Genomic DNA, 144,179 nt, shown 5'->3' on the forward strand with positions numbered 1-144,179 from the left:
ATTAGAATAACAGCTGTGACAAAGCAGGTACACTGGAATTGTGTTCGAAACATCTTTAAAACACGTCACAAAGCTGGTAGTTAACTAAGTGAACAGCCAAGAATAGCAATTAGTTTAATTGTTTAATTAATCTGTCTATTGGTGATATTATTGAATGCTATCATTTGGGCAGTGGGAGAACTCTCTCCTCTTCTTTGGAAAAGATCATGAATCTTTGGTATAGACATAGGCTGAATGAGATTTACAAACTGTGAGTCCTGATGTCTTTCCTTCACAAATGAGTAGGTCCCGAACCAAAGCGTCACATGTCCATGTTCTCCACAGCTGCTGCCTGCATCATTGAGTTAAACTAAATCAAACCATTTGTCTTCGTAGACAGTCCTTTGGGGTTGAGGATGACATAGCCACTTCTATTCTGTGGGTTCTGAGGGACTGATAAAACCAATATGGGAACTGCAAACTCTTCCACTGATGATACATGGATGGGTAGTACGTAGAATGTAGCACCCCTTTCAATGGGGTTCAATGTGCTTCCGATTGATTTTAGGTTTTCTACACAGTCTTGAATACTGTTTTTCCAATTTGTGCAGGCATGGATCAGTGGAGCTATTGCATTTTTTCCAAGGAGGATTGGAAAACATCCTTGAATCTATTTGGACACAAAGTGCAGGAATAACTCAGCGGGTCAGGCAGAATCCCGAGAGCACATGGATAGGTGACATTTCGGTTCGAGACCCTTGAATCTACTTGTCTGATCATTCAAAGGTGACCATTTCAGAAATTCCCTGGAACTTTGCTAAAAAATAATTGAATTTATATCTGTTGAACAAACATCCAAGAGATGATGGAATAAAGATCAACAATCTCACTGAGTTACAGAAGGATTGGATAAGAGGTAAGGAAGTTGGAAAAGCACCACAGTGGAAACATATGCTGGAAAGAAACTGAGGAGCAGGAGTTCAACTTTTGTTGTATATTGAGTGTATCGTGCACTAACATTGCATTGAATTCTGCTTCCTAATTCAGTTCTAATAACCTCACTTGAACCAACTTTTCGAAGGACACCAGGTAACATTATTAATAGTGAATTGTTGCTCCCAAAACTTTATTAGAGCAGCGGGTGAAAAATGTTTCAATTAAAAAATGAAGGCACATTTATTAAACATTGATTTGGTAAGTACAGCTCAAATATCATTGAAACTCATTATAATTCACTATTACTCTTATAGCTGACACTTTGATGTTAAATGTGTCACTATTATGCGTAACATAGTAGGTACTATTTTACAGCTGAAATATAACACTTTATCTCCAAATTGGCCAATGTGTTTCATGAATGTTTCTTTAAGTTTTTTTCTCAGAAAATGGTGTCCATAATATATAAAGATATATTATGAATTAAAATTAAAACAATCAAAAGTGCACATTGCGTATTGCAAGCAAATAAAATCATCCTCCTGATATTTCTTTTAATTAATGCCTATTTTAAATTGTACTCAAAAGCCTCAGTCTAACTCAGAATCAGTGCCTCTGTGGAATACGTGGACCGTGCCTGATTTTCTGAGATGTGTTAGTGTTATCCTTTCCTATGTATGCATCTCTTCAACAAATAATAATAATAATAATAATGCATTACATTTATATAGTGCTTTTCAAACACTCAAAGACGCTTTACAGGGATTTCTAGAACATAGAGAAGTGAATAAATAGATAAATAAGTAAACGAACAGAGAAAGGAGACAGAAGGTGAGGTGACCTTCAGTGGTTGAAGGCAGTGCTGAAGAGGTGAGACTTCAGTGATGTTTTGAATGTGGTGAGTGAGGAGGAGCCTCTGACGGTTTAGGGTAGTGAGTTCCATAGGGTGGGAGCAGCGATGGAGAAAGCCCTGTCCCCCCAGGATCTGAGTTTGGTCCGGATGGGGGGGGACAGGAGATTGGCAGCAGCAGAGCGGAGGGTGCAGGTGGGAGTGTGCCTGTGGAGGAGGTCAGTCAGGTAGGATGGGGCCAGGTTATGGAGGGCTTTGTAGGTCATGAGGAGGATTTTGTATTGGATTCTCTGGAGGATGGGTAGCCAGTGGAGTTTGTAAAGGACGGGGGTGATATGGTCACGGATCGGGGAGTGGGTGAGTAGACGGGCAGCGGAGTTTTGAATGTATTGAAGTTTACTGATGATTTTTGAGGGTGAGCCATAGAGGAGGCTGTTGCAGTCGTCCAGACGGGAGGTGATGAAGGCGTGGATGAGGGTTTCTGCAGCTGTGAAGGAGAGGGATGGACGGAGACGGGCAATATTTTTGAGGTGGAAGAAGGCTGCCTTTGTGATGTGTTTGATGTGTTTGTCGAAGGAGAGGGTTTGATCAAAGATGATTCCAAGATTCCATGATTCCAAATGAATCAGTCTACAGCTACATGCAGCCAGGAATGAAGCAACATTCAGGCACAGATGTGACATCCCATGACATCTCCATTTCTGAGTACTCCACCAGTTAGATCACCCATGATTGAATGGCGGAGTAGGCTCGATGGGCCGAATGGCCTACTTTGGCTCCTCTGATTGGTGAACTTATGAACATGACCATCCTAAGGTTGCCAATGAACTGAAAGTCAACTGGACAAATAGGTTAGAGGCCGGGTATCCTACAATGTATGACTTACCTTGTGACAACCCAGTCATTCCACCATCCAACAGTCAGGAATGTAATGGAATGGTCCGCACATGCCCGGATAAATGCAATTCCAACAATATTCAATGAGTTCAACACCATCCAAAATGAAGCAACCTTATCCACCACCTTGTCTATTCCTTTCCTTCAGGATAGTGCAGAATGACCACGGTATGTACCATTTACTTAAAACATTGCAGCTGCTTAGCCTAGCTGCTCCAACAGCACATTTCAGTCCACAACCTCACTATCAAGCATGCCCAGGGAACATCACCCGCTTATAGATGCCCTTCAGGTCAAACATCAATGTAATTCGAAAATATGTCACTGTTGAACTCCATGTCCAACAGCATTGTGAGTGAAGTTTCACTAAGAGAACAGTAGCAGTTCAAAAAGGTGGCTCACCACCATCCACCCGAAGACAATTAGAGATAAATGATATATATTGGGCCTGATTAGTCGAGGCCTGATCCTGAAAAATAAATGGGTAAAATCATCAATGGAAAAGAACTGAGAATAGATCAGTGGGGAGCATCAGAGGTAAAGAGGCACAGGTGGGAAGAAAAATAGTTGGAAGTAATCGAGTAACAAAGAAGGCAGAATGCAAGTGTGTTCAAATCCATTTGGTGGAAGAGGCTTGAATGAGGTTGATATATCAATAGCAAAACAATGAGAAGAAATTTCAAAAATGTTATGAAAGTAAAGTTAGTGAGTCTATTTATTTAAGAGAGGGTACCTGTGGGGTGTGCGAGAATGAGATGGTTTGCAGATCTCATCATGACCTTATAATTTTCATTCAGTTCAACCCTGTGTTGAGCTGCAATGGGGTTAATGAAAAGTGTTGGAGAGAATTAATCTTGAGAATTAATCTTAACAATTGCCCGATAAATTATCTATCTTCACCTTGTTGACAGTCAGAGTGCCAAGTGTTGATCCCAATGCCTTTGAAATTAGAAATCATAATCATAAACCCGTAGTGAACAGAGACATAAAATTTGACAGAGAGAGAGAGATTGATTAAAGGCAGACAGACAATTATGGGGATATTTTTTTATTTGTATTGTTGGCCAAATGCCACTCGTAAAGATCCAGCATTGATTTGTACTTCTTCCACTTTTTTTTCCTTCAGTGGCATTAATCAAGCTGTCAGCTTGCTGTCAACTATTTTTCAAATGACAATAATTATCCCTAGTGACATTCCTCAGTCTGTTGTGATCTGGCAGACAGTGATCATACTCCTCCAGTGCACCACATGCAACAGTCTTTTAACATCTTAGTAAGCCAAATTTGCACCCATTCACAGCCACGTTTATAAAACAAAGTGTAAAATTGTGAGGGAAATAGATAGGGTGAATGCACCAAGCCTGTTGCCCATGGTAAAGGAATAAAGAACCAGATGACAGATTTAAGTTGAGAGGAATCGACAACCGGTATGGCGGTGGCATGATGGCGCAGTGGTAGTGCTGTTGCCTTTCAGCACAGGAGACCCAGGCTCGATCCTGACTACAGGTGCTGTCTGTATGGAGTTTGTACGTTCTCCTTATGACCGCATGGGTTTTCTCCAGAATCCCTGGTTTCCTCCCACGTTCCAAAGACGTACAGGTTTGTAGGATAATTGGCTTCAGTGAAAGTTGTATATTGTCCCTTGCGTGTAAGACAGTGTGAGGGTGTGGGGATCTCCGGTCAGCGCGGACTCGGTGGGCTGAAGGGCCTGTTTCCGCGCTGTATCTCTGAACTAAACTAAACCAGAGGACATGGGTTTAATAGGAACCTGAGGGGCAACTATTTCATACAGAAGGTGGTGGGTATATGGAACAAGCTGTCAGAGGAGGTAATTGATGCAGGTACTACAACAATCTTTAAAAACATTTGGGCAGGTACAGGGATAGGAAAAGTTTAGAGGGACATGGGGCAAATGTGGGCAGGTGGGACTAATGTTGGGCCGTTGGGTCTGTTTCCATGCTGTATGCCTTTACGACTCTATAACCATAGAAGTGACCATTACAAGAATAGGTCATTTAGCCCAACATGCCCAACAAGAGTGTTGGCTCTTTGAACGAAAATATATGCTTAGTCCCATACCCAAAGTGGGATAACAGACCTATTGCGAGTGGATTGATCGAATGGGCAGTGTGGACTCAGTGGGCCAAAGGGCCTGTTTCCATTCTGCATCTGTCAATGATTCAATTATTTATTTCTATACTGTGCAATTGTAAAGCAACTTCCTACAAATTATTATTGATAGTATTATAGTATTATTGATGAAGCTCTTTGTTCTTCCAACTCCATCTCACTGGGATGTGAGACGAAATGTTACTCTATTTCCTTGTTTCTTCTCCATTTGTTTTTTTGCTGGGAATACTCAATATGTTGATTTCTCAATTTGGTTCTGACTCGGAAGTAACAAGACACGCCGTTATGGACACACTCATTTCAAATCACTCTTAGCAGCTGTGTGATGGGATATCTTGACCTTAACCCCAATTTATGTACAATTTATGATCCCTTTGTAGTTTATAATCCATTTCCCCCAAATAAACTGCTTATTTCAAAGCCTGAGCCAAGCACAGGGCATTCAATCGATGGACTGATTATTTTCATTTCCAGCAATTCACTCTCATACCAAATGCCATTCAAACACTTTCTATGTATTAACTTTAACTGAATAGGCTGTTGTCTCCACAATTGAATGGCATTCTTCCTCATTCAATGTTTTATACAAATACTTGCTAACACTCAAATTGGTGTGCTACAGAGATACAATAACAAGACAATCACTCACGAACTGCTTTGCAAAGTAAGTTAATCATTTAATGCAAACGTGAATTCTTTGTGTATTTGCTTTCTTCAAGGATGTGAATCCAATTGCTTCATATTTAATTTTCATTGGAATATTATCCTCCACATGCTTTTATAGGAGATTCCACAAGATACAGATTAATTAACTGGTTTTCCAGTCTCCAGCACAACTTTATTATTTATCCATTTATTATTCCATTAACAACAGTTATATTCCATGCTTGAGAATTTACCCTTTTAAAATCTACAGCTGGGCTCTGTGAGATTGGTAAGGGTAATTTAAATATTAAGAATTAACGAGATTGAACCCCAGAATGATTGGGTTAACATATGATGGGCAATTGATGGCACTGGGCCTGTACTCACTGGAGTTTAGAAAGATGAGTGGGGACTTCATTGAAACTTACCAAATAGTGAAAGGATAGAGTGTTTCCACTAGTGGGTGAGTCTAGGACCAGAATAAAAGGACGTACCTTTTAGAAAGGAGGAATTTCTTTAGTCAGAGGGTGGTGAATCTATAGAATTCATTGCCACAGACGGCAGTGGAGACCAAATCATTGGGTATTTTTAAAGTGGACATTGATGGGTTCTTGATTAGTAAGGGTGTCAAAGATTATAGGGAGAAGGCAGGAGAATGGGGTTGAGAGAAGATAGACCAATCATGAATGAATGGCAGAGCAGATACAAATGGTCTAGTTTTCCTCATATGTGAACTTGTGAACTTATGAAAGCCTTGGTAAGTAAGAATGGCCTGATGCAATTGGGAATAGCTTTATTAAAAACTATATAATTTACACCTTACAAAATTAAAACTAATTATTTTGCCGCTTTGTCCAGTTCTGTTTAAATATAAGGGTTCATTCATTTAAGATGACGATACGGTTTTTTTCTTCTTATTTCTCAGGGAATAATGTTTCTTTGGAACTCTCCTCTTCAAAAACGATAGTAGAGCTCTTTCAAATTTTTTAAGGCAGAGGTGGATAGCTCATGATAAACTAGAGATGAAAAAGTAATCAATGGTAAACAGGATACAGAGTGTAAGTAGCCACAATTCAATTCTGACCTCGGGCGCGGTCTGTGTGGAGTTTGCATGTTCTCCCTGTGACTACAAGGGAGATCGTGTATCTGCAACTAGAGTGCAAACCAAGGAAAAAACACACAATTCACTGAAGTTCTTATCCCATGTGGTAGGATCCAGAGCAGAACAACCTAGGCTGCTTTAGATCTATCTGTTGGGAGTCATAAGAAAGCCATTTCAGGTCAAGCACCATCAGAACAGGAAAACAAAGAGAACAAGTGCATTCTAAGTTGCAAAAAATGGCAAGAACACATAAAAATTTAACATATTTAGAGTATTGCGTACACTTCTGTTTGTCCAATTACGGGAGGATGTGGAGGCTTTGGAGAGAATGTTTATCAGAATGTTGCTTGGATTGGAGGGTATTAGGTATAAGGAGAGATTGGACAGACTTGGATTGTTTTCTCTGGAGCGCTGGAGGCTGAGGGGAGATCTGATAGAAGTGTACACAATTAAGAGAGGCATGGGTAGGATAGATAACTAGAGGGCATAGCATTAAGGTGAAAGGGGCATAGTTTAAAGGGCAAGTGGTGGTGGATGCGTGGAATACGCTACCAGGGTGGTGGTGGAGGCAGATACAATAGTGAAGTTTAAGAGGCTTTTAGATAGGCACATGGATATGTTGGGAATGGAGGGGTATGTATCACGTGCAGGCAAATGAGATTAATTTAACTGGGCATCGTATTTGGCGCAGACAGACATTGTAGCCGAAGGGCCTGTTTCTGTGCTGTTCTTTTCAATGTTCTATAAACGTAAAGCAAAAAATATGCCGATGCTGGAAGTCTGAAGTTAAATCAAACAATGTTGGAAACACTCAGCAAACCAAGCAGCACCTGTAAAAGGAGAAGCAGAGATAATGTTTCAGGTTGAAGACACTGTGTTACAACTCTTTCTATCCTATTCCCAACATTACTAACTTAGTACATGTCAGTTTTAATGTGAGCCTTGGCCTGGAATATTTCACGATGTCAGAGAATCATATTCTGGACTTCCCCAACATCGGGAAGAATCTTTCCGCATCTAGCCTCTCCAACCCCTTAAGAATTTTATATGTTTCAATAAGATCCCCCCTTTTACTTTGTAGTTGCAACATTAGTTCTGGTTGATGGCAGCTAATCCATGATAACTTCGGTTAGAGAATATAGAGAATATAGAGAATATTGACTTCTCTAACTTGAAGTTATCTCTAACTTGAAGTTATCAAGGCTTATACTCGCTGGAATTTAGACGACTGAGGGGGGATCTTATTGAAACATATAAAATTCTTAAGGGGTTGGAGAGGCTAGATGCGGAAAGATTGTTCCCGATGTTGGGGAAGTCCAGAACCAGGGGTCACAGCTTAAGGATAAGGGGGAAGTCTTCTAGGACCGAGATGAGAAAACATTTCTTCACACAGAGAGTGGTGAGTCTGTGGAATTCTCTGCCACAGAAGGTAGTTGAGGCCAGTTCATTGGCTATATTTAAGAGGGAGTCAGATGTGGCCCTTGTGGCTAAAGGGATCAGGGGGTATGGAGAGAAGGCAGGTACGGGATACTGAGTTGGATGATCAGCCATGATCATATTGAATGGCGGTGCAGGCTCGAAGGACCGAATGGCCTACTCCTGCACCTATTTTCTATGTTTCTATGTTTCTAAGGCAAAAGCAGAGATTATTTGGTTCATCATGTCTGTGGCAACTCTTTTGAAACAGCCACCAATTAATCCATTTCCCCTGAGATTTCCCCATAACCTTGCAGGTTTGTCCCTTACAAGAATAAAGTCAATTTCCTTAGAAACGTAGTGATTGAATCTGCTTCCAGCATCTTTCATGTAACGCATTCTATCTTCGAACAAAACGTGTGTTTAAAATAAAACCTAATCTTCACAATTTCCCCCCTGGAACTTTTGCCAATTATTTTAAACCTGTTAATTCGGAGTACTGACCCTTTTGCCAGCGAACGTAGTACGATGACTATTTTAAATTACAATGTGACCGGATTTGATTTCATGTTATAAAAAGGTTTAAATCTGAAACCTGGGACCATCTGTGGCCTGGTGAACAGGCTGTGAAACATGACCCGGGGCAGCTGTGTAAACTACAATGTGTCTGCAGTGACCCGTGCAGCCTCGACATTCACCCACCTTGGGGGTGAACTCCTTCCATGTTGTTTCTCTCTTGCTTGGATAACCATGGCTTTCAAGAGGACCTGGGAATCAAGGGGAATAAAAGAGGCTTTTCAAAAGAGGAAAATGATATTGAAGTCCTTTTAAACCTCGATACGAGATTGTTATCCTCCACCGCAGGGCGGCACAGTGGCGCATGCTGCTGCCTCACAACTCCAGTGGTTCGGTTCAATCCTGACCCCCTACTGCTGTCTGCGTGGAGTTTTCATGTTCTTTTTAATCTCCCTGTGAACACTTCCTCTGGTGCTCCAGTTTTCTACCACTTCCAAATACTTGAGGATTGATAGGTTAATTTGGCGATGTATATTTAGAAGGATGAGAGGGGATCTTATAGAAACATATAAAATTATAAAAGGACTGGACAAGCTAGATGCAGGAAAGATGTTCCCAATGTTGGGCGAGTCCAGAACCAGGGGCCACAGTCTTAGAATAAAGGGGAGGCCATTTAAAACTGAGGTGAGAAAAAACGTTTTCACCCAGAGAGTAGTGAATTTGTGGAATTCTCTGCCACAGAGGGCAGTGGAAGCCAAATCACTGGATGGATTTACGAGAGAGTTAGATAGAGTTCTAGGGGCTAGTGGAATCAAGGGATATGGGGAGAAGGCAGGCACGGGCTATTGATTGGGGACGATCAGCCATGATCATAATGAATGGTGGTGCTGGCTCGAAGGGCCAAATGGCCTCCTCTTGCACCTAATTTCTATGTTTCTATGTTGCTCTAGGGTGCAGATGAGTAAGAGAATCAAGGTGGGGTGGGGGTGGGGATGGGGGAAGAGAATTGATGGGAATGTGGAGAGAATAAAATGAGATTACTGTAGAATTAGTCCAAATCAGTGTTTGATGGCTGCCATAGAATGGATGGGCCAAAGGGTCTGATTCTGTGCTTTACAACGTTATAACTTCTAATACAGACAAAAAATTGGGAGATTTGCTGCTATGCTAATATATATTATAATACTAATACAATAACATGATAAACATGTTGTTTTATATCAATAATATATATTAGCATAGTAGCCACTCTCTAAAATATCTGTTTGTCATTATATGGGATTATCCATTGAAACTCCAATATCTTTGGCTATATGAAGCAGTAAATATTTTTTAGTTACTCAGTTTTTTTCTAATTAATCATCTCTGATAATATATAGTCTGAAAACTTATAAATGAATATTGACATCAATGCCCAATGCACAAACAACAAATTCATCTGCCTATTATTTGGCGAATGTTCTCCATCTGCCAAGGTCATGGTTTTCACATGAATACCTAATTTAACTCTACTGTTGAATTGTGGAGCTGTAATAGGCCCAAAAGCCCATCAGCCATTCAAAAATATTAGGAATAAGTATTTGTATCAACCTTATTTTCCTACCTTTATCCTATGACCAAATTCTCGTAATGCCCAAGATTTTTAATAATGGCAGAGCACCCTCCATTGTCAGAGTGACGCCCAGCGCAATTTGGAGGAACAGCACCTCATATTTCGCTTGGGCAGCTTATACCCCAGCGGTATGAATATTGACTTCTCTAACTTGAAGTTACCCGTGCATTCCCTCTCTCTCCCCGTCCCTCCCCCTTCCCAGTTCTCCGACCAGTCTGACAGTCCCCGGTTACATTTCATCTCTGTTTCCTTTGTTGTCACCTTCTCCCAGCTAACAGCGATCTATTTTACATATTCTGCGACATTCATAGCATCTCTTTTGATGTCTCGTTTTCACACCTTGCCCTTCCTTATCTCTGTGTCTCCCTCTCCCCCGACTCTCAGTCTGAAGAAGGGTCATGACCCGAAACATCACTCATTCCTTCTGTCCAGAGTTGCTGCCTGTCCCGCTGAGTTACTCCAGCATTTTGTGTCTATCATACTGAGATATTATTAGACAAGGGGAAGGGTGATATATTTTTTGCTTTGGTTGACTGGGAACTAATGGGATGTACAGAATTGGAGTATATTCGGATAGCAGAGATTTGGAGCACATCACGCAGCAGACCACTGGAATAGTCGAACTGAAGGTAACGAAAGCAGCAAATTTGTATTGAACAGTGCGGCTTGATTCATTGATCAGTTGCAACACCTTGAATAATGGTTAGATTAGGCCATTATCCCTCCATTCATTACTCATTCCTTAATTTACTTTGTAGTTACAACATTAGTTCTGGTTGATGGCAGTTAATCCATGATAACTTCGGTAAGTAGGTAAAATTCTACATAACTGTGCCATCAACGTATCAGACCAAAAATCCATACTCTGTAGCTTGCAGAAACAGCATGAAAGGATTTAACCCCGCAATGTAAGGCAAGAACTCAATAAAGGATCCAAAAATCATGCATGGTTTTGTGACAATTTTCAAGCAGCACTGCTGGAATTTTTTTAATTCCAGTTGCAGTTATCCTACTAATGGTATCCCGATGGTTCAGTACCTGCTCACCAGATAATGTTTGCCATGATTCCTTCCAGCTGCCTGGAGCCCTGGTTCACTTGCTCCATTTTGACTCATCAGGGCTCTATTTCCCACATTTAGACTCACTGGGCCCCTTTTCCCACATTCCCTTTAAACTGGCCTGGCTCCCTATTCCACACTCTCCTTAAATTTACTGCATTCAATGGGAAATTTACTACAATACTGTACCATGTAACATATAAAAAAAGGTGACTTAAAAAAGTGTAGACACGAGAAACTGCAGATGCTGGAATCTTGAGAATGTGAGTCTTTAAAAAAAAAGTATATTGAGTGTTGGGTGATGCAACGGTGGAGTTGCTGCCTTACAGCGCCAGAGACCCGGGTTCGATCCTGACCTCATGTTATACGGTTTGTACATTCTTCCCATGGCCGTGTAGATTTTCTCCAGGTGCTCCGGTTTCTTCCCACACTCCAAAGACGTACAGGTTTGCAGGTTAATTGGCTTCTGTTAATTGCAGAACTGTCCCAAATGTGTGTAGGGTAGTGCTAGTGTATGGGGTGATTACTGGCTGGCACTGACAGTGGACCGAAGGGCCTGTTTTCACGTTGTATCTCTAAAGTCTGAAGGGTGTTAATAAGGAATAATGTCCAATAATTTAGAAAATCTGGAAAAATCTGAAAATGTCAAAAATATTCAGCAGGTCAGGTAGGATCTTTTGTGGAGAAAGTGAGTTAGCACTTCAGGCCAATGGGGTGGAAGTCCTTTTGTGAAGTTTAATGCTTCTGTGCACCATGTGTTGGAATTTTATACAGAATGTAGTTGTCAGAAATAATGAATTCCTTCATTGATTAATCACACAGTTTCAAAAATGTTTAAAAAACTAATGTAAACTTACACTGAGACTGCTGACACAGCACTGTGATATCAAACAGGTTGTATTGTATGTTTTCAAGTCACTTGCCCTCAATGGATGTATATGCATGCAAAACCTATCAATGATAGACCATTCACACAGAAATAGACCTTCATTGATTGGTTCTTTCTTAGCAATTGCCCAAACCCAGTCAAGCTCTGTAGCACCTTTATCCAAAGCTGTCTAGGTCTCTCACCACCATCACCACTCCTAATCTGCTCCACATTTGCTGTCCTTTGCCATTGTGTAAATTGCCGAAGAAACTTGCCAAATAGTGAAAGGCTTAGGTAGAGTGGATGTGGAGAGGATGCTCCTACTAGTGTGAGAGTGTAGGACCAGAGGGCACAGCCTCAGAATAAAAGGACATATCTTTAGAAAGGAGGTGAAGAGTAATTTCTTTAGTCAGAGGGTGTTGAATCTGTGGAATTCATTGCCACAGATGGTTCTGGAGGCCAATTCATTGGGCATTTTTAATGTGGAGATTGACACGTTGTTGATTAGTAAGGGTGTCAAAAGTTACAAGGAGAAAGAGGTTTGAGAGGGAGAGATAACTCAGCAGTGATTGAATGGCAGAGTGGACTCAATGGTCCGAATGGCCTAATTTTGCTCCTAAGTCTTATGAAAAAAGGCCTTTGCTCACAAGTGAAAAGGCCCACCCTGCTCTTGCCTACCCCAGTCTAACCCTGTACAACTAAAACAGTGCAGCTGTTTAAGTCTAAATAATCTCCAGACTATGGCCTCTCATTAGCATCTGTAAAAGTTAGACATAACTAAGATACAAAAGAGTGAAACCTGGGCAGCTTTGGAATAGCATAGGAAAGAACTGCTGATGTTGGTTTAAACCGAAGATAGACACAAAAAGCTGGAGTAACTCAGCGGGTCAGACAGACATGCTCCTTTGGAATAAAGTGGTGAAGAAAAAAGGTTGAGAGCAACTATGTGACAGCAGACTGTAGATCTCTTGATTTGCAAAAGCAGTTGTTTGAAAAATAGCCTTTAGCTTCAGGTGTGCATGCTCATTGCAAGATCTTAAATATGGAGTGTGAAATATCAGCTGCAACCCAGGGAACTAGATAAAGGTCAAGACAGTCGCTGAGACCAGAGATGTGGCCATGATAGCAAATTGTATTAAATATTCAATCAAAGACAAAAAGAGAAACTGATAGCATCAAAGATGTTTGGAGTAACTCAGTGGATCAGGCAGCATCCCTTGCGTTTTTGTCAACCCAAAACGTCACCTATCCATGTACTCCAGGGATGCTACCTGGTCCGCTGAGTTACTCCAGTACTTTGTCACTTTTGTTCGGTAAAACGGCATCTGCAGTTCCTTGTTTCAACATACAAGAGACAGCCTTCCTCATCCATGATGAATATTGAGTATTGTTTTCCACAGTTTAAAAAGGACCATCTAATCTACTTTAGAAGGATATATTCAGCACTCAATCTGGCACTTCAGTGTGAAGCCAATTCTTAACGTGCTTGTCAATCTACTCAGTTTTGACGATATTATTTTCAAAAGAACGATTTGATGAAGATGCTAGTGTAATTTAATAGATTTCGAGGTACCCTTCGGCCCACTTAGTCTGCGCTGACCAGCGATCCTCGCACACTAACACCAACCCACACAGACCAGGGACAATTTACAATTTTACTGAAGCCAATTAACCTCCAAACCTGTACGTATATGGAGTGTAGGAGGAAACCAAAGCACCCGGTGAAATCCCATCCAGGTCACGGGAGGAACCTACGAACTCCATATAGACAGCACCCGTGGTCAGGATCGAACCCGGGTCTCTGGCACTGTAAGGTAGCAACTTCACCTCTGCCCATTTTAATCATATATCTGTCAAAAGGTGATGCAAGAAAATGCTGACACTTTGATGGCAGACCATTTACTCTCTCCCAGCTCAAGGTAATAAAGAATTACAATAGAAAATTAAGGTACAATACCTTAAGGTATAATAAAGTATGAGCAAGCAGGTCATTCTTTGATATTCACTTATTTTTTTAATGTATATGTTAAACCTCTTACAACAAAGAGTTCTATAACAGTGGAGAGGAAAATGTCAGACGAAGCATTAATCATTTATATTTTCAGGCTTCATGATTTAATTTCAGGGAAGTGTTCTTAACTAAAAAAGGAAAGTAAAAGTATTGAATAATTGTTAACTTTATACTGATAATATTTTTGGAAAAGTGAAGTGTACATTTCATTGGCCACTCTGTGTTGCAGAATAATGGCATTGGTAAGGAATATCAATGTTGGAAAATGCTCCATTCAGAAAGCAATAATGTTATTTCCAATGCAATTGCCCTCACTGCAATGTTATTTCATGGTAAACCATCATAGCAGTGAATTGAGGAACATCTTTATGCCGTACAAAGGATAATGCCGCTCTGATGAATTCCTCTAATTGTTTCCACTGTGACCTGAAATTGTCTATTAGTCACAACCCATCGCTCCCATTCAGAGAGGAGAAATAAATATCGCAAAATACACACTCCAGTCACTTACAAGGAAATAAATTTAAATGTAAATTCACTTCCTTGATGCCACCACAACCTTTAGACCATTTGGGCTTTTTGTACTTACAAATTACAGACAAAACAACATTGATGTGTAGAAGACTGCTTTTCCTCAATAAAGTCAGTACTGATCAGTGAAGAATATTGAACAGCATGAGTTCACTGCGAAGCTTGGCTGTCAAAAGAAGCAGAAAAATATGTTGCATTTGCTGTCATACACAAGCACAACACCACAGGCACCTAAAATAGACACAAAGTGCTGGAGTAACTCAACGGGATAGGCAGTTTCGTGGTCCGAAACGTCACTCATTCCTTCTCTCCTGAGATACTGCCTGTCCTGCTGAGTTACTCCAGCACTTTGTGTCTATCTTTGCTTCATATCAGCATCTGCAGTTCCTTCCTACACCATGGACACGTAGTTCTACCAAGCAAACAACAGGATAGATGTGGAACTGTTGTTTCCCTGATGGAGGAGTTATGAGCCAGGGTTCACATTTTAGAAATAAGGAATTTGGCGATTCTGGACTGAGCTGAGAAAAAATCCCTTCATCCAGAGTGTTGAGAACCGTTGCAATTCTCTGGATGCTTAGCAATGTACTTAAGTCCAGACGCACAGCAAGTGTGATTAATTCTTAAATGTGCTCTGAAATGGCCTAGCTAATCACAGTTAGGAATGGATACGAATGCTAGCCTTTCTAATGCCACCCACTTCAAACATATGAATTTAATAAAGACAAGGATTTATCTATTGGCAAGATTACCTCACAGTTTTAGCTCAGCATTGACCTTGGGTAGATTTAGTCACTGGCAGTAAAAATTGGGTTGCTTTCAATTCTTGATTTGTTCTGAACAAATAACCATTGTCTACAATATTCCAAAGCATTGCGAATACAGATTCTGTTAATTTTTAAAAGAGAGGATTAAAAGATTACGGTTCAGTAAAATTTAAAATTGCATATTTGAGAGAATGATTATATGATTTGACTTCGACCATACAGCACAGTTTATCCAGTGCTTTCCTAATGGTTATCTATGTTCAGAGTCTCTTTCAAAGTCTTAATAGCAGGAGGTTGGAAATGACCCTAACTGTACGCTCAGGAATGGTGCATGAAAACATTGTGGTATATTTTTTTAAATGAAGAATCAAGGATGCTGGTTTACCAAAAAAGGCACAAAGTGCTGGAGTAACTCAGTGGGTCATTTCAGCTGTATAAACACAGCTGTAATTTCTACATGGTGAAACCAAAATGTATAAAACCGACCTTTAATAAAATCTGACAATGTACACTTTAACCACGTGATTTTTTCTACCACAAATCTCAAATTGTGGAGTACAGAGGCAAATATATAAATAATGGGTCTTTTTCCCAATACATCATTATTAAAAAATTTGAATAAGACAATTACATTGTGCTGGAAACTCATTTCAAGCACATACAATAAATGGGTTCATCTCAGGTCGCCTTAGTGCTTCCCCTGTCCTCAATCCCTTGCAACACATTTGGTACAGTAAATCTATCAAAACTTTCAAGCTGGTTAAGGCAGCCAGTACCATCAGAGACCCACACCACCCTGGCCACGCACTCATTTCACTCCTGCCATCGGGAAGAGGGTACAGGAGCCTGAAAACTGTAACGTCCATATTCAGGAACAGCTCTTCCCTACAGCCATCAGGCTATTAAACACTACACCTCCAATAAGCTCTGAACTACATAGCTTATTATTATTAATATTGCACTGTTATTTTGTTTTTTTAAATGTACATATGTGTGCATGTGTGTATACGGATGATAAATGATAAAACTCATAAGCATAATCAGAATTTGGCTTATGTAGAGTTATTTTATTGCAAAATTAATGTAATCTTTCTGGAACGAATTAGCCGAAGAGTTTGATAAATTCCTGCTTGAAAAATATCACAAAAAAGGCAAGAAAACACAGGGACATATCTGATATTTTTCTTTGTAAAAACAGATTTATTTATTTTTGCTTCATCTCATTATTTTGACAATACACCATGATCTACACTACTTAAAATACAGGATATGAAACAATGGGAATATTACATAAAAAACAGGAAAATAACCTGGAAGTTTGGAGAACTTCATTTTCACTACTGAGTGTTGTATTTTAGGAAACATCCATATATACATATGTGTGTGTGTGTATATATGTATATGTGGGTATGTTTTTATAGATATATATATGTATTCACACTGAACTTTTTTTCTCGTTTATTATATTGTTTACGGTATTCAATGTTTACATATTCTGTTGGCCTGCTGCAAATAAGAATTCCATTATTCTATCTGGGACATGACAATAAAACGCTCTTGACTCTTGACTCTTAACCTCTGCAGATGTTTACATGGAAACTATTACATCAAGAGGCACTTAGAGTTCAATTTGTACAGCGCTCCCTATAACTTTCAAACATGTTCTTAGCTAGATTCTTATCTAGCTATTCCCCGGAAAAAAATTACAGTTATTTTTGATGAATGGCTATTGTACATATTCATCACCAGACTGAGATTTGCATTTCCCTAGGCTGTTGTTATTTAGTGACACGATTGTAACATTATGTTTTATGACCATCTGAAGTTCCATCAGTTCTTAGAGTTATGAATTTTACTGTCCCTTCTCACTGGCAATCTATCTTTCTCTCATAATTTACTACAGCTATTTGATTGGATAAGATTTGTATTATGGGTACATAGTCTCTGTTCAAGCCCAATCTAAATATATGTCCTTATTAAATATTAAATATACTTCTCTATGTGTGCATAATTTTGAAGTGATGCTGTTTTGCAAGATTGGTTATAATAAATCAAGTTACTTGAATGATTGAATAGCATTCAATTTAGAGGATCGAAATATTACACCTTAAATCAAATACCCAGCCTGTTCACTACTTTTCTTAGATATCGGTTTTGGGATCTGGGCAATGCCTAATTGTCATGCAGTGGAGGTAAGGTGACTCTTTCAACTGCTGCAGTCCTTCTGGTAAAGGTACTTTTGTGTGCTTTTGCGGAGGGTTCCAAGGTTCAGTCCCAATGATGATGAAGTGCAGAAGAGTGTGGCACAGGCAAAGAGGACTATGAAGCGCTGGTCAGGGCAGGTTTTGGAACGTTTTGGGGACTGCTTGTAGTCGATGGACTGGGCCATGTTCAAGGATTCATGAGTGGTGTAATGCCAACTTCAGCCCTTTCAATAAAGTCCTCTCCGATTGCCTTACTTCATGGAGAGTGGAGTGGTCGATCTTGACGCAAACCAACAACAGAGAGGTCTTCAAGATGTTTAAGTTTAATTAGACGTTTATTGAAGTCGTAATACAAACAGGTCTGTATCTCTCCAACCTTTTCTCTCGTCATAGGCCTGGTAAGAACTATACCTCATCATGGCTCCTCCGTTTATGACTCCTCCGGTCTCTGCATCTCCAGATGTACTTCGTATTCTGGTTCCTCCCAGTCCATTATGCCCATATATGTATTCATCTCACGCCAACCCCCAAGTGTCCAAAAATAATACAGCAGGATATCCAGGCAAATAATATAATATGCTAAAACAGCTAGTAAAAGCACAAATGGCTCCTACAAGTGGTCTGATCTGGCATCCCGCCATCTGCGGGAGATGATGGTGCGGCTTGGCATGTGTCCTGCTTGGAGAGGGGAATTTTTCCTCTGTGTCCTCCCCATTTGATTTGGCCGCTGAGCCTGGGCAGGTAAATGGGAATGCAAACTTGCCCAGCATCTGCATTCCCCTCTCGATCTGATTCCAGAGGAACAGCGTGGTTGCTACGTCTTGGGGCCTACCCGGTTGCAGGAGTTGTTGGAAGGTGAATGCACGGGGGATCAGCCGACCGTTTCCAGTGCCTTTGGCTCTCCTGAACCTTACCCACAAGGCAGCGGGGTGCTATTTAACCCATAGTTGGGACCTGGTTGATGGACATCAGGATGTGTCCATGCGCTGGTGGGCCTGCAATAGACAATAGACAATAGGTGCAGGAGGAGGCCATTCGGCCCTTCGAGCCAGCACCGCCATTCAATGTGATCATGGCTGATCATTCTCAATCAGTACCCCGTTCCTGCCTTCTCCCCATGCCCCCTGACTCCGCTATCCTTAAGAGCTCTATCTAGATCTCTCTTGAATGCATTCAGAGAATTGGCCTCCACTGCCTTCTGAGGTAGAGGATTCCACAGACTCACAACTCTCTGACTGTAAAAGTTTTTCCTCATCTCAGTTCTAAATGGCCTACCCCTTATTCTTAAACTGTGGCCCCTTGTTCTGGACTCCCCCAACATTGGGAACATGTTTCCTGCCTCTAACGTGTCCAACCCCTTAATAATCTTATACGTTTCGATAAGATCTCCTCTCATCCTTCTAAATTCCAGTGTATACAAACCTAGTCGCTCCAGTCTTTCAACATATGACAGTCCCGCCATTCCGGGAATTAACCTAGTAAACCTACGCTGCACGCCCTCAATCGCATCTCTGGGGGCCAGAGTTCCTCCGAGATCCCCGCGCAGTTTAACCTGGGACTGAAGGTGGTCCCAGTTACCATGTGTCGCCACAAGGAGGCACTGCGAGAGTCTTGATGATGCAGAGGTGATGTACTAGCAGGGGGAGGCTTATGCTTTCGGCTCCATGCAAAAACATTGCTAGCCAGCGGCATCTGGATTAATACGAAGGCACTAGACACATGCAACACCCTGTTGCTTCGCGCCACCAACACACCCTATAAGTGGACTTCAATGAATTTATCACAGTGGTGACTACATTGCTACACATGTAACCCATTGAGTTATACAGTACAGAAACAGTACATAAATAGATGCATTGGCCTGATGTTTAGTTTAGTTTAGTTTAGAGATACAGCATGGAAACAGGCCCTTTAATAATAATAATAATAATAATAATACATTTTATTTATATAGCGCTTTTCATATACTCAAAGACGCTTTACAGAGATTTTGAGAACATAGGGAAATTAATAAATAGATAAATAATTAAATAAATAAATGAACAGAGAAAGGAGACAGTAGGTGAGGTGACCTTCAGTGGTTGAAGGCAGTACTGAACAGGTGAGACTTCAGCGATGTTTTGAATGTGGTGAGTGTGGGGGAGTCTCTAACGGTTTGGGGTAGTGAGTTCCATAGGGTGGGAGCAGCGATGGAGAAAGCCCTGTCCCCCCAGGATCTGAGTTTAGTCCGGATGTGGGGGGATAGGAGATTGGCAGCGGCAGAGCGGAGGGTGCAGGTGGGAGTGTGCCTGTGGAGGAGGTCGGTCAGGTAGGATGGGGCCAGGTTATGGAGGGCTTTGTAGGTTATGAGGAGGATTTTGTACTGGATTCTCTGGGGGATGGGGAGCCAGTGGAGTTTATAAAGGACGGGGGTGATATGGTCACGGATCGAGGTGTGTGTGAGTAGACGGGCAGCGGAGTTTTGAATGTATTGAAGTTTATTGATGATTTTTGAGGGTGCGCCATAGAGGAGGCTGTTGCAGTAGTCCAGACGGGAGGTGATGAAGGCGTGGATGAGGGTTTCTGCAGCTGTGGAGGAGAGGGATGGACGGAGACGGGCAATGTTTTTGAGGTGGAAGAAGGCTGTCTTTGTGATGTGTTTGATGTGTTTGTCGAAGGAGAGGGTTTGATCAAGGATGATTCCAAGATTCCGGATGTGAGGTGAGGTGGATACTGGGAGACCATCAATGTTGAGGATGAAGTTTTGGGTGGATTTGGTGAGCATTTTTGGACCAATGATGATGATTTCAGATTTGTTGCAATTGAGTTTGAGGAAGTTTGATTGAAGCCAAGATTTTATTTCAGTAATGCAGTTTGTCAGTGTAGAGTGTGTGGTGGAGGAGATTGACTTGGTGGAGATGAGGAGCTGGATATCATCGGCGAAGCAGTGGAAGTTGAGACCATGACGGCGGATTAATTGACCAAGGGGGAACAGGTAGAGGATGAAGAGGAGGGGGCCAAGGACTGAGCCTTGGGGGACACCTTGGGGGAGGGGAGCGGTGGGGGATTTACAGTTGTTAATGGAGATGAACTGGTGTCTGTCAGAGAGGTAAGATTTAAACCAGGATAGGGCTGTGCCGGTGATGTTAAGGGAGGTTTCAAGTCGGGTGAGGAGAATGGAGTGATTTATGGTGTCAAAGGCGGCGCTGAGGTCAAGTAGGATGAGGATGTTGAGGTTGCCAGCGTCGGAGGAGAGGAGAATGTCGTTTGTGATTTTGAGGAGCGCAGTTTCAGTACAGTGGTTTGAGCGGAATCCAGATTGGAAAGTTTCATACAGGTTATTGGTAGAGAGGTGGTATTTTAGTTGGGAAGCTAAAGCCATCCCATTCCACGCCAACTAGAGATAAATAGATTCTTGATTAGTACAGGTGTCAGAGGTTATGGGGAGAAGGCAGGGGAATGGGGTTAGGAAGGAGAGATAGATCAGCAATGATTGAATGGCGGAGTAGAATTGATGAACCAAATAGCCTAATTCTACTCCTATTCCCTATGACCTTTTGACCTTGTGACCAGCGACCCCCACACACTTACACTCTCCTACACACACTAGGGACAATTTACAATTATATCAATTAAACCAAGCCAATCATATCTTTGGAGTGTGGGAGGAAACCAGAGATCCCAGAGAAAACCCACGCAGGTCGTGGGGAGAACGTACAAACTCCATACACACAAGCACCCAGAGTCAGGATCGAACCTGGGTCTCCGGCACTGACAGGCAGCATCTCTCCTGCTGCAGCACCATGCTGCTCATGCTGTACCCTTGCTGGTCATCAAGAATCTATCTATATTTGTATTCATAGCAATGAGCCCAGAGCATTCTAGGCCATAATATTTCAAGTATTCATCTAATACTTCTTAAATGTCGTAAGAGGCTCTGTCGCTTTCATTCGCTCAGTCAGTGAGTTCCAAGTCTGAAGTTTTCTCTGGATGAAAAAATATTCTCTAAACTCCCTCCATTTCTCTTATGTCCTCTAGTAGAAGCTAACTTTGTTAAAGAGAAATGTTTCTCACTATCTACCCTATTCTCAGGTGTTTGTGTATCTCGGGCATTTAAACCCTCTGCTTTATCTGCTCCAATGGAAACAAACTCAATCTATCCAGTAGAAACAAGGGAACTGCAGATGTCGGTTAATATACAAATGCTGGAGTAACCCAGAAGGCCAGGCAGCATCTCTGGAGAACATGGCTAAGTGACATTTTGCCTTCACAATAACTTTCTGTTTGAGCCAATGTTTTATTCATGCTGCTGTTATACCTTGTAACATTTATTCATGATACAAAAAGTTGAAGTATAATCATTAAAGATAAAAAGAATAGATTTCAAGAAGTTGTAGAGAAATTGGTACAATGAACAGAAACACGGCAGTTGAAATTGAATGCAGAAAAACTATGAAGTGACACATAGAAATGTAGAAAATAGGTGCAGGAGTAGGCCTTTCGGCCCCTCAAGCCAGCATTGCCATTCAATCTGATTATGGCTGATCATCCAAAATCAGTACCCTGTTCCTGCTTTCTCCCCATATCCCTTAATTCCATTAGCCCTAAGAGCTATACCTAACTCTCTCTTTAAAACATCCAGTGAATTGGCCTCCACTGCCTTTTGTGGCAGAGAATTCCACAGATTCACAACTCTCTGGGTGAATCTTTTGGTGATACGTTTTGGAGAAAAAAGAGTAAAGCAAGACAATACAAAGTTATGTATTATTAAATCTGATCCAAGATTGAAGATATGGTAAGGATATTTATCCGCAGTTTTTTGACACGTAACCTAAGCAGTTAACAAACAAAATCAGATCATGAGCTTTATAAAATGGTGGAGTCCTGTTCAAGAGCTATGAAGTTAAACTTAACTTGCATATGACACTGGTCTGACTTCATATGGATGCTACAATCCTGGACACTACACCTGGGGAAGGATATGAAGGGTTCATTTACTTGAAATAGGACCAGAGTTGAGGAAGACAGAAAACAGATTTATCTACTTCATAGCGAAAGGACTAATTGGAAACTGTATTAAAAAAAATTAAATCACGAAGAGACTAGATTGCAAATGGATGAGGAAACTAAGAGAAGTGGCTTCCGATAGCCGAATGGTCAATAATGAGTGGACAATTGGCAAAAGAACCAATGACAGCATTAGAGAGAGAGAGAAAAAAGCAAATGCTGGTGCATAGAACACTGGCCTAAGGTGCATAGAACGCTCTGCCGAAGAAACCATTGAAAATTGATTAATTTGTTGCTAGTATGGACTCAATGGCATGAGTGGCCCTATATGCATTGGTCTTAATATTATTTAGTTGTTTGGAGGGATACGATATGATATGATAAGATACGATAAGATACAATACAATATGATATGATAGAACTTTATTTATCCCAGGAGGGAAATTGATTTGCCAACAGTCATAAAGCACAAGATATATGAAACATGAAATTAAAGTGACAAGTGGAAAGGATTGGGGATGTGCAAAGATTGGGTGGGGGGGGGGAGTTAGTCTACCCCACAACAGAAGGGGGAGGGGTTCTACAGTTTGATAGCCATAGGGAAGAAGGATCCCCTGTGGCGTTCTGTCCTGCATCTTGGTGGAACCAGTCTGCTGCTGAAGATACTCCTCTGGTTGACCAGTGTGTCATGGAGGGGGTGAGCGTGAGAGAGGTGTTTGGGTGAGCTGTGTGAGTGAGCTGTGTGAGTGAGCTGTGTGAGTGAGCTGTGTGAGTGATAGCTTTGGTGACTAGAATTAAGTGATGTTAATAATATTGGATGCCTATGGTATAAGAAAATAACTGCAGATGCTGGTACAAATCGAAGGTATTTATTTCACAAAATGCTGGAGTAACTCAGCAGGTCAGGCAGCATCTCAGGAGAGAAGGAATGGGTGACGTTTCGGGTCTGAAGAAGGGTCTTGACCTGAAACGTCACCCATTCCTTCTCTCCTGAGATGCTGCCTGACCTGCTGAGTTACTCCAGCATTTTGTGAATAAATACCTTGGATGCCTATGGTATTCATCTTAAACCCACCAAAATCCTTTTTCCTCATTTCATTTCCTATCGCTCTCACATAAAACTGGGTCCAACACTATTATTTAGGTCAAACATGCCTTAAATCAAATTCCAACTTTTTAAGTCATTCTTTTTCATTTCTATAGAATCTCTTTCCAACCAAGATCAGTTGGAGTTATATTTCCTCCTGAATTTGTACAGCATTTCACAATTACTTTGCAGTGTTCTCAGTGTTTTCTCATATATCCCTTTAATTGCGAAAGCAAAGTCTTTTTTTGCCATCGATTTATTTTCCCAATGTACTTATGAAAGCCAGCTTTTAGGTTTCCTCCAACATCTTGTTCAAGCTTTCTATTACATGATGTACTGCAGACCCAAGGCGATGCGCAAACTCAAAATGTTCCTCATCTTGAATGAATAGCCTTCCACTTGTGGAACCTAATCCAAAATACCTTCCAGGATGATTTGTGTGGTTTGCTTTTGATTTCTCTCCATCTTTTCCGCATCTTTCAATGCAATATCATTTGGAATGTTATGACCGGCAAATGCAAATCAGGAGCAGATGAGCACGAGAATTCCCCTTTTAATGTGTCTTAACATTTAGTCAAGTAAGCTAGTATACAAATTAAACCTTTGTATATAATACAGCTTTGTTAACATTAATGGCTTGATATTGATATTGTTTGCAAGATTAGTACCTCAGGCGAGTTCGGGCTTTGCATTCAGATCAGGAAATTCAATCAACAGACATCAAAACCGAGTGTTCAAACCCAGCCTCAAATACTGCCAAGTTTATCTGCCTGTAACAGCTGCTATCTGGAATGAGTGGAAGAGGTCCCTGAAGTTTGAAATGACCTTGTGGACTTCAAAATTGCAACATTTTTCTTCCAATTAAAAAATGAGAAAAAGGCTGTTTTCCAATGGCCTACTCACAAAATAAATCAACTGTGCAGATTTGAAATGTGAGTTTCTTGAAAATGAAGTTTTAATAGCTGCCTATTAAATTGATGCAGTTCATGCTTTGCAAGAGGGAAACCAGATGAAGGAATTAATTAGAACTCAATAAAGTGATTGGGATTTAATGGGCACTCTGCTGACCAGACTGTGTACGATACACAAACAAATACCACAGGCAGCATACGGTTGGTGGCTTAAGTTAGCCGTCCCTTTGGTACTGCCCATTGAAGCTTTTTTGCTTGCTTTTCCAAGCACACGCTATTTTACATTTTGCAATAATTCCTCTTTATAAAGAAAGAAAATGTTACAGAACAAATAACTGGTGGCACAGTGCATAGAGTTGTGGCATGACAGCGCCAGAGACCTGGGTTTGCTCCTGTCTACGGATGCTTGTCTGTATGGAGTTTGTACGTTCTCCCCGTGACCTGCGTGGATTTTCTCCGGGTGCTCCGATTTCCTCTCGCACTCCAAAGTGTAGGTTAGTTATCTTGGTATAATTGTAAATTGTCCCTAGTGTGTGTAGGATAGTGTGAATGTGTGAGGATCGCTGCTCGACGCGGTCTCGGTAGGCCGAAGGGCCCGTTTCCGTGCTGTATCTCTAAAATCAGAAATGAAAACAAAATTTTCTGTGATCACTTAACAAGTCGGGCAACACCTGTGGTGAGAGAAATAGTTAACATTATTGTTCAATGATCCTTCACATTCACAGAGTTTTACTTTCGAATCTATAGATTATAGGGAGAAGGCAGGAGAATGGAGTTAGGAGGGGAAGATGGATCAGCCATGATTGAATGGTAGCCATGATAGACTTGATGGGCCAAATGGCCTAATTCTGCTCCTATTACTTATGAACTTATTATGAACCTGGGTGACGCTACAGGTGTGATTCTTCAACAGAGGGGAAAATAAATGTCAACTTTATCTCCTTTTCTGCAAATGCTGCCTTTTTTTGCACTTCACAGGACTATCTGACTGCCTCAGATGAGTGCCTCAAACAATTTATTTTCTGTTTACATGTTAGGTTGTGTTATTTTGCAAAATTCCCAGTGTGCTTTTGTTTTCCTGAGTCTCAGGTTTTTCCTGCAGTTCCCATGTCTCATTGATACATGTTGACAACTAAGGTAACAGATGGTTGTGGAGACCAAGTCATCGGGTATTTTTAAAGTGGAGATTGGTATGTTCTTGATTAGTAGGGGCTTCAAATGGTTATGCGGAGAGGGCAGGGGAATGGGATTGAGAGGGAAAAATAGATCAACCATGATCTAATGGCAGAGCAGACATAACATATAACATATAACATATAACAACTACAGCATGGAAACAGGCCTGTCCGGCTCTACCAGTCCACGCCGACCATTCTCCCTGACCTAGTCTCATCTACCTGCACTCAGACCATAACCCTCTAATCCCCTCTTATCCATATACCTATCCAATTTACTCTTAAATAATAAAATCGAGCCAGCCTCCACCACTTCCACCGGAAGCCCATTCCATACAGCCACAATTTTAACATTACATCCCAACTTCTATACTCGATGCTCTGATTTATAAAGGCAAGCATACCAAACGCCTTCTTCACCACCCTATCCACATGAGATTCCACCTTCAGGGAACAATGCACAGTTATTCCCAGATCCCTCTGTTCCACTGCATTCCTCAATTCCCTACCATTTACCCTGTACGTCCTATTTTGATTTGTCCTACCAAAATGCAGCACCTCACACTTATCAGCATTAAACTCCATCTGCCATCTTTCAGCCCACCCTTCCAAAAGGCCCAAGTCTCTCTGTAGACTTTGAAAATCTACCTCACTATCAACTACTCCACCTATCTTAGTATCATCTGCATATTTACTAATCCAATTTGCCACACCATCATCCAGATCATTAATGTAAATGACAAACAACAGTGGACCCAACACAGATCCTTGGGGTACTCCACTAGACACTGGCCTCCAAACTGACATACAATTGTCAACCGTTACCCTCTGGTATCTCCCATTCAGCCATTGTTGAATCCATCTTGCAACCTCACTATTAATACCCAACGATTTAACCTTCTTAATCAACCTTCCATGTGGAACCTTGTCAAATGCCTTACTGAAGTCCATATAGACAACATCCACAGCCTTGCCCTTATCAATTTCCCTGGTAACCTCTTCAAAAAATTCAAGAAGATTAGTCAAACATGACCTTCCAGGCACAAATCCATGTTGACTGTTTCTAATCAGGCCTTGTTTATCCAAATAATTATATATATTGTCCCTAAGTATCTTTTCCATTAATTTTCCCACCACAGACGTCAAACTAATAGGTCTATAATTGCTAGGTTTACTTTTAGAACCTTTTTTAAACAAAGGCACAACATGCGCAATGCGCCAATCTTCCGGTACCATCCCCGTTTCTAATGACGTTTGAAATATTTCCGTCATAGCCCCTGCTATTTCTGCACTAACTTCCCTCAATGTCCTAGGGAATATCCTATCAGGACCTGGAGACTTATCCACTTTTATATTTTTCAAAAGTGTCCGTACCTCCTCTTCTTTAATCCTCCTAATTTCCATCACTACTCTACTTGTTTCGCTTACCTCACATAATTCAATATCCTTCTCCTCGGTAAATACCGAAGAAAAGAAATTGTTTAATATCTCCCCCATTTCTTCCGGCTCAGCACATAGCTGTCCACTCTGACTCTCTAATGGACCAATTTTATCCCTCACTATCCTTTTGCTATTGACATATCTGTAGAACCCCTTGGGGTTTACTTTTACATTACTTGCCAAAGCAGCCTCATATCTTTTTTTCGCTTTTCTAATTTCCTTCTTAAGATTCCTTTTACATTCTTTATATTCCTCAAGAACCTCATTTACTCCCTGCCGCTTATATTTATTGTATATCTCCCTCTTTTTCCGAACCAAGTGTCCAATTTCCCTGGAAAACCACGGCTCTTTCAAATTATTATTCTTTCCTTTCCACCGAACAGGGACATAAAGACTCTGTACTCTCAAAATTTCACCTTTAAATATCCTCCATTTCTCTATTATATCCTTTTCATAAAACAAAAATTTCCATTTCACTCCTTTTAAATCCTTTCTCATCTCCTCAAAATTAGCCTTTCTCCAATCCAAAATCTCAACCCTTGGTCCAGATTTGACCTTCTCCATAATGATATTGAAACTAATGGCATTGTGATCACTAGACCCAAAGTGCTCCTCAACACATACCTCCGTCACCTGACCCATCTCATTTCCTAACAGGAGGTCCAACACTGCCCCTTCTCTGGTAGGCACCTCTACGTATTGCTGCAAAAAACTATCCTGCACACATTTTACAAACTCCAAACCATCCAGCCCTTTAACAGAATGTGATTCCCAGTCTATATACGGAAAATTGAAATCACCCACAATCACCACTCTGTGCTTACTACTAATATCTGCTATCTCCTTACATATTTGCTCTTCCAATTCTCGTTCCCTATTTGGCGGTCTATAATACACCCCTATAAGTGTTGCTAAACCTTTCTCATTTCTGAGTTCCACCCAAACAGCCTCCTTAATCGAGCCTTCTAGTCTGTCCTGCCAAAGCACTGCTGTGATATCCTCCCTGACAAGCAATGCAACACCCCCACCTCTTGCCCCTCCGATTCTATCACATCTGAAACAATGAAATCCTGGAATATTTATTTGCCAATCGCAACCCTCCTGCAACCATGTTTCACTGATCGCCTCAACATCATACTTCCAGATATCAATCCAGGTTCTAAGCTCATCCACCTTTCTTACAATGCTCCTAGCATTAAAATATACACATTTAAGGGACCCATCATTTCTTATTCTCAGTTTATTTCTTTTCCCTTCTTTCTCTCCTACATATTGGGTCTGAGTGTTTCCCTTTTCTGCCTCCTGCCTCCTGCCTCCTGCCTATTAGCTATCTGTGTTTGAGGCCCTCCCCCCAACCGTACTAGTTTAAAGTCTCCGCAGTTATTTTAGCAAATCTCCCCGCCAGGATATTGGTTCCCCTCGGGTTCAGATGCAACCCGTCCTTTTTGTACAGGTCATACTTCCCCCAGAAGAGGTCCCAATGATCCAGAAACTTGAAACCCTGCTCCCTGCACCAGTTCCTCAGCCACGTATTTATCCTCCACCTCACTCCATTCCTATTCTCACTATCGCGTGGCACAGGCAGTAAGCCTGAGATTATTACTTTGGAAGTCCTTTTTTTTAACTCTCTTCCTAGCCCCCTAAATTCTCCTTTCAGGACCTCTTCCCTTATCCTACCTATATTGTTGGTACCTATATGTACCACGACCTCTGGCTCCTCTCCCTCCCCTTTCAGGATATCCTGGACACGCTCAGACACATCCCGGACACCGGCACCAGGGAGGCAAACCACCATCCGGGTCTCCCGACTGCGTCCACAGAAACGCCTATCTGACCCCCTCACTATAGAGTCCCCTATTACTACCGCTCTCCTCTTCTTCCTTTCCCTACCCTTCTGAGCAACAGGGCCGGACTCCTTGCCAGAGGCCCGGGCACCGTCGTTGCCCCCAGGTAGGCTGTCCCCCCCAACAGTACTTAAACAGGAGTACTTATTTCCAAGGGGTACAGCCACCGGGGTACTCCCTAGTCCCTGCCTCTGTTCCTTGCCCTCCCTAACAGTGACCCACTTGTCTACCTCCCGTGGTCTAGGAGTGACCACCTCTCTGTAACTCCTATCTATAACCTCCTCACTCTCCCTGATCAGACGGAGGTCATCAATCTGCCGCTCCAGGTTCCTAATACGGTCCCTTAGGAGCCCCATCTCGTCACACCTGGCACAGATGTGGATGTCTGGAAGACTATCAGACTCCCAGATTCCCCACATCCGACACCCAGAACAAAAAACTGCCCTGGCACTCATACTCTCCAAACAAAGCCCCGTGCTCGGTTACTAAACCTACCGCCCGGCCGCTGCTCCAACCGCTCCAACCGCCCACCCAAAAGAACTGAGTGATCTCCTGGGAGAGGCGAAAAACCGGATAAAAAACACAGGCCAATTTGGGAAAAAATCCGGGAAATTCCTCTCCGACCCCAAGCTAGGCGATCGAAACTTGTCCGGGAGATCACACAGGTCTTACTCCTTACTATCCCCACACAATCCCCACACACTACTTCCCAAGCAACACAGCTTGGTGCTGCTTGCTACTGCTGCTGCTTCTTGCTGCTGCTACTGCTGCTGATTGCTGCTGCTACTGCTGCTGATTGCTGCTGCTACAGCTGCTGATTGCTGCTGCTACTGCTGCTGATTGCTGCTGCTACTGCTGCTGATTGCTGCTGCTACAGCTGCTGATTGCTGCTGCTACTGCTGCTGATTGCTGCTGCTACTGCTGCTGATTGCTGCTGCTGATGCTGCTGATTGCTGCTGCTGCTACTGTTGCTGACCTGATGGATCGAATGGCCTAATTCTGCTCCTATGTTTTATGGTTTTATGATGTTATGAAACTCAACCGCAGCAGAAACACAATGTCTGAGGAAGGGTTCCGACCCAAAACATCACCCATCCTTTTTCTCCAGAGATGCTGCCTGACCTGCAGAGTTACCCCAGCACTTTGCGTCTATCTACAGCAGATAACTCAACTGTTTTCAGGCTTTTTATTTGATAACTGCAAGCATTTACCATTTAACAGGAGACCTAGCAAGATGGGAAAGAGGAAGATCTACCTATGATTTTTCATATCATTTCTCTTCAAGAACATGAGCCAAGAAAACAGAGATAAGGCCAGCAATCAAGTCTTGGAATTTCTCTGAAAATGGAGGAGTAATAAGATGGCGTTGAGAACTATGACAATCATTTCATTTGGAACATAAAGAATTTCAGCATCAACAGCCCACATCAGCAAGCACCTCTCACTCCACCTGTGGCAAGGTCTATGGATCCCAAATAAGCCTCAACAACTAACCCAAGTCCTTACAGAACTGAAGTAGAAGCAAGGCACAAAAAGCTGTAGTAACTCAGCGGGTCAGACAGCATCTCTGGAGAAAAGGAATAGGTGATGTTTCGGGTCTGAAGAAGGGTCTCGACCCAAAACATCACCTATTCCTTTTCTCCAGAGATGCAGTCTAGCCCACTGAATTACTCCAGCTTTTTTGTGTCTATCTTCAGTTTAAACAAGCATCTGCATTTCCTTCCTACATATGGAGTTAAAGCGAGTTGTCCTCAATCCAGAGCAGCTGCCTATGAACGGATAGCATTGAATAGTGAACGATTGAGGGACCGTGTGGCCCTCTGCTCACATGGAAACAGGCCCTTAAGCCCACTGAGTCCTGGCTGACCATCGATCACCCGTTCACACTAGTTCTATGTTATTCCACTTTCTCATCCACTTCCTCCACACTCTGGGCAATTTACAGAGGCCAATCAACTTACAACCCCGCATGTTTTGGGAAGTGGAAGAACTGGGAGAACATGCAAACTCCACACGGACAGCACCTGAGGTCAGGATCGAACCCAGGTCTCGGGTGCTATGAGACAGCAGTACTACCAGCTGAGCCATTGTGCACATTTCTTGTGTTCTTATGAGCCAAGGATTTTTTGATTTAGATGATCCACCACAACAATATTCCTGCGAAGCTTTGAGATAATGAAGCTATGTAATCAAAGCTCGATTTTTTCTATCTTTCAGGGTGCACCTATCTATGAAGCTAGCACAAGGGCTTAATCATGAGAGGAATAGACCGGGTAGACACACAAAGTCTCTTGCCCAGAGCAGGGGAATTGAGAACCAGAAAACATAGGTTTAAGGTGAGGCGGGAAAGATTTAATAGGAACCCGAGGGGTAACTTTTTCACACAAAGGGTGGTGGGTGTGTGGAACGAGCTGCCAGAGAAGATAGTTGAGGCAGGTACAATCGCAACGTTGAAGAAACATATAGACATATGCATGGATAGGACAGATTTAGAGGGATATGGACCAAACACAGGCAGGAGGGACTAGTGTAGATGGGACATGTTGGCCGGTGTGGCCAATGGCCCCTGTTTCCACACTGTAAGATTCTACGACTCTATGAAGAGATAAGTTGCTTATTTTTGCAGCACATTTCCTGCTTATTTCTAGGAGATTCACTCTGACCTGCGCTAGAGAACCACTTATGAGGTGTTTGCGCAGTGATCAACCAGAATCAGAACCAGAATGGTGTCTCAACTAAGGGCTGCTCAAAAATCAGCTAATTAGCATCTGCAATCCACTCCCCACCTTGTCTCTCACCTTGCAAATGGTGCGTTAACATGATGAATACAGCTGGCAAAAATGGTTGGACTGATGTCAAATAAAACCCGAGTCCTGTTCAGTTGTTTAGATTCAGTTCCTTGAATACCTCAATAAATCTAGGCCAACATTCCAATGCAATGGGGAAAGAGTTCTACTTTGTCAGACCTGCCATCTATCCGGTGAGATGTTAAGCCAAGCATGGTTTCCATCATTGTTAAAGAAAACACTCAAGGAAATACTTTTCTAAGTTGCTTTCATCTCTACATGAGCTCTGATTAATTAGTTATTTATTTCAATGTTGTTGGGTGAAACTTTTAATTTAGTTTGGTTTAGTACAGTGAAAAGCTTTTTTTTATCGCGTGGCATCCAGTCAGCTGAAAGACTATAAATGATTAAAATCAAGCCATCCACAGGATAAAGGGAATAATGTATAGCGGGTTTTGCACGACTTTTATGGTTTAGCCTATGCACCAAACCTTCTTTTGTGCAAAAAAATCAAAAATGTTTAATCATATTTATTTGAATGCTTGTCGAGTTTACAATAAAATAATTGAGCTACAGCACGAATGACAACGTATAAGCATGATCTAATACCTATTATGAAGACATAGTTTCAGGGTGACCAGTTTCAGATTCAGATTTAGATGACGTTATGGTCGTGTGCAACAGAGTGCAATGTAATTCCTTGATCAAATGAAGTTCACAGAGTACACAATGTTCATGATGGCGATAGATATGACCAGATAGACAAAGACAAATGCAAAACAACAGAATGGTGCAAATATTGTAGTGCAGTCAGAAGAAGGACACAAAAAAATCTAAATTACAATAATGGAAGAAAATGTAACAGCACCTCCAGGAAAGGGGTATGAAAAAGGTGATTGGTGCAGGAGTCTGATAGACAATAGGCAATAGACAATAGGTGCAGGAGGAGGCCATTCGGCCCTTCGAGCAAGCACCCCCATTCAATGTGATCATAGCTGATCATTCTCAATCAGTACCCCGTTCCTGCCTTCTCCCCATACCCCCCTGACTCCGCTATCCTTAAGAGCTCTATCTAGATCTCTCTTGAATGCATTCAGAGAATTGGCCTCCACTGCCTTCTGAGGCAGAGAATTCCACAGATTCACAACTCTCTGACTGAAAGAGTTTTTCCTCATCTCAGTTCTAAATGGCCTACCCCTTATTCTTAAACTGTGTCCCCTTGTTCTGGACTCCCCCAACATTGGGAACATGTTTCCTGCCTCTAACGTGTCCAACCCCTTAATAATCTTATACGTTTCGATAAGATCTCCTCTCATCCTTCTAAATGGGGGATAATGGGGGATAAACGTTTGTTAAGGGGCGACACGTTGGTGCAGTTGTAGAGTTGCTGCCTTACAGCATTGGGCACCCAGGTTCGATCCTGATTATGGGTGCTGTCTGTATGGAGTTTGTACGTTCTCCCTGTGACCGCATGGGTTTTTCCAGGTGCTCTGGTTTCCTCTCATATTCTAAAGACGTACTGGTTTGTAGGTTAATTGGCTTTGATAAAATTGTTAATTTGTCCCTATTGTGTAGGATAGTGTTCGTGTATGGGGTGATCGCCGCTCGGTGCAGACTCAGTAGGCCGAAGGGCCTGTTTCCGCGCTGTATATCTAAAGTCTAAAAAGTCTAAAGTTAAATTTGGATGTCTAAGTTTTCAAGCTCCTGAATCTTCTCCCAGAAGATAGAGACATAGAAAATAGGTGCAGGAGTAGGCCATTTGACTCTTCGAGCCAGCACCGCCATTCAATATGATCATGGCTGATCATCCAAAATCAGTACCCCGTTCCTGCTTTTTCTGCATATCCCTTGATTCCATTAGCCCTAAGAGCTATATCTAACTCTCTCTTGAAAACATCCAGTGAATTGGTCTCCATTGCCTTCTGTGGCAGAAAATTCCACAGATTCACAACTCTCTGGGTGAAAAAGTTTTTCATCTCAGTCCTAAATGGTCTACCCCTTATTCTTAAACTGTGACCACTGGTTCTGGACTCCCCCAACATCGGGAAGATTTTTCCTGCAACTAGCCTGTCCAATCCCTTAGGAATTTTTAATGTTTCCATAAGGTCCCCTCTCATCCTTCTAAATTCTAGTGGATACAAGCCCAGTTGACCCATTCTTTCATCATATATTAATCCCGCTATCCCAGGAATTAATCTGATGAACCTACGCTGCACTCCCTCAATAGCAAGAATGTCCTTCCTCAAATTAGGAGATCAAAACTGCACACAATACTCCAGGTGCGGTCTCACCAGGGCCCTATACAACCGCAATAGGAACTCCTTGCTCCTATACTCAAATCCTCTCGCTATGAAGAGAGAAAAAGGAATGGCCAGTGTGGCAACATCCTTGGCAATATTTCCAGAAATGAACAAGAAGATGGACTAGATAGAAGGAATGACAACCAGTGATGGATTGGTCTATGGTCACCATTTTCAGCAGATTCTGATGGTCAAGAGCAAAGCATCGGCCATAAATTCATGTGATAGTAGCAGAATTAGGTCATTTAGCCCATCAATAGTGAAAGGCCGGGATAGAGTGGATGTGGAGAGGATGTTCCCGCTAGTGGGAGAGTCTAGGACCAGAGGTCATAGCCTCAGAATTAAAGGACATTCCTTTGGGAAGGAGATGAGGAGAAAATTCTTCAGTCAGAAGGTGTGAATCTGTGGAATTAATCGCCACATAAGGCTGTGGAGGCCTAGTCAATGGATATTTTTAAGGCAGAGATAGATAAATTCATGATTAGTACGGGTGTCAGGGGCTCTGGGGAGAATGGGGTTGAGAGGGAAAGATAGATCAGCCATAATTGAATGGTGGATTAGGCCCAATGGCCATTCTGCCCTTATCACTTATGAACATGAATAACAGTGCAAAAATAATGTCCCCATTTCTATATAGTTAGGAGCCTATAAGGGTGCAGTGTTTAATAGTCTGATGGTTGTAGGGAAGAAGCTACTCCTTCTGTTTCTGCTTCTGTTTCTGCTTTCTACTGCACAACCGCCAACAGCTGGGCTATCTCGTGCAGGTTTCGCTCACGTGGGTACTGGTTGCAAAAAGGTCATTTAGAGTTTTATGTGGGCAAGTTTGGTGAGATGATCCATGTCCAAGTTGTCGAGCTGTGAATTAAAGAGTGACAAGGTTGGTGCACATCTGGTGGTGTCGGGAAGGATGTTCCACTCTGGGATAGTCCATGGATATAGTGACTGTAGGTAGCTGTTTTTGTTTGTTCTAATTCTAGTACAAATGAACTGACCTGAGGACTGTCTTAAAAAATTTCTGGGTATTGGATTGCATAAAGTGAGATATGTTACTGGGGATGATGCCGTGAGTCTCTTTGTAGACAGTACATCAAGGACCGCAGCCACCCAGCATGCAGGCTGTTCTCCTTGTTACCGTCAGGCAGACGATACAGGGGTATGGCTGCGCGCATCACCAGACCTAAGAACAGTTTCTACCATCAGGCCATCAGGCTTCTGAACTCATAAACACATTTCACATCATATATGTTGATTCTTTTTAACATTGTCTTTTTACCTATTTTTCATCTTGTCTTTTTACCTTACTAATGTCATTTTTTTAAATCTTATTTATCCTTGGAATATTACTGCTGAGGTGACCCGTTGTCTTGTCAAATACATTTCATTGTACCATTGACCCTGTGCCAACCTACATGTGACAAATAAAATATATTATTATTATTAAATGTATTATTATTATTAAATTTATTATTATTATTATAGTGGGCTTTGGTGCGTCTTGACTCCAGCTACTCCCAGCCAAGGCGATTTAACATATCGGAGATGCTTGACTGTCTTGAATAGTCGTTACAAACAATCCGTGCTGCACGCCTGTGAACCTTGTCTCCTGAACCTGAACGTTACAGTTTTCAGGCCTCTATACCTTTTTCCCGATGGCAGATGTGCAATGAGAATGTGGCCAGGGTGGTGTGGGTCGCTGATGATGCTGGCTGCCTTTTTGAGGCAGTGCCTCTTGTAACTCCGTTTAATGGTGTGGAGGTCAGTACCCGGGATGGGCTGGGCAGTGTTCACCACTTTATGCAATCTTCTTTGTTCCTGGGCATTTGAGTTGGAGGATTCCTTTGGACTAGATCTTCCTTTTCAGAAGACCAATGGCATTTTTCACAATGACTCTGGTTATAGCAAGGCCTTTGTTGTTATGGTGCTCAGCCACTCTGGTGAATAGGACTGTGAATTTGTGTAAGCATCCAGGCGAATAACAGGATAGGTTTTGGGTCCAAGAATTCAGCCTTTGTGTAGTTCTGGCCATGGAAAATGTCCGACAGTTCGTTCTCCATGAGGATGAAGCCAACATGTTTACTTCCCAGAATTAGTTCTCTAATAGACCAAGTGGGTTGGGTCCATTCCTCGTAGAGGGGGGACAGGGAAGGGGAGAGGGTGTGGCTGAGTGAGCCCTGGACCCAAAGCCTCTCCTGTATTGTTGCACCCTCAAACCCCCCACTCAATCCCCTTATCCCCCCCCCCTTATCCCCTCCTCCTCCCCCCCTCCTCCCCCCACTGACCCACTCCATCCCCCCTACCCATCCCCACATGCCACTCCCCTGCCCCACCCCACTTTCCCCTCCCACACTTGCCCCTCCCCTACCCCCACTGTCCCCAGGCCTGCCTCCATCCCCGCCTCCACCCCCATTTACCCCTCCCCACAAGCTCATCTGTCACAGGCTCACGGGTCCCATTGTGATGTCACACGCTGAAGACCTTCAATAAATGGGTTAGAAAGGAAATTTTTAAACTTTAAAATCTCTCTAGCTTTAAAAATGTAGCTTCAATTTGAATTAGAGTTGTCACATAATATGCCCAGGATAATGGTGAGTAACGTGGGCCAAATGAGAGAGAGAGAGAGAGAGAGAGAGAGAGAGAGAGAGAGAGAGAGACAGAGAGAGAGAGACAGAGAGAGAGAGAGAGAGAGAGAGAGAGAGAGAGAGAGAGAGAGAGAGAGAGAGAGAGAGAGAGAGAGAGAGAGAGAGAGAGAGAGAGAGAGAGAGAGAGAGAGAGAGAGAGAGAGAGAGAGAGAGAGAGAGAGAGAGAGAGAGAGAGATCTTTTCAATAAATCTATCATTTATTTCCTTCATTGTTTCAAATTTCCATTATTTGAAGTCTTTCTTTCTAATCATTACATTATCCTATAATATTTTTCAGCCAAATGCAGATGGGTTTTGAGCAAATGCATTTATGCATGCATATCAGGCACGATAATGTAACTGCCTTTGCTTGCCATACTCCAACATGGAAAAGGGTAGATCAAAAACTGTCTGAGAAGGGAAGGCAATCTTCCTGCTTTTAGCTTCTGAAACGCAATGTTATTCGAGAAAGATATATGTTTACTTCCTCGAATTAGTTCTCTATGAGCAGCTTTCCAAATTCAATTAATCTTTCTTTTCCATCAATCCATCAGCTCATTTTATGTATTTCCTTCATTTTCAACCTTGTTTCAAATCTTTCAATATTTGAAGTCTTTCTCTCTAATCATTACATATTATAAATAATGATCAATTAGCATGAGACGAGCTTCTATCAGAGATGTGGTCTGTGATATACAATGTCTGGAAAGCTATAAGAGCGCAGATCTATCTATGGTTAGCAGTCACCCAAGCATTAGAGCATAACATGGGAGTGGGAGGCAATTAGATTTGCACAGCCAGCCTCCAGTAAGGCAGTGAAGTCCACCATCCTGTCACATTTCTGTCCACTGACCAGTGGAGTCCCCCTGTCAGTTTCCATCATTTCAAAAGCCTCCTCTCAGTTGCTGCCGGCTCTTTTGTCTGACACTCAACCTCGGCTGCAGCCCAGATCACACCCACCCACCACTCATGTCCCAGCAGCTCTGGGTGTCTCACGCTGCCTCTCGCTCAGCTACTGCTGGCTGTGGACCGCAAGCTGTCAGTCTGTGACACTGTTAATCAGCTTCACCGAGAGCTCGGCCCTCCCTGGGAGATGCAATAATGGGAACAATGGCAGCTAGAAATTTTTTTAAACATACCACAGGATAAGTGGATGCCAGCAATCTGATAATGAAACAAAAAAGAAATTGTTAATTCGCGTATTGCGCTACCCAGAGGCCCCTGCATAATGCAACTACTGTACAACTGTCCGGTGAACATCAACGTTGATTTGAAAGGCGTTAGGAGATCAAAGAATAAAACCACAAGCAGAGTCAAACTCAATCTGGAATCTACTGTATCTTGGAGGTGCGTTTCAAAGTTGTCATTCAACTAATTCAGATGTGACTCTAAAGCATTATAGGGAGACTGGGAATATATTTAAACTAAAGCTGTAGTTGAAAAGCTGCCTCACCCTGGAGCCAGGACCAACTAGACAACAGAGATTAAAAGGATCGAGGCGTCCATCATTCTCTTCCCGGTTATTTGTTATTTCTGCGCTGTCTGTTGAAACGACTGCAGAGGAAATTAATTCTTTGTCTCATAATTATTAACCACTTCGGATGATGATGTGTTGCAGAAACTTAGTGTTGCACAAGAGTCATCTCTAACAAGTCTTTGAGCTGCCTTTTTTTTCCCAGAGATGTTGATGTCTATTTTATCTATTTTATGCACTTTGCAATAAAAACATTGCCATTCAGCTAAATTTATTTGGCAATAAATAGAAGGGGCCATAGCAAGATTTCTTTGAGAGCTGTTTCACCAGCTCAAAAATTGAAGCACCAATATTTAAAAATAAAATAACTAATGGCAGTAAATAGCTACAAAGTACTGCAATTGGATTAATATTGGGGGATAAGTACCTCGGCATCATCCAGGGTCCCCGACAGTCCTTTCGGGTGAGGCAGAGGTTTACTTGCACCTCCTCCAAGCTCATCTACTGCTCATGGTGTAGGTCCCTACATATAGGCAAGACCAAGCGTACACGGTCATTTCAATAGACAATAGACAATAGACAATAGGTGCAGGAGTAGGCCATTCAGCCCTTCGAGCCAGCACCGCCATTCAATGCGATCATGGCTGATCACTCTCAATCAGTACCCCGTTCCTGCCTTCTCCCCATACCCCCTCACTCCGCTATCCTTAAGAGCTCTATCCAGCTCTCTCTTGAAAGCATCCACACCTTCACCACTCTCTGACTGAAAAAGTTCTTCCTCATCTCCGTTCTAAATGGCCTACCCCTTATTCTTAAACTGTGGCCCCTTGTTCTGGACTCCCCCAACATTGGGAACATGTTTCCTGCCTCTAATGTGTCCAATCCCTTAATTATCTTATATGTTTCAATAAGATCCCCCCTCATCCTTCTAAATTCCAGTGTATACAAGCCTAATTGCTCCAGCCTTTCAACATACGACAGTCCCGCCATTCCGGGAATTAACCTAGTGAACTTCGCTGAACACTTACACTCAGTTCACCTTGGCCTACGCGATCTCCTGGTTTCCAAACATTTTAACTCCTCTTCCCAATCCCATACTGTCCTTGAGATAGACACAATAAGCAGGAGTAACTCAGCAGGACAGGGAGCATCTCTGGAGAGAAGGAATGGGTGACGTTTCAGGTCAAGACTCTCCTTCAGACTCTTTCCATCCTGGGCTTCCTCTACTGTCAGAGTCAGGCCACACACAAATTGGAGGAACAGCACCACATATTTCACCAGTGGTATGAATGTTGATTTCTCTCATTTCAAGTAACTCCTGCATTCATTTCTGCCCCTCCTCCCAACTCCCCCCTCCCTCACCCTAGTCGTCCTACTGGTTTCACTGTTGTATTCTTGTATCCCTGTGGTTAGCTCATCGTCCCAAGCCAACAATGGGCCATTATGGACTCCACCCTTCCTAAGGTCATCTGTTACCGACCCTGTTTTGTTCTGGCCTCCTCTATCTTTCAGTCTGAAGAAGGGTTCCGACCCAAAACGTCACCCATTTCCTTTTCCTCTGAGATAGTGGCTCCACCCACTGAATTACTCCAGCATTTTGTATCTGTCTGGGACATTTTACAGATTTGATTTGGGGGAAATGTGGTTCGGTTCAGTTCAGAGCGGAATGTTTGAGTTTATCCCTTTAACCTTCAATTCAGGTCTCAAACACAGCCTACGAAATTTCCGGCAACGAACTTCAACACTTGCTAGGGAATTGAATCTTGTATGTACCAGCAGATTACCTTTGTCCTTAAACTCATCGCCCCGGCATTGGGCTTCAACAGCTTCAGCTGTCAAGTTAAATGATAAACTGGAAGCTGCTGAACATTATGTTCATGTCTACTGAGAAATGCCATGAATCAAACCAAATTAGGTAGCTGTATTCAATGATGCAAGGTAATAGATACATGGAATAGGCTCTGGGCAAAGGTAGTTATCACTCATATCCTATGAAAAGAATTGGCGGAGTTTGTATTTGAGAACTAAGCTGAAGGTTAAAGGAATAAACTCAAGCCCTCTATGGAAAACAATGCTTCTTTACCTGCTGGACCCAATCTAATGCAACTGGTCAGATTAAATAATATACTGCCGCTTGTATGGGCATACTAACAATGTTGGGAATTTCATCAAATCACCTTCAGGAGTCAGTAAAATGAGCTTAAACTCAGTCTAGTAACAAAAGAGCCGAATAGGAGTGTGTGCTCAATTAGTTCTAGTAAATTGTAAAATAGCTGGGATTAGAAGATGTCAGGAACCACCCCACCCTCTGGTAATTACATCTGAATATCTTAGAGAGAAGGAAAGAAGTTGCCAGTGTTAATGTAAAAATCTACCTAGGTTTGTAGAAACAAGGAACTGCAGTTGCTGGTTTACAAGAAAGGGCACAAAGTGCTGGAGGAACTCAGCGGGTCAGGCCGTATCTCTAAAGAACACACCTCGACGTTTTGGGTCGGGCCTCATCTTCAGGATGATTGTAGGGGAGGGGGGAAGTAAACGGAGAGAGCAGAGGTGGGATAAAGCATGGTAATTAATAGGTGGACACAAGCAAGGGGGGGTGTTTGACCTTAGCTTTATTTTTTAATTTCTCCCAGATAGTATATAACAATGGGGGGAGGGGGGGGAGGTGGAGTGATTGGGGGGATAGTACTGATGATCAGTGGTATCTGTTGCTCTGATGACTGATTTTTCTGCCCACGTGCATTGACTGGACCCTATGTTAAATAGGTTTGACACCAGGGAAACATGTCATTTGGCCTATTTGTGAGTGTCTCTGCTTAATGACACATATGAGTCTCCTCCCACCCTTCTATTCATATCCTATTCCAATCTCCAGGGGCGGTGCAGTGGTAGAGTTGCTGCCTTACAGCGCCCGGATTCAATCCTGACAATGGCTGCTGTATGTACGGAGTTTGTACATTCTCCGCGAAACCACGTGGGTTTTCTCCGGGTGCTCCGGTTTCCTCACACACTCCAAAGACCTACAGGTTTGTAGGTTAATTGGCTTCGGTAAGGATTGTAAATTGTCCCGAGTGTGTAGGATCGTGCCAGTGTAAGGGGATCGCTGGTCGGTGTGTACTTGGTGGGCTGAAGGACCTGTTTCTCTAAACCTAAACGTGTAACTTTGCAATTAGAGCAAGCTTGTCAATTTTATTAATGACCCTCAATTTCAGGAGGCACATGGCTCTCTGAAAACTGAATGTATTCAGAAGCAGGCACTAATGAGGCACGTCTCCACCACCTCAGCACTTTGCACCAATTAAAGACATTGTTCACTACGTTTCCCTTGCACCAGCACTTTCAGAGCATATCAATTGCATTTGAGGGCTGCTATTATCCGAGTTCAAAATTTCTCCAATATCTTAAAGCAGAAATGTTTCTGGCGTGCGTAATAATAATTGGTCAAGGACAGAACTTCTACAGGAGGTTTAATAGGTTATTATATCAAAATGGAGTGCAGAGAACAAATTTGCATAGTCTTTTGAATGAACAAATTGAAGCCAAGCCCTGCGCAGTTCATTAATTTATTTACTATTGCTTATGTTTTTAGCTTCACCTCTATTTACTTGCTTATGTTTTTAGCTTCAGCTTCTAACTCCATTCCAAACACAGTAGTATAAAGATTTGTAGTTATTCTGCGCCTTTAGGCCATAAGGTCATAAGGGATAGGAGCAGAATTGGGCTATATGACCCATCGGGTCTACTCCGTCGTTCAATCGTGGTTGATCTATCTCTCTCTCTTGACCCCATTCTCCTGCTTTCTCCCCAGAACCCCTGACATCCGTACTAATCATAGAATCTATCTATCACTGCCTTAAAAATATCCATTGACGGCCTCCGCAGTCATTTGTGGCAAAGAATTCTACAGATTCACTACCCTCTGACTAAAGAAATTCTTCCTCATCTCCTTCCTAAAGGAACATCCTTTAATTCTGAGACCATGACCTCTAGTCTTAGACTCTTCCACTAGACAGACAACATTGTCACCAAATCCTCCTCAAAGAAAAAGTGGCATGTGACAGAGGAGAAGATTTTGCATGGGATGAGTATATGCTTGGTCAAAGAGATTTGCTCAGACAGGGGCCCTGGTGATGAGTGAGATGATGGACTAGAGGGTTCAAGATCAGGGCCTGAGGGACAAAGGCTTGGCCAGCAATGGAAGGGAAAAAAATAATAGAATGTGCAGACGAGGCTAGAATGATGAAACATAGAGATTTTAGATTTTTAGATTTTAGATTTAGAGATACAGCGCGGAGACAGGCCCTTTGGCCCACCGAGTCAGCGCTGCCCAGCGATCCCCACACATTAACACTATCCTACACACACTATGGACAATTTTTACATTTAGCCAGTCAATTAACCTACATACCTGTACGTCTTTGGAGTGTGGGAGGAAACCGAAGATCTCGGAGAAAACCCACGCAGGTCACGGGGAGAACGTACAAACTCCGTACAGATGGCGCTCGTAGTCAGGATCGAACCTGAGTCTCCGGCGCTGCATTCGCTGTACGGCAGCAACTCTACCGCTGCTCCACCGTGGGACTTTGTGGGACCTTGGGATGAGTTTATGGAGAGGAAAGGTCTTTCTCTACCCATTTTTCTGTTTTTGCCCATGGTTATTTTCTCTTCATAGCTGTTTGCTGAGAAGAACTTCATTTAAGCAAGTTATTGCTTTCTTTTGGCCGAAGAAATTCAGCATAAAAACAGATGACTGATGGTAACCATGATTGTAAGTGACTGCTGGGAGCTTGCTGCAAAGATTCCCATCAGGCACTTACATAAGGGTACAGGCAGGCCAGAGATGACAACTTGGATTATCACTGATGGGCAATGCAAGGCGCACTGTAATGTCAATGTCAGTGAGAACCAACAGACCAGAAGAGTTGATGATCAGCACGAGCCTTGAAGATAATTTGTCCATTATGGAGAAAAAGAGTGAAGACGCTGGTATTATTCTGATTGCGTCAAATGGAACCAAACTCAACCAGTGAATCATAGGAGGAATGATGATAAACGTTGCTTCCTTTCCCACTCCAGCAAGAAGCTTGATGGAGATAAGGTGCAACGATGCAACAAATAAGTGTCAGCACAATGATCCTTTGGTTAGGATCACGGTGTTCATGCCATCATAAAGAACACATAAGACAGGAATGCATTTTTGCAGAGAGACAAATTTCAGGAAGATGCTTCAGTCCCTCCCATTGGCAACAACATAGGCTTCTGTGAAGGAGGGAACTGCAGAGGTTGGTTTAAACCGAAGATAGTCACAAAAAGCTCAGCGGGACAGGCAGCATCTCTGGAGAGAAGGAATGGGTGACGTTTCGGGTCGAGACCCTTCTTCAGACTGGGCTTCCATCAAAGGCTTCTGTGAGGCTGGTGAAAAACATGCACCATAAATTATTTTTCTCCCTACATTTTTCTTGGAGCTGCTACATGGTAGAGACGATTCCACTCTGCCGTAACATGGCAGGATCCAGGCTGCCATTTTAGAAACACCAGGTGCCTGCTGCAAGGAAGGCAGCTGAGAAAAACCCTGGAAAGAACTTCTCCCAATGAAAGATAGCAGGTAGTTACCATTATTGTAGGGAAACTCACCTGCAGAGGTGAGGAAACTACACAATCTCTGTCACCTAAACATAGCACAAAAAGTAAGGAAATTTGTGTTTGGTAGATTATTTCTTTGTTGTAACAATACTTCTTGGCAATAAATCTTATACCGTTGGAAAGCCTGTTTATTTCCCTTTTAAATGGTGCCACATTTGTAAGGAACGTGCATTTGTGGGATGAGCAGCAGAGCTGAGTATGTGGGTTGCGCCCATGAAAAATCTGCCAAATCTTCTCTGCCAATGCCAAACAGCTTATTCTGCCATTGACTCTTGTTCGGTGTCGTTTGGTGGATTGGATGATTGAAGTCTGAAGAAACAAGACATATTGGCAATTTAACAATTTATTCATTTAATAAACAGGAGCCTCAGTAGCGTGTGGAAGAACCATACACAGCCACAACAGCCTGGCACCTCCTCCTCATGCTGGTCACCAGCCTGGTCACACACTGTTGTGGGATGGCATCCCATTCTTCAACCAGCATTTGTCGCAAGTCAGCCAACGTGGTTGTGTTCGTCACTCTGGCACGAACAGCACGCCCAAGCTGATCCCACAAGTGTTCAATGGGGTTGAGGTCAGGACTGCTGGCAGGCCATTCCATCCTCTCCACTCCCAAATTCTGGAGGTAGTCTCTGAGAAACCCCTCTGTGGGGGCGAGCATTGTCATCTTGGAGGATAGAGTTCGGTCCCAGACTGTGGAGATATGGGATTGCCACTGGTTGCAGAATCTCATCTCGATATCTCTCTGCATTGAGATTGCCTCCAATGATGACAAGCCTCGTTTTTCCAGTGAGGGAGATGCCGCCCCACACCATCACACTGCCTCCACCAAAAGATGTTACTCTATCGGTGCAGCAGTCAGCATAGCGTTCTCCGCGTCTTCTCCACACTTTGACCTTATGATCCAACTGCCGTAGGCAGAATCTGGACTCATCGCAGAACATAACGTTCCTCCACATGTTCAGGTTCCAATGCACGTGTTGCCGACACCAGCGCAAACGGACCTGACGGTGAAGGGCAGTCATGGCAGGCCTCCTGGCAGCCCTATGAGACCGGAGATCGGCTGCATGCAGTCTGTTCCGAATTGTCTGGGCAGAGAGCCGTCGGCCATATCGTCCTGCAAACCTTGACTGCAAATCTGTAGAAGACAGCCTACGGTTCCTAAGTGCTGACAGGGTGAGGAAACGGTCTTCTTCGGGTGTCGTCTTCTTGGGACGCCCACTTCGCGGCCTGTCTCTGACATCCCCCGTTATATGGAACTTGGCCTTCACTTTGGAGATGGTACTAGGGCTCACTCCAAATAATGCCGCACCTTGGTTTTGCGGAACACCAGCTTGAAGTTGCCCTATCGCACGGGCCCTATCCAGATCAGTCAAACGTGGCATGCCGATTGTTGGAGCAGACACCTACTGACCACTGTAGCAGGGCCCATGCTCACAGATGCTGCCAATCAGGTGCCAATCAGGCACCTGATTGTCAGCACCTGGGGGTGCCAGAAGCTCAAAACAAGAGTCAATAGCAACAGCAGAATAAGCTGTTTGGCATTGGCAGAGAAGATTTGGCAAATTTTTCATGGGCGCAACCCATATACTCAGCTCTGCTGCTCATCCCACAAATGCATGTTCCTTACAAATGTGGCACCATTTAAAAGGGAAATAAACAGGCTTTCCAACGGTATAAGATTTATTGCCAAGAAGCATTGTTACAACAAAGAAATAATCTACCAAACACAAATTTCCTTACTTTTTGTGCTATGTTTTAGACTCCTGAACTGTCTTGGTTGCACTCAAGACTTTAGGCTCTGTTTAGTTTTTGCATTATATTGGGGTTTTTTAAATTTTATTTTAAATTGCTTTTTTTCTTTGTATGCTTATTCATTTGTGGAATTCTCTGCCACAGAGGGCAGTGGAGACCGAATCACTGGATAAATTTAAGCGAGAGATAGAGCTCCGGGGGCTAGTGGAATCAAGGGATATGGGGAGAGGTTGGGCACAGGTTACTGATTGTGGATGATCAGCCATGATCACAATGAATGGTGGTGCTGGCTCGAAGGGCCGAATGGCCTTCTCCTGCACCTATTTTCTATGTTTCCTGCAAAGATCTTTCAAAGCAGCCTTCCTTTGCCTGCAACCTTACTTTAACTCTTCCTTCTAATTGTTTCAGCAGCACTTTGTGCTGCGAGATTGTACAGGAGCAGTCCGTTTCACTGAATACAGTCATTCAGTAATGAAGAGCCAGTTGCTGCTGAGTTACTCCAGCATTTTGTGTCCATGAAGAGGCAGATATTGAAGTTAGCATAAGAATGGAATGAAGGAATGTAAAATTTAAAATATAATAGGGAGAAGGAGGAAAAGGCAGCAGCGAGCATATGCAAAATTTATACTAAAAGCAAAAAAGGCTGGAAGTGTAAAGAGGATCAGGTCGTACACCTGGAGCGAGAAACAGAGTTGACGTTTGAATCCTTGGGCATGATAACCTCTCATCATGCATATAAAGTACATGTCCATTCTTTAGCCCATCTCACATTTCTTCAGATACCTGGACAGGAGTTACCTGGAGATACCTGGAGAAATATATCCTTCTCAATAGAAAGAACAAACTGAACAGAAGTAAAACACCCTGGATGAACAAAGAGATAAGATTTAAATTGGAAGCACATGGCCAGAAAACAAAATAATAACCTTTAACAACTTAGAGTAAGAAAATAACTGCAGATGCTGGTACAAATACGAAGGTATTTAGTTCACAAAATGCCGGAGTAACTCAGCAGGTCAGGCAGCATCTCAGGAGAGAAGGAATGGGTGACGTTTCGGGTCGAGAGCCTTCTTCGGACTGATGTCAGGGGGGCGGGACAAAGGAAGGATACAGGTGGAGACAACTTAACAACTTTTGTTACATTTATTGTTAAAGAAATTTATTGTTAAAGACATTTTTTGTTAAAGAAATGTAACAACTTAGAGGTGCCAGCACGTCATACCGGCACATACAATCACAAAAATAAAAGCACTGTGTTAGAAGTCAAAAAACATTTTTTGAGCTTTTGGGACAGTGCAGAGGATTGAGCCTTACTAGATGCTTCCTTTTAGCGGATTGGAGATACAATTCATTCACTCAGCGGGTGATTGGAATCATGGGCTGCATTATCCGAGGAGGTGGTGGAAACAGGTTTGTACCAGCATCTGCAGTTATTTTCTTACTCTAAGTTGTTAAAGGTTATTATTTTGTTTCCTTGACAGCGATTAGGTATTTGGACTAGCCATTGAACCTCCAAGGCATAGAAGTCTGCAGACCAAGTGCTAGTAAATGGAATTAGTATAGATGGGATAGTGCAGATGTAGGTAGGGTAAACCAGAGGGATTGTTTCTGTGCTGGAAAATTCTCTAGTTCTCTAGGATTACTCTGCAAAGTACCAGGATAGACTTAATAGATTGATGCAGAGTCTAGATCTGAAACATTAACAATTCCTTTCCCTCCACAGATGTGGCTCCACCAATTGCTTTTTGCTCCAGATTCCATCTGCAGTCTCTCGTGCCTCAATGGGCTAGATTTTCTTCTTCCGTGATGTAACGATTCTTTAATTCCGTCATTCCCATGCCAAAATGTACAAATTGTAGTCTGATATTGATGACCTCGTCAAGTCTTACGATACGATACGATACGATACGATACTATATGATGGAACTTTATTTATTCCAGGACGGAAATTGATCTGCCAACCGTCTTAAAAACATAAAATACATGAAACATGAAATTGAAGTGACGTGTGGAAAGGATTGGGGATGTGCAAATATTGGGGAGGGGGGGGGGAGGGAAGTTGGTCCCAGTTTACCCCACGACAGAAGGGGGAGGAGTTGCAAAGTTTGATAGCCACAGGGAAGAAGGATCTCCTGTGGCGTTCTGGCCTGCATCTTGGTGGAACCAGTCTGTTGCTGAAGGTACTCCTCAGGTTGACCAGTGTGTCGTGGAGAGGGCGAGCTGTATTGTCCAAGATGCTCCACAGTTTGAGGAGCATCCTCCCCTCCATGACCACCTCTCATGAATCCAACTCCGCCCCCAGGACAGAGCCAGCCTTCCTGATGAGTTTGTTAATCCTATTGCAGCCTAAGCTTCAACGCAGTGTTCCATTGCAGGGGTATTGGCAGGAAAAGGGAACACGTTTTAGGATGCTATTCTTGCTGCCATCTTAAATTAGCAAGTTAAAATGGAAACTTATGAACTCCCCACAGCCACAGGGTGATTTCAGTAGTGAATTGCCCATAAATATAGCTTCCTCCACATTAGAACTAAGAACATTAGAACTAAGGGCAGAATCAGGCCATTCTGTGGCTTATGGCTACTCCACAAAGTCACAGCACCCATGGTCAGGATCGAACCTGGGTCGCTGATGCTGTGAGGCAGCAACTCTACCGCTGGGCCACTGTGCTGCTAATTAATTAAGCTGAGATCTCACCCTCTCTTCTACCTCAACCATCCCTTGATTCTAAAAAATAGCCAGAGATCCATCAAATCACTGTTTTGCATGGTATCTATGGCTAGGCCTTTACAACCTTCTAGGATATATTTCCCCTTGAGTGACAAAAATTCTTCTCAGTTCAATAATAAATGGCCTTTACACTTACTTTGAGACTGTGATGCCTTGTTGTGCCTTGTTCGATCCTGACTACGGGCGCCATCTGTACGGAGTTTGTACGTTCTCCCCGTGACCTGCGTGGGTTTTCTCCGAGATCTTCGGTTTCCTCCCACACTCCAAAGATGTGCAGGTATGTAGGTTAATTGACTGGGTAAATGTAAAAATTGTCCCTAGTGTGTGTAGGATAGTGTGTGTAGGATAGTGTTAGTGTGCGGGGATCGCTGGGCGGCGCAGCCCAGTGGTATGAACATTAACCTCTCCAACCCTAGACAGTTCGGTTCAGTTGGCAGCTCTGTGGTGAAGGGTTTTGGAATATGCTGAAAAGGATACACAAGCCACTTTATAAATGCAGTTCATTCCGTCTCTCATTATGTTCTGTTGGAACATTAAGTCCCAATCTACAGACAACCATGATATATCTGAAAAAGACACAAAGTACTGGAGTTATTCCGTGAGTCAGGCGGCATCTCTGGAAAATATGGATAGGTGACATTTTAGATCAGGATCCTGCAAGATTGAAACATTGCTTATTCGTGTTCTCCACAGATGCTGCCTGACCCACTGAGTTACTCCAGCACTCTGTGTACTTTTTTGTAAAGCAGCACCCACAGTTCCTTAAGTCAGCACAGATAACTAGTCTAATACCTTAGTCCAGTGCCTGGTCATCTTTTGGCTATTTTAGTTTAGTTTAGTTTAGTTTAGAGATACAGCACGGAAACAGGCCCTTCGGCCCACCGAGTCCGTGCCGACCAGCGAGCCCCGTTACGCTAGCACACACTACACACTAGGGACAACACACAGTTTTTACTGAAGCCAATTAACCTACAAATCTGTACATCTTTGGAGGATGGGAGGAAACCGCAGCACCCAAGGAAAACCCATGTGGTCACGGGGAATTCCGTACAGACAGCACCCGTGGTCAGGATCGAACCTGGGTCGATGGTGCTGTGAGGCAGCAACTCTAACGCTAGGCCACTGTGCTGCTAATTCATTAAGCTGAGATCTCACCCTCTCTTTTACCTCTACAAAAAGATTTTGAAATAAAATAGGGATTTATGTTGACTGGGCTGGTGACATAAATCTCCCATTGAATGTTACTAACACCAAATGGTTGGTCATTTAATTTTCCTTTGCTTTTTTTCTCTCTTCCAGCCAAACCACTATGGCAAATGCCATAAAAATGCTAGTCATTCTTATATTCATTAGTTGGTGACAGAAACATAATGATAATTCAGTAGACCAAATCAAGCAGTGAAATTCAAAGAAAATATTTGTATTTACTTCAAATAGATTTTACTTTGGAGTTACAGCATGGAAAGAGGCCCTTCAGCCCACTGTCCGCACCAACCAGCGATCACCCCACACATTAGCATTATCCTACACACTAGGGACAATTTACCATTTACAGAAGCCATCTATATACTAAAACAATCGTTTGTTTGTTCCTGAACTAAAGCCAAAACGGTACACGATAGCGCAACATTTTTAGGCCCACCTTACTCACCGTCGTCCCTTTGGTGCTAATGGAAGAAGTTTAATTGAAATCGGTGTAATATTTTTAAAGTTATTCACATTTTAAATTTTAAATCTATCTCCTAGGGAGGGAGGGGGGAAGGAGGGAAGGGGGTAGAGGGAGGGAGGGGGAGGAGGGAGGATAAAGGGGGTTGAGGGGGATGGAGTGGGGGGAGGGGAAGGAGGGGAGGGGAGGGGAGGGGAAGGGAGGGGAGAGTGGGGAGGGGAGGGGAGGGGGAGGGAGGAGGGAGGGAGGGAGGAGGGGGGGAGGGGGAGGGGAGAGGGGAGGAGAGGGTGCTGCAATGCAGGAGAGGTTTGAGCCCAACGGGTGCACTTGGTCTAGTTTAACCTACAAAGCTGTATGTCTTTCAAGGAAACCAGAGCAACCGGAGAAACCCCACGCAGGTCACGAGGGGAGCTTATAAACTCCGTACAGACAGCACCCATGGTCAGGATCGAACCCGGGTGTCTGGCGCTGTAAGGAGGCAAGTTTACCATTGTGCTACTGTGCCGCCCTGATAACATAATGATTAAATAAGTTGTTGCAAATGACCAGGAGTCCAAAGAAAGCACAAAATCAGAGGGAGCAGAGGAGTTTGTAACCTCAAGTACAGTGCAACTGGCACAGGAAGCTAAAAGAACCTTCAAAGTGGACAAAAGAGAAAGCCTGGTCTGGATGGATCGGACTTAGACCATGCGACAGACAGAGACTAAACAAGGGACGGCTTCAGAGGCACGAAGCGAGGAGCAGTGCTGTAGAGCAGAATAATGACCCTCACTTCAGAAGAAGCAGAGTTGAAAATCATCATGTTTCTGGAGAGCCGTCAGAAGGTTCATTCACCGCCTGGGGTAGTGGTTGCAGTGAGATTGTGAGCAAATTCAAATGAAAATGATACATTCTGACTTGACAGACCAGTCACTAGCATGGCAGATGAGCCTCGAAAAGGGTTTAATTATTTGTTTGGAGGCAATGGGAAACAGACACAGGTAATTAACTGGGTCTATAGGTCTATATGTAGGCCCCGATCACCAGTCACCCATTGCAAAAAATGAGCAATAATCCTAGGAACTATGCATTTCTAGAACTCGTGAAATGATGCTGTGGCGATCAAAGTGGATACAGAGACAGACAGGAGGGACTAAACATTGAAATTTGTAGATTAAAGCATTCCACGGGGTAAAGGGCAAAGCTGGATACAGTTACTTTTTGTGTATCAAGCGCAGATTGAGTACAACTGATGAAGATACAAAATAAGGTGCTGAAGAAGACTACCAGACATTGACATGACCTCAAGAAGACAACCACTCACAATGGATATCGGATGAAGTCTGCATCAGTACATTTGATATCTCCAAAGCTTGCCCATCAAATCAAACATCAGGTTCATGTCTAATCTTCAATAGACTTCCTCAGAAGGCTTACGAAGTTCGGCACGCCCTCAACAACCCTCACCAACTTCTACAGATGTGCCGTGGAAACCATTTTATCGGAATGCAGCACAGCATGGTTTGGGAACAGCTCCATCCAAGACCGCAAGAAATTGCAAAGAGTTGTGGACGTAGCCCAGACCATCACACAAAACGACCTCCGTTCCATTGACCTCATCTACACTTCATGCGCCCATGGCAAGACTACCAGGACCAGTCTCACTCCAGTCACTCCCTCTTCTCCTATCTCCCATCAGGCAAGAGGTACAGAGGTTTAAAATCACATGCCTCCAGATTCGGGGATGGTTTATTCCTAGCTATTATCAGGTAATTGAGCCATCCTCTCACCAACTAAAGAGAGGTCCTGTTCTCCCATGTATCCCATTGAAGATCTTTAATCGGAAATAAAACGACTGTTAAAAAACAAGTAATTGGTGCAAAACACAATAGAAAACAAATCAATGGTAGCCCAAGTGTTGGGACAGGTTGTTCCATTGCTGACATTTTCAAACTCCATGATTTCTTATTGGTTTTACATGGCTTTAAATTACTCCATCAATTGAAATTATTAACGGGGCTGACAAATGACTGTATAAAACGGTGATTTTTACACCCTCCTCCTTTCTTTTCCGATCGTCAATTTCTGTTCCTTTTCCTCCCCATGTATTAAAAGAATGAAAAAAACTGGCGGCTGCAAGGAATTGGCTGGGACATGTTCTGCGAGCCATGCCAAGTCTGGGCTGAATTAACATGTCCGGTTGAAAAGACCAGAATACAGAATACCTTTATTGTCATTCGAACTGAGCGAAAATTATTTGCCAGCAGTCACAACAGCACAGAGCAAAAAAAGAACACAAGACACACAACCCCCACACAAACATCCATCACAGTGACTACTCCAAACACCCCCTCACTGTGATGGAAGGCAAAAAACTTCCCCTCTCTTCCCCCATGCCCCTCCCACGGACAGACAGCTCGACCCCTGCCGAGGCGACCAGCCCGCGCAGCCCCCACAAGGAGATGGAAAGTCCCGCGGCCGAGCCGCACCGGCAATGGTAAGTCCCGCGGCCGAGCCGCACCGCGTTGGAAAGTCCTACGGCCGTACTGGGCGATGGAAAATCCCGCGGCCGTACCGGACGATGGAAGGCCCCGCGGCCAAGCCGCACCGGCGATGGTAAGTCCCGCGACCGAGCCGCACTGGGCGCTGGAAAGTCCCACGGCCTTACCGGGCGATGGAAGGCCCCGCGGCCGAGCCGCACCGGGCGATGGAAAATCCCGCGGGCGAGTCGCACCGGGCGATGGAAAGTCCCGCGGCCGAGCCGTACCGGGCGATGGTAAGTCTCGCGGCCGAGCCGCACCGCGCTGGAAAGTCCTACGGCCGTACTGGGCGATGGAAAATCCCGCGGCCGAGCCGCACCGGGCAACGGAAGGCCCCGCGAGGAAGAGACCTAAAAAAAGAAAGGTTTCCCCCACACCCACCACCCCAACCCCACACCACCACCCCAACCCCACCCCCCACCCACCCCCCCACACATACACAGCCAAAACAAACCACCCCACGCATCCAACGCCAACACACAAACAAAAAAAGGAAAAAGGACAAACAGACTGCCAGCGAGCCGCAGCCGTTACGGCGCCACCATCTTGAACCACTGTTCACGGTTGAAATTACTTCCTATCAATTCATCCATCTCTGTTACCTGCAGAAGTCATTTCTTCTTGATTGTTCTCCTCGGCTCATCAGACTCACAGATGGAAGAAAATTTGAAGCAGTTTCCAACCACTGGAGAAAGGGATCATTCTTTATATATTTTTTTTTTAATCCCAAAAGGACAGTGAGGGAAGAAATCCCTTTTACATCAGTAAATTTAATGGAGTCCCATTATTTGGTCAATATTTGTTTGGTCTTTTTGGTCAGTAGGGTTTTTTGGTCAAAAGTTCTTGAAGCTAAATTGTGCAAACTTTCTGAAATTATGTTAGCAATTTGATCCTCGAGGTGGGTAGTTTGGCCTGTCAATATGTCATTGTTTAATTTGTATCTTATCCCCATTCACCCAACTACAAAATCCAGTCAATTGCAAGAAAGGAGATATAAATTTGCATGTTCCATCCTCGAGTGGTCAGAGGGTGAAAAGAGTTATGAAATTGTTGTGAAATTACAACAGAGTTTAGAGCAAGTCGTATTCTTCTTAAAGGAATAATATCAAAAGTCAATAGTGTTTAATTGTTACGTGCAATGAGATGCTTACTTGCTGCAGCTTGACAGGCACATAAATGCAACCACGCAACAAATAAATATGCAATAATCAATAATGCAATAAATTATCAGTAATAGTAGGTAACCAGACCAAAATAGTGCATAGTGCAATATGTACATCAATCTAAACAAAGTCCACTGTAGATCATTGCTGTGGTCGGGTTGTGTTTAGTATTGTGCAGGCTGGCTCAAGATTGATGATCGTTGGGAAGGAACTGCTCTTGAGCCTGGAGATCATGGTTCTCAGGCCCCTGTAACTTCTTCACGATAGTAGCATCGAGATGAGAGCAAGGCCAGGGTGGTGTGGATCTTTGATGATATTAGCTGTATTTTTGAGGCAACTCTTCCTAAAGGAACACTTTGTTGGTTAGGGGCTATGATGGACCAGGCAAGGTCCATGACTTTTTGAAACATTCCCTCATTCTTGGTCATTTGAGTTATAGAACTAGGCTGTGACGCAACCAGCCATTGTGAGTTCTACTGCACACCTGTAGAAGTTTGACGGAGTCTCCACTGATGTTCTGAATCTCCTCAGTCTTCTAAGCAAGCAGAAGCATTGATTAGCCTTCTTTGTGATTGCATCAATGTGCTGGCCCAGGACAGATCTTCAGTGATATGCATGCCCAAGAACTTGAAGCTGTTGACTCTCTTTGTCAATGAAGGCAGCTTCGTGGAGCCTTGCTTTTTCCCCTTCTGAAGTCAACAATCAGCTCCTTGGTCTTTCTAATGTTGAGAGCAAGAAAGTTATTGTAACACTATTCAGTTATACTATCAATCTGCCTCCTGCACTCTTGAGTCATCATTACTCATTATTCATTCTACAACAATGATATCATCAGCAAATTTAAAGATGGCATTGGAGCACAGCCTGGCTGCGTATTCATGGGTACACATCCCTGAGTTATCCCTGTGCTAATGGTCATTGAGGAGAAAGTGTTGTTGCCAATTCATACTGATTGAGGTCAGGCAATGAGGAAATCGAAGATCCAATTGCATAGGGACAAGCAGAGACTGTTCTCGGAGTTTAACTCTGTTTGAAGGGGATGATGGTGTTGAACACTGAATTGTAGTCGATGAACTATAATTAATACTGGTGTCAGGGGTTATGGGGAGAAGGCAGGAGATTGGGGTTGAGAGCGAAAGATAAGTCAGCCATGATTGAATGGCGGAGTAGACCTGATGGGGCCTAATTCTGCTCCTAGATCTTATGAATTTTCAAGCAACAGGCTGACATGTGTGTTCTTATTGTCCAAGTCGTCCAGTGCAGAGTGGAGATCCAACCAGTCTGCTGTTGATCTAGTGTGGCAGTAAATGAATTGAAGATAGACACACACAAAAAGCTGGAGTAACTCAGCGGGACAGGCAGCATCTCTGGAGAGAAGGAATGGGTGACATTTCGGGTCGAGACGAATTGTCATGGGTCCAACTCCTCACTGAGGCATAATTTGATATGCGTCAAAACCAAAGTCGCAAACTTAAGTATTGAATGAAGGAATAAAAGCAAGACTCCATTGCAATGCCATTAAATTGAAAGAAGTTAACCTGTAACTCAACATGGAAAAAAATGAAGGGTTAGAGGTCCATTTTCCGCATCGTGTCAAAAAACCCAATTAACAAAGTGTCAGCTCTGCACTGCATCATTTGGGACATGCACGAGTCAAACTCTTAAGTAAGTCCTGTTGCTTTCTGTGGAGTGCACTATTGAAGAGAAAACCCTGAAGAAGATGAGGTGACATTGCTGGATGCCTCATATGGTCCAGGCAATTCATCTGCGATGTCTATGGGAGGCATGAGATTCTTCAAAGTCGGCAGCATCGTACATCCTGTCCCGTGACTCTGGTGAAAGTGAGAAGTCGTGAAATTATTCCAAACTTCAAAACCAGGTCAATTTGGATCCCTGTGGGGTGATCTCATTTTCTATCGTTCAGAGCAATTGTCATTTAAATGTCAGCTGCTGGGTAAACATGGTTGCTGGATGCTGTGACGACCTGGTTTTGTTCTGGGCTGGCTTCCAGCCAGCGCAGGCTCTGACATTGATGGAGATAATTCCACGAGCCTTATGGAGATGGGAAGTGAAGGCACACAGCCCTCATCATCCATCCACGAACACCCGGCACACAAGCTGACAATGCGTCCAGTTCTCTTTCTCACTGGCAAGAGCCGCTGGCAAACTCAGTGAGCGGGAGAGTTGTGCAGAGAGTTTTTGAGGTCAGAAAACAGTTGCGGCAAATGTAGGACACATCAACGATGGACACAAAATGCTGAAGTAACTCAGCAGGCCAGGCAGCATCTCTGGAGAAAAGGAATAGGTGATGTTTCGGATCAAGACCCTTCCTCCTTTTCCCCGGAGATGCTGCCTGACCCGTCGAGTTACTCCATCTTTTTGTGTCTATCTTCCATGTAAATCAGCATCTGCAGTTCCTTCCGAGGACACACCAAAGTTGAATTGTGTGATTTTGTAACCTCCAACTGATTCAACCCTGATATTGAGTGTTCGAATTAGCCGCTAAATGCCATGTAAATATGAAGTACAAACAGGATATGCTGGAAATATTCAGCAGGTCAAGCATTGTATGTGAAAAGAGAAATGGAGTTAGTGTCTTGGACCCAAAATGCTAACACTATTTGTCTTTCCACCTGACCAGCTGAATATTTCCAGTATTTTTTATTTATTTTGATTTCAAATCTCCTGGTTTAAAAAAAAATTATCTTCATGTAAACATGGTTTCTTCTCTCTTTTGATTCATTTGCAATATGGGGATGCTCAGAAGTCTCCTCAAAGAGAAAATGCATGCATCCTTCTTAAAAGGAAAATACTTAAGCAGATCATAATAATTATATAAGGTACGGAATAGCATTATTGGGTTTTTGAACAAGGATCTACCTGAAAGACTCGACATTAAGTCAATATTTGTTATCAATATTTGTTCTGAACCTTTTCATGCCTCATGCAATTGTCTACTCTATATCGTGTTTTTATCCTTGCGAGCAAAGCACCAAGGCAAATTCCTTGTAAGTATACATAATTGGCTAATAAAAGTTTTTATTCATTCTTTCATTATTCGTTATTTATTGTTCCCCCGACACTCAGTCTGACCCAAAACGGTATCTATTCCTTTTCTCCAGAGATGCTGTCTGACCCGTTGAGTTACTCCAGCATTTTGTGTTTATCCTCAGTGTCAAATAGAACCAGTTCAGTGTAAATGCAGAAGCAGTTACATTTTAGGAGATTTATTTTGGGATGTGATTGAGAAGCTCAAATACGATCATTAGCACCAGGTAGAAGAAGTGTACAACCTCCCAATCTATCCACCCAGCAGGAGGGAGGAGGAGGAGGAGGAGGAGGAGGAGGAGGAGGAGGAGGAGGAGGAGGAGGAGGAGGAGGAGGAGGAGGAGGAGGAGGAGGAGGAGGAGGAGGAGGAGGAGGAGGAGGAGGAGGAGGAGGAGGAGGAGGAGGAGGAGGAGGAGGAGGAGGAGGAGGAGGAGGAGGAGGAGGAGGAGGAGGAGGAGGAGGAGGAGGAGGAGGAGGAGGAGGAGGAGGAGGAGGAGGAGGAGGAGGAGGAGGAGGAGGAGGAGGAGGAGGAGGAGGAGGAGGAGGAGGAGGAGGAGGAGGAGGAGGAGGAGGAGGAGGAGGAGGAGGAGGAGGAGGAGGAGGAGGAGGAGGAGGAGGAGGAGGAGGAGGAGGAGGAGGAGGAGGAGGAGGAGGAGGAGGAGGAGGAGGAGGAGGAGGAGGAGGAGGAGGAGGAGGAGGAGGAGGAGGAGGAGGAGGAGGAGGAGGAGGAGGAGGAGGAGGAGGAGGAGGAGGAGGAGGAGGAGGAGGAGGAGGAGGAGGAGGAGGAGGAGGAGGAGGAGGAGGAGGAGGAGGAGGAGGAGGAGGAGGAGGAGGAGGAGGAGGAGGAGGAGGAGGAGGAGGAGGAGGAGGAGGAGGAGGAGGAGGAGGAGGAGGAGGAGGAGGAGGAGGAGGAGGAGGAGGAGGAGGAGGAGGAGGAGGAGGAGGAGGAGGAGGAGGAGGAGGAGGAGGAGGAGGAGGAGGAGGAGGAGGAGGAGGAGGAGGAGGAGGAGGAGGAGGAGGAGGAGGAGGAGGAGGAGGAGGAGGAGGAGGAGGAGGAGGAGGAGGAGGAGGAGGAGGAGGAGGAGGAGGAGGAGGAGGAGGAGGAGGAGGAGGAGGAGGAGGAGGAGGAGGAGGAGGAGGAGGAGGAGGAGGAGGAGGAGGAGGAGGAGGAGGAGGAGGAGGAGGAGGAGGAGGAGGAGGAGGAGGAGGAGGAGGAGGAGGAGGAGGAGGAGGAGGAGGAGGAGGAGGAGGAGGAGGAGGAGGAGGAGGAGGAGGAGGAGGAGGAGGAGGAGGAGGAGGAGGAGGAGGAGGGAGTTTGATGTGAATGATAGAGCTGAGGTGGGGCTTGCACTCCTTCCACAGATTCTGAAAGTCCCACCTTGGCTTCACCAGTCATCAGTGGGTGGCACGGTGGCACAGCGGTAGAGTCGCTGCCCGACAGCGCCAGAGACCCCGGTTCGATTCTGACCACGGGCGCTTGTCTGTACGGAGTTTCTACGTTCTCCATGTGACCGCACGGGTTTTCCCCTGAGTGCTCCGGTTTACTCCCACACTCCAAAGACATAGAGGTTTGCAGGTTAATTGGCTTTGGCTGAAATTGTAAATCGTCCCTAGTGTGTAGGATAGTGTTAGTGATCACTGGCCGAAGGGCCCGTTTCTTCGCGGTATCGCTAAAGTCCAAAGTCAGTCACATCAAAACTCGTAAAGTTTTCCCACCTTCTTAGGCAGTCACTCGAGGACTGGCTTGACTTGCTTCCACTCCAGATCTGCAGGTTCTCATGTGACTGACGGAGCCAACACGAGACCTGCAGTCTCTGCCACAGGCCCCTGGCTTGGAAACCTGGTTCAAAGCTACTCCCAGACAGCCCCCGTATCCTAACCGATCGCACAGAGAAACAAGTGTTCTTGCCCCTTGCATTGGGCTCCTGCCACACTTCCAATGAGATCATGGCAGTGGAATTCCTGGCCTGCAAACTGCCCTGCAGTCATCAAGCCTGAAACTTTCTCACATCATTCAAGTTATATTCACCCCCCCAGGTCTCGTAACAGAATATCACAGCGAGCAACGACTGTCAGGCAGCAATGTTAATTTACTGAGGTCTATTATTTTTTTTGGACAGTATTTGAAAATATTGCGAGTTTGGGGAATTTATCACCATTTATGAGTCATCACCAACATGAGACTGGCAGCTGGCAAGCTGTTAGGTTTCCACTTAGAACAACATAGTATTGAAATAATTCATGCTGTGGGGGTCACTTTGCCAAGCTGAATCAAACAGACCCACAAAGTCGACAGAATACTCCCGAGTGGACAGTGATGGATGAGGCCTTCGAGGAAAATAGAAATGAAACAATAAATATTTGCTGCCAGGTCCTCCAGCGACCATTTATACCCACTGGCCAGATCTCAGAGTATTTTTGCATATTAGTTACACATTCATCTCTTGTAACTGAGACAGGCTTCCAAGAAGAGACTTTATTTCTGCCTTTGCATCAAAGCATAACCTCTGAGCTTTCACCTTGTGTGTTTTAACTTTGACCCATGCCGATACTGAGGGACTGAATCTTGTATACATGATAGAATTCTCATAAATGACCCAAGTTCAGGACTTTGGTGCAGGTGTATCGAGTAAAAGAAATCCCAAACGTGCTGATCATACAAACGTAAAAATGCAGGAATAGGGTTGCTTTACTGATTGATTGATTTTTTTTTAAAAAATTATTTAGAGATACAGCGCGGAAACAGGCCCTTTGGCCCACCGAGCCCGTGCCGACCAGTGATCCCCGCACATTAACACTATCCTACACACACTAGGGACAATTTTTTTTTTACATTTACCGAGTCAATGAACCTACATACCTGTACGTCTTTGGAGTGTGGGAGGAAACCGAAGATCTCGGAGAAAACCCACGCAGGTCACGGGGAGAACGTACAAACTCCGTACAGACGGCGCCCGTAGTCAGGATCGAACCTGAGTCTCCAGCGCTGCATTCGCTGTAAGTCAGCAAATCTACCGCTGCACCACCGTGCCGCCCTTAATTTGATTGAATGATACTTCATGATCACGTGTGAGAAGTCACAGTGAAATTCACAAATTATGGAAAAAGTACAGGGCACTGATAAAATTACAAATGTATTCAATATAGTCCCCCATTTGTTCCCGGCGCCCCTGTGCGGGACCCTCTTTGTTGTCAGTGGTTCTACCACGCGGATCCCTCTCTGTGCATGGTGCCACCACCCCACACCAGGTCCATCTTTGTTTTCTCGGTGGCACGTCTTCAAATGAATGCTGATGACCCAGCAGTCTCGGTGGGCTGAAGGACCTGTTTCCCTGCTACATATCTCAATGACTGTATAACAAATGAGGAGCAGCATTGGGCCCTTCAACCCTTGAGCTATTCTATAAAACAATAACTTATTATTGCTATTGTTAAAAATTCAGCACAGAAATAGGCTCTTCAGTCCACCGGGTCTATGCAGGTGGGATTAGCGTAGATGGGGGATCTTGGTCGGCATGGGATAGTTGGACTGAAGGGCCTGTTTCCCAGCTCCATGGCTCTGTGACTCTATGACCATCGAACACCTGTTTACATTAGTTCTACGTTATCCCACTTTTTCACTGTTTTTGTATTCAGTTCCTGAAGCAATGGTCCGTGACATTCAGCTACGTTTGAGCCAGCGAATCCATCCGTTTACTCCAACGCCATCTTCCACATAACATCGGAAGCGGACTTGATCAGAATCCCAAACATTGTTGGTGTAGCAGTAATGTTGCTTGTGACTTTAAAAATATATATATAACAAATCAGATTATCAAGATGCTGGAGTGCCTCAACTGATCAGGCGGCACCTCTGGAGGACATGGATAGGTGACGTTTTGGGTTGGGACTTTTCTTCAGACTCGTAAAGCATCTGAAGTAGGGTCCCGACCCAAACATAACCTATACGTCCTCCAGAGATGCTGCCTGACCTGCTGATTGACTCCAGCACTTTGTGGGGGGTTTTTGTGAGTAAACCAGCATCTGGAGTTCCTTATGTCTCCATTTAAAAATTATTGTCAATTTCCGTTTCTTTCTGTATATAGCTGCAGTTGTTTGTGTGACAATGTGGAAGTGGAGTAAAGATTCACACACTTTTGCCAGGCAAGGCTGCAGATATTTCAACTCCCTCCACCTCATTTCCACACGACAAATTGGCACCAGGATTCAGCCAGAAGTACAGTGAGCTAGGAAAAACAGATCTGTTTGGTTAAAGTCCAAACTCATCAATGAACGCTCTTAAAATCAAGAAATTAATCACCCACAATGTTTCAATCAACTGGTAAGAGCCAAAACAATTAGAAAAGCCAGCAGGTCAAGATGCCCTTAGACTTCTCACATTTTCTGTGCTTAAATCAATTGCAGGGATCTTGAAGTGAGCTTAAGTTGCAAACTTGAGCTTGCACCACCATTTAAAAAGTTAATGGATGATTCCTATATCTCTTCATTCCATTGAGGTCCATAATTCCATCAACCTCAGCCATGTATATGTACAGCGGATATGGGGAGAAGGCAGGAGAATGGGGTTGAGAAGGAAAGATAGATCTTATCGAAACGTATAAGATTATTAAGGGGTTGGACACGTTAGAGGCAGGAAACGTGTTCCCAATGTTGGGGGAGTCCAGAACAAGGGGCCACAGTTTAAGAATAAGGGGTAGGCCATTTAGAACTGAGATGAGGAAAAACGTTTTCAGTCAGCGAGTTGTGAATCTGTGGAATTCTCTGCCTCAGAAGCCAGTGGAGGCCAATTCTCTGAATGCATTCAAGAGAGAGCTAGATAGAGCTCTTAAGGATAGCGGAGTCAGGGGGTATGGGGAGAAGGCAGGAACGGGGTACTGATTGAGAATGATCAGCCATGATCACATTGAATGGCCTCCTCCTGCATCTATTGTCTATTACCTATTGTCTATTGTCTATTGTCTATCATCCATTGACTTGATGGATCGAATAGCCTAATTCCGCTCCTATAACTTAGGAACTTATGAACATGAACAACTGAGCAGCCTTGGCCCTCCGTGTAGAGTAATCCATAAGTTCACAATGCTCTGAGTAAATACATTTATCCTGGTCCTATTCCAAAATGGACAACTCCTTACTGAGCATAAGCTCTTTATGCAAGCCAGTCGGAAGAAGCAGTTGCTCAATGTCACTGTTTCTCAGAATAAGATGACACCCCCATTCAATATAGCAGGAACCACTCTAATGAATCTCAAACGCAGAAGACAAGTAAAGCCAAATTGTGAACAGAAACCAAAACTGCGTGGTTCTTCAGGTGAGTTCTCACAAATCCTTTACCACTGGAAACAGACTTCCTTGCTTCTTCTATTTCCAAATCTTTGCTCATCAGGGGAGATTTTGAACACTGGCATAAATGGAAACCAGGCACGTATAAATATGTACACCTGCAGTAATAGGATATCCTCTTCAGTTCAAAAGAACGCTATTTACGATGTATTGCAATGATTATCAGGGAGTTTCCAAACTTTATGGTCCAATTTTTCAGTATTAAATCACGACAGAGTCTGAACAGGTTGGATTGATGGTCACTGATGAGTGAACTGGATTAGCTGTCATTGTGCATGTGGATGGTGATTGTAGTACAAATCCTTTGCTCTAAAAATGATGACTTAGAAAGCAATCGCACTGATCCTTATGACCGTCTTCCCTCTGCGGCTATAAGGTACATGAGAACGTTTTATATTTCTCATGGGGTTTAGAAGTACCTTTACAGCCCATGAGTAGCAACATCATAAATACGGTCGCACAGATTTTTATTGTTTTGCTGCTGCTAATGAATTCCAGGAACGCATTTGGGAAGAATGAAATGAAAGCAGCGAGCGCTGGAAACGTTCAGAAATATCAGGAAGGAATTAAAGCTGACATTTCAGATGACCTTCCAGCAAAACTGGAAAATGTTAAAGAGGTGCAATAGGTTTTAAGCAAGTACTTGGGTAGAGAGAAAGGGACAGGTGATAGTATAAAGGCGAGAAATAAAACAGTTATTGCCAGTTCACTCTCATTGTTCAGGCAGCAGGTGTGATGGTAGTCCTACTGTTGGTAACTAAGCTCCTTCTGATTGTTCCCTGGCATTCTCTTCTCTTTGTCATTTAATTGCCCCTTGCATCCCCCCCTACTGCAAAGGTTTTGTTCTATCCTTGCTGCTTTTAAACTTTATTTTCCTATCCTCTTGAGCAAAAAATGTTACGTTGCTGACATCCTCTGTTATTGAAGGTCCATCAACTTGAAATACGAGTCTGATTCCCTATCCAAATGCACTGCCTGGCCTGCTGAATATTTCCTGCATATTCCGCTTATATTTTTGATATCGAGCATTTGCCTTTCTTTGAGATGGAGGTATTTTCAGCAATCGGAACTGGTGATATTATGGTGACTATTCTTTGCCTGTCACTACACATACAAAACAGATGCATTCTAGCTCAGTTCCCAGGTTTGCAACACCTTGTCTCTTTACATCTTTGAATGACACCCATATTGATTACTGCCTATGGCTGTTCACCCACTCACCTTCATCATGTCCTGCTGCCAGTTAGTGGTGTTCTTGACACTAGGCAGGAAACAGGACATCCTAGAATCACATCTGTGATGACAGAACCACTGCCTACTTACACATCTAGAGAACATCCTATAACTATTGCTTTATTGACCTTTCCATTACCTCCCTGTACAGCTGAGCCACCCATGGTTCTAAGATCTTGTCTCTGGCTGAACTCTCCAGAGTAACACACCGCCCATCAATATCCCCCAGTTTGATGTGCAGGAAGGAACTGCAGATGCTGGTTTAGGTCGAAGATAGGCACAAAATGCTGGAGTAACACAGCGGGACAGGCAGCAACTCGAGGGGCAAAGGATTGAGAGACCTTTCGGGTCGAGAGGTCCAAAGAAGGTTCTCGAACCAAAACGTCACCAATTCCTCCTCTCCAGAGATGCTGCCTGTCCCGTTGAGTTACTCTAGCATTTAGTGTCTATCCACCAGTTTAATACTCTGTGGAAGCAATGCAGGGCAATAAGGGCAACTGGCCACAACTGCAAGTCTCCACACACCACCATGATTTAGAAGATATCCTTATCGCATGTACATCCTGGAACACCGTGTACCAACAGCGTGGTGGCCGAGGATGTCCTGTATGGGCTGCTCCTGGGCTTGGCCAAACTGGCCATCCGTGAGTCACGGCGCCAGGCGGAAGAGGGCTATGCCCGAGCCAGCTGCCTGCCCCTTTTCTGGGGTTACGTTCGTGCCCGGGTGGTTTTGGAGAGGGACTACGCGCTGTCCACGGGTGTCCTGGAGGATTTCCGGGCCCGCTGGGCACCGCGGGGGGGGTTTGAATGCATCCTTGACAAGGAGTGTAAGATTGTTGTACAATAGTTTATTGTTTGTCTTGTATTATAGTGGTGGGTTCTGTTTTGGTTTTATTGTGCTGTATATATTATTTTAATATTTGAATAAATATTTTTGATTAAATAATTTTAAATGTTTAAAAAAGTGTGGGAGTACCTTCACCACAAGAATTTCAATCATTCCAGAAGGCCTCAGTCGATCCCAATCATTAAAAAACTGATTCTCTGCCCATTATCAGTGGGGGCTTTCTATGTACTAATTGGTGCTGAATTCTCCACCCTACAACAGAAGTTACAGACACTATTTCTTGGGCACCCTGCAGTTGTGGAAGGGGCAATAAGAAGTTTGTTTTCATTACTTCTACTTTCTCAATGCAAGACAAAGTGAAATGTTGGCCGTCTCTGCTTCCAGCTGAAACGGACCTGAAGGAATGACAAACTTCAACATTCTTTAAAACAAGGTTCCCATTCTGTGCACTGGGTCAAAGTGATCCGTTTGCCTGCAGGCAAGATGTTATCTGGACAAAATGGCAAATAAAAAAGTCCACCAAGCAGAAACAGAGTTCCTTGTAGCACAAACAATAACCAGATGATAAAGGAATGAGTGTGAGAGAAATGAGCCGTGCATTTGCAATCAAATATTCTGGGCCACAGTAAAGCAATTGTTGGAAAGCAAGGTACCTTGTAGCTGATAATACAAGATTTATTACCTTTTACTGCATGAACATATTTGGTAGATAATGTTTCATTGTCAACATAACTGAAAGCATAAGCGTATGGAACAAGCTGCCAGAGGAGGTAGTTGAGGCTGGGACTATCCCAATGTTTAAGGAACAGTTAGACAGGCACATGGATAGGAAAGGCTTGCAGGGATATGGACCAAGCACAGGCAGGTGGGACTAGTGTAGCTGAGACATGTTGGCCAGTGTGGGCAAGTTAGACCGAAGGGCCTGTTTCCACACTGTATCATTCAATGACTGTGTGTGTGTGCATGTGTGTGTGTGCATGTGTGTATACACATGAATGTGTGTGTGCTGCTGTTACTTTCAGAATTATCTGGGATGGTTAAAGCAAGTTTGGATGTAATATTGTATTTTATGGCAAACTGGGTAACACACTGCACAGCAAATTACCTTTTACTTTGATTTTACAAGATGGAAAGGCAGTACTTCCAAGGTGAATAAAGGCAAAATTTAAATGCTACTGCCATGGCCATCTTGGCTGAGTAAGTGAACTTACTCTTTATGGATCTCAAATATTTTTACACATTGCCTTCACCAGGAACATGGGAATCAGAGCAAGTTATTGCTTCGACCCAAAACGTCACCCATCCTTTTTCTCCAGAGATGCCGCCAGACCCGTTGTTACTCCAGCGCTTTGTGTCTATCTGAGATTGTGGATGATTTGTGACCTAACTTCAAACCCCTACTGATTTCCCCATATCGGTTAGAATATTCGGTTACTAAAAAAATGGATCAACCCGAGATTTTTTATCAATATTTAATCTGGATTATCAATTGCTATTTGTGGAAGAGAGTTCCAAATTTCCACCAATATAGATTTTAGATTTTTTTAGATTTAGATTTAGAGATACAGCGCAGAAACAGGACCTTCGGCCCACCGGGTCCGCACCGCCCAGCGATCCCCACACACTAGCACTATCCTACACCCACTAGGGACAATATTTACATTTGCCCAGCCAATTAACCTACATACCTGTACGTCTTTGGAGTGAGGGAGGAAACCGAAGATCTCGGAGAAAGCCCAAGCAGGTCACGGGGAGAACCTACAAACTCCGTACAGACGGCGCCCGTAGGCAGGATCGAACCTGAGTCTCCGGCGCTGCATTCGTATAAGGTAGCAACTCTACCGCTGCGCCACCGTGCCGTATCTTTAGAAGTATTTATCAACTTCACCCTCCAAATGACTGAGTGGTGACATTTTCAGCGGCTCCAGCCACACGACTGTTGGTTTCCTGTAAATTGCTCGGAAGGTATCAAACATATCAATTGGAAGAGTGACACAAGAAGCTGGAGTGACTCAGCGGGTTGGGCAGCATCTCTGGAGAAAAGGAATAGGTTACGTTTCAGGTTGAGACCCTTCTTCAGACTGGGAATCAGGAGAAATGCCATGGGACAGTTGGGGTTTTTTCCCCTGACTCTCAGTCTGAAGGATCTCGACCCAAAACGTCACCTATTCCTTATCTCCAGAGAAGCTGCCTGATCGGCTGAGTTATTTCAGCTTTTTGTGTCTATCTTCGGTTTAAACCAGCATCCACAGTTCCTTCCCACACATAGCAAAGGAAAAGTTTGTTTCCTTCTCTGCAGTCCTTTTTATTGAGAGCATACATTGCAGGCATAAGAGAAAAAAAGTATTTTATCAAAGTATTTTAATTTATAGGACTGAAGTTATTAAATCTACTCCGAAGAGGCTCCTGCTATTTCAACTCAAACCAGATGTCTGCAGTTACTCTGGCACAGATGCTGGTCCATCTGTTACTAGTTTCCTTATCATTCTTTGTGACAGCATAACAATCCTATCCACCAGAGCAAGAAACATTTAGAAAAGGCCACAGATTTCATCCTGGCATTTACTTAAGAAAATAAAACAAGGTTAACCTTGAAAACATTTACTAAAATTGCTTTCAATATTGAAATTAGATTGTAAAACGGTCCTGTCAAAACAAGTTTCCACCACTCAACGATGAGAACTATTTTACCTGATATTTAGAGATGAAGTGATCTGATTCAGGTTTGACTTGATACGCCCGAGTTTGTTCAGAGATCTTTTGCATAATAGGCCACCATTACAGAAATTCTTCACACCTATCTTATGTTTAAATCTAGAAATGATTCATTCATCTGAAAACATGCACAACTGATTTTTTAATCGTTGGAAAAAATAGCAGCTGTTGGAAAAGATTTTAAAAGTTAGGAGACGAGATAGGATATATCTGATGATGCACAAGTCCATCTTTATGTTTGTGCAGGTATAAATCATGACTTCATCCTGGTCTCTGCCTGTTTCACATATCAACTGATGTAGACTCGTGTAAACCGAGTTTCCCCGAGCAGTCATCAATATGGATAAAGACCTTCTTTGTTGACCATTGGTGATCTCTCACATCTCTCAACTTACACACAGATGGAACTGCTCCATAAATATTACCAACACATTTAGTACAGACATAATAAGAATACAAAGAGATTAGATATGCTTGTGTATTTATGAGAATTAATCAATGAGTGCCATAAATAAGAAAAGACGGAAGAATGGGCCAGACCACACCTCACAGTCAGCCCCACAACTGCTTGGCACATAATGACTATGAGACCTCGATACTTTTGACTTCTCTGTGAAACAGAGTAGGCTGCAAGTGCCAACTAGGCCTCAGGCAGTAGAGCCCGAGGCATCAGCCACTCACCTCCCCAATGACCACCAATGTCTGGAAACTTCTCCAGCTTCCAAATAGCTGATGATCAGACACTTTCCAAAACAGTTGAAATGAACATAAATGAGAAACAATTTTAAACTGAAAAAAGCATCACTGCATTTATAAACACAAAACTCTTGTTAATCATTTCAACACAATAAAATAAAGATAAATCAATATACGTCCCCAAACATTTTAACGAAGGTCACCGACCCCAGTCAAATGATGTTCTCGATATTCCAATGGCTGACAAGCATTCTGTCCAGGCCGTCAGTACAACAACTCAAAGAAAGTCCTTGACCCAATGACGAGTCCAGACACAAGGTATGTAGCAAGATGTATACACCCGTGACGTCCACCTAACTGCTGGCTTCTGCTCTACAGTGCAGAGGTGTGGATGGCCAAAATCCACTGATACATCCATTACAACTGGACAGTGGTTTGTACTGGATGGCCTTCATTGCTGCAAAAGCAGTCACCTCCTCTGAAAGAATCACCAATCAATGCCTCCTCAGAAGATGAGCAAATATTGGTGTGTCTCCAGTAACATGTTGGCCATCATCTCCTTCCCCCCCCCCTCTCCCCCCTCGCTCTCCCCCTCGCCCCCCCTCACCCCCTCCCTCCTCCCTCCACCCCCTCCCCTCCACCTCTTCCCCTCCCCCCCACTCCATTCCCCTCAACCCCCCTTATCCTCCTTCCTCCCCCTCTCCCCCTCCCTCCCGTCTCCCTCCCTAGGAGATAGATTTAAATTTTTAAATGTGAATAACTTTAAAAATATAGCACCGATTTCAATGAAACTTCTTCCATTGGCACCAAAGGGACGACGGTGAGTAAGGTGAGTAAAATTGTCGCGCTATCATGTACCGTTGTGGCTGTGGTTCAGGAACAAACAAACAAACAAACAAACGAGAGTTTTAGTATATAGACAATTATCAAGGACCTTGTGCTCCAAGTTGCAGCTAGCTTTACGTCAAAGGATGCTTATCAAGAACATTGTGCTCTATGTCAAAGGATGTTCGAAGGTCCTTGTGCTGTCCAGCTAACTTAACGTTCGTCATACTGAAGCTTCCACACTGGAACTGATATTGGTATTGGTATTGGCATTGGTTTATGTGGTGAGAAGCTCATTGCAGGATTAACTGAGAAGCCATCGTTGCAAACAGTTTGCTTCCTTCAAGTGTGGGCCGCAAGTTAACAAGAAGTATTCACAGATATTATTTGTATGTAGTTTAAACATTTGCAAATAGTTTAAACATTAAAATATTGTTGCATATCAACGGACAGCAAAATAGCACAAGATTACATATCAAAGCCTTTTTTTTCTGGCAAATCTGTATATAATTTTGTCTCTACACCGAGAGATTAAATCAGTTTAATATTTTCTAAAATAACCTATGCCCCTCGCTTTTATATTGCAGCAAGTCAAACAATACCTATGCATAATCTATGCAGAGACTGGACTTCCTACATAGTTGTCTTTCCGGCATGTTTATTTCATTTGGATATGAAGTTAAAAATACGAAGATATCTTTAAACAAAACACGCTGCCTTTGGAAATAAAAATGTAATTTCACCCAGATGTTCTACTTTTGATTTTTTTAACTTATTTTCCTCTGCACCATTCAACCACGTTAATGCCTTATTGAGTTACGATTCCTGTTAATTGGTCACCAATATACAATTGCTGGTCAAAAAGAGTCCATGGACAGGACTGACTATGTGCACTTGGACATTCATGCATGGACATGCTACATGCAAATAGAGTGGATGTAGAGAGGATGTTTCCACTTGTGGGAAAGTCTGGAACCAGAGGGCACAGCCTCAGGATTAAAGGACGTAGAAAGAAGATTCAACCTTCATACTTACTTGGGTAGCAAATTTCAAAGATTCTGAAGATTCATGATCGCCTCAGAGGTGAATTCCTCCACAACTTTGTCAAATTGGTGATCTTTTATTCGGAAATTAGATGTCCCAGGTCTGGATTTCTTCATGAGGGAAACATCCTCTCAAGGTAAGAAGAAGGGTCAAGAAGCAGGCTCGTGTCCTGAAAAGGCATCGGTACGTATTCTCCAGAGATACTGCCCGACCCACTGAATTACTCCAGCTTTCTGTGTCTTTTCCTGGTAAACCAGCATCTGCAGTTCCATGTTTCAAACATCTTCTCAACATCAAGCCACATTGGAATCTTACATCTTTCAAAAAGACTACAGTACCTCCCTTTCTGAACTCCAATGAACTCCTAAATTGTTCAATTGCTCAACAAAAGCTATCCTTTCAATTAGGAACAGATTTAGACAACTTTTCCTAAATTCCCTCCAATAGACAATAGGTGCAGGAGTAGGCCATTCTGCCCTTCGAGCCAGCACCTCCATTCAATGTGATCATTGGTGACCATTCACAATCAGTACCCCATTCCTGCCCTCTCCCCATACCCCCTGACTCCAAAGCATGCATGTCCCTCCTTATAAAAAGGGCCAGAAAACTGCAGAGTTATTGCAAGGCTCCCCAATCTTTGTGCTCAATTTCCACTTGTAATTTAGAAAAAAATCAATATTGTATCGGTCTTCTTAATTACTAGGATGGCTGTTTTCTCTTACAAAATCACAGTGTTGCTGCACATGCTTGGTTTCTGAGCAAATCAGATGGAGTAAATAACCTAAAGAACCAAGAAAATTAATTGAATGGAGTCCACGCTCGAGTGCATTTTACATTACACAGATTCTTATGGGTTTTTTTTCTCACATTCTTAATGTTCAGACTTTTGGGGACAGCCCATGGTAAGAGATGCACTCATCAAAGCAATGCACATTCTTAGCCATGTCCAGTTCCATCAAAGGTAATCTGATGAAGCATGTTATCAAAAATTCATTGTAACGTGCAACAAGACCAATGCGGTTCTGCCGAGACTGTTATTTCAACCAGGGTGACAAGTATCCCCTTGGGGCTGTTGGTCTGTGAGCCTTACCCTGCATCCAGTTAGTAGAGGACAATTTAGGACAAATATCAGTACATTCTTCTTTGCATCGAATTTGGGTTGATCTTCCAGTGAAGGAAACAATGCAAATCATTCATTCAAGGTAGAAACATAGAACTGCAGATGCTGGTTAATACATAAAAGGACACAAAACACTCAGCGAGTCAGGCAGCATCCCTGAAGAACACGGATAGGTGACATTTTGGTTCAGGTCTGAAAAAGGATCTCGACCCGAAATGTCACCGATCCATGCTCTCCAGAGATGCTTCTTGACCTAGAAAAAATAAGAATAGGGGGTAGGCAATTTAGAACGGAGATGAGGAAAAACTTTTTCACTCAGAGAGATGTGAATCTGTGGAATTCTATGCCTCAGAAGACAGTGGAGGCCAATTCTCTGAATGCTTTCCAGAGAGAGATAGATAGAGCTCTTAATGATAGCTGAGTCAAGGGGTATGGGGAGAGGGCAGGAACGGGGTACTGATTGTGGATGATCAGCCATGATCACATTGAATGGTGGTGCTGGCTCGAAGGGCCGAATGGCCTACTCCTGCACCTATTGTCTATTGCCGAGTTACTTCAACACTTTGTCCTCTTTTATTAATTCAAGGTATATTTAGCAGTGGAGATAAGATACCTCTTGCTACCTCCAACCCCCATCAAGCCCCAAGCCCCCAAACTCAACCCCCCCGAGATAAAGATCTAAGCTGAACAGAAAACATCCCTTATATTTTAATGTTGGAATCATGCCATAAATGGAATTAATCACGGAATCATGAGTGAATGGCGGAGCAGATTTTATCGGCCTTATTCTGGTCCGAGAAAAGAAAAAAGAAAATAAGATTGAGACATGGCTAATTGTCAGTATACAACAGAGATTCCCCAGCTACAATCTTTTACATGGAATCATGAGAGACTGCAGATTCTGGAATCCAGAGCAAAAACCAAACTGATGGGGGAAACTCAGCATGTCGAGACAGCATCTGAGAGGGGCAAAGGATAGTCGATGTTCGAATCTTGACCCACAGAGTTTCTCAACCCACCGGGTTCATCCAGCATGTGTAAGAAGGAACTTTAGATGCTGGTTTATACCGAAGATAGAAGCAAAGTGCTGGAGCAACTCAGCGGGTCAGGCAGCATATCTGGAGCAAAGGCACAGGTGACGTTTGGGTCTGAACCCAAATGCTGGGTTCTGACCTGAAGCGTCACCTGTTCATTTTCTCCAGAGATGCTGCTTGACCCACAGAGTTGCTCCAGCACTTTGTGTTTACCTTTAAATTCATCCAGCAGTTTGTTTTTTGCAATCCTTTACATACTACAGTGTGCTCTGAAACCTGATGATCATGTGTAAAAAGATTAGCGCAGCAATATCATCAACGAAACTGCAGCTCATTGAGATAAAATGAGCGAGCCTTTGAGGATGGTCACATGGACATTATAACAATGCAAGTATACGTCTCGACCCGAAAAGTCACACATTCCTTCTATCCAGAGATGCTGCCTGTTCTGCTGAGTTACTACAGTATTTCGTGTCTATTTTCGGTGGATACTTTAAGCCGTGCTTCTATAAATGCAGCAATACAAGAAATTTTGTAGGCTGGAGATGGATCCTGACCCTTCACAGATGCTGCCTGACCCTTCAAAACTTTATGTGCTTTATGTTTTAGTGTAGGAATTTTTTTTGTTAAAGGCAAAGGCTCACACACAATTAATGTATTGAAGGCTTTTTGTCCTTGTCCAATGCCATTGAGTTGGAAACCACCAAGCTTGCCTGGGCTTCTCTGTGCGAGAGAACCTTATTTATAGAGAGGAAAATCAATGAAAAAACAAATTCATGAACTGTGGGAAACACTCCACAAGCCTGATGCAGTTGTTTTTCAATAAAGGTGCCCAGAACACATTGGTTTGCATGATAGAATTTCTCAGCCATTGTGTTTCTTGGCAAGCTGTTGGGATGGAATTAGAAACTAAAACCCAATCTCTAGAAAAAACATTCCTTGGCATGTTGAGGTTAGAATTGGAGATCCCGAGAGGAGTGGGAACATTAAAATTAAAATGACTGGGAACCTGGGAACTGTACACCAGTGAATCTAACATCAGTGGTAGGCTAGTTACTGGAGGTGGTTTGATGGGATAAGATATACATGCATTTGAAAAAGGCAGGCGTTTATTAGAAATAGTTAATATGGTTTTGTGCATAGAAGATCATGTCTCTCAATTTTGATTGAGAATTTTGAAGAAATATTCAAGAAGGCTGGGCAAAGTGGTAGACATGGTTATGTAGACTTCAGTAAGGCCTTGGATAATGTTTCAAACAGTAGGTTTCTCTAGAAGGATAGACTGCCTGGATTCCAGGGAGAGTTAGCTGCTTAGATACATAATTGGCTTGACAGTAGGAAGCAGAATATTATTCTGGCAAGCGAGTGGGCAGTATGATTTTACGACACTTCAAAAAATAATGTATAACAGCATTGTGGTGAATACCATTATGCAGAACACCGAATGCATAGGAGAAATGCATCTTTGGTCACTAGTGCTAAAAGCAAGGCAAGCTACAGATACACCATAGAAAGCATTTTATCAGGATACACCACAGCTTGGTTTGGGATCAGCTCCATCCAAGACCGCAAGAAATTGCAGCGAATTGTGGATGTAGCCACAAACCAACTATTGACTCAATCCTTCTATTGACTCAGTTTATATTTCACGCTGCCTCGGCAAGGCCAGTAGCATAATTAAGGACGAGTCGCGCCCTGGCCACTCCCTCTTCTCCCCTCTCCCATCAGGCAAAAGGTATAGAAGTGTGAAAACACACGCCACCAGATTCAGGGACAGTTTTTTTCCCCAGCTGTTTCCAGGCAACTGAATCATCCTACCACTACCAGAGAGCAGTGCTGAACTACTATCTACCTCTTTGTGACACTCGGGCTATCCTTGATTGGACTTTGCTGGCTTTACCTTGCACTAAACGTTATTCCCTTATCATGTGTAGGAAGGAACTGCAAATGCTGGTTTAAACCGAAGATAGATACAAAATGCTGGAGTAACACAGCGTGACAGGCAGCATCACTGGAGAGAAGGGATGGGACACATTTCGGGGCGAGACCCTTCCTCAGACTCGCATTCGTCCTCGTCTGAAGAGGGGTCTCGACTCGAAACGTCACCCATTCCTTCTCTCCAGAGATGCTGCCTGTCCCGCTGAGTTACCGCAGTATTTTGTGTCTATTCCCTTATCATGTATCTATACACTGTAAATGGATCGATTGTAATCATGTATTGTCTTTCTGGTGGCTGATTAGCATGCAACAAAACCTATTCACTGTACCTCGGTACACATGACAATAAACTAAACTGAACTGAACTGATTTTGCCCTCTGTTTTAATTGTACTGAAGTCAAAGGAATGGGATGCACAGAAGACGAGTATAATTTACAGTAATACTCATACTTGTGTTAACGCTGGTGACCAAAGATATGGTTAACATCCACGAAATGGGAGGAAAAATCAGTAGTAAGTCTAATACTCTGGCAAGAAAATAGTGAAAATCAAAGAAACTGCAGATGCTGAAAATCTACAACAAAAATACTCACAGGTCAGCCTGCATCTGTGGGAAAAGAGATAGTGTCATATTTCAGGTCAAAGTCATTATTAAAACTGGGAAGGAAACAAAACAAGCTTCTTAAGTGGCGATGGGTGTGGGGGGGGGGGGGGGGGAGAGGATTAAATGCTCCCATTCAATCATGGCATCTTATCTTCATTGTCCCCTGTTGGAGGCAATCCCCTCCCTCATGCTCCCAACAGTTCAACAAACCTAAAAGCAGTCAAGGAATGGCGATATACTCTGCGGTCATATCTATAACGTGGAGATAGTGGTGTCCCTATACGCCTACTGCCTGCCCTTGACCTTCCAGGAAACTGATTGTGGAAGGTGTGTTTTAATCTGCGTGACCTGCTAAAATCGATGAATAGCTCTGTCTGAACATCAACAGTGTTTTAACTAAAGTGGGCATTCTGTGAACGCTTACAAGTAATAAATCATTGAGTCACAGCTGAGCCTGTCATTGATAACTTGACTGCCTTTCAATCGAAACATTAAATATGGTAGGTTAACTAGGAATGGTGCCACATAAACCCGAGGTAATGCATGTCAAGGCCTTGCGGTGTGCATTTTTAACTACCTCCCTGGTTTCACCTTTCAGTCCTTACAGCTAAACTGTCGCTCAATGGAAGCTGTCAAATAGTCGTTTGTTTCAGCTCTGTATAACGTACAAGCCTCGCTGAGATTTTTGCTTGACTCAGGAGCAGCATGCCAGCAATCAGCAATCAGCAATGATTAGGTTTAAGTGACTTAAATGGCCTAACTTTATCGACCTGGTTCCAAATAGTTATCTACTAATAAGCAGATGGATTTTTTCCCCCAGCTCGTGCAGGGAATTCACGATAAGACAATACAATAGCGATTTGTTAAAAAGTGACCTTTAGTGATTGTCAGTCCCCTAATAGCATGATGCTTTGTTCACTTAAATTTCAGTTTTGCTCCTGATATTGAAGAATCGCTTTAAAAAAAAAAATCTTTATTACTTTAAGCGCAGCCACCTATTGCAATTATAAGCTGGACTTTTGCCAAGAGTGTCAATGAAAGGCTTCTTCTGTGATGTTATTTGTCACGTCTTTGTGCACATTCGTGTCCCATTCTATATGCAAATCTGACATTTATCCAGCACAGTTTTCGCACACTGACTAATCCGTCTTTAATGCGGATACTTGGATTAACAAATCTCCATTGCAAAAGGGTATTTACTGAATACGTTTAATTTCCTAGCAGATATGAGATGAAGCCTACTTGGGATAACCGCAGGCAGGGCATGCCAAAAAGCACACTGCAGCTGCAACAGTGGAACGGGGGGTTGCGCCAGAAGTTCTTCAGACGAGCAGTTTGGGACCTCAGTTGTGCCGGCGACAAGAGTTATAGAAGCCGAGGTCTCAGGCAGGGCTGAAGTTTATACCCACCGGGCGAGATTAGCAAATGATAAATTAACGGGCAATTACTCAGGCAAATAATGGGACCAATGGAGAAAGAAAAGGACATTTTTAATTAACTATGACGACGAGAAAACATTTTCATAAGGGAGCATTACATTCACAAAGCCATTGTGAGTCTGCCTCTTGGTGCAGCATATTCCAGGGTAGAGGCAGCTTTCAATCCATTGTTTCTGCAGTAATCTGAAAATGGCAAGATATCAGAGAAGTAGGGAACAGCTGTGCGTGACTGACCATACCAGGGAGAGGTTTCCTCTGTGCAACAAGTTTGCAGAGAATATAGTCTTTGATATCATTACACAACACACAAAGAGGGTCCCTTCTGTCAGTGTCTTCAATCTGCCGAGGGAACTAGAGTGGGACACAAGGATAATAATGAGAATTTGGGAAATGCAGAACTTACATTAGGCGATAAAGTGAATTTAATAAGGGTTTCACACAAAGGGTGATGGGAGTATGGAACGAGCTGGCGTAGGAGGTAGTTGAGGCAGGGTCTATCGCAAAGTTTAATAAGCAATTAGACAGCTACGGGGATAGGACAGGCTTGGAGGAATATGAGCCAAACCCAGGCAAGTGGGACTAGTGTAGATGGGATATGTTGGTCGGTGTGGGCAAGTTGAGCCAAAGAGTCTGTTGCCACATTGTATGACAATATGACTATAAAATACATGGAAATCATCAGTTACTGTAACTGAAAAGAAAATATGATAAAATCACATCCTTGTAAAGATAAAATAAATATCTTTTTTTTTTTAAGGGAATAAGAGAATAGATCTTTAGAACTTACTTCATTGAAGATCACATGGCCCATTAAGTCTATGCCTGCTCGTTGAAGAGAAGTTTATTCAGTCCAATTCACCTATTCTTTCCCCCCAAGACCCTACAAATTACTTTCCTTTAAGTGCCTGTCCAAGACCCTCATTGATTTTCTTTCCACTATGAGATTGATGAGATCTCACCTCTCTCTGTGTAAATAAGCTGTTCGACTTATCTGAATTGTTATCTTTACTTTACAATGCTCTTCACTTTAAGTCTGTGTTCCCCAATCTTGGACTATCTGCTCATGAATAGTTTTGGTTCATTTACCAAATCTAAATGATCTATCATACTATCAAATCTCCTCTCAAATATCTTTGCTCCAAGAACTATACAATTTCTTCAATCAAACCTTGCAGCTATAATGCTTTTTCTATTTATAATTACTTAATTGTAGTATATAATACCAGTTGCTAACCATTTAAACTTCCCTTCCCATCCCTATACTAACCTTTACTCGTTCCATATTACCCACCTGGCAGGCAGCACGATAAATATATGGCTAATCCTATTTACCAGCATTTGGTTTGTAGCCTTGTATGCCTCAGCCATTCAAGTGTTCATGTCAACACCTCTTTAAAGTGAGAGTACCTATATCTGATCCTCTCTCAAACTTTTATCCCTTACTCAAAGGAGGGAAAACTTGCCCTCTAGTTTTAAATACCTCTGCAATGGAAAAATGGTTCTACTATCTACTCTATTGTGTCTGGCATAATCTTATGTACCTCCATCAGACTTCTTCAACGTCCTCCACTCCAAAGAAGAGCCCCGATCTGGACACACCCGCCTTACCTCCACAGATGCTGCCTGACCTGCCGAGTTACTCCCGCACTTTGTGCTTTGCTCAAGATTCCAGCATCTGCAGTTCCTTGTGTCTCCAAAGAGGCAATTGTTGGGTAGGATCATAAAGTGAGGGGAAATGCAGCGCAAAATAATTATTCCTTTTAAAATCTCAGTTACAGCTCTAAATGACTTCTGCATTTTGATCCATATTTTCTATTGTTGCGTTCATAATATTGCAAAAGCAATGCCCTTTGTGTCAATGCTGTTACTTAAGTGTTCTGATTCAAACGTTCCTTTAATATGTATTAATAGTTCACAAAATGCTAATATTCTGTTCCTTCCCAGGTATCTGGCAGTTTCTTGGCTTCAGAAAATATGATTACTATTTTTCATGTGATTGACATATAGCATGAGGTGAAGTGTATTGTGTTTAATAGTACTTCAAGTTAGGCTAGATAAGAGGTAGTCCATCTGTACTCATAATGTTTAGCACATTCTGCATGGGGAAGTAAATAGGAATAACACTTTGCCACGTGGGATGCCGCTGGACAAGGAGAAACAAGGTAACAATAAGCTTCAGTGATTGTTTGTGCTCATTGAATATTGAATCAAGGAATCATGGACTCATCGACCCATCATACATTGAAACATATAAGATTATTAAGGGATTGGACAAGTTAGAGGCAGGAAACATGTTCCCAATGTTGGGGGAGTCCAGAACAAGGGGCCACAGTTTAAGAATAAGGGGTAGGCCATTTAGAACGGAGATGAGGAAAAACTTTTTCAGTCAGAGAGTTGTGAATCTGTGGAATTTTCTGCCGCAGAAGGCAGTGGAGGCCAATTCTCTGAATGCATTCAAGAGAGAGCTAGATAGAGCTCTTAAGGATAGCGGAGTCAGGGGGTATGGGGAGAAGGCAGGAACGGGGTACTGATTGAGAATGATCAGCCATGGTCACATTGAATGGTGGTGCTGGCTCGAAGGGCCGAATGGCCTCCTCCTGCACCTATTTTCTATTATCTATTGTCTTCAGATTGAGAGTCAGCGTAGAGGGAGTCGAGAGATATGGAATGTTGGATGTGAAAATGACAGATCAAAGCATATGCTGATAAGGAAATGTAGAATGGCTTATTGTTAGCTGAGGAAATTGACAATGGTTAATTGACCAAGGTAAATTGCCTTTAATGGTAGAATTTGGGAGTTGTTCATGCACATTTAAAATAGTAGGATTAATGTAGGATTGTTGCAAAAGGGTCCACGATAATTTGCACAGACCTGATGGGCTGTATGACCCTATGACCTTATGGAAGATAATATATATGTAATCGGGGATGGGGGTGTTGGAAAATGACTATACAATCTAACGTTGGGGGACATTATAAACATGGAACACTGGTATATTTTGATCAGGCTTCACCTGACCTAGATATATTTGATGCTAACCTTGGGAAACAAAGATGGAAAACACTCTTTCCCCCTGCACTGACTTCCATCATCTTGGATAGTAAAAAAATGCCAAATAAAATTAAAAAAATTATTCAGATAGGCATTATGACCTTCTGTTTTTTTTTAAAATCTAGTCATTGGGGAGAGACATGACATCAACTGTAAGGCCATCTTGTCAACCTGAAGCTCCCTAAAGGCGGATGAAATGAGACTTGTCTGTTTGTGTATTCTGATAGATGAAGTGCTTTAGCAAGCGAATGCACCAGGCCTTCCAATCAGAGTGACCATTCAAACATATCCAATTCATTAAAGCTTAATAACATGAATTTCCACTTAAAGTACAGAACGTCACTCTTTACAATCAGATTAAATTGTCAGAGAATAGAAAAGTCAGGAAGTGAAGATTCTGACCAGTGTATTTTTCCTTGAGTTCTACCTTCATTTCACATGTCAGGAAGCAAAGGAGAGACAGATAATCACAAATAAAGATTTACCCTTGTCGTGAACGATGGATGCTAGCATTTCATAAAGGTAATATAAGTCTGTCCTCAAAACCAAACCTTATCAGAAGAGGACTTTTATTTATTTCTGTTCATTGTTGAATTCTCTGTTCAGTCAGTTTAGAGTTTAATATCATCATCATCATATACATACAGCCGGAAACAGGCCTTTTCGGCCCTCCAAGTCCGTGCCGCCCAGTGATCCCCGTACATTAACACTATCCTACACCCACTAGGGACAATTTTTACATTTACCCAGCCAATTAACCTACATACCTGTACGTCTTTGGAGTGTGGGAGGAAACCGAAGATCTCGGAGAAAACCCATGCAGGTCACGGGGAGAACGTACAAACTCCTTACAGTGCAGCACCTGTAGTCAGGATCGAACCTGAGTCTCCGGCGCTGCATTCGCTGTAAAGCAGCAACTCTACCGCTGCGCTACCGTGCCGCATTTATGTAGATGACTGGTATTGGTTTACTATTGTCACATGCAGTAAGATTATAGTGAAAAGGTTTGTTTTGTGCGCTATTCAGGCAAATCATACCACTATGGCGAGTCCGAAACTTGTTGGTTGTAGACGAAGTTTATTGCAGCCGCAATACACGAATACAGAGTTAAACAACAAGGTACAGGACAACCAATACAAACTTACTGTCTTCCTTGAAGACTTCGCCGAACTGACTAAAACGGGCGCCAAACGCGCACATGACATCGCTGGCCAATCAGCGATGTCGTTCCCTGGACCAATCCCCATGGTCGCGTTCCCACGTGACCTTGCTGGCCAATCCGAGGGTTCGACGACCTGGACCATTCTCTATGATCGCTACATGACCCCCCCCAGAACCCGAGGTGCGGAACCTAGCTGGGAGCCGGATTTCGCGACCATAACGAGTACGGAGAGGGACAGCCTGAACCACAGGAGCCGGAGGTTCCGGACTTGGTGGAACAGCCGGAACGAGAGGTTCTGGAGGAACTACCGGCACGGGGGGTCCTGGAGGAACTGCCGAAACGGGGGTTCCTGGAGGAACTGTCGGAACGGGGGTTTCTGGACTGGGCGGAACTAACGGAGGTTGGCCTCTCCTAGGGGTTTGACCGACCAGGACTGGTTGATCCGGGTCCAAATGGGCAGGTTTGAGCCGGGACACCGAGACGAGTTCACTCTTGCCGCCCATGTCTAAGGTGAAAGTAGCCGTTCCCTTACGTAAAACCCGGAACGGCCCTTGATAGACCCTCTGCAACGGGGCGCGATGGGCATCTTTACGCAGAAAAACAAACTCACAGTCCTTCAGGGAAGACGGTTCATGTACCATGGGACACCCATGACGTGAAGTCGGCACTGGAGCCAGGGAGCCCACCCGTTCCCGGAGAGATGCTAACGCTGATGGGACTGTAGGGAGCAGGGCTGAAGGGTCCGGAAACAGATCTCCGGGTACTCGAAGTGTCGAGCCATATACTAGCTCTGTGGACGACGCACCGAGATCTAGCTTAGGAGCAGTCCGGATGCCCAAAAGAACCCAAGGGAGTTGGTCTACCCAGTCCGGGCCTTCAAGCCTTGCACTGAGGGACGCCTTAAGTTGGCGGTGGAACCTTTCTACGAGTCCATTTGCCTGGGGGTGATATGCAGTTGTGGGTTGTAACTTGGACCCGTACAGTTCCGCCAGCGCGGCCCAGAGGGACGAAGTGAACTGTGGTCCTCTGTCAGTTGTAATAACTGCCGGGACCCCGAAACGAGCTACCCAATGAAGGGCCAAAGTCCTAGCACAAGACGCTGACGAGATATCAAACAATGGGAAAGCCTCTGGCCACCGGGTGAACCGATCCACCACCGTGAGGAGGTGGGTGTAGCCCCGGGAGGAAGGCAAAGGACCGACCAAATCCACGTGGATGTGGAAAAAACGAAAAGCCGGGACCTCGAAATCCTGTACGGGGGGCTGGACGTGGCGCTGGACTTTAGCGGTCTGACAGGGCACGCAGGAACGTGCCCACCCCGCTACCTGTTTCCGCAGGCCATGCCAGACAAACCTCGCTGCTACCAAGGCAGAGGTGGAGCGGATGGACGGGTGCGCCAGCCCATGAATGGCATCGAAAACCCGGCGCTGAAGGGAGGGCGGTACTACCGGCCTGGGACGAGGAAGAGAAACATCGCACCAGACTTTCGTGCCCTCCGACCCACAAGCTACCTGAGCCAACTTCAATCCCGAAGTGGTGGACTGGTAAGCCGAAACGGTATCCGCTAGGAGCTGTGCCTCCGCGAGCTCCTGGGGATCCACTTCGCAGTCCACCGCCGAAATAGGGGGAAAAGCAGGTCTAGACAGGGCGTCAGCAACGGCATTAAGCTTACCCGCGATATGACGGACATCTGTGGTAAATTCGGAGATAGCAGTCAGGTGCCGCTGCTGGCGGGCCGACCATGGGTCAGACAATTTCAAAAAAGCAAATGTTAATGGCTTGTGGTCCGTAAATGCCACGAATGGGCGGCCCTCGAGGAAATACCTGAAATGACGGACAGCTAAATAGAGAGCTAGAAGCTCTCGGTCAAATGCGCTATATTTCAGCTCGGCCGAATTTAGTTGCCGGCTGAAAAACGCTAAAGGCTGCCAACGGCCACCGACCTGCTGCTCCAGAACCCCACCCACCGCCACGTCAGAGGCGTCAACCGTCAGGGCCGTGGGGGCGGAGGGGCTCGGATGGACCAACATGGTGGCGTCTGCCAAGGCTGCCTTAGCTGCCGTAAAAGCCGACTCTGCGGTCGGGGACCACAACAACTCTACCGGATTCCCTGCAAGGCATTGGAAAAGCGGGCGCAGGACTCGCGCCGCTGCCGGAACGAATCTATGGTAGAAATTAACCATGCCTACGAACTCCTGCAGCCCTTTTACTGTGGTGGGCCTGGGAAAAGCCCGGATAGCTTCCACCTTCTCGGGCAAAGGGGCGGCGCCGGCAGGAGTAATTCTGTGCCCTAGAAAATCGAGGGCAGGCAGGCCGAATTGACATTTGGAGGGTTGGATAATGAGCCCGTGGTCTTGGAGCCGCTGGAACACGGTCAGCAAATGGGCCTGGTGTTCCTGCACCGAGGGGCTGGCTACCAGGATGTCGTCTAAATAAATAAACAAAAAGGGTAAACCCCGGCCCACGCGGTCCATCAGTCGCTGGAAAGCCTGTGCCGCGTTCTTTAAACCGAAAGGCATACGCAACCATTCAAACAACCCGAACGGAGTAATAGTTGCAGTTTTTTGTATGTCCTCCGGTCGCACCGGAATCTGATGGTATCCTCGCACCAAATCGATTTTGGAAAACACCACCGCTCCTTCCAGCCCAGATGAAAAGTCCTGTAGGTGCGGTATGGGGTAGCGATCAGCCGTGGTGACAGCATTGAGACGCCGATAATCGCCACATGGCCTCCACCCCCCAGATGCCTTGGAGACCATGTGTAACGGCGAGGCCCACGGGCTGTCAGACTGACGGACAATTCCCATTTCCTCCATCTTCCTGAACTCCGCCCTTGCCACCACCAGTTTGTCTGGCGGTAGTCTCCTGGCCCGAGCGAAAACGGGAGGGCCTTCGGTGCGGATGTGATGGACCACACCGTGCTTAGCCGAAGGTGCGTCAAAACGTTGGACGAGCAGCTCTGGGAACTCTGCCAGAATCGCAGCATACGAGTCGGGGGCCGCGACGACGGCCTGGACAGTAGGGCTGGGCGAGGAGGCGATTGTCGGAGCGACGTGCTCATCTTCGGCGGAGGGTCGGAGGTCGTTACCGCGGACATCAGGAACCAGTGAAAAAGCCCAGAGAAAATCTGCGCCCAGGATCGCTTGTTTGACGTCGGCTATGATGAAATGCCATTCGTACGTGCGGAGGCCTAACACAAGGGACATCTTCCGTGTACCGAAAGTGCGAATTGGGCTGCCATTAACCGCGATGAGGGTGGGACCTGTCTTACCCGATCTGGTTTCGAGGTCGGTCGGCGGCACTATGCTGACGATGGCTCCCGTGTCTACCAAAAATTCTGTGTCCGTGAATCGATCATGGACATAGAGGCGCCGGTTCTGGCCAATCGTAACTGCCCCTATGTACGATCGGCCGAGGCATTTCCTGCGAAGGTACAAGGCAAACGACAGTTGCGGGATTCGTTACCCCATCGTAGGTGATAATAGCAGCAGCCGCGCTTGTGCGGATCTTTTTGGCGGGCTTTCGGAGAATTGGCGGGAGACGTGGCGCCATCTTGCCGTCGCTGTGGCGTGGTCACCGATGTCGAGACTTTGTTGATTGAACCACTTGCCTTGTTTTTTGCCGCTATGAGCGCGTCCGCTTTCGCTGCATATGCTTCGGGGTCCTTAAAAGAACAATCCGTAAGCAGCAGTCGGACATCCTCGGGAAGTTTCTCGCGGAATGCCTGTTCAAACATCGGGCAATCCGTATGCTCACCGGCTAGCATCACCATTTCGGCCATGAGGACGGAAGGCAGTTGGTCTCCAAGATCCGGTAGGTGCAGAAGTTTTGCCGCACCACCATGCTTATTCAACCCGAAGGTTCGCAGTAATACCTTCTTCATGGCCTCGTACTTGTCTTCCGCAGGTGAATTTACTATGAACCGCATCACGCGCTTGGTTGTGTCCGGCGATAGAGCGCTGACGAGGTAGAAGTACTTCGTGGACTCGTCCGACACCTTCTTTATATGGAATTGAGCCTCGGCGTGGATAAACCAAGCTTGCGGTGCGTACGTCCAAAATAACGGAAGATGAACGCCTGCCGCGCTTGACTCCGGTGTGCCCTGCTCGGTCATCGTCAACGAGGCGTCGGGTTCCTGCTCGGTCGGTGATCGTCCAGATCACGTCGGGGTCACCAATATGGCGAGTCCGAAACTTGTTGGTTGTAGACGAAGTTTATTGCAGCCGCAATACACGAATACAGAGTTAAACAACAAGGTACAGGACAACCAATACAAACTTACTGTCTTCCTTGAAGACTTCGCCGAACTGACTAAAACGGGCGCCAAACGCGCACATGACATCGCTGGCCAATCAGCGATGTCGTTCCCTGGACCAATCCCCATGGTCGCGTTCCCACGTGACCTCGCTGGCCAATCCGAGGGTTCGACGACCTGGACCATTCTCTATGGTCGCTACACCACACATACTGTGCACACATCACGTAGTGCAAAAGAGAAAATAAACTGCGTGCAAAATATCATGTAGAAACAACGAACTGCAGATGCTGGTTAACACGCTTGGTCCAAACAGCTCAGATATACTGTACATAAATACTGTAGGAAAATAACTGCAGATGCTGGTACAAATCGAAGATATCACAAAATGCTGGAGTAACTCAGCAGGTCAGGCAGCATCTAGGAGAGAGGGAATGGGTGATGTTTCGGGTCGAGACCCTTCTTCAGACATAAATACATAAATACAGTCGGCAAATTAAAATATAATAGGTAGAGCAGAGGTGTAGGAAGGAACTGCAGATGCTGGTTTACAACAAAGGTAGATTTGGAATTCATCTCCAGGGTATGAAATTCATTCCAATCATATTAGGCAGCGTTAAATTGCAAAGATCAAAGTCCAGGTTTCAATTTTCTTTTGAAGCAGAAGATTAATTGATAATTACTGTTCTATTGATTAATGATTCTCAAATTACTTTGCAAAATGGCAGACTCACTTCTCTGGAACCACACCTGGAGTATTGTGTGCAGTTTTAATCTCCAAACTTGAGGAAGGACATTCTTGCTATTGTGGGTGTGCAGCGTAGGTTCACGAGGTTAATTCCCGGAATGGCGGGACTGTTGTACGTTGAAAGACTGGAGCGACTGGACTTGTATACTCTGGAATTTAGAAGGATGAGAGGGAATCTTATTGAAACATATAAGATTATTAAGGGATTGGACACGCTAGAGGCAGGAAACATGTTCCCAATGTTGGGGGGAGTTCTGAACCAGGGGCCACAGTTTAAGAATAAGGGGTAGGCCATTTAGAACGGAGATGAGGAAAAACTTTTTCACTCTGGGAGTTGTGAAGCCGTGGAATTCTCTGCCTCAGAAGGCAGTGGAGGCCAATTCTCTGGATGCTTTCAAGAGAGAGTTAGATAGAGCTCTTAATGATAGCGGAGTCAAGGGATATGGGCAGGAACAGGGTACTGATTGTGCATGATCAGCCATGATCATGGTGAATGGCGGTGCTGGCTCGAAGGGCCAAATGGCCTACTCCTGCACCTATTGTCTGTTGTCTATTGTCTCAATGTGTGTGTGGACAGCTACCACACAGGTCATGTGGCACAAATCCATTTGAAAAATAGTTTGTGCCTGTTACCTCATATTTTATATGAGCAAGCTCAGTAAAAGTCATAGAGTCATACAGCATAGAAATGGGCCCTTTGGGTGACAATACCCTTCTCAATCTTTTTGCGTGTAATAGGGCCATTTCCTTCTGTGAATTGCCTAGTTAAGTGTCTATTTAATAGGCCATTTCAATCCTCGTAAACATTGTCATGGAATCTAATTCCAACACCTCCTCCAGCAGCACATTCAAGGTATCAACCATTCTTCATGTTAAAAGAAAGTCACCCCTAATTTCTCCTTTAGATCTTCTTTCCCTCACCCTAAACCTATGTCTTCATGTTATTGATACCCTTGCCAAGGAAAAAAATACTTTGATTTTCTATCTTATCTACATCTCCCATAATCATATGTGCTTCAATCAAGTCAGATTCCACTTCCTTGACTCCATGCAAAACAGGTCCAGCCTTTTCAATCTCCCTCCATAACCAAACCTCCAATCCAAGAAGCATCCTGGTAAATCACCTCTGCACATCATTCTACAGTCCCTCTCTTGGTCTACAGATTCTCTTTGGTGTAATCAGAACCTTCCTATGTGGTGGTGACCAGGAATGCACACATTACTCAAAGTGCAGACTAAGCAGTGTTTTGTAAAGTTGCAACACAACATACCAACTCTTCTATTCTATGTTCTGATCTATAAAGGCCATATGCCTTCTTCACTACCCTTTCAAGTAATGATGGGCTTCGGCTTCAAGTTCATAGAGTCAAAGAGTGATGCAGGCCCTTCCATCCATCTATATTGCCCACACCAGCCAACATGCCCCAGCTACACTAGTCCCACCTGCGTTTGGTCCATATCCCTCCAAACCTGTCCTATCCATGTACCTGTCTAACTGTTTCTTAAATGTTGGGATCGTCCCAGCATCAACTACCTCCTCTGGCAGCTTGTTCCGTTCACCCACCACCCTTTGTGTGAAAAAGCTACCCCTCAGATTCCTATTAAATCTTTACCCCTTCACCTTAAACCAATGTCTGTCTGTCTGTTCAGTAACATGTCTACATATCTGGTAAGATAAGTCCAATTCATCACTCACCTTTATGGGCAAATTCCCTCCTCCACAGCTCTTTTCAAATAGTTCACAGAAAGCAAGGTTTCCTTTTTTTTTAAACAGCATGTCACCTGAGCTGCAGCAGTATGCTAATTGGTGAATCAACTTGAGGCTTTGAGAGCCACAAGCAAAGATACTAGAGGAATAAGATAGACCACTCGACCCTAAAAACCATAGTATGTCATGGCACCATTTAAAAAGAAAAATAACAAAAATCTGTGAATTGATAGTTGAGATATATTCTGCATTTTAATGGTATAATCACACATGCTGTTCCCCCTAAAACACTGATTACACTGCGAGAGGCATAGCGAACGGCAGGTTTTGCCGACTAAAATGGCGGCCGTTATGCTTCTTTGCATACTACACTTCAGTATAGGCGATTTCAACGGAGTGGTCCATCTTGTTGCTTTAGTATCTTTGGCCACAGGTGAAGTGGTGTGGAATTTGGGAAACGGGCCCATTGGGAGGGAACGGGGGAAAGTTAAAATGGCGGTGAGTAGGTGCACACGTAAAGGAAACAAGGAGGATGTGGCTGGTGCGGGTAAGTGCAAAGGTAAAAGGTCATCCATTATCTTATTGAATGGCGGAGACCAAAGAGCCTGCTGCTACTTATTGCATTCAATCACAAAGCAAATCATTTTTATTCATTGTTAATAACCAGGAAGGAGAATGGAGAGTCAGGATCTAACAGCACAAAATCAAATATCTCTGTTTTGAATGGTTCAGTCGAGCTTTGATAAAGTTTCTGATGAAAGATCATTGATGTGGAATGTTACCCTGGATAGTGCTCAGAGGGGGAGCAGGAGTTGTGGGGAAACTGCATGGAAGCCAAGTGCCAGGTTTATCTGACACAATGAGAGTCTCCTCATGCATCTCCTTTGAGGAAAATAACGGCGCCAAAATATAGTGACTGCGTATTTGTGGGCTGCTCAAAAGGATTTCACTGTTCTGTGCATATGTGACAAGATTGAACCATTGAAAATAACCACAGACAGATGTAATAAATTCTAATTTACGAAGAAAATGTTTAACATGTTTTAAAGTGTTTCCCCCTTTTTTAAGGTAATTTGTATTATTTAATGCTGTTAATGTTCCTTAAAGCTTTTGCCTGCTTTTGGTTATTTCTGGCTGCTTTTGAAATTCAGGTCAGTCAGCATGGTTATAAGGTCATAAGTAATAAGAGTAGAATTAGGCCATTCAGCCCATCAAGTCTACTATGCCATTCAAACATGGCTGATCTATCTCTCCCTCCTAACCCCATTCTCCTACCTTCTCCCCATAACCTCAGACACCTGTCCAAATCAAGAATCTATCTATCTCGGCCTTAAAAATATCCACTGACTTGACCTCTACAGCCTTCTGTGTCAAATAATTCCACAGATTCACCACCCTCTGACTAAACGTTTCATAGGTTTATAAATTATAGGAGTAGAATTAGGCTATTCGACTGATCAAGTCTACTCCGCCATTCAATCATGGCTGAAAATGACTTATTTGAACCAAGCCCATTGGTTTCTTCATTGTTTTAGCCCTATCCATGCAATCAGGTTATGATGCAGACGTCATTTTGGCTGCACTGGGCCAGACTGCTGGCTTTCTCCACCCAATCCTATTGGGAGAATATCTCATGAGAAGTGAAGAAATTGGTAGCAAGCAAAGCTGTAGAGTCACCAGAAGAAGCAAACTCTGCCCTGATACTTCTAGGTGGTGGCTGTCTCTCTTGTGCGGTTTCTATGAATATGAGATGCTGGGGCTAATGTGGGGGAGAGAATAGCAGCTGAAGACAGAATGTTTGATTCATGCACTTAGAATGGTAATCCTTGAGTGGTGTGTATATTTATCTTCCTGTGCTAGTTCATCTATTGATGCATGGAAATAATCCACAAAGCCCAGATGTAGGCCACAATAGTGTCAATAAATCATTTTCTTAATGATTGCAAGAATCTGGACTTTGCACAGTATGTTCCATGTCGGATTGAGGCAGTGCATAAAGTATGATCAGAATCTAGGTTTAATAAAGCAGAGCAAGAGAGGTGTTGAGAGTAATAACCCAAGGAAAGGGGCATTGTGGTCACTTAGATGCAGATATGCCAAGAAAGTATATATGATCCTTTTGACAGTGTGAATTGTTTATGATTCCATGGAATGACTGAATAAAGGCAGGTTCCTTTATAAACATTGCTTTTCAGTGGAATGACATACTTGGTATCATGTGGATTTCTTATGCTGGTGTTCCAAGGTTATCTCTCCTGCAAGCCAAGCATCTGCTTGGACCTGATAAGGTCAGAGTGTATACAGGCCAGTATCAGTGCAAGAGCTCCTTTGCATTAATCCACATGTTTGTCTGTGCTTTTCATTGTGTCTGTATGTGTATGAGAGAGTGAGTGTGCACCTGCTGTGTAAATTGCCCCTCATGTGCAGAGACTGGATGCAAAAGTGGGATCGTCAGATTGCCGGTAAGGTTTAAGTTTCGACATCCGGATGGCCAAGTTGGTAGAACTGCTGCATCACTGCTTCGATTCTGCCCTCGGGTGCTGAATATTACCAACATTTTCATGTTTTATTTATGTCTTCCTGGTGGTAGAGTTGCTGCCTTACAGCGTCAGAGACCCGGGTTCGATCCTGACTATGGGTGTTATAAGAAAATAACTGCAGATGCTGGTACAAATCGAAGGTATTTATTCACAAAATGCTGGAGTAACTCAGCAGGTCAGGCAGCATCTCAGGAGAGAAGGAATGGGTGACGTTTCGGGTCGAGACCCTTCTTCAGACTGATGTCAGGGGGGCGGGACAAAGGAAGGATATAGGTGGAGACAGGAAGATAGAGGGAGATCTGGGAAGGGGGAGGGAAGAGAGGGACAGAGGAACTATCTAAAGTTTGAGAAGTCGATGTTCATACCACTGGGCTGCAAGCTGCCCAGGCGAAATATGAGGTGCTGTTCCTCCAATTTCCGGTGGGCCTCACTATGGCACTGGAGGAGGCCCATGACAGAAAGGTCAGACTGGGAATGGGAGGGGGAGATGAAGTGCTCGGCCACCGGGAGATCAGTTTGGCCAACGCGGACCGAGCGCAGGTCTATGTGTGTTTGTCTGTACGGCATTTGTACGTTCTCCCCATGACCCGTGTGCGTTTTCTCCGAGATCTTTGGTTTCCTCCCACACTCCAAAGACGTACAGGCTTGTATGTTAATTGACTTGGTATAAATGTGAAAATTGTTCCCAGTATGTGTGTAGGGTAGTGTTAATTTGCAGGGATGGTTGGTCGGTGCAGACACGGTGGGCCGAAGGGCCTGCTTCTGCACTGTATCTCTGAACTAAATTACTCTGTCTGCAAGGTGATTTTCATTGGGATTTTTTACAGGCCTCTGGGAGTAGTTTCTTCCTTACACTTTGTAATAAAGAGTTTTTCTATTTTAATGGCCCTGAGCCTTCTGCCCTTCTCAGCAAGCAGCCCCTTTGGTGCAGCTGGACTGCTCGAAGTTGAATCTAGACTGTGTAAGCTTTTCTATCAAACGCATCGCTAGGTTGTGGTATTGCTTCGCCACATAGTGTAACCACTTCTCCTTGCTTCACGCATGTGACAGTCACATCAAGGAAAAGCTCTTCCAGAAAATCATTCCAAAAACCAGAAAAACTGAAGGAATAGATGATTCTTTTGGCTCAGTTGCTTCACGTCACAACATCGGCATCAAACATCAAAAGCACACGACGTCTCAGAATGCAAGCTGTGCAAGTGGGTAAAATGGATGAAATCAGGGCTTAAAATAACCGCCAGGCATATGATTGAATACATGAGAAGAAATCAATAGCAGTTTGATTTGGGCTGTAACTGCCGCCGATCCTGAGAAAACCAAACAATCAAATCTGTCTTTTTATTTTATATTTGCTTGTCACAAAACAGAATTTACCACAAAATCTGATCAATCGGATTGCTCAGCTAGTTTTTCAGGGACTTTGTGCCTGTTGGGGTTTTTTTTCTCTCTGCAGGGGGCTGGTGTAAAATATAACATGCGATTTAAACTAAGACAAATCACAACAACAAAATCATTCCATTCGTCAATTAAAGTTGAACCATGAATGTTCATTTTGTTTGTGTGTGTATATATTCACTCAGGGAAGGTGGGCCACGTCTGTGCCAACATTTAATTGCCTTTGGGAAGGTTGAGGTGAGCTGCCTTCTTGAAACCCTGCAGTCCATGCAGTGTGGGCACACCATTGTGCTATGGGGGGAAAAGTCTCTGAATTTTGACCCAGCAGCAGTCAAGGTATGGCAATATGATTCCAAGTTAAGATGGTGGCCGGATTGGAGGGCAACTACCAGAAGGTCATCTTCCCATGCTCTTACTGCCCTTCTCCTTGTAGCCGGTGGAGATTGTGGGTTTGGATGATGCTTTACAAAGCATCTTGGTGGGTTGCTGCAATGCACTCAGTAGACAGTACAAACTGTAGCTGCTGCACATTGGTGGTGGAATGATTAAACGGTTGTGGAATAGGTGCCTATCATAAAGGCAGCTGTGTTCTGTATGATGTCAAGCACCTTGAGTGTTGTTAAAGCTGCACTCACTCAGCCAAGTGGAGAGTATTCCATCGCACTCCTGACTTGAAACTTGGAGAAGCATTCTAGGGTTCAGATGTGAGTTATTAGCCACAGAATTGTTGGCACGGACCTGTTCTTGTGACAACATTGTGTATATAGCTACCGTTTAGTTTAGTTTAAAGATACCGCTTGGATACAGGCCCTTTGTCCCACCGAGTCCACGCCGACCAGTGATCCCTGCACTCTATCGCTATCCTACACGCACTAGGGACAATTTCCAATTTTACCAAGCCAATTAGCCTGCAAACCTGTACGTCTTTGGATAAGTGGGAAGAAACCGGAACTCCCAGAGAAAACCCCCACAGGTGATGGGAGAACACAAACTCCGCACAAACAGCACCCGTAGTCAGGATCAAACCCCAATCTCTGGCGCTGTAAGGCAGCAACTCTACCGCTGCGCCACCGTGCCACCCTTTTTTACTCTCTTTCAGGTTTCCAGTCAATGGTAAACCCCAAGGTTTGCTAGTGGGGGATTTGATGCCGTTCACTGTGATAGTTGGATTTTCTCATAATGGATATAATTTTTGATTGAGATTGAGATTGAGATTGAGAGATACAGCACGGAAACAGGCCCTTCGGCCCACCGAGTCCGCGCCGCCCAGCGATCCCCGCACATTAACACTATCATACACACATGTAAGGGGTTTCTGCGCCGAGCTTTCGCCAGACCTAAGGTCCCCGTGCCTTGCTCTGATCCCTTGACCAGGCCGCGCACACTGGTTCCCCATGAGTGGTTCGACCCACTCACCCCCTACGGTTCTAGACACTGGACTTAGATGCAGGAGCGTTTATAGTGCAGAAAAATTCAACCAGACCAGATTTGAAGACCAGGGTTTAAATGGAAAAGGCTATTATTGAGCGCTTGGGACTATTGTCCATGAATACTTATACAGTTCTATAAGACATATCTATAAGACACATACCGAATTACATGAATACTTTTGACTATGAATCATAAAACGCACAGTTCTACAAGACATATACACGAATACCTTTTACTCTGAATTCTAAAACGCACAGTTCTACAAGACATATACATGACTGTAAGATGGGGAACGTACGACACATCGCAAAATTGACCAACACATATTCCTTTACACACCCACGTTTATTCAAACCACCCTCCCCTCTACACTAAACTATGTCCAGGATATGCAGGATTAGGGTACATGCTCACCATGGGGCTATTACTGGGGTTACTGGCTGTTTGTGCTGCTTCTCCGCTGCTTTCCGTGAGGGTCATGCTTGTCCCCTGAGTTTCTTCCTTCCGTTTCTTGCGTTCCTTGCAGGTTTTCTTGCAGTATTTCTTCTCGAGTTGCGTGCCGGTTCCTCTCTCTTGCACTTCGCTTCTTCTTGCCTGTCTTTTCTTCTTCCTGCATCCGTTTGACTTCTTTCCTGTCTTTTCTTCCTCCTGCATCCGTTTGAATTCTTTCTTGCATGAGTTTAAAACCCAAAAGTCGTGGCCAGTTATACTAATTCTGGCCCGTCCTATCTCCCGCCAGATCTTGGGATCTCTTTGGTTAAAAGATATGTATGAGTTTTCTCTCTGATCTGCGCTTATGTCCGGGGGTACCGGGGATGGCCAGACGGTGTTAATTGGTATTTCGTTGCGAGGTGATGGGTTTAACTGGTTTCCCATCACCTACCAGGTAGTGTTCTATGGGCTATTGTGCCCCCTTAACGAGATTAACTGTGTAGGTCGGCTTGGGGCATTGTGAGTATGCTGATGTCAGTGCCCCAGTGTCTGGACTTCGACCTGGTTTCGCAGGTTTCTGCATGGCCAATACCCATCCATTGTTCTGGCCGTGGCTTTGCAGAAACCTAGAGACTGGGCTGTAAGGTTTTTGCTTTTGTGGCTGGTCCCTTGGAAAACTGACCGCAGCCTTTCTCCGCTATCCAGCCCCAGTCTCCCGTTTAAAATGTCCAAACTGCAGCTCTTTGGTTTTTTGTTGCTTTCAGAAGGAGGGAAAACTTCTCAAATCTTACAGTCCCTCCTGTTGATTTGCATAACCCCAGCTTATCGAATCAATTAAATAATGTGGTTGAGCAATGTTTTCCCGAGGGAAAACTTCTCAAATCTTACACACACTAGGGACAATTTTTACATATTACCCAGTCAATTAACCTACATACCTGTACGTCTTTGGAGTGTGGGAGGAAACCGAAGATCTCGGAGAAAACCCACGCAGGTCACGGGGAGAACGTACAAACTCCGTACAGACGGCGCCCGTAGTCAGGATCGAACCTGAGTCTCCGGCGCTGTATTCGCTGTAAGGCAGCAACTCTACCGCTGCGCCACCGTGCCGTCCAATCGTTTCTTGGTACTTGTGTACCATGAATGTGACTTGACACCCATTAGCCCAGTCCTGGATATTATGCAGGTCTTGCTTCATTTGGTTGTGAATTGTTTCATTATCTGAGAAGTCATGACATTGTACAATCATCACTGAAATCCCTAATCCTTACTTTAATATACCAGGATTAAAATAAACATTAGTGTTGGGTGCAAGTTACATTCAAAACATTTTTTTTTCCAGTGGTATGTTAATAGAAACATAGAATCATAGAAAATAGGTGCAGGAGTAGGCCATTCGGCCCTTCAAGCCATTCAATATGATCATGGCTGATCATCCAAAATCAGTACCCCATTCCTGTTTTCTCCCCATACCCTTTGATTCCGTTAGCCCTAAGAGCTATATCTAACTCTCTCTTGAATTTATCCAGTGAATTGGCCTCCACTGCCTTCTGTGGCAGAGTATTCCACAGATTCACAACTCTCTGGGTGAAAACGTTTTTCCTCATCTCAGTCCCGAATGGCCTACCCCTTACTCTTAAACTGTCTTATAGTCTTACAGTTAACTATCCAGGGCATACGTGCAAGGCAATGTGGGAAAGGCAGCAGAGGAAGATCGTGGACTCCATTATTTGATAATGCATTTAGGATGGAAAGAAATGAGATTTAAAGATTATTTTGAATATTAATTAAAAATATCCCATAACTTTTAATGTAATTTTGAATATTAATTCAAAATATCCCATAACTTTTAATGTACAGGCTCTGAGAGCTTTGAAGAAGAAGTCTTCCAGATTTACCAAACCATAAATCATAAATCATTCTGACACAGAGAAGAGTCTCTTTTGGCCCATTAAGTCTCTGTCTGCTCACAGAGCTATCCCACTCTCCATTAATTTTGACTGCAAACTATTCACCTCACAGTTACATCAATTCCACCTCTCCCACCCACCCTCTGATTCTACCACTCTCCCACACACTACGGGAAATTTATGGCAGCAATTAACCTGTGAAAACGTTTTTCTTCATCTCAGTCCTAAATGGCCTATCCCTTATTCTTAAACTGTTCTGGACTCCCCCAACATCGAGAAAATGTTTCCTGCATCTAGCCTGACCATTCCCTTAAGAATTTTATATGTTTCTATAAGATTCCCTCTCATCCATCTAAATTCCAGTGAATATAAGCCCACTCAATCCATTCTTTCATCATATGTCAGTCCCGCCATCGTGGGAATTAAGCTGGTGAACCTACGCTGCACTCCCTCAATAACAATAATGTCCTTCTTCAAATTAGGAGACCAAAACTGCACACAATACTACAGGTGCAGTCTCACCAGGGCACTGTACAACTGCAGTAGAACCTCCTTGCTCCTATACTCAAATCCTCTCGCTATGAAGGCCATGGAATATATTTGTTTGTTTGGTTGTGTGTATGTGTCATAGTTATACAGCACGGATACAGGCTCTTCAGCCCAACTTACATGATCACGCTGACCAATCCCCCATTTACACTAGTCCCACCTGCCTGAATTTAGGCCATATCGTGTGCGCGTGTGCGTGCGTGTGTGTTGGGCAGGTTATGTCATCCCCATGCCTGATACCAGACTCTTAAAAACAGACACTCTATTCTGAACTCTTGTTATGGAAAGAGATTGGAGACATCAGGAGCTGAAGATGATGGAATCTTGAGCGAAGCCCTAAATGCTGGAGGAAAGCAGTGCATTAGGCAACACGTGTGGAGAAAATGAACCCTACTGGCATACTTTGAGAAGATTGACCAGTAAAATGATGACACAAGCAACTGCTGACATTGGAATCTTAAGCAAAGCAGAAAATGCGGGAGGAACTGGGCATCTGAGGACGGGACAAGACTGATGGGGTTTCGGGTCGGAAAGTGATTGTCAGGTGTATAGAGGAAAGAATTTAATGATGTACTCAAAGATGCCTTGAAGAAATGTAAAAAAGCCACACTCACTGAAGGACATCACCTAATAGACAACAAACAAACTAGTACATAGAGAATTTGACTGCTGCATTCATCTTTTGAAATATTATATTTGATGAGAGGAGCTTCGTTTTATAATGGGATCATTTTAGTACACCCCAAAAGCTCTTGCACTCCCCAGAGTGGCGCAGCGGTTGAGTTGCTGCCTTACAGCGCCAGAGACCCGAGTTCAAACCTGACTATGAGTGCTGTCTGTACATAGTTTGTACGTTCTCCCTGTGACTACGTGGGATTTCTCTGGATGCTCCAGTTTCCTCCCACACTCCAAAGACATACAGGTTTGTAGGTTAGTTGGCTTTGGTAAAAAATTGTAAATTGTCCCCAGTGCTAGTGTATGAGGATTGCTGGTTGGCACAAACTGGGTGGGACAGGAGGGCCTGTTTTGGCATTGTATCTCTAAACTAAACTAAACTAAATGGATTTTGATAATCCAACAATGGAGCCCATTTTAACTCCATTGCACCATTGATATAGACTGAGGACAAATAGCAAACCTACCCCTGAGAGGTGAAAGCATAACTCACATATTTTAATGAGGCCCCGTGTCCCAGATTTTGGCAGAGTTTGACTTTAAATGCCTTCATCTAGATTTCCCATACTCAGCCAACGACCTCATGCAAGAATTTTGCTATTTAGAAAAAAATACGATCCTCTTTATACAGAAAAATGTAGGAATCTGCATGCAATTCATACTTAAAGATTACTCTGAATGAAAAGCCCATTGAAACACTTAAAACATGGTCGTGTAACACATATTTTTTTAAATCTCCCTTACATAAACATTGCCTCATACAGCTTTCAGACAGGTGGGCTGGATTAATGTGTAAAAATGAGCCCTGGTTCTTTGCCAGTGAAAGGAGTGAAAGTGCCTTCTTAATGCAACACACATGCACACTAATACACACGGGGACATTTTCCCTTATGCAGTCCCTCTGAATTGAGGATGATTTGTTTCCATTCTGGTTTTGGGAGTTCTAAGATGGATGATAAGACCAATGTAGGAACTGCAGCCTCTTTCACAAGATGACAAAGGGAGGTCATAAGGGATAGCAGTAGAATTAGCCCATTCGGCCCATCAAGTCTACTCTGCCTTTCAATCATGGCTGATCTATCTTTTCCTCCTAACCCCATTCTCCTGCCTTCTCCCCATAACCCCTGACACCCGTACTAATCAAGAATCTATGCCTTAAAAATATCCACTGACGTTTCATGGTGTCTTATGGAGTGAGAGTGTGGGTAATTTGTGTGGTCGTGTGCTCCTTTTGCCATTTACACTGGGCTTCCAATTCCTCCCAGCTATGATACAGGTTCTCATTACCCTTCCAAGTCTTCCTTCTCCACTTTGAGTAGTCATGGGCCAGAGATTCTCAGGAGTCAATGGGGATGCTGCATTTCTGGTGGTGGGGAGCAGCCGAGAACAATGGGGGACCTGGGTCGGGGGGGTGGTGTGAGAGGACTGCTGCCACATGAGGCGGCAAGCAATAGATAGGACTGTTCGGTGATCTTCGGTAACTTTGTCAGCACCAAAACATGGCGGCAATTGTGTACTGCCTAGGTGAGGTTCACAAGTTTGAGTTAGGCCATTCGGCCCATCGAGTCTACTCTGCCATTTAATCATGGCTGATCCCTGCCACCTAAACCCATTTTCATGCCTTCTCCCCATAACCTTTGCACCTGTTCTAATCAAGAACTTGTCTATCTCTGCCTTAAAAATATCCACTGACTTGGCCTCCACAGCCCTCTGTGACAATGAGTTCCACAGATTAACTATCCTCTGACTAAAGAAGTTTCTCCTCACCTACTTTTTAAAAGAGCGCCCTTTAATCCTGAGGCTATGACCTCTGGTCCTAGACTCTCCCACCAGTAGAAACATCCTTTCCATATCCACTCAATCTATGCCTTTCATTATTCTGTTATTTTCAATGAGGTCCATCCTCGACCTTCAAACTCCAGCGAGTAAAGGCCCAGTGCTGTCAAACGCTCATCATATGCAAACCCACTCATTCCTGGAATCTGCTACATGATTTTACCGGGTTGTATGCAAAGCAAAGCATTTCACTGTACTTAGGTACATGTGACAATAAAGTATCATTGAATTCTTCAAGGTGGCTTTGAACACTCGCTTATCTTCGCGAAGATAAATCAATATTTCCACATCGTCGCCAAAGCCCACATCTAAAACATGGGAAGGGGATTTACATGTATATGAAATAACAATTTTACTTGCAGTCACATTTGAGGCACTAAACAAGAGGGAAAAAATATTAAAATCGGATTCGTTACATTTCCGAATCCAAACTCCTCGACTCAAAACTCTGTCTTCTGTTCCCTTGTAACGTAGCCAAAACAATATAAACCCTCACTTAGACAGGCAAGGTTAATCATGTTGCAGATGATACAATTATTGGCCGTGTGAATACAAATTATTCGTATACTTTATATCAGTAAGGGAAACAAATGTTGCAATCTGTATTGAATTTCGAAATATTGTCACATCCATATTTGTGATTTATGAACTGCCATGGGTGTACATTGCATATCGCAACCAATTAAGGTAAGAGGAAATGGTGTCGTTGCTGTTATATTATAACTTCTCATTGTAGAAGGCAAATATAGCCCTTCACTACTGTGAACTATGAAGAATTCTTTGTCATACCTGTGTAAAATTGTTATGGTTTCAATGCAATACATCTTCTATATCTACATGTAATAAATCTATAATTAGATGTATGTCAATGATTATGTGAGAAATATATATGGTGATGGAAATACTCAGTAGATCAGGAAGCATCTACAAAGAGAGCGATTTAATATAGACACAAAGAACAACAGATGCCGGCTTTAAAAAAAAGACAATGTTGGAGTAACTTGGTAGGTTAGGGAGCATCTCTTGAGAACATGGATAAGTGATGTTTTGGGCTGGGAGCCCTTTTTTAAACATTTAATATTTCATAAAATATTCCTGAAACATCATCTGGCCATTCCCTCCACAGATGCTGCCTGATCCTCCAGCACTTTGTGTTTTACACAAGTATAGTTTAGAGATACAGCGTGGAAACTGTCCCTTCAGCCCAACGAGTCCACGCCGAACAGCGATCACCACACATTAACACTTATCCTACACTCACTGGGGACGATTTACATTTATACCAGGCCAATTAACCTACAAACCCCTATGTCTTTGGAGGGTGGGAGGAAACCAAAGATCTCTGAGAAAACCCACGCAGATATCGGGGAGAATGTACAAACTCCGTACAGACAGTATCCAAGGTCAGGATCGAAACTGGGTTCCTGGTGCTGTAAGGCAGCAACACTACCGCTGTGCTGACGTGCCGCGTCACCATGCTGCGCCACCGTGCTGTTATTAGGGAACAGGAACCCAGCAGGGGGAATGGCATAGGCTGAGATTCATGATCAAGCAGAAACAGGCATCACAAGCCAAATAACATTTGCAGGCCGAGTTCATTTTTTAAGAATAAAATAAATTAATATAAACCAATATTATAAACATAAAAATACAAATAAACCAATTTCAGTAGACACAATTTCTAGATGTGGGAGTTGAATGTTTATAGGTTGCTACTTCACGTGTTTAATAAATGCCACAGAAAACAAATTTTATCCCATTGTAAACGGATTGACAGTTAACTAGAATTCCCCGGCCTTCACAGAGTTGTGTATCTTGGCTTCTCGACGGCCTAAAACAGCAAACCATGCAAACTACTGCTCCATGTTGATGAAACAAAAATATTGAATCAGCCAGCATTCCGGCATCAGACTGGGTTAACTGTGTGGTCCCACTGCACCAGGCAGGAATGTGGTACATTTCTCCCTGAATTCAGCCGCGAGGAAAATGAGTTCTCTGAGCACAGGACAAATAATTCAGTTTAGCAGGGAAACTGGTGAAGATTTGATCATTCCCTCGCGCAACCTCACAAATCTCATAATAAACATGCATTCCTTGCGCGATATTACCCACATCTCAATCCCATTTAGGTTCCCTTTTCAATTACAGAGCCACTGACAATCCACAGTGATCTAAGTTGCTGAAGGTCAGAGCTTGAATAAATTGCCTGTCGCTCACATCACCTTCAACCTGATTTCTTCCCCATTTGAATAGTCCGTGGCATTATCCAACAACAATAATGAACTCGGCAGCAATTTATTATCAACGTTTCTCGGGAGCAGTTCAGGCACGCAGCTTTGCAACGTCCAATGTAATCTTAGTATACATCTGTTACCGCCTTACAGGCATTTTCAATTTTTACTGATGAGTTGTACATTGAAATAAAACAATATTTCATTAGTTAAAGGGTTAGTTGATTAAGTTTTAATTTAACTCACACACCTGAATTGTCCATTCCTTTCTCATTAACAGTTTTATTTCCCTTCACATCAGTCTCTATCCTTACCTCAGAGCTGCAGTGAGAGGGATTATCCAGTGGGGAATTACTCTCATTAGCTGCTTTCTTCAAGCCCCCTGGTTTCCCTGTGAATCTATTGATTTGCAGCAGACCTGCCATGGTTAGGATTGGACACACACGCACACATCTTTAGGCACACACTTTATCAGCAGCACCTTGCTTTAAGCTTTGGAAATTGAGTGCTGTCAGTGGCAGTTCCTCATAGTACTGACTAGTCGGCTGAACTTTCTCTGCCATAGTTTGGCAAGCACCTCCTTTATTGGCAAGCACCTCCTTTATTCATCAGTAGCCAGCCAGACTTTTAAAAATCACCTTCCTCCCCTGATACCGGCCAGCCTTTGAAAATGCTTCTGCTGTTGGCCATCGATATAGTACATCTGTGAGTAAATCAAACCTAAATCAATTAACAAATACATCTGTGTGCCCATAGGTGGATGATATTGATAAATGTGCTTCTGTCAGTCATCGATTTATTGTCTGCGTTACACTTGGCCACAGTTATAGATTTGGATGGAAATAGACAGTGGGATGCCTTGTGCACATGTACACCAGCCCCTGGCAATTCATCAGGTGATTCCTTCTGTACACGCAGCATAATGGCTTAGAGAACATGTTCTCCATTCTCGGCCTGAGGCACTGGGCTTTATCCTGTCACGTGGTCTACACCCACTTGGCCATGTTCTCTCAGATTGAGTTGTTGCAAGTCAGTATCCGTGTCTCCCGGCAGAGAATGCAAGAAGCTAGCATCCTCTCTTTAATAATCATTCAACCATTACCAGTAGAGAACACCGTGTGGCACGGTGGTGCAGCGGTAGAGTTGCTGCCTTCCAGCGCCAGGGACCCTAGGACAATCAGGACTATGGGTGCTGTCTGTACAGAGTTTGTACGTTTTCCCGTGACCACGTGGGTTTTCTCCAAGATCTTTGGTTTCCTCTCACAAGCCAAAGACGTACAGGTTTGTAGGTTAATTGGCTTGGTATAAATGTAAATTGTCCCTAGTGTGTGTAGGATAGTGTGAATATGCAAGAATCACTGGTCGGTGCGGAATCGGTGGGCCAAAGGACCTGTTTCCATGCTGTATCTCTAACCCCTTCCAAAGGTCCAATGAGGGGCACCATGCCATAGTCTATGAAGATAAACACAAAAGCTGGAGTAACTCAGTGGGACACAGGCAGCATCTCTGGAGAGAAGGAATGGGTGACGTTTCGGGTCGAGACCCTTCAGAGTCAATGGGTGGGGTTTCGGGTGGAGATCCTTCTTCAGACCCTTGGACTCCCCAGAATGGCCTTCTATCCTCTCTGGACCTGAACTCCCCAGAACAGCCTTCTACACTCTCTAGACCTCAGGGAACCACGGTATATGATATAGTTAACAAACTGTGTGTATGGTGGAGGCTCCACTCTTTAGCTTAGTGCATCTTAATTCATTGTTTTGTCCTCAGATCAATATTTGTCATTGTAATCATGGTGAAGCTATTAGGATTGATGGTGACTAGTCTAAAATTATCAGCAGCTCTGATATTTTCACTTTGAAGTGAAATATAGAGAGTCAAGCGATGGTTATCTTTGGGGGGGAGGGGGGCATTGTTGCTCTGGTGACTCAGGCAATAAACAGAGTCAGCGATGTGTTGTAAATTTCAACATTTGAAATTTGACATTTGAAATCCCATTTGAAAAAAAACATTGAAGGTGCAAATAAAAACAGAAAATGCTGAAAACATTCAGTATGCCAGTGAGTATCTGTGGAAAGAGGAACAGAATTAACATTGTAAATTGAAGGTCCTTTATCAGAACTGGGCGGGTGGAAAAAAATATGGTCGCTCTATGTTGGGGGGAAGGTGGGACAGAGATGGGTACGTCGAAGGGAACGTTTGTGACACAGTAAGACCAGGGTTGGCATGTGGGACAAATTGTAGAGATCCTCTTGTCCACTAGTTAATGGGGGAAGTTAAAGGGTCAAAATGCAAACGAAGAATGTAAAATGTTGCAAAACATTTGTTACTTGAAAGTAACCCCTGCATTCCCTCTCTCTTTGCCCCTCCCCCACTCCAGTCATCCTGCTAGTTCCACTGTTCGTATCCATATATGTCTTCATTATCACCTCTATTGCGGCCAACAATGGACCATTGTGGGCTCCACCTTTCCTTGGTCACCAGTGACGGCTCTGATTTGTTCTGACCTTCATTCTGATGAAGGGTCTCAGCCCGGAACGTCACCTATTCCTTTTCTCCAGAGATGCTGTCTGACCCGCTGAGTTATTCCAGGTTTTTGTGCCTATCTTTGGTTTAAACCAGTATCTGCAGTTCCTTCATACACAGAACATTTAACCAATCTGGTTTTGGTTTCTCTATTGTGGAGGAGAGCACGTGGCAAATGCTAAGTGCTACTTTGGGAGAAATGTCTGAAGAAGGATCCCAACCTGAAATGTCGTTTGGCCAGATGCTGCCCGGCCTGTTGAATTCCTCCAGCACTTCATTTCTTTGTTCAAGATTCTAACATCTGCAGTCTCTTGTGTTCCATTTTTTTAAAAATCATATTTTGTTCCTCTCTTGGATAAGAAGGAATAACATTTAGAAATGTCATCTCATTATTCCAATTCTCTTGTATGCTAAACAGTGCAGCAAGGATTATTCTGCAGCGCATTGAGACAGGATTTTTAGACCATGGAGAATACCTCAAAGAGCAACTTATCAAGCATCAATAATATTGCCGCTTCATCCTAATGTATCAAATTAATGTGTGCGCTGAAACTGTCCAGCTGGAATCCACACGCATTTCAGAGTCCGTCGAAACCCGGGAGTCTTTAAATCCACGATCTGTCTCTTCATTTAGGCCATAACAAGTGATGCTACCACTCACAGCCCTTTTTATTTTTCCATGTGTTTTTCTTGAAATAATTTTGCATCGCCATCATAAAAAGAGCCTTCTCTTGGGATTACTGAGCAGCCATGAAAATGGGTGTTTCCCCACTAGTGCTGTCTGAACATTTGACAGGACATCAGCTTTTACAGGTAAACGGAGATTGGGTGGGAAGATAAAGAGGGAGATGCCATCGACTCACTCAATATCTGTAAATCTGCCAGGTTAACACATCCATTTCTAGTTCAGGCTATTATGTCTCATTTAGAAGGTAATATTTTCAATTCACACACTTCAGATTTACATCTCGCATGTGCAAAGTTCAAGTTTTCAAACCTTTTGTACCTTCACATTGAGATATTCTGCAAGGTAATACAGTGACGTAGCAGTGGAGTTGCTGCCTTACGGAGTCAGAGACCCGGCTTCATTACCACTCAATCTGGTTGTGTTACCAATCTCCGAGAGTTATTGACTTGGACCCCAGGATCCCTCCGTACATCGATGCTGTTGAAGGTCATGTCATTAATTGTCTATCTCCTCCTTACATTCGACCTCCCAAAGTGCAACACTTCACATTTCCTCTGGTTGAACTCAATCTGCTATTTTTCTGCCCATTTCAATAGCTGATCTATATTCCACTGTATACGTAGACAGCCTTCCTCATAGTCCACGACCCCAGCAATCTTGGAAATGTACTAACCAACCCGTCTACATTTGGATAGGTTAATTGCTGCCATAATTTTCCCGTAGTGTGTGGGAGAATGGGAGAATCAGAGGGTGGGTGGGAGAGGTGGAATTGATGGGACTGTGAGGTGAATAGTTTGCAGTCAAAATTAATGGAGAGTGGGGATCGCTTAGTGAGCAGACAGAGACTTAATGGGCCAAAAGAGACTCTTCTCTGTGTCAGAATGATTTATGGTTTGGTAAATCTGGAAGACTTCTTCTTCAAAGCTCTCAGAGCCTGTGCATAACACCTACACATCCACATTAAAAGTTATGGGATATTTTAAATTAATATTCAAAATAATCTTTAAATCTCATTTCTCTCCCTCCTAAATGCACTATGCAATAATGGAGTCCACGATCTTCCTCTGCTGCATTTCCCACATTGCCTTGCATGTACGCCCTGTATAGTTAGCTGTCAGACCATAAGAAAGTTTAAGAATAAGGGGTGGGCCATTTAGGACTGAGATGAGGAAAAACTTTTACTAATCAAGAACCTATCAATCTCCGCTTTAAAAATACCCAGTGACTTGGCTTCCATATCCAGCTGTGGCAATGAATTCCACAGATGCACCACCCTCTGGCTAAAGAAATTCCTCCTCATCTCCATTCAAAAGCTACGTCCTTTTATTGCGTAAGCTGAGGCTGTGCCCCCAGATTCTCATAGAGTCAGCAGGCCATTTCACTCTGGAAGAAATCATAGGCAAATCGTATTGTATGCTCACCTGATGCCACACATGCATATAACATGTAACAACTACAGCATGGAAACAGGCCTGTCCGGCCCTACCAGTCCACGCCGACCATTCTCCCTGACCTAGTCTCATCTACCTGCACTCAGACCATAACCCTCTAATCCCCTCCTATCCATATACCTATCCAATTTACTCTTAAATAATAAAATCGAGCCAGCCTCCACCACTTCCACCGGAAGCACATTCCATACAGCCACCACCCTCTGAGTAAAGAAGTTCCCCCTCATGTTACCCCTAAACCTTTGTCCCTCAATTCTGAAGCTATGTCCCCTTGTTGGAATCTTCCCCACTCTCAAAGGGAAAAGCCTATCCACGTCAATTCTGTCCGTCCCTCTCAAATTTTTAAAAACCTCTATCAAGTCCCCCCTCAACCTTCTACGTACCAAAGAATAAAGACCCAACCTGTTCAACCTCTCTCTGTAGCCTAAGTGCTGAAACCCAGGCAACATTCTAGTAAATCTCCTCTGTACCCTCTCCATTTTGTCGACATCCTTCCTATAATTTGGCGACCAGAACTGCACACCATACTCCAGATTCGGCCTCACCAATGCCCTGTACAATTTTAACATTACATCCCAACTTCTATACTCGATGCTCTGATTTATAAAGGCAAGCATACCAAACGCCTTCTTCACCACCCTATCCACATCAGATTTCACCTTCAGGGAACAATGCACAGTTATTCCCAGATCCCTCTGTTCCACTGCATTCCTCAATTCCCTACCATTTACCCTGTACGTCCTATTTTGATTTGTCCTACCAAAATGCAGCACCTCACACTTATCAGCATTAAACTCCATCTGCCATCTTTCAGCCCACCCTTCCAAAAGGCCCAAGTCTCTCTGTAGACTTTGAAAATCTACCTCACTATCAACTACTCCACCTATCTTAGTATCATCTGCATATTTACTAATCCAATTTGCCACACCATCATCCAGATCATTAATGTAAATGACAAACAACAGTGGACCCAACACAGATCCTTGGGGTACTCCACTAGACACTGGCCTCCAACCTGACATACAATTGTCAACCGTTACCCTCTGGTATCTCCCATTCAGCCATTGTTGAATCCATCTTGCAACCTCACTATTAATACCCAACGATTTAACCTTCTTAATCAACCTTCCATGTGGAACCTTGTCAAATGCCTTACTGGTCCATATAGACAACATCCACAGCCTTGCCCTTATCAATTTCCCTGGTAACCTCTTCAAAAAATTCAAGAAGATTAGTCAAACATGACCTTCCAGGCACAAATCCATGTTGACTGTTTCTAATCAGGCCTTGATTATCCAAATAATTATATATATTGTCCCTAAGTATCTTTTCCATTAATTTTCCCACCACAGACGTCAAACTAATAGGTCTATAATTGCTAGGTTTACTTTTAGAACCTTTTTTAAACAAGGGCACAACATGCGCAATGCGCCAATCTTCCGGCACCATCCCCGTTTCTAATGACGTTTGAAATATTTCCGTCATAGCCCCTGCTATTTCTGCACTAACTTCCCTCAATGTCCTAGGGAATATCCTATCAGGACCTGGAGACTTATCCACTTTTATATTTTTCAAAAGTGTCTGTACCTCCTCTTCTTTAATCCTCCTAATATCCATCACTACTCTACTTGTTTCGCTTACCTCACATAATTCAATATCCTTCTCCTCGGTAAATACCGAAGAAAAGAAATTGTTTAATATCTCCCCCATTTCTTCCGGCTCAGCACATAGCTGACCACTCTGACTCTCTAATGGACCAATTGTTTTTAAATTTTTTTAAAAATTATTATTCTTTTTTTTTTTCTGCAACACAAGTCATCAGGTAACAATAAACAGCCGAAATGCTGGTAAATTTATTCCATCCGTGGCCCTGATAGGCTGAGGCCATCTGGAGTCGGGACTTTCCGGGACTTTCCAGGAATGGCGGGACTTTCATATGTTGAAAGAATGGAGCGACTTGGCTTGTATACACTGGAATTTAGAAGGATGAGAGGAGATCTTATCGAAACGTATAAGATTATTAAGGGGTTGGACACGTTAGAGGCAGGAAACATGTTCCCAATGTTGGGGGAGTCCAGAACAAGGGGCCACAGTTTAAGAATAAGGGGTAGGCCATTTAGAACTGAGATGAGGAAAAACTTTTTCAGTCAGAGAGTTGTGAATCTGTGGAATTCTCTGCCTCAGAAGGCAGTGGAGGCCAATTCTCTGAATGCATTCAAGAGAGAGCTGGATAGAGCTCTTAAGGATAGCGGAGTCAGGGGGTATGGGGAGAAGGCAGGAACGGGGTACTGATTGAGAATGATCAGCCATGATCACATTGAATGGCGGTGCTGGCTCGAAGGGCCGAATGGCCTCCTCCTGCACCTATTGTCTATTGTCTATTGTCCCCTGACTGCTCTTGCTAATTTTAGTTTAGAGATATAGTGCGGAAACAGACTCTTCGGCCCACTGAGTCCGCGCCGACCAGCGATCCCCGAACGCTGACACTATCCTACACACACTAGGGACAATTTACAATTTTATCGAAGCCCATTAACCTCCAAACCTGTACATCTTTGGAACCAGAGATCCTGGAGAAAACCACGCAGGTCATGGGGAGAACATACAAACGCTGTACAGACAGCATCTGTAATCAGGATCGAACCTGGGTTCTCTGGCGCTATAAGGCAGCAACTCTACCACTGTGCCACCATGACTGCCCTTGCTAATATCTCCAACTGATTGTTATTGATCATGGTATGCCCTGACCAAATGGGAGAGGGTTGCAGTTAATTTTCTACCAACCAGTCTCAGATATGCTGAGTTGAGAAGCATTCCAGACAGACAGAGTGCAGCACCGTGTGAGGAATTAAGACTGTAACACCCACATCCTGCCCCCTCTGCACATGATTAAGGGCCTGCTGTTAATGTTTTGCATTTACAATCGTGGACTGTGAGGTCCCAGTCTTATAAATAGAAGTAAATCTGCATTTTTATTACCAGGCTAGGATTTAAATCAATGCCTTGGGATTTGAGGAGATTATGTAGCAAAAACATGTTCCTTTTGTTTGCTTTAACTCCATCAGGGCAAATGTTTAAAGTGTGATATACATTGGAATAGACTTGTTTATTAGAATTGTCAGAAGAATCTAGGGCCCCTTCCTTCAGCTATGTTTCTGCAATCCAAACAGCTGTGTCAGAAGGATATTTAAGACTCCAACATTAAGCAAGGGAGGTAGAATGGTAGGTTCCATTCTCAGGAAATTCTACTTTTTTCCAAAATAGATGTAAAAATGTTTAAATTGTTCCGGTTTTTTTTCATTCACTGTCAAAGCAAAATAACAGAAATCACCTGTCTCTTATTGCTAATTTTAAAATAACAGACAATACTCATGAAACTGTAGTTATCCCAATGAGTTTAATTTAGCTGTGTCTCCAGCCATGTGGGAAATCGGATGCAACAATGAGTGGTGTAATGAAAGTTGTTGTTGAAAACAGTAGTTCCCCAGCTATTCTGTTTGTAGGATGTCATTTTGTTTTCTTCTTTTTCAAGTGGATTTCACTAACAATAATAACATTTCAGTTTATGTTCCCCTTTGATACACCTCTTTGCAGAACCCTGACGTGTTGAATGGCAGTCACCAATACAAGGCAGAGAGGAATGTAAATCCCACATCCACAGGGTTGCACAGAGGCGCAGCAGTAGAGTTGCTGCCTTACAGAGTCGGAGACCCGGGTTCCATCCTGACTCCGGTTGCAGCCTGTACGGAGTTTGTACGTTCTCCCTGTGGTCTGCGTGGGTTTTCTCCGACATCTTCGCTTACCTCCCACACTCCAAAGACCTACAGGTTTGCAGGTTAATTGGCGTGGTATAAATGTAAATTGTCCCTGGTGTGTGTAAGATAGTTAATGTGCTGGGATCGCTGATCGGTGTGGACTCGGTGGGCTGAAGGGCCTGTTCCCGTGCTGTATCTCTCAACTAAACAGAACCAAACTAGAACTTGCATGTTTAAGCCTAAGCTAACAGAAATAAGTCCTATGGCCAGAAAGTCTTACAAAGGAAACTCAATTCAAGGTCATTGAGTGATATGGAATAATGTTAGCAAAATGGAGGTTGGCTGGAAATCATTTCAGATCTAATTGAATAGGTTGAATGGGCTTCTCCTGATACCATGCTCCTATTTAGTAACATGTTTAGTTTAGAGATACAGCATGGAAACAGGTCCTTCAACTCACCGAGTTCATATGAACCATCAATCAATCATTGTCACTGGTCCTTTGTTATCCCACTTCCTCAACCCCTCCCTACAGGGCAGGTGTTTATGGAGGCCAATTAACCGACAAACCCACACGTTTTGGGATGTGGGAGGAATCTGGAGCATCCGGAGGAAAGTCACAAGGTCACAGGAAGAACTCCGCACAGCCACCACCCGAGGTCAGTATCAAAGCCGGGTCTCTGGCACTGTGAGGCCGCAGCTCTACCATCTGCGGCATTGTGTGATGTGTGCCAACCTGAATAACTGGACATGACTGAAGAATGGTCTTGACCCGAAACGTCGCACATTCCTTCTCTCCAGAGATGCTGCCCGTCCCGCTGAGTTACTCGAGTTTTTTGTGTATATCTTTGGTTTAAACCAGCATCAGCAGTTCCTTCCCACACAACTAGATATGGGAATTTGAATCCCACCGTAGCAACTAGGAAATATCAATGTGATTAAATAATGTTTGAAATATAATTCATGGTGAACATTAATGCTGTTAAATGCATCTGCTTCATTGACACCGCTTCAGGGAAGAGAATCATGCAACCAGTTGGGATGATTTGACTTCAGATTGTCAAAGAGGGTCACCTTTGCCCTCTGGGTGGCCAAGCTGGTTGAACTGCTGCTGCAACATGGCAGAGACCCGGATCCATTCTGACACTGGCTGCTGTCTGTATGGAGTGAGCACGTTCTCACTGTGCCCACGTGGGTTTCCTCCAGCTACCTCCCACATACCAAAGACATGCAGGTTTGGAGGTTCATTGGCCTCTGTGAATTGCCCCTCGTGTGGATGCAGAAGTGTGATAGCATAGAACTAGTGTGAAAGGGTTATCGCTGATCAGCGTGTACTCCGTGGGCCAAAGGGCCTGCTCCCATGCTGCATCTTTCATACAATCACTCAAGACTAAACAATAATTAGTATAAGAAGATAACTGAAGATGCTGGTACAACTCGAAGGTTTTTATTCACAAAATGCTGAAGTAACTCAGCAGGTCAGGCAGCGTCTCGGGAGAGAAGGAATGGGTGACGTTTCGGGTCGAGACCCTTCTTCAGACAATAATTGTTGGATTTGCCAGTAAAACCCACATCCAAGAACTAAATTCACAAAAAATGCCTCCGGTGATTAAACAATAATGATTAAACATGAGTATTTTCAGCATCTTCTGTTGCATTAATTTTGTTTCTTTTGTTCTTGATGCTGCCAGATCTGTTGAGTTTTATTCTTTTGCTATAGACACTTCCTACCCTACTGAATATTTCCAGCATTTTCTATTTTTGCGTTAGGAAATTTATCAAATGTGCTGTATAAGAAAATCTACCATTATATAAACTCTATTTCGAGTTGTACAGTGTGGAAACAGGCCCTTCTGCCCAACTTTCCCACACCGGCCAACATGTCCCAGCTACACTAGTCCCACCTACCTGCGTTTGGTCCATATCTCTCCAAACTTGTCCGATCCATCTATCCTATTCATTTGTCATTCTGTTTAATACTTCATAAACATAAACACTGGATTAGTGGCCAATATCTATTTGTAACAGCTGAAGCAAGTTGTAGATGGCACTAATTATCTTCTTGTGCCGAAAAAAAATAAATTCATAGCTGTTCATAGCCATTACAGTGCTAATGATAATTCATTATTATAAGCAACTGCGCTTATTTTCCCTTAATATGTATATAGTGGGCAAGTATATTCCCTGTTGCACAAAGATTTAGTAATGTGGTAAATTTCCTCAGTGGCTATGGGAAAATTGCTCAGATATAATTTAACCTGAACTCATCAGAAGAAAAATGTAAAATGAATCATGTTATAATTAGTCGTGTTGCAATGGAAGTATATGGGTACCTTTGATCCTCTTAATAGTACCTCTTCAAGTGAGTGTTATGGGAGCAAAGGACAATAGACAATAGGTGCAGGCCCTTCGTGCCAGCACCACCATTCACTGTGATCATGGATGATCATCCACAATCAGTACCCCATTCCTGCCTTCTCCCCATATCCCTTGACTCCGCTATCTTTAAGAGCTCTATCTAACTCTCTCTTTAAAGCATCCAGAAAATTGGCCTCCACTGCCTTCCACAGATTCACAACTCTCTGGGTGAAAAAGTTTTTCATCTCAGTCCTAAATGGCCTATCCCTTATTCTTAAACTGTGACCCCTGGTTCTGGACTCCCCCAACATCGGGAAGATTTTTCCTGCATCAAGCCTGTCCAATCCCTTAATAATCTTATATGTTTCAATAACATCCCCTCTCATCCACCCTGGAAGAAATATTCCAGTGTTAACTGTCCATATTTTCAGCAGAAAATATCCAGGTCTGGTCCAAGGCCTGAATAAATTTCTCCCAAGTACTGTTTATATCTCTCATTCCTTTTTCCCTTACTCTCAGTCTGAAGAAGGGTCTTGACCCAAAAAGTCACCTATTACTTTTCTCCACAGATGCTGCCTGAATGCTGAGTTACTCCAGCTTTTTGTGTCTGGATAACAACCATTAATAGGAATTCTGAAAAATATCCTGCTTTCACAATTCTAGGATATTAAAAAATCCTGAGGTACTTCTCTACTTTGTTCACTAGTTTCAGCTAAAACTGAATGGAACCCAAATATCATATCAATAATGTCACAGCAGCATCAATTGAAAGTTCCATTGAGACTATTTTTAAATATTCGATGCAGACTGACAAAGGAAAGTTTCAGTAAAATATCCATGTAATGTGAAGGGTCTATGCGAAATCTGTTTGTATACAAAATATGAAGGGCACAGATAGGATAGATAGAACAAAACTTTACCACCTTTGCAAAGATATTTAAAATTAGGGGGCATAGATTTAAGCCAAGAGGTTGAGAAGTTAAGAACTTTTTCAGAGGAGATGGTAGGAATCCAGAAGGGACTGCTTGAGTGGACGGTAGTAGCAAGTACTCTAAGAACATTTAATAAATATCTACCCAAGCGCTTAAATCGATGCAGACCAATTGCTGCTAAATTATTTTGTACATATCGTCATGGCTATCCCTCGAGGTCAAGGATGATGGTCTACATTCTGTTGTTTTTATGAACTCTCAGGTGACTTATGAGTCCAATCCTGGCTTTGAAAGTTCTTTTTGGCAATCAGGCCAGGTAATTCCAGATGTCAGATCAGGCTTTGGTTGTTGCTGCCTCTCTTTCCAGTCTACTTCTCTTTTCTTCTAATTCGGCGCATCTGTTGGCTTTGAAGGTCACTGTTCCTTTTTGGATGATGGTTCACCAGAGTTTCCTGTCCTTGGCATTGGTTTCCCAATTTCGATGTCAATTTCACATTTCTTCATGCTGGCTTTTAAGGCGACTTTGAATCCCTTCTTTTGTCCGCCTCTTTAACGTTTGCCTTCTTTAAGCTGGGAGTAGAAGGTGTGCTTTGGTAGACACTCGTCTTCCATCCGAACAACATGATCGCTGCATCTTAGTTGGTTCTTGATGACGAAGGCTTCGATGCTTGATGTTTTTGCTTCATTCAGCACACTGACTTTGGTTCTTCTGTCTTCCCAGCTGATATTTAAGCTGCTTCGAAGGCATGGTTGATGGAATTTTTCAAGTGTTTTCAGATGGCGTTGATATGTTGTCCAGGTTTCTGATGCATACAGGAATCACCACTGCTTTGTACACTAACATTTTGGTGTCTGTTCGGATGTCACGATTTTGAAAGACTCTTGTTCGAAGACGTCCAAAAGCCATTCCAGCACACTTAAGACGATGTTGGATCTCATCATCAAGGTCGACATTGGAGGAGAGGTGACTTCCAAGGTACGGAAAGTGATCCGCATTTTCCAGGGTTGTTTCACCAAGTTGAATTGACGGTTCTTTCCGATTTGTCTCAGTTGGTGATGATTGGTAGTTAACCTGAGTCTTCTTGGAGTTGATGGTAAGTCCAAGTTTCGTGTATGCACTGTTGAAGGCAGTCAGGATCTGTTGCAGATGATTTTCTGAGAGAGTTGCAATACAGTTGTCGTCTGTGTATTGGAACTCGATGAGGGAGCTCGTAGATGTCTTAGTCTTGGACTTGAGATGGGCAAGATTGAAAAGTCTGCCATCTGTTCTGTAGGTGATTTCTGTAGACGATATACCTGATTGATGGTTGGCATGAACATTTTGGGCTGAAGGGGCTGTTTCTATGCTACTTGTCTGAGATTAACATGTTTAACATGTCCCTCTGTTGTGTAAAGACTTGTCTATTTTCCTATTGTCATCCTGTTACCAGAGATGAGTTGATAAACATGCAACCACAACTTCTCTTAAAATCTTGTCTCTTGACGAAGAACGACCACAGCATTGCAAACCAGAATCTTGCTGATTGATAGCGCTCAAGCTATTCAACGCTGTAATCAATTGTACCTGTAAGACACTTTGAAAGAGACACAAAGCACTGGAGTAATGCAGCGGGTCAGGCAGCATCTCTGGAGGACATTTCAGGTCGGGACCCTTTATTAAGCATTTTATTGGATATTTACATTGAGCCAGTTAAGGAGGTAATAGAGCAAATAACTAGAAGCTTTGGTACAGAGAGAGATTGTAAAGAGGTTTTTAAAGGAGGAAAGAGAGAACAAGACAGGGTTGTTTCAGGTGAAATGCTTACATTACATTCCTGCATTATTTAAATGTATTCACTATTTGAATGAATCATTTGCAATAAATAAATTAGCACCCACAATGGAATCGTGCAGGGAGAAGTTAAGGCAACATGTTCATAAGTATGCTAAAATAACACAAGAAAAACACGCACCCCTCTAAGGACATGGCTTCAAAATCACCAATTGCAACCCACACTTTGCATTTGATGACGTGCATCAGAATTTGTATTCCCAAGCTTTGTTCTCCATCTCGATCTGCATGGTTGGCTGCGTTTGATAATTGGAGAGAATGTGTTGCCATGAACGCAGGGTCTGCAATGCAGCTTGCATGCTTTCGGTGTATTTCTTAACCTTTTAATAATGGATAATCACCAGACCATGAAGGCCTGGTGTTGGCCTGCAGTGGACTGGCAGTAAATGGCAGAGCCTTGGCTGTTAACAAATCATTTTCTTCCTACAAATGTCATCTGAATAATTAGCATTTGAAACTGATGATACGTTTATTTGAAATACCTCTGGGGTAAAGGAAAGGCAACGGCAACTGGGAGTGAGTCATACTTCAGCCGGGCTTATACCCAGGTGTCCGTCTGATTCACCGACAAGGTCCATTAAACAACTTAACATTTACAGCTTTGTTGACAGATGCCAAGGATCTCGGTTTGAACTTGCGGATCAAAATATTAATTTCACAAAATGCTGGAGTAACTCAGCAGGTCAGGCAGCATCTCAGGAGAGAAGGAATGGGTGACATTTCGGGTCGAGACCCTTCTTCAGACTGATCAGTCTGAAGGAGGGTCTCGACCCGTAACGTCACCCATTCCTTCTCTCCTGAGATGCTGCCTGACCTGCTGAGTTACTCCAGCATTTTGTGAAATAAATACCTTCGATTTATACCAGCATCTGCAGTTATTTTCTTACACAATCAAAATATTCATGTACATTCTGGATGTTATTCCTTGGGTTTGAATTTGCACAGATGTAATGTACAGCAAGGGTGCAATCTACTGTGAAAGAGGTCAAATGTGAAGGGAGAATCTCAGTCCTAAATGGCCTACCCCGTTATTTTTAAACTGTGTCCCTGGGTTCTGGACTCCCCCAACATCGGAAACATTTTTCCTGCATCTGGCCTGTCCAATCCCTTAAGAATGTTATGTTTCTATAAGATCCCCACTCATCCTTCTAAATTCCAGTGAATACAAGCCCAGTCGATCCATTCTTTCATCATATGTCAGTCCTGCCATTCCGGGAATTAATCTGAAGAGCCTAAGCTGCAGTCTCTCAATAGCAAGAATATCCTTCCTCAAATTAGGAGACCAAAACTGCACACAATACTCCAGGTGTGGTCTCACCAGGGCCCTGTACAACTGCAGTATGACCTCCTTGCTCCTATACTCAAATCCTCACGCTATGAAGGCCAACAGTGCCATTTGCTTTCTTCACTGCCTGCTGTACCTGCATGCTTGCTTTCAGTGACTGATGTACAAGGACACCCTGGTCTCGTTGCACCTCCCCTTTTCCTAATCTAACACCATTCAGCCAATAATCTGTCTTCCTGTTCTTGCGACCAAAGTAGATAATCTCACATTTATCCACATTATACTGCATCTGCCATGCATCTGCCCACTCACCCAACCTACCCGTCAGCCTGCAGCCTCACAGAATCATCCTCGCAGCTCACACTGCCACCCAGCTTTGTGACATCCGCAAACTTGGAGATGTTACTTTTAATTCCCTTGAATAAATCGTTAATATATATTGTAAATAACTGGGGTCTCAGCACTGAGCCTTGTGGCATGCCACTAGTCTCCGCCTGCCATTCTGAAAAGGTCCCGGTAATTCCTACTCTTTGCTTCCTGTCTGTTCTAACCACGTCAATACCCTACCCCCAATACCATGTGCTCTAATTTTGCACACTAATCTCCTGTGTGGGACCTTGTTAAAGAGGAACTAATAAACTTGCATTCCGCTAAATCCCAGAATCAGTGCAAGGACATATTGTATTACAAATCTGTACACATTCCTTAGATTTAATGATTTTCTTTGGAATTGTTTTCAACCTACAGACCAAGCGAAGTGTCTATTCTCAGAGGTGAGGAAAGCAGTTCAGACCAGCTTCACATAGTGGAGGAGCAATTTAATTTACTGCTGATCACAATATATATTTAGTACAATATAACAAAAGCCTAGCGACTCAGGGCCAGGTGAGGTGAGGCAATGCAGGGAAACAAACATGAACACATTCATTTGTCGGATGAATGATGGTCGTGTTGTCTCCATGGCAACAACAATTTCTGTAAGATAATGGATGAGCCAAATCCCAAATTTCCTAAGTAAGTTTGTCTTTTGACACCAGGCACAAAGCATTTAAATAGGCTTCAGCCTGTTGAGCACGTTTTATCAAGAGCATGGATTACTTATTTATTATCAGCTGCTGGATATGACTGAATTATATTAGTAGTGGTATTGCAGCTACACAAGGAAGTAATAAAAGCTTGTGCATTTTTTTGCATTCAAGGCGAATGACATCTTTTGAAAGCCCGATAAGGATTTATGGTTTTTTGAGAAATAAACACTTGGAATATTTAGCTGTAAGTACATATGGCCAGAGTTAACGAATTTCAAGTGAAGGACTCCAGGGCCTCGGGTATATGGAGAGGTTGGACAAGCTACGACTTTATGGACAAGCTGCCACTGTATGTTTCTTTTTTTCCTAGTCAGATGTGCAGCACTTTGGTCAACGTGGGTTGTTTTTAAATGTGCTATACAAATAAATTGACTTGACTTGACTTGACTTTATGCCTTGGAGCGCAGGAGGCTGAGGGATGATCTTACAGAGGTGTATAAAATCATGGTTGATGGACTGCATGCCAATCAATTCCCCTCTTAAGTCGGCCGAGGCTCCGTTTCTGTGCTGTAAGACTCCATTGTTCTATGACCTCGAAATGGAGTTTCCAAAACAGGCACAATCTTCAATTTCAGCACAAATTCAGATGTAACATACAATTTTTTTGAGGTGATCGTTTGTTTCAATTTTCTGTCGAAACATAAAATGGCGAAGTGGCAATAATCAAATGCAATGACTTTTTGCTCACATCAGTCATTTGCATATTTAAGAAATGTAACACCTCTCAAACAAGGTTATTATATCCCAAATAAATAAGCATATTTCGTGAGTGTCTAGAGCTCTCTCTCTCTGTGAGTAATCTCATTATAATTTACTGAAGAGATGATAAACAACTATGTTGAATTGGTGACTGTTTTTCATCTATTTTATACAGTCATAGAGTGTGGAAACAGGCCCTTTGACCCAACTTGCCCACGCCAACCAACATGTCCCATCTACACTAGTCTCACCTACCGACAGAATGTCTACTGTGGCACAAGTCACAGAAAACTTTAATGGTGGTCATGGGAGGAATGTGTCACAATACACAGTGCATCGGACCCTGCTGCGTATGGGGGTCTGCACACGGAGGACCAACAGCATATTAGGCAAGTGGTCATAATGTTTTGGCTCATCAGGTCATAATGTTTTGGTTGATCGGTGTACAGTTGCAGCGTGAGGCCCAACTCCTGGACTCAATGCCCTGATCGATGAAGGCAAGCATGCCAAACTCTCTTCACCACCCTGTCTACCTGCATTGCCCCTTTCAGGGAACGACGTTCCTGTACGCCTCGTTTCCTCTGCTCTACAACACTGGCAAGGGCATTGCCATTAACTGCATCTCTGGTTCTCTAACTGTTTCTAGTTCTGATGGAATGTCATTGACCTGAAACATTAACTCTGTTTCACCCTCCATGGTTAGTATCTGAATGCTATTACCAAAGTTTTCTGTATTTCTGAAATCTGCAGGGTTTTTTTATTCATTTGTCAATTCCCGTTCATTCTTCCTTCCAGACGATGGAAACTTGGTTCATACTTTAGGCAATGTGCACTTAAAATTCTTTTTTTATTTTGCATTGTTTTGAATATTTTCAGCTAGAGTGTGGTTAATAGAGCAAACTAATGGAAGCTGCATTACCTAATGTTTCTAAAGCATATTTTTGCTTCTGTGGGGCATCACAAAGCACTGTATTTATATTCAACTGGTTACATGGGCAAATTATTGTTTGCTTACTTATAATAACGAAGAATGAGGCAATTTGGCCAACTGAGCTTCCAATCTCCTCTCGTTATTTCCCCACCCCTTGCAACTTATTCTCCCTCACATGATTCTTTTTTCACTTACTTTCACTAACGGGTAATTTACTGTAACCAATTATCCAGCATGGGTTGTTTTTTTTGCAATACGGGAGTGAAGTCTTGAGCAGGTGGTGACATCTATGCAGTTACAACGTTACATGTGCAAACTCCACACAAATGGCAAACCTCGTTAGGATTGAACTTGGAACTAAAGTCAGTCATCTAAATTCCTGGAACTTTCACAGGAATCAATGAGCAGGTGATGCATTTTTGTGTGACGTCGATTGAGAGATTGGAGTTGTCCAAGACAATCTTAAACTTGACAAATTCACAGAATCATTTCTTTTGAGGTTTACCGTGAAATCTTTTACATCCTCCTAACATAGGTCTTTTGCCCCACAATATCCATGCCGAACATAATGCCAAGTTAAACTAATTTCCTCTTCCAGCATGCGATCCATATCCCTCCATTCTCTGCATAACCCATGTGCCTATCTAAAAGCCTCTTAAATGTAACTATTGTATCTGCCTCCACCACTACCCCTGGCATCATATTTCAGCCCCCCCCCCACTCTCTGGGTAAAAATAAACTTGCCTCACTCACACATCTATATACTAAAACTATTGTTTATTTGTTTGTTCCTGAACTACAGTCGAAACGGTACACGACAGCGCAACAATTTTAGGCCCACCTTACTCACCGTCGTCCCTTTGGTGCTAATGGAAGAAGTTTCATTGAAATCGGTGTTATATTTTAAAAGTTATTCACATTTTAAAGTTTAAATCTATCTCCTAGGGTGGAAGGGGGTAGAGGGAGAGAGGGGGAGGTGGGAGGATAAGGGGGTTGAGGGGGAGGGAGGGGGAGGCGGGGGTGGAAGGAGGGGGAGGGATGGGGGTGGAGGGAGGGAGGTTGGACGGAGGGGGGGAGGGGACGGAGATGGGGGGAGGGGCATGGAGGGAGGGGGAAGGTGGAGGGGAGCGGGGATGGTGGGAGGGGGAGGGGGTGAGGGGAGGGGGGAAGGGAAGTGGGGGGGAGGGGGGAGGGTGAGGGGAGGGGGGAAGGGAAGCGGGGTGGAGGGGGGAGGAGAGGGTGGTGCACACCAATGCAGGAGAGGTTTGGGCCCAACGGGTCCACTTCGTCTAGTGTCCTTTAAACTTTACCCCTCTCACCACAAAGCAATGCCCTCTGGTTCTTAACATTTCTACCCTGGGGAAAAAGGTTATGACTGTCTACTGTTTCTTTGCCTCTCGTAATTTTACAAACTTCTACCAAGTCTTCTCGGTCTCCCTTCTGGGGTAAATCATGATTTTAAATGACGTTTAGTTAAAAAGTATATTTTCTGAAACAATCTAGCTTTTCTTCAGTTCAGTCAGCCTGGATTATGTGCTTGAGTCCCACCACATGGATCACACGTAAAACTATTTGCTTTACCAGCTATGGTTTTCAAGACCAAATTGTGCTGGTAAAGATGATATGGCCTGTTTGTAAATCATTTTTTCTCCTTTCTGAATCATCATAACTGGGCGGAATTAATTTATACTTCAGGCTCTGACCGCCAACTATGATCAATTCCCAAAAGATTCATCAATCAAATCCTAAAGGCGGGATGCAGATTGTGAGAAACCTCCCATAATATAGTTTCAGAAGATTGAAATTCTTGCCAATCCCAGGAATCAGTTGATCTCTGGAGCCTGCTCAATTTACACTTTAGACTTTAGAGATAGAGCATGGAAACAGGCCCTTCGGTCCACCGAATCCGTGCCAATCAGCGATCACCCTGTATTATAGCACTATCCTACACACTAGGGAAAAATTTACAATTTTACCAAACCCAATTAACCTACAAACCTGTACATCTTTGGCCTGCAACCACAACAGCCTGGCCGCGGGAGAGGACAGCAGGAGAAGGGAAAAGACATTGTGGCCTTCCATCACAGTGAGGAGAGGACTGGAGGAGACTCACTGTGATGGATGTTTTCTTGATGGATGTTTCTTTTGTGTGTTTTGGGGGTTGTGTAATTTTAATGCCTATTTTTTGATGCTTTTGTTGTTGGACTGTGGGTGTCTGAATTTCGTCCAATTTGGATGACAATAAAGCTATCTTGAATCTTGAATCTTGAATCTTGAATGTGGGAGGAAACTGGAGCACCCAGAGAAAATCCACGCAGTCACGGGGAGAACATATAAACTCCGTACAGACAGATAGCGCAGCGCAGCGCAGCGGTAGAGTTGCTGCTTTACAGCGAATGCAGCGCCGGAGACTCAGGTTCGATCCTGACTACAGGTGCTGCACTGTAAGGAGTTTGTACGTTCTCCCCGTGACCTGCGTGGGTTTTCTCCGAGATCTTCGGTTTCCTCCCACACTCCAAAGACGTACAGGTATGTAGGTTAATTGGCTGGGTAAATGTAAAAATTGTCCCTAGTGGGTGTAGGATAGTGTTAATGTACGGGGATCGCTGGGCGGCACGGACTTGGAAGGCCGAAAAGGCCTGTTTCCGGCTGTATATATATGATATGATATGATATGAGATGTCGTAGTCAGGATCGAACCCGAGTCTCCGATGCTGTAAGACAGTAAATCTACCGCTGAGCCACCGTGCCACCTTAAAAGTTCCACCAGAAACACCTTTGCTGTTATTCAGCACTGCCTTGTTATGCAGAGACCCGGGCACGATAATTTCAGCCACCCTTGTATCTTAAGGCGATGATAATGATTGATGCACCCACTTTCTATCAGACTGTCACATTTGTCAGCACGGGATAATACATGGCAGGGGCAGGAGGGGGGGAAGCCGGTGATGTTTTAAATGCATCCGTCAGAGATAGATCACTCCTGACTTTAGGCTTATCTCATAAGTCAGTCTTCCAGCTCGCCACCAGGTGCTGTCTGGGCTGCAGCTGCAACAGGTGCTGCCTTGTTGCTTTTCATCCTCAGTCAGTCTCCTATTTTCGCCGGGCATCTCCATTCCCACGTCAAATTTATGGAACACACAACCTGTAGAAAACTACAAGGTAGACACAAAATGCTGGAGTAACTCAGCGGGACAGACAGCATCTCTGGAGAGAAGGAATGGGTGACGTTTCGGGTCGAGACCCTTCTTCAGACTGAAGAAGGGTCTCGACCCAAAACGCTACCCATTCCTTCTCTCCAGAGATGCTGCCTGTCAGGCTGAGTTACTCCAGCATTTTGTGTCTACCTCCGATTTAAACCAACATCTGCAGTTCTTTCCTACACATGTAGAAAACTACTCTGAAAACTGTTGTTAGACAATACAAATAGCCTCCTGAGTTAACGATTGCTTTCGACCCTGCTTTAGTCAATGCATTGACCTTTCAACTTGTTAACATTTGCTTTGTATTGATTCAATAGTAATGAGTTTGGTTTTAACTCTGTATTGGCAGTATCTTGTGCAAATAGGGTTGTGTGGCGGGGCATCAACAGAAGGCTGTGGAAGTCAAATCAGTTGATATTTTTTAATGCAGAGATAGATGGATTCTTGATTGGTACAGATGTCAGAGGTTATGGGGAGAAGGCAGGAGAATGGGGTTAAGAGGGAAAGATAGATCAGCCATGATTGAATGGCGGAGTAGACTTGATGGGCCAAATGGCCTGATTCTTTTGCTGTCACTTATGAACTCACGAATCATTGTGCAACTCTTGTCAACAAGGACTGAGATGAGGAAAAACTTTTTCACCCAGAGAGTTGTGAATCTGTGGAATTCTCTGCCACAGAAGGCAGTGGACGCCAATTCACTGGATGTTTTCAAGAGAGAGTTAGATTTAGCTCTTAGGGCTAAAGGAATCAAGGGACATGGGGAAAAAGCAGGAACGGGGAACAGATTTTAGATGATCAGCCATGATCATATTGAATGGTGGTGTTGGCTCGAATGGCACCTATTTTTCTGTTTCTATGTATCTATTCATCCGGCCCATCACCCTTACTGGGACACAAGACTGTCTCAGTAAAAGGAAGTCAAGACACTTGCCAGCTTAGCATTATCATAAAGGAAGTTCTGCCTGTATATTGTTTGACCATTCTGAAATGGTCACATTTATAAATTGTATTCAGTACTCATTGTAATGCTTTAACTCCACAAACCATCATTCTAACTATGCCTCTCTGGATTGATGACCATTATTAAGAGGAGCATTTCTTAGGTAGCATTTCACTGCTTTGGTTCCAGGTAACTAGACTTGTAGGCAGGTCCCACTCTCGCTTGTGTTCTTTCTGATTATTACCACCAATCAGTTTACTTTGGGCATAAGTTTGGGCATAAACGTGTACAAAGCAAAATTGTAATGTGAAAACTTCAGTGGAACCCATTCTAAAGTTGACAAAACATAGATGCAGTGGCTCCAACTTCCTCATTTCCCCCTTGAGCTGCATTAATGTCCATTGACATTAGGGACAGGGGGAACGTGCAAACTCCGTACAGACAGCACATGGAGTCAGGATCGAACCGGGATCTCTGGAGCTGTAAGGCAGTACTCTTCCGTTGTGCCACTGTGCCGACCTGTTGATTCTTTGAATGTTTTTTGCCTGCTTTATCTTTAAAGATGTATAATAGCCCTTTATCGGTGACTTTATTTTTGCTAGTGCAGACTTCGATGCATGATTGCATCCAGAAAGGGATCTAGATGAATTCCTCTAAAGAAGGGATGAATCCGTCTGACGAAGGATCTCGACCCAAAACGTCACCCATTCGTTCTCTCCAGAGATGCTGCCTGTCCCGCTGAGTTACACCAGCATTTTGTGCCTATCGTAGATGAATTTGCTCTTTGCTTTGCAAAGCTAAAGCCCATATACGGTGAACTTGCACACAATCAAGACACGTTTTAAGTTGCTGATGAATCAGGCTCAAGGAAAACAGTAAATCCATGATGAAAATCAGAGGTTTAACTTGCACCTGTCACTGAGCCAAGGTTGTCAGACACATTCAGTTGCATCTAGATCAAGAGGCAATTAGATGTGTAGTGGTTGCTATTCCACCCATGAGACTGCCAGAAGGATATTAGAAAATCAAGTGTATACATTGAACTTAACCACAAACCAGTCAGCAAGGCTAACACATGAATGCAGAACCAAAACATTCACAACCCAGGTTATTGAACACAATATCCTCAGAATTAAAGGACGTTCCTTTAGGAAGGAAATAAGGAGGAATTTCTATTGTCATAGGGTGGTGAATCTGTGGAATTCTGCGCCACGGAAGGCTGTGGAGGCCATCAATGGATATTTTAAAGCAGAGATAGTTAAAATCTTGATTAGTATGGGTATCAGGGATTATGGGGAGAAGGCAGGAGAATGGGGTTAGGAGCGAGAGATAGATCAGCCATGATTGAATGGCGAAGTAAACTTGATGGGCCAAATGGCATAATTCTGCACCTATCACAGTTACGACCTTATGACAATGTACTATATTTTAAAAAAGAAAGCATGTTAAAACTACTATAACATAGAATCATGCAAAATGGCCTTTCAGTCCACTGAGTTCTTACTATCTAGCACACATTTATACTAATCCTACACTGATCCGATTTTATTCACTCTACATTCCCAGCAATAACCTCAGATTCTATCATTTACCTGCACACTAAGGGGAATTTTACAGTGGTCAATTAACCTAGGGAACTGGGAGAAAACTATAGCACTCGTATGAGATCCAAGGAGAGATAGCTGAATGGATTGAAAATTGGCTTCATGGAAAGAAGCAGAGGGTGACGGTGGAAGGTTGCTCGGACTGGAGGCCTGTGATGAGTGATGTGCCTCAGGGTTCAGTGCTGGGCCTGTTACTGTTTGTCATCTACATCATTGATTTGCATAAGTACATACCGGGCAAGATTAGCAAGTCTGATGATACCAAAGTGGGTGGTTTTTCAGATAGTGAAGATGGTTGTGAAAAATTGCAGCATGATCTTGAGCGATTGGCCTGGTGAGCTGAGGAATGGTTGATGGAATTTAACACAGAGAAATGAGAGGTGTTGCATTTTGGGAAGTCTAACATGGGCAGGACCTACACAGTGAATGGTAGGGCTCTGGGGAGTGTTGTAGAGCAAAGGGATCTAGGAGTGCAGGTGCATGGTTCCTTGAAGGTCGAGTCACAGGTAAATAAGGTGGTCAAAAAGGCTTTTGGTACATTGGCCTTCATCAATCTGAGCATTGAGTATTGAAGTTGGGAGGTCATGATGCAGTTGTATAAGATATTGGTGAGACTGCATTTAGAGTATTGTGTTCGGTTCTGGGCAACATGTTATTGGAAAAATGTTGTCAAGCTGGAAAGGGTGCAGAGCAGAATTACGAGGATGTCGTCAGGAATAGAGGGTCTGAGCTATAGAGAGAGGTTCCGTAGTCTGGGACTCTATTCATTGGAGCGCAGGAGGATGAGGGGTGATCCTATAGAGGTGTACAAAGTCATGAGAGGAATAGATTGGGTAGATGCACAGTCTCTTTCCCAGAGTAAGTGAATCAAGGACCAAAGGACATAAGTTTAAGGTGAAGGGGAAAAGATTTAATAGGAATCTGAGAGGTATCTTTTCCACACAAAGGTGGTGGGTATATGGAACAAGCTGCCAGAGGGGGTAGTTGAGGCTGTGACTATCCCAACATTTAAAAAAACAGTTAGACAGGTACATGGATAGGACAGGTTTGGAGGGATATGGACCAAACGCAGGCAGATGGGTCTAGCTTAGCTGGGACATGTTGGCCGTTGTGGGCAAGTTGGGTGTGGCCGTGTTGGCTGGTGTGGACCGAAGGGCCTGTTTCCACACTGTATCATTCTATGACTCTATGACTCTCAGAGGAAATCGATGAAGTCACAGGGAAAACATGCAAACACCATGGGCGCAGTAGTTGAGATGCTGCCTTACAGTGTCAGAGACCCGGGTTCGATCCTGGCTACAGGTGCTGTCCATATAGAGTTTGTATATTCTCCCAGGTGACCGTGTGGGTTTTCTCCGGGTGCTCTGGTTTCCTCCCACATTCCAAAGACGTGCAGGTTTGTAGGTTAATTGGCTTTGGGAAAAACTATAAACTGTCCCTAGTGTGTAGGATAGTGCTAGTATACGGGGATCGCTGGGTGGCGTGGACTTGGTGGGCTGAAGGGCCTGTTACAGCGCTGTATCTCTAAACTAAATTAAACTTAACAAAACCATACAAACAGCACCATCTTCGACAAAATTCATCGTATGTTTGAAAACAAACTATATTTGAGTCCAGGGTTTATTATTCTATCTTTCTTTAGTGATTTCCAGGAGTGTCTTTGTTTATCCTCACCAGATATCTATGGCAGGGCACAAGGCCAGGTTATGAAAATCAAAAACAGATGATAGAAATCTGAATTCCAAATGAAAAAGCTAGAAATACTCTGCAAGTTAGTCATCATTTGTGGATAGAAAAAGAAAAATGTTACAAATGCAGTGGGACCTGATGATTATTTCCACCCGCTATGATTTTTCTCTAGGTTTCTAGATTTTCTCTGGGTGCTCCGGTTTCCCCTCGCACTCCAAAGCCGTACAGGTTTGTAGGTTAATCGGCTTTGGTAAAATTGTAAATTGTCCTTGGTGTGTAGGATAGTACTAGCGTACAGGGTGATCGCTGGTCGGCGTGGACTCGGTGGTCCAAAGGGACTGTTTCCATGCTGAATCCCTGAAGTCTGAAGTAAATATCGTCGTAAATCTTTTCTACACTCTAACCAGCTTAATGACATCCTTCCTGTAGCAGGGTGACCAAAACTGAACACAGTACTCCAAATGCGGCCTCACCATCCCAAAGGAATATTAACAGTATTTTCATCCTTTTTCAACACAGAGGAAAAATGCCTCCATGAAATCAATGCGTAGTTATTTTATTATTGATGCATATTTTGAAAAGAAATTAGAGCAATGTACAAGTAATCAGCTTTTCACCCAGGAGATGGTATTACTGATTGTTATTAATGGTCCAAGTGCCTGCCATTGATCGTCTCTACATTTATTTTTCCCCCACAATTTATTTTTCCTCCTGGCTTCTTCCAGCATTTGTTCATCATTGTGAAATGAGAAAAATAATTTTGCCTCATTTTATCCCCCCCCCCCCACGATAAAATTGACATTATACGTTTGTGCATGTTGCTGGAGCAATTTACAGTTTGGCAAAGTTCGCTAATTCATTTGAAAATATTTTATGACTAAGCGCTTGCACGGAGAGGAGTAAAAATTAATTATGACCCATTTACAGACGGAGGAAGCTTGCCCCAGACACAAGGCCCAAGGCCTGTCAAAACCTGAGCCAGAGGATTTTATTTTAATATTTTGCACCTGTTGCCTCTCCAGAGACAGCTCAAACTATGTTGATGAACAATTCTGGGAGAGGTCGGGAAGAGTCAGCTTAACAGTGTTGCTCGAGAGTGCCACGGCATTAGGGAGGCAAGAGAAACCAGTCTTGCTCACCCTCGCTGGTTAGAAACGACTTGAAAATAAACCTACTTTTGAAGGTAAGAATCCTGAGAGGGCACAAAGCAGTCACTTAGTAATTATGTATGGTGTGTCTGAAGTAGGCAGTGATACCTCATTTAATGGTAGCATAATTAGGCCTGTTACTGATCAGACATCATACAATTTGCCCTCCTTGAGCCAATATTATGTCCAAATTTTTACATTGATATAATTGGTCCTGCTGAGCCAATTTTATGTCCAAATTTACATTAATGCTGATGTCTATTCCCGGAACATGATGACATTATCAATTCCACAGAGCAGTCCTCCGGTCCAACCCTGCTGTCAGCCCAGAAGACCAAGAAGCTGAAAAGGCCTTAACTTCATCTGAAAAACAACAAGGCCTTGGATACTGATAGTATCCCTGGTGGATTCTTAGACTTGGCAGAGAGGAAGTTCAAATGGAAATTCACAACCTCCCCTCTGATAACTGGGAAGAGGAAGGCTTTTTTAGTTTAGAGATACAGAGATAGAGCACAGAAACAGGCCCTTTGGCCCACTGAGTCCAGACTGACCAGTGATCCCCGCACACTAACTCTATCCTACATACTAGGGTCAATTTACAATTTGCAATGTTACCAAACCATTTAACCTACAAACCAGTAGGACTTTGGAGCGTGGGAGGAAACCGGATATCCCAGAGAAAATCGACGCAGGTCACGGGGCGAACATACAATCTCTGTAGAGACAAGCACCAATCTCTGACAGCAAGTGGTCAGGATGGAACCTGGGTGTCTGGTGCTGTAAGTCAGCAACTCTACCGCTGCACCACTGTGCCACCCAAGGCCTCAGAGTTGCGTGCTTCAGGAAATGCGATAAATCCAATTGTTGGAATCGTGGTCGAGGTCTTCCTTCTGTCTGGCACAAGGAAAATCAATGTCAGGATCCTCCTCACCCACCTCCTCCCAGCACCTTAAGAGCTACTCTCCAAATCGCAGTGTGAATTCTAGCCATCTAACCACACTGGGCATGATCTTCACATGCGACAGAGAGGTGGAGGAAGCGGAACCGAGCAATGTACATGACATTTTATGAAAAGCTTTGACTTTGTCAATTGGGTGAGATTGTGGAGAATCCTACACAAACTTGGCTGCCCTCCGAAATTCGTCTTCATTCTACACAATGGGATGCAGGCACGAATCCAATTTATGATCCACCACAGACGCCATCTCAGTGCAGTTTGAGGTCATGCAACGCTGTAACATTGCTCCAACAATTTATTCAATCTTTCTTGCCATCATTTCCAGCTCACCTGCAACATGCTTCCCACCAAAGTGGCCCGAATCAGCAAAGATGGCGTCCAAGCCAGGCGACCCTTTGTGTGTTTGTCCCAGCAATGTTTCAATACATACGCTCTACTCTTTTAAACCTCTACACCAACAGCAGCATTTCTTCTGTGCACTGTGGACAGCTTGATTATAGTCATGTGTAGTATTTCCGTTGACTGGAGAGCATGCAACAAAAAAAGATTTACACTGTACCTCAGCACACATGACAATATACTAAACTAAAACTAAAATAAGAATAATGGTAAGCCTCTTCACCCCATGATGTCTTCACTCCAGAACCAATGTCAGTGCGGCCTCAGTTATTGAGCTGTAGTATATCAACAGTATTTGTGTATGTGCATATTTGTAGGTTGTGCTCCAAATTGTTCACTGAAGCATAGGAAATACTGCACTTTGCAAAACATACAAAACACACATACAGGTACATAGTTCCCTGAAAGTGGTGTCACATGTAGATAGGGTGGTCAAGAAGACTTTGGTTCATTGATCTTTATCAGTCAGGTTATTGAGTATAGAAATTGGGATGTTATGCTACAATTGCAAAAAACGTTGGCGAGGCTACACTTGGACTATTGTGTTCAGTTCTGGTCACCCTGCAATAGGATGGATGTCATTAAAGTGGAAAGAGCACAGAGAAGATTTACAAAGATGTTTCCAGGATTTGAGGAGCTGAGCTGTAGGGAGAGATTTAGTAGTCCAGGATGCTGAGGCTGAGGGGTGATCTCATAGATGTGTATAAAATCATGAGATGATTAGATCGGGTGAATTCACAGAATCTTTAACCCAGAGTCGAGGAACAAAAACAAGAGGACATATGCTTAAGGTGAGAGAGGCAAGATTTAATACAAACCTGAGGGGCAGCCTTTTCCCACTGAGAGTCATGGGTATATGGAACATGCTGCCAGAAGAGGTAGTTGAGGCAGAAACGATAACAGCATACAAAAAAGTACTTGGACAGGTACATGAATAGGAAAGGTTTCGAGGGATATGGACCAAATGCAGGAAAATGGGACTAGCTTAGATGGTGCATCTTGGTCGGGCCAAAGGGCATGTGCAAATGCAAGGCAAATGAAAGGCAGAGTCTAAAGTGAATCCATTTTGTGCACTGTGCATCTCCATTTTACAACGGAAAATGCCTACAGTATTTGCCTACAGTATATTTGGATTGTCATTAAATTGTGTTGTCCATCTGTCAAATTGCTTCCATTGTGAAAATATTTCCATGAATCCAGATGCGCCTGTTTGATGGTGATCAAAGGCATGTCAGACCATCCTGGGATCAATCCAATGCAGTGCAAAGCCAATCTATTTTGGCAGGAAGACTTGATTCCCAGGTGGGAGTGAGGAGAAAGCACAGCTCTTAAGATTATATGCTTCCAGCATGATTTTCTCTTCATTAATTTTAGCGCGGAGTAAATCATGGGAATGGAGAGCGCTGCACAACCTCCAGAAGGGGATAAGCAAGTTCATATATCTCATCATTTCCCGGAATTCATCAGTTCTCCGGTGGGTCTGAACTTGCAGTCCACACATTCCCTGTGGAAACAGTGTGAGAGAAACAGAAGTGTTCCTAGTTGGAGATGTCACCAGAATGACTTAATTGAAAGACAGATCTAACTCTTGTGTCAATCAGAATGCTTATTAAATATTGTAGTTTACATCTTTCTGCTGTAAAGTATGACACTTTCAACAAGATGAATCCCTGTGGATTTTCCCTCCCCTATAACATCAGTTTATTGGCTAAGTATGTGGGACATATAAGCTAGGAAATGTAATGTTACAAACGATAGAAAATTTGACTTTTGGCAGTTCAGTCCATTCTTAGTAAGTAATTAAGATATTTTTTTCTTCTCTGTTGAGGCACAAGTTGATTCATATCAAGATGTTTAAGTTACTAAGCTCACTCGTGGTCACTGATTGAAGCAAAGCAATGAGGTCTTCTGAACTAACAATATTATAAACTGCACAAGTATAATAATTTATGTATAATTTATGTTTTTATGTGTTGCCCAAGTCTATGTGGCTATGAAGCTGCTGCAAGCAAGATTTATATTATGTTTATACCTCACCATACCTGTGCATTTGACAATAAATTTAGCTCGGACTTGCTCTGAGGGACTGTTAATCAAGGGTCTATAATGCTTGTTGTCAGAAAACATGGATATACAGATTTTCCAAGCCATCCTACAGCATTCCTGTCACGTTTGTCTCCACTCGAAACATAAACTTGGAATGAGCATTGAAGCCAAATTTAATATATTGTACACTTTCTATACATTTTTCTGCTCACATGATGGATATGGATCACGAGCAGGTAGAAGAGATTAGTTTAATTTGGGATGATATTTGGCACCACCATGTGTGCTTCACATTAAAGGCATGCTTACATGTTATAAACAATATAGCAAAGCACACTAAATGAGCTTTTACTGCCCAACCCATCTCACCAACATGTGATTCCTCTGTTAATGATGGAAGTGGGCATATTGGAGGTGGGTGCAATTGCAATAGAGATTTTTTTTATTGCACCTTCTAGCCCCGACTCAAATCCGCCACAAAAGGGGATGAAGATTTCCTCTTCTCCCTCTCGGCCATCCAAGCAGACCTGAGCATTTAACTGCGTCCACTTTTAGAGAGACATGTTAGACACATATTTATTGTTCACATGCAGTCTTAATGTGTGTAATAATTCTTACAGTGGGGATTGAGCAAATTCCTTACCAGTCCCTAAACCATCACATCTCTATCCCCCACACTGTGATTGTGGTTTAAATTTGCATTTGCAATTTTGTCGAAAACCACCATTTAAGAAGCAAAAGGGTAAAATTCAATTTCAGTGTGAATACAAAGCAAACAACACGAGCTCTAACGTAATATTTACAGATGAATGGATTCATTTCCATAGGCAAAAGAAAGAAAAATTCAATAAGGGAAAGAGCAAGGATAAAATTGCTGTTTACAACTTCTGCAAACCATTGCAATGCACTTCACTGCATTGCTTTTACATTTTACGTTTTGTTGGAGAACACCTTGAAATATTTTTTTTTGTTCTGCTTCAGAGTTTCAGGTTAATGAAAGATAGAAATAAATGTCAGTAAGGCGGTCAAATGAAGGCACACATGCTGGAATTCAGAAATGAAAAATGAAAATATCCAATAGGGCAGGTGGCATTCTGATGAAAGAAACAGCTGACCTTTCTACAGAATTGGAAAATTAATAGTGATTAAATAAATGTTAAGAAGTAAAGGAAGCAGAATGGATTGGAAGAATGAAAGAGGAAACCAGAGATAGGGTGGTGAAGTCAATGTGTTTCTGATTTAAAAAAATACATAAAGTGCTGGAGTGGATCTGCAGGTCAGTTTGCATCTCCGGAGAACATGGATAGGTGACATTTTGGGTCGGGACCCTTCTTGAGACTGATTGTGGCGGTTGGGGGAGGGGGGGGAAGCTGGAAGAGAGGCAGGACAGGACAAAGCCTGGTGAGTGATAGGTGGATACAGGTGAGTGGGAAGGTGTAGGGGGGGGGTGGTAGATAGCTGGTTGGGCAAAATCCATGATGAAAACTGGGCCATTACGGGTAGGATATGAAGGCTTTAGAAAGAGTGGAGAGGATGTTTACCAGAGGATGCCTGCGATATGGGGTACCAGCTATAGGGAAAGGTTGGACAGATGTGGATTGTTTTCTTTGCAACACTGGACATTGCAGAGAGACCTGATAGAAGTATATAAAATTATGAGAGGCATAGATTAGGTAGACAGTCAGAATCTTTTTTCCCAGGATGGAAAAATCAAATACTAGAGGGCATAGCTTTAAGGTGAGAGGGACAAAGTTTAAAAGAGAAGTGCGGGGCAAATGTTTTATTTGGAGGATGGTGAGTGCCTGGAACATGATACCAAGTTAAACCAATCTTCTCTGCCTGCTCATGATCCATTCCCCCCCATTCCTAGCATCTTCATGTGCCTATCTAAAAGCCGTTTAAACGCCACTATCATATCTGCTTTCACCACCCCCCTGGCAGAGTGTTCCAGTCACCAACCATTCGCGGTGTGAAAAAATAATTTGCCCTGTACATCTTTAAATTTTCAGCATCTCACGTTGAAGCCTAATCTGCTGGTATTTGACATTTCCAGCCCCTTGACACTGCAGATTTTGTCCAACCTCACCTTATCACAGTCTGAAGAAGGGTCTCGAACCGAAACATCACCCTTGCCTTCTCTTTAGATTCTGCCTGTCCTGCTGAGTTACTGCAGCATTTTGTGTCTCACTTTATAGCTAGTTCCCTCTAATCTAGACTGCATCCTGGTAAAACTCTTCTGCACCCTCCATATACTACCTGTAGTCAAGGAATCATACAGCATAGGAACAGGCTTGTCAGCTCACCACATCCATGCTGACCTTTTGGTCAATCTACATGAATCCACATTTGCCTTTATTCAATCCATATCCTTCTACGCCTTGCTATTAAAGTGGTTGTCTGAATGTTTTTTAAACATGAGTGAATGTATCCTATTCCAGATGAATACCTTCACCAGAAAGGATAAAACAATTTATCAAAGTCACACCACATAATACACTGCGTAATTAAAAGAATATTTACACTTACAAACGCTAGAAAATGTAACCTCACTCTCCTGACTTATGTTGTAATTAATTATACACATATCGCAGGATGTACTGTCATTGATCTGTTCTTGTAATCACAACATTTATGTGCTTGATTCAGTTTGGTTTCTGGCTAAACGTGACTATCAGGTTACTGCTGTGAAAATGATTCACCAGTGGGAATGTTGCTGAATGTTAAGGATAGGTGATTAGACTCTTCCTTGGTGGAGATGGCCATTGCCCAGAACTGTGTAGTTTTAATGGTCTTGCTGCATCAGACGCTAAGTCGAGTCGGCAGACTATTTCATAAAGGAAGGAAACGCCATCTAAGCACTATATTCAACGCGCCCAATGCCCACACTTGAACTCTTTCCAGCAGTATAAGCAACTGCAAGAGTTTATTTTCACCAGCCTGGACTAGAGAAAACAGCCACCTCATAAACCCCTCAAAGGCCAGCAATCAAACCCAGAGGGCCCTGGTGCATATAACTGAATAAATGTCAAGGACATCTGCACTTTAATAATCATACTAACTATTTTGGATAACTGATCCTGCTCAACACAGTTTGCGTGCTTTAGAACTGTAAAGTTTAGAGTTTAATTTAGATATACAGCATGAAAACAGGTCCTTCGGCCCACCGAGTCCACGCCAATCATCGATCACCAGTTTACACTAGTTCCATGTTATCCCACTTTCTCATTCACCAGGTGCAAGTTACAGAGGTCAATTAACCTACAAACCCACTGGGATGTGGGAAAAAACCAGAGCCTCCGGACAAACCCCATGCGGACACCGGGAGAACGTGCAACTCTGCCAGCTGCACCATGTACCACCCGATTCCTGGGATGGCAGGACTTTCATACGAAGAAAGACTGGATAGACTCGGTTTGTACTCGCTGGAATTTAGAAGATTGAGGGAGGATCTTATAGAAACTTACAAAATTCTTAAGGGGTTGGACAGGCTAGATGCAGGAAGATTGTTCCCGATGTTGGGGAAGTCCAGAACAAGGGGTCACAGTTTAAGGATAAGGGGGAAGTCTTTTAGGACCGAGATGAGAACGTTTTTTTTCACACAGAGAGTGGTGAATCTGTGGAATTCTCTGCCACAGAAGGTAGTTGAGGCCAGTTCATTGGCTATATTTAAGAGGGAGTTAGATGTGGCCCTTGTGGCTAAAGGGATCAGGGGTATGGAGAGAAGGCAGGTACGGGATATTGAGTTGGATGATCAGCCATGATCATATTGAATGGCGGTGCAGGCTCGAAGGGCCGAATGGCCTACTCCTGCACCTATTTTCTATGTTTCTATGTTTCTATGAAAGATTGAAGAACAAATAAAATGATCAAATGAACCTTAAATGCCTTGAAGAGTAGTAATTCAGCATCCATAGCAAAACAAAACTGTCACAACAATGCAGTATCTGGAGCAACCTGCTCCTGGGAACTGAGCCAAGGCAGGGATTCTCTATTTAGATTGCATTGAAGCACAGCCTTTAATCCTGTCATTCAACTGCTGTATGTAACACAGCCTAAACCGAAATATAAATAATTGTATCGCTGATTAGCACTTTTTTATCCATCGCCCTGTTGTGGAACAATAACAATACTTTAATGGCTGAAGAAGGGTCTCGACCCAAAACATCACCCATTCCTTCTCTCCAGAGATGCTGCCTGTCCCGCTGAGTTACTCCAGCATTTTGTGTCTGTAATACTTTAATGGACGTGACTTTCATTAAGTATTATTGTTACAGAGACTCTGACTCAAGGTCCAACGTTTCTCAGTGATTTATGTAGGTCAGCCAAAGCATCCTGACAATAAGTGTGTGCTTTCATTTCTCTAGTTTTAACTGCTGTTCAAAAGTGGTAGCGGCAGAATATATCCATTAATAATGCAGCGTCAGTCAAAGTCTTGAAGGTGGAATGGGTGGAATGGAAACCTTTAGGTACAAACTGCAGTGCAAACTCTGACCTTCACACCACTCTCTCTGCTCCTTAGTGTCATTGTTTTGCGCTGTTGTCATTAGGAGCTAGAAGAATTTTAACCAACCTGACTTTCCATTCAATAAAGTTTATTAAAGAAAATATAGAGGGCCCAAAAACTAAATTATGAACTGACCTTTGTTCTACAAAGGTCCTTTGTTCTATGTTTCTATGTTTCTATGTCAGTTCATAATTTAGTTTTAGGGCCCTCTATTCTACCTCTCTCTGGGCCCTCTCTCTGTTCTACAGAGCAACACAATAAATGGTCTCGACCCGAAACGTCACCCATTCCTTCTATTCAGAGATGCTGCCTGGCCCACTGAGTTACTCCAGCATTTTGTGTCTATCGTCGGTGTAAAACCAGCATCTGCAGTTCCTTCCTGCACAAAGAGTAGCATAAAGCACCTCAGAGCTCACAGGAGAACTCTGGTTCTCTGTTATCCTTCATTCCGAATTGTCTGCCTGTGAGATACAACTGAATGTACTTTGCTCCGTACCAGCAACAAACAGGGTTCACCTGGGTGTGGATGTGCACATGATCTTTGCTCCCTATCCATCTCACACAAACAGCTGGATGGCATTGTATTGTGTGCAGTTTTGGTCTCCAAACTTGAGGAAGGATATTCTTGCTATTGAGGGAATGCAGCGTAGGTTCACGAGGTTAATTCCCGGAATGGCGGGACTGTTGTACGCTAAAAGACTGGAGCGATTGGGCTTCCTATCATATTAAGCAGCGTTAAATTGCAAAGATCAAAGTTCAGGTTTCATTTTCTTTTGAAGCAGAAGATTAATTGATAATTACTGTTCTATTGATTAATGATTCTCAAATTACTTTGCAAAATGACAGACTCACTTCTCTGGAACCATACCTGGAGTATTGTGTGCAGTTTTAATCTCCAAATTTAAGGAAGGACATTCTTGCTATTGAGGGAGTGCAGCGTAGGTTCATGAGGTTAATTCCCGGAATGGCGGGACTGTCGTATGTTGAAAGACTGGAGCGACTGGGCTTGTATACACTGGAATTTAGAAGGATGAGAGGGTATCTTATTGAAACATATAGGATTATTAAGGGATTGGACACGCTAAAAGCAGTAAACATGTTCCCGATGTTGGGGGAGTCCTGAACCAGGGGCCACAGCTTAAGAATAAGGGGTAGGCCATTTAAAACGGAGATGAGGAAAAACATTTTCACTCAGAGAGTTGAGAAGCCGTGGAATTCTCTGCCTTAGAAGGCAGTGGAGGCCAATTCTCTGGATGTTTTCAAGGGAGAGTTAGATAGAGCTCTTAATGATAGTGGAGTCAAGGGGTATGGGGAGAAGGCAGGAACGGGGTACTGATTGTGGATGATCAGCCATGATCACGGTGAATGGTGGTGCTGGCTCGAAGGGTCAATTGGCCTACTCCTGCACCTATTGTCTATTGTCTATTAACTGAAATCTTGGGTTAAATTAGCAACATTAGGGATGTGTTAGACCCTGTCTTTATCCCCTTACCTAACAAAATTCTACCTTTCAATCTACAAGTCATCCCTGCAATATTCCTTTCAGGATAACACCAGTCCTTTGGGAGCAATTAAATGGTTATCATTTGTGTACACAGCAGAGTCCTCACAGTAAAGATTTTCACTGCAAAAGTCTGTCATAAAATGGTAAGCAGGTTGCTTGCTGCTGAGGTAAGCTGGAGACAGAAGACCTGTCCTATTTTCCAGAGTTGCTGCTTGACCCGCTAGGTTTAGTTTTTAGTTTGGTTTGGAAATACTGCTTGGAAACAGGCCCATTCGGCCCAGCGAATCCGTGCTGACCAGCGATCACCCGTACACTAGTTCCATCCTACACACTAAGGACAATTCACAGAAGTCAATTGGCCTACAAACCTGCACGTCTTTGGAAGGTGGGAGGAAACCAGAGCACCCTGAGGAAACCCATACAGTGACAGGGAGAATGTATAAATTCCATACAGACAGCACCCTTAGTCAGGATTGAACCCGGGTCTCTGCCACTGTAAGGCAGCAACTCTACTGCTGCACCCAGCATTTTGTTACTCCAGCAATTTGTGCCTGTCCTATGACACTTGGTTAGCAAGGCATCCCACCCGCACTGTCCCGTTGCATTCTGGTGCTCAAAACATGACTAAACATAGGGCGACATGGTGGCGTAACGGTAGAGTTACTGCCTTACAGCGCCAGAGACCCGGGTTTGATCCTGACCGTGGGTGCTTGTCTGTACGAAGTTTGTTTGAATCCCCCGTGATCTGGGTGGGTTTTCTCCAAGATCTTCGGTTTCCTCCAACACTCCAAAGGCGTACAAGTTTATCGGTTAATTGGTTTGGTGTAAATGTAAAATTGTCCTCAGTGTGTGTAAGATAGTGTTGGCGCTGGTTCAATAGTCAATAGTCAATTTATTTGTCACATACACATAAATGTGCAGTGAAATGAAAAATTACCCGCAGTTCAACAATAAGACCAATAAGAATAAGCAATAAAAATATGCAATAACACATACAATCATAAACCAACACCAAACAAAAGAAACATCCATCACAGTGAGTCTCCTCCAGTCAGCTCCTCACTGTGATGGAAGCCCAGAATGTCTTTTCTCTTCCCCTGCCGTCTTCTCCCGCGGTCAGGCTGTTGGAGTTGCACGTCGGGGCTCCTGACATTGAAGCGCCGCGCCGGACGGTGAAAGGTCCGCGGCGGGCCAACCCAAGCCCCGCGATTCGGGGCGGGCGAAGAAGCTGTCGCTGTCGCTGCCGTTGGCGTGGATTCGGTGGGCCGAAGGGCCTGTTTCCCTGCTGCATCTCGAAACTAAACTAAAACGTCCCGTCGTGGTTGTGGTCTGTATAGGGCACCAATCAATCCCCTGAACACATTCAGGTGTAACGACATGCAATGCCAAGTGGAAAGAAATGACTGCACTTGTGGCTGAGTATGGATCCAATCAGCGCACTGAAAAAATGCAATCAATAACTCTGTCAGGGGAGAACGACACTGACGTTGTCCACCAATTCATCATCTCTAAAGATTTTTAAATGTCTTAGTTATTTATGATAATATGCTGTGGTTATCAATAGAGAGCAATTGATTACAATGCTATGTGTTGTACATCTTCCTGCCTTGTATTTCTCTAATGGTTCACACGGCCCGTTAGCCCAGCGAATGCTCCACCTCTATGCTTCTCCCCAAACCACTGTTGCAGAGGAATGAGCCTTCTCTCACTTTCCCTCCATCTCTAAGGGAAGTAATTATGTAATTTAGGGCGGGGGCAGTACAGTGGCACAGAGAAAGAACTGTTGCATCACAGCGGCAAAGACCCAGTTCGATCCTGACTATGGGTACTGACTGTGAAGAATTTGTACGTTCTCCCTGCGACTGCGTGGGTTTTCTCCGGATGCTCCAGTTTCCACATAGCAAAGATGTACAGGTTTGTGGATTGATTGGCTTCTGTAAATTGCCACTGGTGCTGGTATATGGGTTGGCATGGACCTGGTGGGCAGAAGGGCCTATTTCCACGCTGTATCTCTAAACATAAATATAAACATAATTGGCCTTCTGCCCTACTCTTTTTCTGGCTGAGATCTGGCGAACATCATCGGGGCATTCCAGACTAATTCCTCCAGTTGAGGAAACTAATGGAAACTAATTCCTCCAATTGGAGAGTCCCAACAAGAGGGGGTGTAAACTTCAAAATGAATCGTAGTAAAGAAAGCAAACTCAATGCTCGCATTTATTTCATTTATTTAGGGCTTGTATACAAAAACAGGGATGTAATGGTGAGGCACTGGTAAGGCCGCATTTGGAATATTATGAGAAATTCTGGGCACCATACCAGGGGAAGGATGTGCTGGCTCTGGAAAGAATCCAGAGGAGGTTTACAAGAATGATCCCAGGAATGAGTCGGTTAACCTATGATGAGCGTTTGGCGGCACTGGGCCTGTACTCGCTGGGGTTTAGAAGAATGGGGAGGGCGGCCTCATAGATACATACAGAATAGTGAAAGGCTTGGATAGAGTCAATGTGGAGAGGATGTTTCCATTAGTGGGAGAGTCTAGAACTACAGTGCATTCAGAAAGTATTCAGACCCCTTCACTTTTTCCACATTTTGCTACGTTACAGCCTTATTTTAAAATGGATTAAATTCATTTTTTTTTATCATCAATCTACACACAATACCCCATAATAAAAAAGTTAAAACAGGTGCTTAGAAATTTTTGCAAAGTAATTAAAAATAAATAACTGGTCATTGCCTCAGTATTAAAGGACGTTCTTTTAGGAAGGAGCTGAGGAGAAATTTATTTAGTCAGAGGGTGGTGAATCTGTGGAATACTTTGCGACAGAAGGCAGTAGAGGCCAAGTCAGTAGATATTTTTAAGACAGAGACAGATAGATTCTTAATTAGTGCAGGTGTCAGAAGTTATGGGGAGAAGGCAGGAGAATGGGGTTAGGTGGGAAAGATAGATCAGCCATGATTGAATGGCAGAGTAGACTTCATGGGCCAAATGGCCTTATTCTACTCCTATTCCTTATGACCTAATGAGCCATTCTACTTAGGGATAATAATCAGAAACACTTTTTTACAAAAGGCAAGTAGAAATTCAGAATTACAAATTCCTCTAAAAGCTGTCAAAAATCACTTAAACAAATTCCAAAATTAAGAAGGCTAAATGTTTGTGAGGCAAAATACATAAATTTCTGAAGAAGTTAAGATTCAAATCAGCCATGATTTAATTGAATGGTGGGATAGGTTTGAGGGACTGAATGGCCTGCTCCAGATCCATTTAAATGATTTTATTATTCTACCATACATCATGCAGGGGTTTTGATGGGATGCAACTGTGTGGCTCTACCCTGCAAACCTTTTAAAACAGGAAAGAGCTGACATACTTTATGAGCTCAGGACATCCCGAAGCACTTCAGTAACTCAGCCGGTCAGGCAGCATCTCTGGAGAACTGGAATCGAGATGCTTCTTCAGACCGAGAGGAAGGGGAGAGGAAAACTAAAGGTATGAAAAGGTACAGAACAAATCAGAGCTGGCACCAATGGCCAAAGAGCCCAGAATGGTCCATTGTTAGCTGCGGAGGAGGAGATCACGGGGGGACACGAATGGTAAAACTACAGGATGACTAGGGTGGGGGAGGGACTGAGTCTGAAGAAGGGTCCCAACCCAAAACGTCACCTAACCATGTTCTAAGCACTAATGTGTGAGGCGACTTCAATTGCAACAGTGCAGGACAACTGACAAAAGTAAACCATATATCATCACATTTTTCACATGAAGGCAAATTGCTCTCCTGCAGAGAAACAAGAAGAAATTGATTAAATTCACACAGAGCAACATTATTTTTATGTTTAAAAAAAAACACTCACGCCTTTACAAATGGACAGAAAGATCAATGGAGCAATATAGGAGCGCTTGCCCCTTTAAAGGGCAAGTCAAAACTAATCAATGTAGCGCTTGTCATGGCTGGGTAACCTAAAAACCTTAAGGGCTGGCTCCAGCCTCAACAGCCATAAATCTAGAGAAATCCATTTTGTCCCATTTCTCTTTTGTTTCCCAGCCAGCCTGTCGAGGTGGAGCGTTGGCCTTCAATAGTGCCAAAGCCACACAAATTGAGATAAAATCACGACCAGTTGTCGTATAGCCCTTCAAATGTGTCACTGCTCATTATGCAATTTTAGATCCAATTTCAAACACGCCTGTCATCGGAAAAAAAAAATCGCTGGGAGCAATTATAAATATTCAGCAGCTTGAAGCAGTTTCATTCCTACAAATCATAGCCCTTTACAATAATATATTGACAGGAAAGGCTCTGAATAATTTCTGCCTCTGGAACTAATATTGAGCCATCTGACAATGATATTTTTATTAATCTGAACAAATTTTCATATTCATCCCATATTAGCAACTGTAAGCTAAAGTTTATATTCATCCACCATTACCTTAGCAAAAAGCCTACATACCTAACTCTTAAAAATAATCTTAGAACTAGTAATACATTGAGAAATGGGAATGTATCTGGTATTTGCTATTTGCAGAATGGTGAATTGCAGCTTGAAAATCAACTGGAGTATTACGGTATTTTTAACAGAAGCCTGCTTGAAATTATAATTTTCATTTGAGTGTCTTGTCTTTGAAATGTAATGAGGTCTTCTGCACGTTGAGAAATCAAAGACTTTAATATGTTTTAACATCTCTCCAAAACCATTTTTATGAAAACTGATTGTGCCTACAAAGCTGGTTAAGATCTGTGGAATTAAAAAAAACAGCTGCCCAAGAGAGATTAGGCCTTCTAAACAATTAAATATTTCATGATTCTAAATGATAAAATTCAAAGAACATGGAATTGCTATTGAATGCAAATTACATCGTGATTAAAGATTTCTTATTTTGGTGTTACTATATTCTCAGTGGCCTGTGGAAAATAGGCTAAAGTGTGCCTTCAAATTTTAAAAGTGTTCCAATACATTTTATTAATCCATTATTGCAATCTAGCATCACTGGTGTTTATTGTCCATCTTTGGTTGCCTTTTTAGATGTCATTTAAAAGTTCAGTTTAGTTTATTGTCAGGTACAGTGAAAATCTTTTGTTGCGTGCGAAGAAAAAGTTATTTTTTGATTATGTCAGACATTTATTTGGAGTTTCATTATTTAAAGAACTCTGCTAAAAGCTCAGTATGCAGAAACGTTAGCCTCATTTCACTCTCCACAGACGGGGCGTGACAATGCTGACTATTTAGCAGCAAATGCAATATTTAATTTCCGTCAATTACGACTGTTCCATCAATTCAACCAAGAACTCAATTTCCAGATTTTTTTAATGACATGAATTTAAATTTACCAGCTGCTGCAGTGGTTGGAACCAATATGTTTGGATCAGTTGCCAAGGCCACTGAATACTAGCCCAGTAATTTAACCACCATGCTACTGCTCCCATCATAGAATGTGACTGACAATAGAGTAGATTGATTGTTTTTTTTTTCATTTCTTCTCAGCCCCTCTGCAATCTGACACATGTAGTGGAATCAATCTGAATTAAGTACTTGTGTTCAATCATCCATGATATGCATGTTCATTATCATTGCATCAACTGCTGGATCCCACCGTGGGACGAAGCACAGTGATTATTCCTGCAAGACGGAAATGCTAGAGGCTGCAGATGCTGTAATCTCGACCAAAAATCAAACTGCTGAAAAAACTCAGCGGGCCAACCGGCATCTCTGGAGGGGAATGGATGGATGACGTTGCAGGCTGGGACTCTTTTTCAGATGGATAGAGAGGAGGGGAGAGAGAGGAGGGGAGATGTTGAGAGAGAAAGATGAGGGGAAGGGGTGGAACAAGAACTGGTGAGTGATAGGTGGAGATAGACACAAAGTGTCGGAGTAACTCAGCAGGTCGAGCGAGCAGCACCTCTGGAGAAAAAGGATGGGTGACATTTTGGCCGCGAGTCTGAAAAAGGGTCCTGCTGACGAAGCGTCACCTACCCTTTTTCTCCAGAGATGCTGCCTGTCCCACTGAGTTACTCCAGCATTTTGTGTCTGTCTGCAGTTCTTTGTTTCTACATGTGATAGGTGGAGGTGAGGAGGGATTATTCGCAGAAGGGGCTGGGGGGTGGGGGTTGGGGGGGGGGGGGGGGGGAATGATCACCAATGCATAGGGCCACCTCCTTGAGTACTATGGGATGCAGACCATCAGTCCCTGGGGATTTATCTGCCTTCAATCCCAATAGTTTACCTGACACCATTTTCCTAGATGGATAGCTTCCTCTTGGAGCAGATGCGACAGAAACAGAGAAACTGCAAGATAGGGATGGTGTCCTTGTAAGAGACTGGGTAGGAGAAGATGCAGTCATCTTTCTTTCGACTTCCCCTGCCCCTTCCCCTCCTCTATCTGCACATACCCTACCACCCCCTAGTCTTCCGGCTATTTCGTTAAGTGTTCTAACGTTGGACTACTAAAGCTAATGAAGTTTTAATACTTATTATTCTTAAAAATTAACTCAATGTGTGGTACTGGTAAATTTTACTTAAAGCGTATGACAATAGAAAATATTTATTCACAAACTGCTGCAGTAACTCAGCGGGTCAGGCAGCATCTCGGGAGAGAAGGAATGGGTGACGTTTCAGGTCGAGACCCTTCTTCAGACAATAGAAAATATTTATTCTTTGTTTTAAGAAATACTGCCATCTAAATAATCTTCGAAGCTAGTTTGTTTATACGATGTAACCTGATAATTTAGGGAAATTTTATTTACAGACTTAAATCTATGTTTCATTAAATACCCAAAATTCTGAAAAAAATAACAAGATATTAACAAGGAGCTCATCGGCTTGTAATTAAACTGAAGAAATTCCCGAGCAGCTTGTAAAATATTTAGAAAAACGCAGGCAGTGGGAGTTCTGAACACATGCTGTTCGTGAAACAGCCAATGCCTATTAATTGTGTGTTTGTGTCACCCAGGAATAATGGATCTTTTCCCCCTCCACTAACTCACACATATTAGGTGAGATTCTATGCACAGCATGCAGAGAATATTACCTTGATAATGCTGCACTTGAACCAGGCAGGCGATTGAACTGCTGTGAAAACAAGAAAGTTTTGGCTATCTGCAGAAGCAAATGTGGATCTCAGTCCATTCAACTACTACGATAGAGCCAAAAGATTGGAGATTACTTTTAGGAAAAACATGCACACTCTTTTCCAGCTGAAAGCTGCGCTGGCTATTTAACTCCTGTGAATGGGGTGGACATCAATAAATCATTTGGGGAATTCAGGAGAGACAGCTTGAATCAGGGTAGAATGCACACCACAGGGAATAGTTAAGGGCACACAAGAGACTGCAGGTGCTGGTATCATGAGTAAGAAACAAAGTGTTGGAGGAACTCAATAGGTCAGGCAGCATCTGTGGAGTTAAATGGTCAGACAATGTTTTAGGTCGGGACCCTTCTTCATAGGTTGGGGGTAGGGAGCTGGAAGAGGATGGAGTAGTGGGGGGAGGGGTGAAAGCTTGCATAAGCAAGGGTGGGGGAAAGCTTGACAAGTGGATGGACACAAAAGGCTAGAGTAACTCAGCGGGACAGGCAGCATCTCTGGAGAGAAGGAACGGGTGATGTTTCGAGTCGAGACCCTTCTTCAGACTGATGGGTGGATACAGGTGAGGGGGGTGGGGGTGACGGATGGAAGAGTGAGCTAGAGGTGTAAAGCAAACAAAATGGCTAGAGGTGTAAAGCAAACAAAAAGGTGCCAGATAAGAAAGGCAGAGGAGGAAGGCAAATGTAAAGCTGGTGGGAGGGATATGGGTGGGAGAGGGGAGGGAAAGAAGAGTGATAGAAGAGGTGTAGGAAGGAACTGCAGATGCTGGTTTAAACTGAAGATAGACACAAAAAGCTGGAGTAACTCAGCGGGTCAGGCAGCATCTCTGGAGAGAGGGAATGGGTAACGTGTAGAAGGGTATAGAACAGAACTGATAGAAGAGGAATGGAGGACTTAGAGTAGAGATGGGTGGGAGATGAACGGAAGGAGTGGGGAAATGAACAGAGTGGTGGGGTGGTGGATGAAAGGTGTACATTCATTGGGGGAAGGAGGTGGAATAGTTAAGGGAACTGCTAGCCAAGCGATTAAATTATTGAACTAGCATCTAGGGTTCTGATTCTTAAATTCCACCATGGCAAATGGGAGATTTAAATTCAAGTAATCAAAATATATGGAAACATTTAGAAAAGCAAGGGATTGCTAATGGGATGGTATCATAGGCATCCCATTAGCCAGCGGGAGATGGAAGGACAGATATGTAGATAGATTACCTATCTAAAAGCCTATCTAAAAGTTTCCCAAACACCACTATTGTATCAGCCAGCACCATCACCACTTGAAATGCATTCCAGGAACCCACCACCCTCTGTCTAAAAAAAGGGCACCGCACTTATACTTTGAACTTTGCCTCTCTCACCTTAAATCATGTCCTCTTAGTCTTTGACATTCCCACCTTGAGAAAAGGATTCCGACTGTCTACTCTATCAATGCCTCGTGAAACCTAAAGGTTATGGTGTGAAGGCAGAAGAATGGGGTTGAAAGGTAAAAATAGATCAGCCATGATCGAATGGCGGAGCCGACTCGATGGGCCGAATGGCATAACTCTGCCCCTGTGCCTTATGGTCTTTATAAAATGTACAAATACCGAACAGATCTTACAATAGTCGTCGGTCTGGTGAAGATCGTTGCAAACGCGTGAAGTTAAAATATAAGAAGGATTTAATTAAAAACAGAAATCAGATTTTCTGCCCCATTGCAAAGCAGCTCTATTAAGGTTCCTGATAGCATCCTTATATTCCATGCCTGTTCACTTACAATGGCTCTCATTTATCCAATGCCTTTGAAAAATTCTCAACTTTTTTGACAAACCCCTCCATCGGACTCTGTTATCTTTCAAAATTTGCTCCAATCCTTCGAGGTTTCAGTACTTCCAATGCTGGTCCCAAGCACGGAAAGTCCTTCCATAACCAATTCATCTTCTCTCTTCTTTTTCTCATTTCTGACGAAGGGTCAGTGATGTGAAATGTTGACTCTGGTTCTCTATCCATGGATGCTGCCCGACCTGCTGAGAGTTTCCTGTAACTTTTATTGGTCTCTCTTTTCCTTAGAATTATCCTCCTTCTGACCAAGCTTCTCGCCTCCTGATCTAACCTTCTTGCTTAGTGTCAGATTCAGTTTGATAATGATCTGA

General features: G+C 43.4%; 1 long non-coding RNA gene across 1 annotated transcript; it reads right to left on the minus strand.

Annotated features, from left to right (window-relative positions):
* Positions 1-5,504: 5,504 nt before the first annotated feature.
* LOC144596202 (uncharacterized) lies at positions 5,505-99,948 on the minus strand. The gene is made up of 3 exons (XR_013547577.1): positions 99,743-99,948; positions 8,658-8,722; positions 5,505-7,369 (listed from the first exon to the last, which is right to left on the minus strand). It is a non-coding gene; the product is annotated as an uncharacterized LOC144596202 (long non-coding RNA).
* Positions 99,949-144,179: the final 44,231 nt, after the last annotated feature.

The sequence above is a fragment of the Rhinoraja longicauda genome, chromosome 8, assembly GCF_053455715.1.
Source record: "Rhinoraja longicauda isolate Sanriku21f chromosome 8, sRhiLon1.1, whole genome shotgun sequence".
Lineage (NCBI taxonomy): Eukaryota > Metazoa > Chordata > Chondrichthyes > Rajiformes > Arhynchobatidae > Rhinoraja > Rhinoraja longicauda.